This window comes from Rhipicephalus microplus, chromosome 6 (genome assembly GCF_043290135.1).
Source record: "Rhipicephalus microplus isolate Deutch F79 chromosome 6, USDA_Rmic, whole genome shotgun sequence".
Classification (NCBI taxonomy): Eukaryota; Metazoa; Arthropoda; class Arachnida; order Ixodida; family Ixodidae; genus Rhipicephalus; species Rhipicephalus microplus.
This window is the reverse complement of record NC_134705.1, coordinates 53632771-53776949: the sequence shown is the minus strand read 5'-3', so window position 1 is coordinate 53776949 and position 144179 is coordinate 53632771. Positions and strand designations below refer to the sequence as shown.

Genomic DNA, 144179 nt, shown 5'->3' with positions numbered 1-144179 from the left:
GCTGATTTCGCATGGGCTCTGTGATTATTGAAGCGAATCCTGAATGGTGTTTCTGTTTGTCCGATGTACTGCATACCACACACGTTGCATTCGAGTAGGTACACCACATTAGAAGAATCGCATGTTAGGTTTCCTCGTATGTTAATCGAAAACTTGGATTGCGTGCTGGTTGCTTTGTCTGTTTCTCGCATCGCCTTACATACAAGACATCGTGGCTTTAAGCAAGGGCGGCATGAATTATTGGGGGGTGATGTGTTAATTTGTGAGTGGACAAGGGTGTCTTTGAGGTTACGTGGTCGCCGGTAAACGACGCCTGGAGCAGATGGGAATACGCGTTTCAGACGTTCACTTTGTTCCAGAATGTTGTAATGTCGTTTAAGGATTTTGTTTACATTGGGTAAGTTTGTGCTGTAAGTCAAGCAGAGGTTTGTTCGTTGTGGGTCTTCTCGTGGTGGTCGCTTCATAAGTAAGTCTTCACGCTTTAGTTTTTTCGCTTTTTGAACAGCGTCATTAATTACATGTGGGGGGTATTTTTGTTGCTCGAGCATAAGTTTTAGCCTCTGTGAGCTCGTGTCAAAGTCAGCGTCTCTAGAGCAGATTCGCTTAAACCGGTGAGCCTGGCTGTATGGAATACTGTTTTTACAGTGGCGTGGGTGATCGCTTTGGTAATGAAGGTATTGTTGTCGATCCGTTGGCTTGCGATATAGGGTTGTAGAGAGCTTCTCTTCTTCTATCGTTATGGTAACATCAAGAAAATTTACGGTAACTTGCGAGTATGTGTGTGTGAAGTGTATGTTCGGATGTACAGCATTGTAAGTGTCTATAAAGCTGAGAAGTTCGTCCTCGCTGTGGGTCCAAATAAGAAAGATGTCGTCTATGTATCTTCTGTATAACATTGGTTTCAAGGAACTTTGTGCAAGAAATTCAGATTCTAGCTTTCCCATAAATATGTTGGCATAATTAGGTGCCATTTTGGTGCCCATAGCGGTCCCGCTGATTTGTCGAAAATACTCTTGGTTAAACTCGAATGAATTTAATTCGAGGACCATCCTCGTCAATGTTGCAATGGCAGAGAAATCTGGGGTGTTAGATTGTCTATGGTTTGTGTACATGTTTTGTAATGCAGCTATGCCGTCATCGTGAGGAATATTTGTATATAATGAAGAGACATCAAGAGTAACCAAGTACGAGTTTTTCGGCACACAGATACCCGCAATGTCTCGAAGAAAATGTGTGGTGTCTTTTATGTACGACGCGAGGGTGCATGGAATGTGGCTTATTAGTTTGTCCACGTACCCTGATATGGGTTCAGTTATTGTACCGATGCCTGATATGATTGGTCGACCTGGGTTACCGGGTTTATGAATTTTTGGGAGGATGTAGAAGCTACCTGGACGAGGGTATGCTGCTTGCATCAGTTTGTGGTCAGTGTTGGTTATCTTTTCTGCGTCCAACAGTTTCTTTAGTTCTGTTGATACGATACGTTTGTATTCGTCTGTCGGATCACCTGGGAGGCGTTCGTAAAATCTTGAGTCGTCTAGTTGGCGGTATGCTTCTTGTAGGTAGTCGGTTGTATTAAGGACTACAATTGCTCCTCCTTTGTCAGCGAGTTTTATTGTTATGTCTGTCCTAGACGCCAAATTTTTCATACTTATTTTTTCAGATTTGGTCAAGTTTTCTCGGTTTCCTTTCTGTCTGTGGTATTCGTGTACTATATCTTTGTGTACTGCGGTGATATAAAGGTCCAAGCACTTGTCTCGATTACTGTTCGGTGTCCAATCATTTGATTTACGGCGGTGAATTGTTTCGTGGTTAGAAGGCCTATCCAAGAAATATTCGCGCAACCTTAAGCTTCGAGCGAAGTTGTCGAGGTCTCGGAGTAAGTGGAATTCATCGAAAAATTTTGTGGTCGGGCAGAAGCTTAGTCCCTTAGATAGCAGTTTTACTTCGTCAGGTGACAAGCTCGTGTCCGATAAGTTTACAACCACAGTGTCACACGGTGTGTTCCTAGATGGGTGCTCGTTTGTACCATTAGTGTTTTCCTGGGTGGTGGTGTTGTAATGATAAGGCACTGTATCAGGGAACGCGGGTTTGGGCACATGGTCTCTTTCGAGTTTATGAATTTTTGTGGTCCTGATGGCTTGGTATTTATTCTGCTCAAATTCTGTTAATCGCGTGATTTCTTCGTTCGATAAAGTGTTGTGGCGGAGAATGGTGTTGGTCATAGCGACCAGTTTCTTTACCTGCTTGTCACTATGATTAAGAGCAATTTCTGTTAATTTAAGAGATGCCTCAAGGAGGACGTTTTTCCATGTTATTTGGTCGTGTTTATCTAGATTTGTAGCGGCTGGTGTGAGGGAGAGTGTCATACCCTTGGGGGCTATTCTAGCACGAAGGTACACTTGCAATGTTGATTTATGCATTTCATGTCTAATTCGTTTGTCAGCAAGTTTTCGTACTTTAAGGAAAGTGGCACTGCAACTGGGAAGTGATGAGCTGGACTTACATTTCAGAAGTCAATCTTCTTTTGGGTGCGGGGATGGCACTGATGAGGTGCGCAGGTTGTAGTTATGTCCGGCAGGCCTTCGTCGTTGTGGGGAGAATTTCGGCGTTGGGCTCCCGGCGAACGTGTTCGTTGGCAGTTCCGGGGTCCGTAATAGGGGGACGCGGTTCCGTAGTTCGGCAGGCTTCCCTTTGAGGAGTGGTGTAGTGGTGCTGTCGTGTAGTGCTTCTGGTCTCGACATCCGCAATGGAGGGACGCGTGTTGGCTGTTCTGCAGACTTGCCCCCTAGTAGTGGTGCGCTGTTGATGATGATGAGGGGGTGCTTGAGGCTCGCGGGAGTCACAGTTTCGTTGATCGTCGGGAACTCATCTGTGGTATTGGGTGGGTGTGGGGCTCCTGGTGTATGTTGATATGCAGAAGTCTTCTCATGGGTGTCTTGTTGTGTTGAACGTATATTAACGGGAGCTGCTGGTTGAGTCAACCACCCCGTTGTAGCTTCAAGATCTCCACGACCGAGTGCTTTCTTGAGGGTTTCGGCAATCAAAGCGACACCCATATATATATTTTTATATATATATATATATATATATATATATATATATATATATATATATATATATATATATATATATATATATATATATATATATATATATATATATATATATATATAGTCAAGTGGATCCTCCGTGGGCGGTCACAACGTGGTTTATTTCGACGTATCGGCCTAGAGTGCGGCCTTCATCAGGATTGAAGGTACAGTTTGTTGGTGCTCTGGTTTTATACAATCTCAAATCAGAAAGAAAGAGGGAAAAAGAGAAAAAAGAATAAGGTGAACTCCCCCCGGGCACCCTCCTTCCTCTCTTCCTTCCACTTCCCCCTTCATCTTTCTCCCCTTTCTCCCTTTGAACTTTCTGATGTCTGCGGTCTGTGTATGCTTCCTTTCACTAACGCATTATCCCCGACCAAACAGGCCTCCTGGCTCTGGCGGTTCGGTGTGGGCCAAAAAGAGCTTTTTCAAGAAGTTTAAGCCTTTAACTACTCAGCGCCCCGTCGACATTTCGTCGTAGAAAGAGGGGTGCCACGTATTGCGGCAGAGGCTGGTAAGCGGGCGCAAAGCAAATTCTTTGGCCGCTTATGGATTTCGCGTGCAATGGGGGCCTCCCGACAGTGCACAGGGTTACTATGGGGCGTGTCATGCTTGGCACAATTGATTGGGTAGTAAAGTAAAAACAGACGACAGCTGTACTTAGGAAGAGTAGTTACACTTGAAATTGTTTTGAGTTGTCCAGTACCCTTCGCAGCTGCAGTGCCATGAACTCAGTTACTAATTTCATTATTTCCGTTATTGTTTTTAACGCTTTAATTGCTGCAAGTGTACAAGGATTCTCATTCATTCCTCTATCAAGGGTGTTAAATCGATGGAAAAGGTATGACTCTTGTTCACGTTTTCGGTTTGATTGAAATTCCGTCTCTAAGAGCGTTACTCATAGTTTGTCCAATGCATGGTCGGGAAGTTTAAGATGTTTTGATAGGGGTAGATAGGGGCTGATTTCGCATGGGCTCTGTGATTATTGAAGAGAATCCTAAATGGTGTTTCTGGTTGTCTGATGTACTGCGTACTACACACGTTGCATTCGAGTAGGTCTACCACATTAGAGGATTCGCATGCTAGGTTTCCTCGTATGTTTTATGATTTGAGATACATACATACATACATACATACATCCATACATATATGTATATATACATATGTGTGTTTGTGTGTGTGTGTGGGTGTGTGTGTGTGTGTTAAAAATTGAGTTTAATAATGTTTAAAAATCAGCAAAAGACGCTATTGGCTCGTTGTCTTCACAGTTGCTATTTGTGTAGCAGCAGACATCTTAAAAAGGTTGAACAAATTGTTTTCCTATTGCAAAAACCAGCGCCACTGAGTACCAGAGTCCAGCGCCATGCCTGTTTATGGGCCCAGTGTAGCGCTGGTTATCCTTAATGACCAGCGGTTATCCTGTGTACGCGCTACATGCCGGGCCTATGTCCATTTTCTCTTCTTGATTTCAAACATGAGATTGTTACGGGGAAAAGGCGTCGGAGAAATATGTTTACTATTGAGAAAACAAGCAGGTATACAAGATGGGACCCAGTCTGCACGAGAGCTTTTACATCGTCCTCATCCTTATCGAGTTTCGAGTTATCCGTGGTGCTACGTAGCATCACCCCCCGGCAGCGAAGGCACCGTCTCGGTGCTCGGTTGGTCCGAGTGGTATCGCTTCCGCTGAGAGACGTGCACAACGTCAAAACACGAGCGGGCGCTGGTGCTGTGAAATGGTTCAATTTCATAGGTTACACCGGTAACATGGCGCGCAACACTGACTGTACAGACCCAATTATGGCGAAGTCAGCTTTTCGCAAAGGCCAACTCACCGTGATGGCGTGCTGAGAAGGACCGTATCACCACGCTGGAAGTTGACATCGCGCTGGTAGGCATTGTAAAGCATTCGTTGGCAGTGTTGCGAATCACTAAGACGCAGGCGAGCAATTTCACGTGCCTGTAGATCTTTAGAGATAACAGCGCGGGTGTAGTCCGATGTATGGGTAACGGTTGGGAGCAGCGTGTCAAAAGGTAGCGTGGGTTCTCGTCCATACACGAGAAAAAAAGGCGAGAAACCTGCTGTATCATGCGTTACGTATTATAGGCAAATGTCACGAATGGCAGGACCATGTCCCAGTCACAATGTTCGGGGGAAACGTACATGGCGAGCATTTCTGTGATAGTTCAAATTAGCCGTTCTCTGATCCCGTTTGTTTGAGTGTGATAGGCTGTTGTGAACTTCTGTCTTGTAGCGCAAGAATGCAATATGTTTTGTATAACCTGGAATGGGAAGTAGCGACTCCGATTGGTAAGTAGTTGTCGAGGGGCGCCATAGTGAATATGACGTCTTCTAGGAGCAAGGCGGCGACGTAGGTTGCACAACAGGTAGGAAGGGCCCGCGGGATGGCATACCGAGCGGTGTAGTTCATGGTGACTGCTATTCACTTGTTCCCACTGACGAATAAAGGGAAAGGTCCAAGTATGCCAAGACCTTCTCTATAAAAGGGGTCCCCCCGGAAGCGTTGTTTGCGTTTCGCGGTGTTGACAGGATTTAAAAGAAGCGACGTAACGATGGAATAATCAGTACATACCAGGCCAGAAGAAGCGACGTCGAACACGGTCATAAGTTCTTGATACTCCTAAGTGACCAGCCATTGGAATGCCATGTAACTGCGCGAGGACAGTCTGACGCATATGTTGGGGTATGACCAGTAGCAGCTCAGGTCCGTCAGGATGCATGCTGTAGCGATATAATACGCCGTCTCGGAACAGGAACATAAGGAGAGACGAAGGAGTTGTGGGACCAGTCAGCCGAAGGATCATCATCATCATCATCATCAGCCTGACTACGTCCACTGCAGGACAAAGGCCTCTCCCACGTTCCGCCAGTTAACCCGGTCCTGTGCTTGCTGCTTCCAATTTATACCCGCAAACTTCTTAATCTCATCTGCCCACCTAACCTTCTGTCTCCCCCTAACCCGCTTCCCTTCTCTGGGAATCCAGTCAGTCACCCTTAATGACCAGCGGTTATCCTGTCTACGCGCTACATGCCCTGCCAATGTCCATTTCTTCTTCTTGATTTCAGCTATGATATCCTTAACCCCCGTTTGTTCCCTAATCCACTCTGCTCTCTTCTTGTCTCTTAAGGTTACACCTACCATTTTTCTTTCCATTGCTCGCTGCGTCGTCCTCAATTTAAGCTGAACCCTCTTTGTAAGTCTCCAGGTTTCTGCTCCGTAGCTAAGTACCGGCAAGGTACAGCTGTTATATACCTTCCTCTTGAGGGATAGTGGCAATCTACCTGTCATAATTTGAGAGTGCTTGCCGAATGTGCTCCACCCCATTCTTATTCTTCTAGTTACTTCAATCTCGTGGTTCGGCTCTGCGGTTATTACCTGCCCTAAGTAGACATAGTCTTTTACAACTTCAAGTGCACTATTACCTATCTCGAAGCGCTGCTCTTTGCCGAGGTTGTTGTACATTACTTTCGTTTTCTGCAGATTAATTTTAAGACCCACTTTTCTGCTCTCCTTGTCTAACTCCGTAATCATGAGTTGCAATTCGTCCCCCGAGTTACTCAGCAATGCAATGTCATCGGCGAAGCGCAGGTTACTAAAGTATTTTCCATTGACTCTTATCCCTAACTGTTCCCATTCAAGGCTTCTGAAAACCTCCTGTAAGCACGCGGTAAATAGCATTGGGGAAATTGTGTCTCCCTGCCTTACACCCTTCTTGATTGGTATTCTGTTGCTTTCTCTATGAAGCACTATGGTAGCAGTTGATCCCCTGTAGATTTCTTCCAGAATGTTTATATATACTTCATCTACGCCCTGATTCCGCAGTGTTTGCATGACGGCTGATATTTCTACTGAATCAAACGCCTTCTCGTAATCTATGAAGGCTATGTATAGTGGTTGGTTATACTCTGAGCATTTCTCTATTACCTGATTGATAGTATGAATGTGGTCAATTGTTGAGTAGCCTGTTCGAAATCCTGCTTGTTCCTTTGGTTGATTGAATTCTAATGTTTTCTTTACTCTGTTAGCAATTACCTTTGTAAATAGCTTGTATACTACAGAGAGCAAGCTGATGGGCCTGTAATTCTTCAAGTCCTTGTCATCTCCTTTCTTATGTATTAAGATGATGTTAGCGTTCTTCCAAGACTCTGGTACTCTTCCCGTCAGGAGACACCTCGTAAACAGGGTGGCTAGTTTTTCTAACACAATCTGTCCTCCATCTTTCAGCAGATCTGATGTAACCTGATCCTCACCAGCAGCTTTGCCTCTTTGCATGCTCTCCAAAGCTTTTCTGACTTCTTCTATCGTTACTGGTGGGGTGTAATCTGGGTTACTGCTAGTTCTTATAGTATTAAGGTCGTGGTTGTCTCGGCTACTGTACAGATCCCTGTAAAACTCCTCCGCTATTTTAACTATCCTATCCATATTGGTAGTTATTTTGCCTTCTTTGTCCCTTAGTGCATACATCCGACTTTTGCCTATCCCAAGTTTCCTCTTCAATGCTTTGACACTTCCTCCGTTTTTCAGAGCGTGTTCAATTCTCTCCATGTTATACCTTCTTACATCGCATACCTTACGCCTATTAATCAACTTCGAAAGCTCTGCCAGTTCTATTTTGTCTGTTGTACTTGACTTTCATGCTTTGACGCTTCTTAATTAGGTTCTTCGTTTCCTGGGAAAGCTTCCCAGTGTCCTGTCTAACTACCCTGCCTCCCACTTCCACTGCACACTTCGTAATGATACTCGTCAGATTATCATTCATTGTATCTACGCTAAGGTTGCTTTCCTCACTATGAGCCGAGTACTTGTTCTGCAGCGACACTCTGAATTCCTGTACTTTCCCTCTCAGTGCTAGCTGATTGATTGGCTTCTTGCGTATCAGTTTCTGTCGTTCCTTCTTCAAGTCTAGGCGAATTCGAGACCGTACCATTCTATGGTCACTGCACCGTACCTTGCTAATCACTTCCACATCCTGCACGATTCCAGGGTGTGCACTCATTATAAAGTCTATTTCGTTCTTATTTTCGCCATTAGGGCTCCTCCATGTCCACTTGCGGTTTTCTTGTTTTCGGTAGAAGGTATTCAAAATCCGTAAATTATTGCGTTCTGCGAATTCTACTAGTAACTCTCCTCTGGCGTTTCTAGTACCGATGCCATAATCTCCTACTGCCTGGTCTCCAGCCTGCGTCTTCCCTACCTTTGCATTAAAGTCGCCCCAGCCGAAGGATGATATCTCTCAATTGAGGATCACGACGTTGCTCATCTCCGATTTTGCCAAAGGCGGAAAGTGCCAGCACGCAAGTAGACTCGCCGCTCTCAGGAACGTCCGGTGGGTCGACTGGATGACGCGATAACCAGTCGGCATCTTCATGGTGGCGGCCTAATTTGTAAACGACTGTGTACGAATATTCTTGTAGCCGTAAAGCCCACCGGCCGAGACGTCCGCTAGAATCTTTTATGGACGACAGCCAGCTTAAGGCGTGATGGTCAGTGACAACTGTGAATGGCCGTCCATACAAATATGGCCGAAATTTACCCACTGCCCAAACGAGCTCAAGACATTCACGTTCAGTGATTGAGTAATTTCGTTCCGCTGGCGATAATTGACGGCTAGCGTATGCAATGACGCGCTCGCAGCCATGCTGTCTTTGTGCGAAAACTGCCCCGATTTCATGGTCATTTGCGTCGGTGCGCACTTCGGTTGGAGCGGACATACCACAGTGGCCGAGAATCGGTGGCGTCGTAAGTCTGGCGGTCAGCTCAGCAAATGCCCTGGCTTGTTCAGGTCCCCACACAAAAGTCACATCTTTCTTGAGTAGTTCCGTGAGTGGAGACGAGACGTGAGCAAATTTGCAGAAATCTGCGAAAGTAGGAACAGAGGCCCAGAAAGCTCCGAACGTAGTTCGCGGAGGTCGGCAAAGGGAAACCTTTGACTGCGCGGATTTTCTCAGGGCCGGGACGAACACCAGAAGAATCAACAAGGTGACCGAGGACAGTGTGCTGGCGGCGGCCGAAGTGACATTTGGACGAGTTCAACTGAAGCCCTGCCTTGCGGAAAGCAGAAAAAATAGTCGAGAGCACGTGGTCGAGAGACGCTCGAGGTGTGTTTCAAAAGTCGTTGAGAAGACAATGACGTCATCAAGGTAACACAAGCAGATCGACCATTCAAAACTGTGAAGGAGAGCGTCCATCATTCGTTCGAATGTAGCTGGGGATATTGTATAAACCGGACGGCATTACTTTAAACTGATAGAGTCCGTCGGGAGTTATGAGTGCTGTCTTTTCACGGTCCATGTCATCAACTGCTACCTGTCAGTAGCCGGAACGGAGGTCGATGGAAGAAAAATAATTTGCTCCACTAAGGCAGTCAAGCGCGTCATCTTACCGCGGCAGGGGATACACGTCTTTTTTCGTTACCTTGTTAAGATTCCGGTATTCATCACAGAAACGCCAGCTGTTGTCTTTCTTTTTGACGAGGACGTCAGGCGAAGCCCATGGGCTTGAAGAAGGCTCAATGATGTTCCGAGCAAGCATCTTGTCGACTTCTTTCTGGATAACGTGGCGCTCGGTGTAGGATATCTGATAGGGCCGCCGATGTACCGGATTTGCATTGCCGGTGTTATTCCAATGCTTTACGATGATCGTTTGGCCTGGTGGTTGGTCGTGTAGATCAAAGATGTCTTCATACGACGCAAGAAGGCAACGAAGCGCGTGCACATGCTTGGCAGGGAGATCAGATGCGATCATTTTCGTTATGCCATCTCAGGTAGTGCGCAACTCAAGACTGGGATGTGAAGGTGTATCCTCTGTTAAAGTGCAAATGTTGTAGTCACTGGCCGAGGCAAGTGTTGCAAGGCATATTCCTCGAGGCAGTACTTGCACGCGAATTCTAAAGTTGACAATAGGAAGACGTGCTACGATGTCCTTCATAGTGATAATCGTGTGCGGGAACGTTACATTGAACGAAGAGAGGACGGTAGCGTTAGGTGACACCACATAATCTCCGTCGGCCACAGGCGGATCGGAAGAGACGTCAATATACGTCACAGCTCGTCATAATAGGCGAATGTGCTCGGTGAAGCAGAGCCTTGGCGGCGCAGGAGCAGGATGGTCAATGGCGTGTGGTAAAGCAAGTAAAACAACACCAGCAGAACAGTCAGTTAGGGCGGAATGCTCCGACAGAAAATCTAATCCCAGAATAATTTCATGTGGGCAGTGGTTCAGGACGGAAAACAAAACCAAAGTATGACATTCAGCCACAGTGACGCGAGCGGCACACATCCCAGTGACAGTTGACGTTGCTCCATCAGCTACTTGGACTTCAGTGATAGGAGCAGGCGTAAGCACTTTCTTTAACCGAGCACGAAGACTACAGTTCATTACAGATATGTGAGCGCCAGTGTCAATGAGTGCTATTGCAGGTGTGCCGTCTACATTTGCGTTGTTCAAGTTCTTGTGTCTGGGTAGCGTGTGCAGAGGAATTTCGGGTCGGATCGCCAAGGCAGGCTCACCTCCAGGAGCTGCGCCCGCTAGTTTTCCGAGGACTGGTGGCGGTAGGAGGGAGAAGGAGAGCGGCGATGGTTATGTGAGCGTGACAGGCGTCCAGATGGCAACGGCGAGAAGTTTGGTCGAGCGGGCATGGGTAGCGAAGCATGGTCATGGTCGTCGTATATTGGCATGCGGGAACCATTAGGGGGGCGCCGGGTGTTGGTGTAGTTCGGCAATGGCTGCCAATTCCAGGAATTATGACAATGACGTGAAATGTGGCCGACTCGTCCGCAGTGGAAGCATATAGGTCTATCATCAGAGGTTCGCCATTCAGCAGAGTTCCGGTAACGTGGACGGTTGTACGTAACACGGGGCATATCAGGTACACTGGGTAATTGGTGAGGTCTGTTAACTGGGCAGAACGTCTGTAGTCCGGCGTTGGCCAGTTCCTGGCGGATAAAAGTCTGTATTAAAGAAATTGTTGCACGACAATTGTCAGTGGCCCGGGCATAATCAACAATAGGAGTTGTGGCCTCGATTTCACGGCGGACGATGCGCACAATGTTGTCGATAGTAGCAGCGCCTGAAGCAGGACGGGCGTCTTCGCAGGTAGACGTGGCAGCCGTGTTGGGAAGACGCGAAAATTGGCCAGTAATACGACGACTTTTCGCTTCTTCAAAGCGTCGGCATTCGTTAGTGACGTCTTTCACTGTCGAAGAGTTGTGGAACACAAGAATAGTGAAGGCATCATCCGCGATTCCTTTGAGGATGTGCACGACCTTTTCGGATTCCGGCATTTTGTCATCAACCATGCGGCAGAGGGCGAGCACATCCTGAATGTATGTCACGTATGAATGGACAGTAAACATATTTCTCCGACGCGTTTTCCCCGTAACATTTTGGTGGAGAGTGCGGGTCCTCCCAGAATCAACATCCACAATGATTCTACGAAGCGGGCGTTTCTTGGCTGCCTCTAGGATGGCTGATCATGACGAGAACGAGCATTCGTCGCTGCCTTTCCCAAGCGTGCCTCGTCAGACCGGGCAGGGTCCAACAGCGTCGCATCCAGCCGTAACAAACCGCACCGTCGTTCTGACGACTCCGCATGACCCAGGCACCTTTTACGGCAACGACAACAAGGATGTCGAAAAATAGCTTCAGCTATACGAACAGGTCAGTGCACTATACAATTGGGACCCTACGCTCATGTTGGCCAATATTCCGTTTTACCTTAAGGGCACGGTCAAAGTCTGGTTTTCCAATCATGAGGAAGAAATCACGAGTTGCGATATTTACAAACACAAACTCACTGACCTCTTTGGCAAGCCCATTGGACGTCGTCGTTCGGCGCAGAAAGAACTCGCGTGCCAGCTGCAGTCCTGCACCGAGTCATACGTGACATACATTCAGGATGTGCTCGCCCTCTGCCGCATGGTTGACGACAAAATGGCGGAATCCAAAAAGGTCGCGCACATACTCAAAGGAATCGCGGATGATGCCTTCACTATTCTTGTGTTCCACAACTCTTCGACAGTGAAAGACGTCATTAACGAATGCCGACGCTTTGAAGAAGCGAAAAGTCGTCATATTACTGCCCAATTTTTGCGTCTTCCCAACACGGCTGCCACGTCTACCTGCGAAGACGTCCGTCTCGCTTCAGCCGCTGCTACTACCGACCCACATTGTGCGCATCGTCCGCCGTGAAATCGAGGCCGAAACTCCTATTGTTGATCATGCCCGGGCCACTGACGATTATCATGCAACAATTTCTTTAATACAGACTTTTGTCCGCCAGGAATTGGCCAACGCCGGAATGCAGACGCTCTGCCCAGTTAACCGACCTCACCAATTACCCAGTGTACCTTATATGGCCCGTGGTCCGTACAACAGTCCACGTTACCGGAACTCGGCTGAATGGCGAACCTCTGATGATAGACCTATATGCTCCACTGCGGACGAGTCTCCCTCTTATCGTGACGGAGGGACGCCGGACGTGTCAAAGCAATGCAGCGTGACCGGTGCATGCGAGTGTATGGCAGGACCAGCCCCGGCGGTGGCAACGCTGGCGTGACGCGACAAAATGAATGTTGGTGAGCACGCCATCGCGTCACGCCGAAATATATTGGCGCCTTGACTGTGGCATGTAGTCATGTTCTCACATGACACGCGCCTCACGATTATCTCGTTTGCATCTGTCGCATACCTTCGTCATCCATTGGCGACACCTAATACCAAAATTTGACAGTTGCGAGGCTATCGAAACGGCCGTGAGCGCATCATGAGTGTGGCATGTAGTCATGTTACATGACACGCATGTCATTATTATCATGTTTGGATGTGTCATTTACCTATGTCGTCCGTTCGCGTCGCCTAGTACTGAGTTTGGTACACGTAAAGTTAGCAAAACGGCCGTGAGCGCTTCATGAGCGTACCATGTACTCATGTTGTTACATGGCACGTATCTCATGTTTATCATGTTTGTCCTAGTGTCAAACCTTCATCATCCAATCACGTCCCATAATACAGAATTTGGTATAAGTGGAGCTAGCGAAGCGGCCGCCAGTGCATCATGAGCATGGCATGTAGTCTTGTGGTTATATGACTCGCATTTCATATTATGATATTTGCACCAGTCACATATCTTTGTCATCCATTCACGTACCGTTCTACAACATTTAGTATATGTGACGCTTGCGAAACGGCCCTGAGCGCATCATGAGTGCGGCGCATAGTCATGTTGTCACATGACGCGCATGTCATGATTTTTATTTTAGGGTATGTCGCTAGTGTTGGTCATGCAATCACGTCATAGCGTACTAGTTTTGCAACATGCCGTGGGAACGAATCTACCGCAAGAGCTGCAGGACCATGACACGTAAATCATTGCATTCATGACATCCATTTCGTGATTTTCATTATATTACTAGTCAAATATGTTCATCGTACAGCCATGTTATGCCATACCAAGTTTGGCATTTATACCATTTTCGAAATGGCCAGGAAATCCGGAAGTCGTGGGTGGCTAGCTAGCTAGTTAGATAGATAGATAGACAGATAGATAGATAGATAGATAGATAGATAGACAGACAGATAGATAGATAGATAGATAGATAGATAGATAGATAGATAGATAGATAGATAGATAGATAGATAGATAGATACGCTCAAGGTCGCCGATGTTCGCTAATAAATGCTTAGCCTATAATAACAGTAATAAGAGAGGAAGAATTACTATGACTAAAGTGAAGTGCACTTCAACGAACATTGTACGGACTTCAAACTTATATAGTTTCAGCATCCTCAGTACCTTATATGGGCAGTGTTTCATCATAGAAAGTCAACGAATTTCGTGTACGCACCTTGAAATCTGTCAGACTTCGTAATCTAGAACCGGTAATGGTTAAAGAACTCCTTTCTGGAATGAATCTTCTTGATGCTGTCGAAGTCGTTCAGGACCACGACGCCGGCGTGGGTCTGTCTTGATCTGTGTGGTGCAAGAGTGCCTAAAATTGCTCATTTTGGTAAAGCAAAGCCTGATTTTATAGAGAATTATTACAAACCACAAGATCACTAGAAGGCCATTGTCAAGGCTAGTTCGTTATTTATACTCATTATCAACAGCGGGAAATAAATCATAGAAACTGTTTTATAGCAGCTAAGTGAATTTAACGAACAGGGGTACAGTAAAGACGGATGCTTGTATATTTCGCAAGTTACGCTGCTCACTTTATCATCGTTGTCCTCGGCTTCTCAACCTTATTGCGAAAGGGTTGAAGAGCTTTTGTCACTCAAATTGAGCTGCTGGTTTCGATTTTTTTCTGTTTAAGAACGACAGATCAGTGTTGCCCATGAGTAGAATATTGCGGTAGAAACATAATATTGAAAGTCATGGGTCCGAGTTGCTGTCAAACTCAGACCTTAACTTGTCGTTATAGTGTTTCTTCGCAAATGAGGAAGAGTACCTTAAACTGCTTTTGAGGAAACGCGCAGCATGCGACATGTAGCGTGAGAAGTCGCGTTAATGAATTTAGGAATGAGACGCACAAATACGCCATCACAGCAGGTGTCGCGCGATGTTATTGGTGCAAAGAGTGGGTTTAAGGTTCATTCCCTACTATGTGCTCAAGCATAAGTAATCATCAGCATCACCAAACGCATCAGACTGAATCAGACTAATGCGCACGTGTGCTGCTGCATAGGCCTGACGATTGGTAAACCAACAGGGACTTAGAATCACTGGGATGATCAATTTGGCTTACTGTGGCCTTCTCAGCTCTACTTGTTGTAGACATGCATTCCAAGAGTGCACAAAAGGTGATTTTACGCGTATAGACATTCAGTTTCTTGCCACACAGTTGAGTTGTCCACCATTATTTGAAGTCCCAAAGCCGATTGAACGGAGTTTGATGAGGCTATCTCCTTCTGTGTAGGGTAGATAGGTAGAATGATTCATAGCAGAAGGTTTTTGAAGCCCTGATTTCAAATTTTTTATAAAAATGTTGGCATGCATTGGCGCGAAATAGCTTTCTATACAACTGTGAACGTTTACATGAGTGAATGTCTACGGATCCCAAGAATACTTTGATTAACTGAAAATTCACTTAACTGATTATTTACCAGAGTGTGAAATTTCAATGCGCACAGCAGATATCATGTCAGCAGTGTGAAATTTTATTTATTGGTAGATATTTGTATAGGTTTAAGTCAGACTGGCGCCATTTATTTGTTAGTCTGACTGAAAAAAACAGATATCATGTCAAACGTGTGAAATTTTATTTATGGGCAAAATCATCATATAGGTTTCAATCATAGGGCGCCATTTAGGCGTCCGCACCATGCATGTGACACAGTCTGGCTGCGATAAAAAGTCTCGCAACTTTATTGTATGTCCTACGGCCTCCGCTTAGCGATACATGCTCTGAACTTTTGCAGCCACTGACCATTCTTTGTCTGACACTACTTTTTTAGTGTCTGCACTAACACTGGAAGCGAATTTCCCATCTGATAGCATAGTACAACTACTGAAGCCCACTTGGCTTTATTTCTCCCAAACAGCCCCTTTGCCAAGGTGATGGGGCGTGTAGTCACGGAATAAAAAGAAACACGAACAGCGGAGCGCATGGCGCAACTTGGAGCAATGCAATGGCTCACTCCATCCTCTTATCATCACTCACATATGGGCACATGTTGTTTAGCAGCACTGCGTGACACCTTTATAAAGAAATGTATATATAGGGAGTGTTTCAAGAAATGTGTCCAATATTATTTAAAAATTCAGGAAAAGGTGCAATTTGCTCACTTTCTTCACAGTTACTTTTTGTAAAGTGACAGGAATTTTAAGAGGCTTTATCGTGGTATTTAGAATGGTAAGAAGTAAAGCTAAAATAAATTACCTTTTAATTATTGCAGTTAGGCAGTTGAGACGAACGGGAAACCGAAGTCATTCGTGCGAAAATCCGATTGCCGTTTTGAGACATTTGAAAAGCGGCCTGTAGTATTACCTCCGAATTAATGTATTTTGACCAAAGTCTGCAGTGAAACCAAAACGCGAAAGAGCGCAACTGAAATGAGGGAATGTCGGTACATCAATCAACTTCGTTGAGTGGGTGGCTCAGATATGTTCAATAGTCAGATACGTTGTTCATACAGTTATGTTGCCATACCAAGTTTGGCATCGATACCATTATCGAAACGGGCAGGAGAGCTAAAAGTCGTAGGCGGCTAGATATATATATATATATATATATATATATATATATATATATATAGATAGATAGATAGATAGATAGATAGATAGATACGCTCAATGTCGCCGAAGTTCGCCAAGAAATGCTTCGCATTTAAAAACTTTGCGCTCTCGCTGATATCCGCACGCCACTCGCTGCCCGGAAGCCGTTCTTCAGTGTCATATTTAGGCGCAATTGTTATTTGGAAAGGAATATCGCACCAATCTCGTCTGTGCGACTTGTAAACATGAGGTCGAACGGCGCGTTCTTCGGGGAAATATTTACTTTACAACCCACTGAGCACGTTCTGGAGTAGCGTAGAGGGTGGCATGCTCGGTTCAAAATCGCAAGGTGGTGAGTTCGAACCCCGACAAAAGGCATCATATTTTCTTCTATTTCCTTTTATAATTTTTTCGATTTTGCGTGAATGCGTGTTATTCTACTTATTTGTTTATTTATTTGTGGTGAATGGGCACCCCTGTTTTAACCCTGCGAAGCCATTTTGCCCGGAATACTGAAACGCTGCCTCTCTAGCGTCCCAGTACCAGCACTGGGAGGCGCTGGTACCAGCGCTATCATCGTCATCATCATCATTATCAACAGCCTGACTACGTCCACTGCAGAAAACAGGCCTCTCCCATGTTCCGCCAGTTAACCTTCTCCTGTGCTTGCTGCCAATTAATACTCGCGAACGTCTTAATCGCATCTGCCCACCTAACCTTCTGTCTCCCCCTAAATGACGGGAGGAGTACCAGAGTCTTGAAAGAAAGCTAACATCATCTTAATACATAAGAAAGGAGATGACAAGCACTTGAAGAACTAGAGGCCGATTAGCTTGGTCTCTGTAGTATACAAGCTATTTGCAAAGGTTTTTGCTAACGGAGTAAAGAAAACAGTAGAATTCAATCAACGAAAGGAACAAGCAGGATTTCGAACTGGCTACTCAACAATCAACCACATTCATACTATCAATCAGGTAATAGAGAAATGCTCAGAATATAGCCAACCACTTAGCCTTCATAGATTACGAGAAGGCGTTAGATTCAGTAGAAATATCAGCCGTCTTGCATACACTTGGGAATTGGGGCGTCGATGAAGTATATGTAAACATCCTGGAAGAAATCTACTGGGGATCAACTACTACCATAGTGCTTCATAAAGAAATCAACAGAATACCAATCAAAAAGGGTGTAAGGCAGGGGGAGACAATCTTCCCAAAGCTATTTACCGCGTGCTTACAGGAGGTTTTCAGAAGCCTAGAATGGGAACAGTTAGGGGTAAGAGTTAATACAGAGTACCTCAGTAAACTGCGTTTAGCCGATGACATTGCATTGCTGAGTAGCTAAGGGGACGAATTGCAACTCATGATTACGGAGTTAGACAAGGAGAGAAGAAAGGTGGGCCTTAAAAGTAATCTGCAGAAAACGCAAGTAATGTACAACAACCTCGGAAGAGAGCAGCGCTTCGAGATAGGTAATAGTGCACTTCAAGTCGTAAAAGACGATGTCTACTTAGGGCAGGTTATAACTGCGGAGCCGAACCACGAGATTGAAGTAGCTAGAAGAATAAGAATGGGGTGCAGGACGTTTGCCAAGCACTCTCAAATCATGACAAGTAGATTGCCACTATCCCTCAAGAGGAACGTATATAACAGCTGTATCTCGCCAGTACTTAGCTACAGAGCAAAAACCTGGAGACTTACAAAGAGGGTTCAGCTGAAATTGAGGACGACGCAGCGAGCAATGGAAAGAAAAATGGTAGGTGTAACCTTAAGAGACAAGAAGAGAGCAAAGTGGTTAAGGGAACAAACGAGGGCTAAGGATATTGCTACGTAGCGCCACGGATAACTAAAAACTCGATAAGGAAGAGGACGATGCCAGAGCTCTCGTGCAGGCTGGGTTCCATCTTGTATGCCTGCTTGTTTTCTCAATAGTAAACAAATTTCTCCGACGCCTTTTCCCCGTAACATTTTGGTGGAGAGTGCGGGTCCTCCCAGAATCAACATCCACAACGATTCTACGAAGCGGGCGTTAGTTTTGGCGGTAGTTAAACTGGTACGGTATGACATGATTGCATGGCCAACACAAGCGACATACCCTAAAATAAAAATCATGACATGCGCGTCATGTGACAACAAGACTATATGCCGCACTCATGATGCGCTCACGGCCGTTTCGCTAGCGTCACTTATACTAAATTTAGTACGACGGTACGTGAAAGGATGACGAAGATATGTGTTGGTGCAACCATCATAATCATGAAATGCGGGCCATGTAACAACAAGACTACATGCCATGTTCATGATGCACTGGCGGCCGTTTCGCTAGCTGAACTTATACCAAATTCCGTATTACGAGACGTGATTGGATGATGAAGGTATGACACTGGGACAAACATGATAAGCATGAGATACGTGTCATGTAACAACATGAGTACACGGTACGCTCATGAAGCACTCGCGGCCGTTTTGCTAACTTTACATGTACCAAACTCAGTAATAGGCGACGCGAACGGATGACATAGGTAAATGACACATCCAAACATCATAATCATGACATGCGTGTCATGTAACATGACTACATGCCACACTCATGATGCGCTCTCGGCCGTTTCGATAGCTTCACAAATGTCATAATTGGTATTATGTATCGCCGATAGATGACGAAGGTATGCGACAGATGCAAACTAGATAATCGTGAGGCGCGTGTCATGTGAGAACATGACTACATGCCACAGTCAAGGCGCCAATATATTTTGGCGTGACGTGGTGGGCGTGCTCACCAGCATTCATTTTGTCGCGTTACGCTAGCGTTGCCACCGCCGGGGCTGGTCCGGCCATACACTCGCATGCGTCGGCCACGCTGCATTGCTTTGACGCGTCCGGCGTCCCTCCGTCACGATAAGAGGGAGACGCAGCGCTGTCTTGGTAACGCATCGGCGCGAATTGCATCATGTCGCATTTCGCACCAGTTGGCGTACGGCCGCCCCGACTAACGCTGATGGTGCCGGCCACGCCAGTCGCGCCTGGCGTCAGCCTATAAAGTGCTCGAGTTTTGCGAACGTAGCATCACTGTGCCCAGCGTGCGCTTGCGTGAATGCTACATTTGAGTATATTGGGCCCTTCATGATGTGCTAGCGGCCGTTTCGCTAGCTCCACGTATAAGGAATTTCGTTTACGTGAGTTCAATGGATGACGAAATGTATGACTGGTGGAAACATGATTATCCTGACACGCTTGTCATGTAAGAACATGACAACATTCCAAGTTCATAGCATGCTCGCGGCCGTTTCGCTAGCTCCACATATACTAAATTTGGTATCACATGACTTGAATGGGTGACGAAGGTAAACCACATCAAAACATGGTAATCGTGACAGAGAAGTCATATAAGGAATCATTTAGGTCCACCTCGTAACGTTGTGCTGATTTTAAAGTGACATATCAACATTCTTCCTTCGTACTTCCCATATCATCAATTCCAACTGTACGTGGGATCTGTCAATTTTGATCTCATGGCATGGTCCCCGAAGGATGTTCTTCGGACGGTGCAGCAGGCACATGGTCCAGTTTGCGGTCCAGTTTGCGGTCCAGTTTGCGGACGGTCCAGCAGGCACATAAGGCGGCAAATGCTCAAGGCCTCGATATCACCACATCGGTGACGTAAGCGCACAGCCGCAGGACTTTAAGTTATCTAGCATCATTAGGTCATCAAGTGTTACCGATAGATCGCAGAGTTTCATTAGTTTAGATTTGATGTATTTCTGTTCTTCTGCGCCTCTTGGCACCTCCACCACTAGACAGTACGCATTTTTCTGTGAGACCGGGACAGGTTAATTAGAAAAGTGTCAGAGGTAAGGCGACCTGTTGTCAAGCGAACTGAGCGTGAGAATCCACAACACTCTTCCTTCTTTTGTTTTGCTAGCGCTCCTCTCGGTGTAATATTGTAACGGGCGTACGAAAACGACGAATGTGACACAGAGAAAGACGATGTAAACAAACTCTGCGATCTAGCTGGGCGCCATCTTCTCTGCCACCGAGTTTGTTCTGTGTGTTCGTCCAGTAAAGTTATTCTTCCCGTGACATGATTGGAGAAGGCACTGGTGATTCACTTCACGCAAGACGGAGTTTCATAGCTGGTGCCTAGTGGCCTCCCCAATGGCGCTTTAAGTCAACAATTCCAACCCTTCCCCGGCTACAGTGCTTTCTCCAACCGGCCCGTCAGCCCTCAATTTGAGGACCTTCGAGAAAACCAGGTACCTTTTCTGGCACCAATTGTGTTGACGCGGAAGCCTGGCTGAAGTCATACGATCGAGTGGGTGTACCTATGCGATAGGATGTAAGGCTCATGCTGACCAACATGTTTTTTAACGCAGAGGCACCACAGAGGTCTGGTATGAGACGCACGAGAGAGAGCTGGCCAGCTAGCAGTTATGCCAGCAAAAGCTCAGAGAGCTATTCGACAGGCATGTGCGAAGTCCGCTTGCCGCTCAAGACGAGCTCTCAAGTCGGGTTCAAATCTGCACCGAACCCTACCTCACATACATTCAGGACGTGCTAGCTTTGTGCCGCAAGGTAGACTCGCACATCTCCGAAGCCGATAAGGTTGGCCATGATATTAAAAGCATATCAGATGACGTCTTTCACCTTCTTGTGTGCCAGAATTTACATACGGTAGAGGACATTATTTCTAAATGCAAGCGCTTTGAAGAAGCCTAGAGCCGCCGTGTTCTTCACCAGTCTGTCTGCCTTCCAAACACGGCTGAAAGATCCACGTGCAAAGATCCTCGCTTGCCTTCTACGGAATGTCCCAGGGACGTTGTCCGTAATGTCTGCCGCGAAATCAAATCCGTAGCTCCACTCACGTCATTCCCCCAAACTCCAACCGCTGTCGCTCCACCGTCTCCCTCATCGAGCCCACCGTGATGCAAGAATTGTCCTGCGCCGGCTTAAACAACAAGTGCCTTATTTGTCGTCCAGACTACGCCCCATCAAATCCCCCGTGACTGTTCCGCCCAACCGATGCTTTTATGTGAACCCCACGTTATCGTGACCCGGCGGAATGGCGCATTCTAGACGACCAGCCGACATGCTACAATTGCTGTCTGATAGGCCACATTTGGCGCAACTGCCGTGCTTGGTCCAACTATGCTCCATGACCTCACCCTCCACTCTATCGCCCACCTGTCTAGAATTGACCCTCGTCACCGCAAACAAAGCCGCTAACGCCTGACAATTCTTTACCCCCTCGATCCTGCATCTCCCCTTCACCGCAACCACGTTTCTCGCGCTCGTCCACATCTCGTCGATAGGCGCACTGAAGCTCTTTCCGGCGCTCACCCCCCGAAAACTGGTGAGAGGAGCTCTTGGTGGGGATACTGCAATACCGACCCGATGCCCAAATCCTCTACTGGCCCTGCCTGCACATCGGAACCTTATCAATGTTGACGTCAACGGTGTATCAACTACGGCCCTCATTCACACTAGCGCACACAAATCTATCACGAACGCTTGCCTTAAAACACGGCTGAAGAAAGTCCTGACTCACGGCCCAACTCTAGTGGTCCAAACTTCTGAAGGTGGAACAGTCGCTGTCTTTAGTATTTGCTCAGTTCCCGTCAGCGTCACCGGACATTATACATCGCTTCTGTTTGATGTCTTAGAACACTGCCCTCAAGGCTTATTTTTGGATCATGACATTTTGTCTGAACTTCCAGCCTTGATAGACTGTTCTGCTGGTATAGCGTGACTCGCTCTACCTTCACTGTTGTTCATCCTCCAAGTTGCCCTCCTAGTCGGCTCTGTTCAAGAAAACACCTGTTTCTCACTCAACAAACTGTTATTTACATATGCGTCTCCCTTATTCCACCTGTCCCATATGGTGTTTATATTGTGCCCCCTCCCCCCCCCCCCAATGCTGACATCTTGCTTATGCCCAGCGTTGCGTTTTTTCACAGCGTTTTCACTCTAACGGCCAACGTATCCTTCCTACCATTAGTGAATTTTTTGGCCTATGTATACAAGTCTTCCCTCGTTGTATATCTCTCGCTAAAGTCGTGCCGGTGGCAGAGTCTATATTTGCACTCTAAGTTATGACACATCCCGAGTGCAGAGCAAGCTTCGCCTACTCCTTAATCACACGAAAGTGTGTTAACCAAGGTGAGTGCACCCGACTTACCGACCAAACAAGCTAACGACCTGCGTTCCGTCCTCGCATATTTTTGCGACATCTTCGACCATAACTACCACCCCTCGGTCAGACGTTCCTTGTTAAGCGTCGGATTGACACAAGCGGTACGATTCCCCATTTATCGTCAACCCTATATCACGTTTCCCATGCTGAGTGGCGCATTATTCAAAACAAGGTCAATAATAGGCTTTCTCGGAATATCATCGAGCCTTCCTGCAGTCCATGGGTGTCCCCTGTGTTACTTGTGAAGAAGAAGGATAACAGCGAGACGTCGATTATCGTCATTTAATTAAGATCACAAAGAACAACGTCTACCTTTGTTATGCATAGATAATTTCCTTGATTTCCTTCACGACACTAAATATGTTTGCTCCATCGACCTTCCTCCGGGTACTAGTAAATTGCCGTTAAAGACACGCACCACGAGAAGATGAGATTTATCAATCCCGACAGCCTTCACCAGTTTGAAGGGATGCCGTTCGGTTTATGCAATGCGCCCACCACTTTCGAACGTATTAGAGAAGACGCTTACTCATTATGTTCTCGTAATCTATGAAAGCATACATAGAGATTGCTTGTCGTCCGCGCATTACTTGATTAGCTGATTGATAGTATGAATATGGCCTAGTGTGAAGTATCCTGTGCGAAATTCTCCTTGAGCGTTTTGTTGATTGAATTCCAATATCCCCTAAATAACTCACCGTCCAATTTTGTAAATAGTTTGCAGAAAACGCACAGTCAGCTGATACGCTAGTAATATTTGAAGTTCGCAGCGTTTCCTCTCTCATATTGTTACGAGTAACTTGTTAATGATCTATTTACAGCGCACAGAACCCGACGAGCAAGATGGCGTCAGACCAGCATCCAACGGAAAACCCACTTCGTCCTCCTCTTTCATGCAGCCGTGTTTAGCGGCTGTTTTGTATCATAACCCCCGGCGGTAGAAGCACCGTCCCGGTGCTAAATTTACGCAGATGATGTCGAAGGGGGGTAATAGGGCTTTAGCCGAGCCACGTGAACGGTGTCGCTCGGAGCTGACGATGACTTTGTTGGATCGGTTGGAACAATCTCGTACGTGACGTCTGTCACTTGGCGAACGATACGGAATGGTCCAGCGTAGGGCGACAACAGTTTTTCCGACAGTCCCACACGCCGAGTAGGTGACCAGAGGAGCACGAGAGAACCCGGAGAAAAGCGCACGTCCCTATGGTGAGAATTGTAGAGCTGTTGTTGGCGCGCCTGTGAAGCCTGTAGACGGTTACGGGTGACTTGGTGCGCGTGGTCGGCGCGGGCAATGGCTTCACCAGCATATTCAGTGGCCGCAGGTAGTAACGTGTCTAAAGGTAGAGTTGGGTCCCAGCCATATAGTAGATAGAAGGGCGAATATCCGGCAGTGTTGTGACGAGATGAGTTGTAGGCGAACGTCACATACGGCAAATGAATGTCCCAATCATGGTGGTCTGGCGCAACGTATTTGGCAAGCATATCGGTTAGGGTCCTGTTAAGGCGCTCCGTGAGGCCATTTGACTGGGGATGGTACGAAGTAGTAAATTTGTGCTTGGTATGGCAAGACCTCAGGATTTCATGAACGACAGCTGATAAGAACGTGCGGCCACGGTCGGTGAGAAGTTGACGGGGAGCACCGTGCACTAATATTATGTCGTACAGCAGAAAGTCCGCAACGTCGGTAGCGCAGCTGGTCGGCAGTGCTCGTGGGATTGCGTATCGCGTCGCGTAGTCCGTGGCAACAGCAATCCATTTATTTCCGGCTGTGGAGAGTGAAAAAGGGCCCAACAGGTCGAGACCAACTCGAAAGAAAGGCTCATTGGGAACGTCGATCGGCTTAAGGTAGCCGGCTGGGAGGGCAGACGGCGTTTTGCGACGCTGACAGGGCTCACATGCGGCGACATAGCGTCAAACAGAGCGGGCAAGTTCAGGCCAAAAAAAAACCGACGTCGTACCCGATCGTATGTGCGAAAAAAGCCCAAATGGCCCGTCATGGGAGCGTCATGAAGTTGATGCAGGACAGTGGAACGCAGGTGCGCTGGGATGACAGGAAGTAAGTCTGATCCGAAGGAATCAAGGTTGCGGCGATATAGGATCCCGTCTTTCACCAAAAACATTCGTAGGGACGGGTCGCGAGGCGTTGACTCCAGTTTGTCAATGATGGCTCGTCAAGAAGCATCCTGACGTTGTTCTTCGCCAATGTTCAACTGGTGCGACACGGGAAAAACGTCCGTGAAAAACGTCAGGATCGGTTGCTTCGTCAACAGGGTAGCGGGATAAACAATCCGCACCCTGATGTAATCGCTCTGTTTTGTACATTACAGAGAACGTGTACTCTTGAAGGTGTAGAGCCCAACGAGCGAGACGTCCCGTGGGATCCTTCAGGGAGGCTAGCCAGCAGAGCGCGTGATAATCCGTGACAACACGGAATGAGCGCCCGTACAGGTATGGGCGAAACTTGGCGACTGCCCATACAAGGGCGAGGCACTCGCGCTCCGTGATGGAATAGTTGCGCTCGGCTGGAGATAGCAGTCGACTTGCGTAGGCTATAACACGGTCGTGTCCGCGTTGTTGCTGCAATAGCACAGCTCCTATGCCGTGTCCACTGGCGTCCGTGGGAACCTCGGTTGGAGCTAATGGATGAAAGTGAGCCAAGATTGGTGGCGTTGTAAGCAATGTCGTAAGTTGCAAAAACGATGACGCTTGGTCATGGCCCCAGGTAAACGAGGCGTCTTTCTTCAAGAGGTCTGCGAGTGGGCGTTCGATGGTCGCAAAGTCCTTAACAAAGCGTCTGAAATATGAGCACAACCCCACAAAACTGCGGACATTCTTTGTGGTCTTTGGAACGGGAAATTTCGTGACTGCGTTAATTTTCTCTGGGTCTGGACGCACGCCTTGAGCATCGACAAGGTGACGGAGCACGGAAATTTGACGACGAGCGAAGCGGCACTTGGAGGCGTTAAGCTGGAGTCCGGCTCGGCGAAAAACGTCCAGAATAGCTGACAAACGATCAAGATGCGAGTCAAATGTGGGCGAAAAGACAATAACATCGTCAAGGTAACACAAGCAGGTGGACCATTTCAGCCCTTGGAGCAGTGAGTCCATCATTCTTTCAAATGTGGCTGGTGCATTGCAGAGTCCAAAGGGCATCACCTTAAACTGATAAAGACCATCAGGAGTGACGAATGCGGTCTTCTCGCGGTCCATCTCGTCGACGGCTATCCGCCAGTACCCTGACCGAAGGTGAATAGTTGAAAAATAAGTGGCACCGTACAGGCAGTCAAGGGCGTCGTCAATGCGAGGTAAAGGATAAACGTCTTTTTTGGTAATTTTGTTAAGGTGACGGTAATCGACACAAAAGCGCCATGTTCCATCTTTCTTTTTAACAAGGACGACTGGAGAAGCCCAGGGGCTGCATGAAGGCTCGATAATGTTTTTCGCGAGCATTTTGCCGACTTCATGTTGTAATATTGCACGCTCCGACGCCGACACACGGTAGGGGCGTCGGTGAAGGGGGGTTGCATGACCAGTATTTATGCGATGGGTGACAATGGTCGTTTGGCCTAAAGAGTTGCTGGCAAAGTCGAAAATGCTACGATAGCCCTCAAGAACGTGGCAAAGCGCTGCAGCTTGCTCAGACGTGAGGTCCGATGACACCATTCGCTCGATGTCGGCGCCCCAAGAACGTGATGGAGTGGAACCACTGACTGAGCTGCAGCAATCGTCAACTCTGAAGGGCTCTACATGGTCATCTTAGAGAGCAGTAATTTTGGCCAGGGAGATACCCTGTGGCAGAACTTGGGTGGTGAGGGAAAAGTTGACCAGTGGAAGGAAGCTGCGGTTTCTCTTAATCGTCAGAATCATATGCGGCACAGCAACCCCATGCGTAAGCATCACGGCAGGAATCGGGGCCACCATGTAATCACCATCAGGTACTGGCGGCGTGGAGGATAAGTCGACATGTGTGACAGAGTTAGGAGGGAGGCGCGTGAAATCAATGCAGCAGAGGCTGGTTTGCGGTGGGCTGGTCGGGTCGGAAAAGAGGGGTAAATCGAGATGGAGAGAGCCAGCTGAACAGTCTATGAGGGCAGAGTGCGTGGCTCGAAAATCCATACCGAGAATGAGTTCATGAGGGCAATGTTCGATAACGGCGAAAAGAACGACAGTGCTTCTCTCCCTAATAGACACTCGCGCAGAGCACATGCCAAGAATTGCGGCAGTTCCTCCATCGGCGACTCGTACAGCTCGGTTGAGGGCGGGCGTGACAACTTTTCTAAGTCGGCGGCGAAGGTTAGCACTCATAATGGACACATGCGCGCCAGTATCTATCAATGCACTGACACGAACATTGTCGACAATAACGTCCAAAAGGTTCCGGTTCGTTGTTAACGTTAATCGAGGATTTATTACGAAGGTCGTCAACGCATCTCCACTTCCAGAAGCTGCACGGCCTAGTTTTCCGGTCGGAGATGCTGCGAATAGGCCGGGGAGGCAGCACGGCGTTGTGGGGGCGACCGAGACTGACGACGAGCAGGGGACGGTGACCGGTCGTAGCGAGGTCTGCTCAGAGGTGCTGTAGAACCGGAAAATGTGGTCGGCGTTGATGGAGAAAGTGATGGGGACGATTGGCGAGCAGAAGTGGTGTGATACTGAGGTGCATAATAGGACGGTGGAGCCCAGCGGCTGCGGCAGTGACGAGCGATATGACCAACGTGTCGACAGTTAAAACATATGGGCCTGTCATCAAGAGTACGCCATTCGGACGGATTGCGTTGTATGCGAGGTGCAGAAGGGGTACGATAAGAAGGCTCAGCAGAGTATACGGTAGGAACAGGATGTAGGCCGACATTCGGTAGCTCTTGACGAACGATCGCTTGTATTAAAGAGATCGTGGTCGGGGAAGGCGCAGGCGTCGGTAATGGGGTGGCTACCGGTTGTGCTGCCTCGACCTCTCGACGAATGATGCGTGTAAGGTTGTCACATCGAGGGGCCTGGTGGAAGGCGTCGTCACACGAAGAAGTAGCCGCTGTGTTCGGAAGGCGCACGATGCTTTGAGCTACGCGGCGGGATTTAGCTTGTTCGAGACGTCGGCATTCTTTAAGGATTGTGTCGATGCTCGAGACGTTGTTAAAAACCAGCAGGTTGAAAGCATCGTCAGCAATGCCTTTCAAGACGTGGTTAACCTTCTTGTCTTCCGACATGTACTGGTTGGCCTTGGAACAAAGGGCCAAGACGTCAAGAATGTAAGAGACGTACGATTCGGTAGAAGACTGGGCCCGTGTGGCAAGAGTCTTCTTCGCAGCGAGCTGACGACCAGATGAATCGCCAAACAGGTCACGCATCTTTTCTTTGAAGAGATTCCAGCTCGTTATGTTGGCTTCGTAGCTTTCAAACCATGTTCAGGGAGTGCCGTCCAGGTAGAAATGCACGTTGGCGAGCATGAGCGTGGGATCCCATCGGTGAGTAGCACTGACGTGCTCGTACCGCTTCAGCCAAGTGTCGAGATCGATCGTACCATCACCGGAGAAAGTGCCGGGATCCCGGAGGTGCGGTAGTGTGGTGGATTGGACTGATGAGAGCGGTGTAGAGGAAGTACTAGCAGTCGAAGCAGTCGAAAGGTCGCCGATGGTGCGACCGCTGCGCGTCTCCATGGAGGTACGGGGGTCGTCCACCTCCACCAATATTGTTACGAGTAACTTGTTTAATGATCTATTTACAGCACACAGAACCCGACGAGCAAGATGGCGTCAGACCAGCATCCAACGGAAACCCACTTCGTCCTCCTCTTTCATGCAGCCGTGTTTAGCGGCTCTTTTGTATCAATATAATAAGGTGATGTGTGCGTCTTTCAAGATTCTGGCAGCCTTACCGTAAATGGACACTTCGTATGTAAGGTGGCCAATTTTTCCAACACAATTTCTCTGCCATTTTTATTAGGTCCGTCGTTACCGTATCCTCACCAGCGGATTCACCTCTTTACATTCCATCTAGAACCTTCCTTTCTTCCCCGTCGTTACTGGTGGAATGTCGATTTTCTCTAGACTATATTGTTTCTCACGAGATCATCCGGATTGCTTTGGCTTCTGTAGAGCTCTCTGTAAAACTCCTCCGCCCCCTCGACTATTCTATTCCATAGAATAGTTGAGGTCCGTAGGTCCGTTCGGGGGGCCGTAGTATCGGCCCCCCCGAACCGCACCACGAAAGCGTAAACAATTTAGAAGTGGTCCTATTTGGTGCGCCAGCAGACGCCGACTGTGGTCCAAAGAACAAGTCAGAGCCGAGAGTTGATAAACAAAACAAAATTATATTCTCAGTTATGGCAGATCAAAACGATACACAAGTATGCACACTCGACAATAGTTGAATACAATATGTCACCAATCAAACAATCTACTACACAGTACAATCAGCCACACTCGAAACAACGGACACAGACAACAATACGCACTACAATGCAGTCGCATACATCGAACAACCAAGACACTTAAAGACTCAAGAGTTAGAAAACTTATTCAGTCCAAAGTTCTTGGAACAAAAGTCTGGATGATACTCTTCCGAGAATAACTCACTCAAAGTCCAGCGTTGTTGTCGTTCCGCTGCCCCCGAAGTTCCTCTTCCAGGAAACCTCGCGTCTTCAATTAGCCACTCTCCAAGCTTCAAACTTCTTCGCCGGAAACACGTCGGCTTCACACACACAGCTGTTGCCACGCGTCTTCGCTTGATAGTGGTAGACACACACTCTTGCCTGTAGCTCGATCCTTCACCCCTCAGGTGGAAATCCTCTTCTTCTCCTCCTTTGTCACGGAAGACAAAAAGCTTCGCCCACTAGGCGGAACACCCTACGCTCTCTGGCGCATACTTTCTTCTTCTCCTGCTTTGTCACTAAGGACAAAACCTTCACCGACAGACGCGGCGGGATACCCTACGCACTCTCGCGCTAACTTTCTTTTTCTCCTCATCTCCCATCTCGGCTGCTCGATTAAATACCTTCCGCGCGAAATTCCAAATAGTTCCCATCATTTCGTCTGCGCGATACGCAGCGAAGACTGGGGAAAGGGTAAGACGGTACGAAGGCCGTCCGCGAAAGATGACGCAACCCTGCATCACCATGCCCTTTTCCATCGAGAACTCTCTAGGGCTTACTTGGCCGCCGATGCGAGGAGGTTCGCTGGCGAACCTATGCTTCCGAGGGGAGAGGGACGCGCGCCCGGGGAGTCTTTGGATGCTTGTTTTCTTTTTTTATCGTTGACCTCTCGGCGCTTCGTCGCGAGAAATTGGCGGCGCGCCCTTTTTGAGCGCTCGTTTTGTGACACTGCCCCCCACTTTGAGATTATTATCTCATAATATTCAAAACCACACAAACGAGCGCGAACAGTCCCCACACTCTCAGAGACTGTAACAGAGTCCGTCGCTCATGGCGCGTCACATTCATAATAGATCACCTAATACAAATGTACATTGCAATTAAATCTCACAACACATGAAATATAACCACAGGTACATGGGTTCAACACTCCATCGCATATTCCAAACCATACAATTGTACAAAGTTCTCTCATTACAACAATGGTACAATACTATACATCACATCACCGTAACAAACATTTTGACTCGCTCGACATACTGTTATGACACAGGATAACAACCACACAAAACTTAACATATTGCACTCAGCACTGTCAGACACATTTCGATTCGACCTCAACACCTATCCCATGTACTCCGAGCTGTGCTTGCGTCCTTTCTTGCGGTGCTCGCTCCACCTCTTCTTGTTTTTTCTCGTTCTTTTTCGGCGAGCCCTTTCCAACGACGGTATCTGAGGCGGCGTCTCAGCCATCGTTGTCACTTCCGACACTTTTAACGGGTCATACCGTTCAACTGGTCCTGTCTGTTTATTTACCAGCTTGTTCATGTAACGGCCTTGGGCCTGGCTGGCCGAATCCGTCATCTTTACATTGTCGGTCAGTTGAGGTCGAGCTGACGTAAGTCCAGCTGCGCAGCACGTAAACTCATTCAATACGATCATGTTCTCATTCGCTGTCTCTTGTGCCCAGGCTTAACTTGCGGTCGGGTGAAATCCTTCACAGGATTGTTCTCCGCTGAATCTCGCGGTCCCTGTGTCAGCGGGGGCTCCATCTTCGGGTCTTCATCTAAACGTTCTGGTTCGTTCGGCCCTCGCGCACCATCGATGTTTCCAATGACGAGGTCGTACAGGGGGTCGTCATGCATAGAGCGGTAACCTTCCCGCTGAAGTACGAGGTTTCAACCTTAATCTCTGCTTCGGCAAGCATCCCAACCGTACTGTCAATTAGGCAAACTGGTTTCGTTTTGCCTGTTAACTCACTTTCCCGTACCAAATTTCTCCTCGCAATAACAGTGGAGCTGCCGGTATCTCTTAACACCGTAACCGTCTTGCCCGCAACTTTTCCAGGCAGCGTTGACATTTCCTTCGTAACACCGGTTGGCTGTTTTGTCATTACAGCACCCACAATAAGAAGTTTCCCTCCATTTTTCAACTCTACGAATCCGTCGGTGACGGCATCACCATCGGATTTCGGTGCTGCTAGCACACAGGACACCTGGTGAGTTTGACTCGCTCCCTTACGACATGCGTCTGCTTTGCGCCCAGTCTGGCCACACTTGAAACATTTTAATACCGTAAGGCTCGTAAAGATCGTTCGACAGTTGTTCGCGCGATGACCCACTCGGTTACACAGTAAACATCGCGCAGTGCTCTCCGCTGCACGCTTCTTTTCTTCGGGAGCCGATTTCTTCGAATCTTCAGGACACTCCTTCTTGACCTTGGCCAAATTAGTGCCACCTTGCGCTTCCAAGAATTGATCAGCTAAATCAAGCATGTCTTCAAGTGACTTAGCTCTCCTCTCTTTCAAGTACAGCGACAGGCTTGGGTGGCAACTCTTAAGAAATTGCTTTCTAATAAGGAGCTCTCTAAGCTCATCATACTCCTGCGCTGTCCTTGAAAGTTCGATCCATCTGTCGAAATAATGGCTAAGTCGGGCGGCATACTGCGTAGCCATCTCACCATCAGCTGGCTTTCCTGTCCGAAATCTGTCCCGAAATCCTTCCACAGTAAATCTAAATCACTTCAGCAAAGAAGCTTTCACCTTTGCATAGTTGGCTGCATCGGTCGGCGTCAGCCTGCCGTACACACTGAGCGCTTCACCACTCAAACAAGTACTCAAAGCAGTTGCCCATTGATGTTCCGGCCAATTCTGGCTCCTTGCAATCGTCTCAAATAGATGAAGGTACGCGTCAAGGTCGTCCTTCCTTTCATGAAACGCTACGAGCAGCTTGCTTGGGTTGAAGCGGAAGCCATGGTCCTCCCGTACGCTGCTTTCAAATCTAGCTTGGACCGGAGTTTTACTTCGCTATTGCGAACGGAGCCGCTCGAGTTCCATCTCGTGCTCTCGTTGCCGTTTCCTTTTCTCTCTTTCTTCTTTCGTTCTCTCAGCGGCCATTCTTTATCTCTCCAGCTCCAACTTCAATTGCTGCTCTTTTTGTTCTTTCAGCTGTCACTCCTTTGCCTCTCTTTCTTCTCTTGCCCTTTCGGCTGCGAACTTTTCTCTCTTTAACTCAGCTGCTTTTTCTTCCTTGGCCCTCTCAGCTGCCAACCTCTCTCTCTCCAACTCAGCTTCTTTTTCCGCTTTGGCTCTTTCGAACGCCAACCTTTCTTTTTCCAGCTCAGCTGCCTTTTCTTGTTTGGCCCTCTCTTTTTCATCTTTTTCCTTCTGAGTACCCACTTCCGTAGTTCGGCGCCAGAAAGACCCATCTTCTCACCAAGAGCTACTAACGTTTCGAGGTCCTTCGTGTCTCGCAAATAAAATCTTGCCGCGTGGAAAAAATATCTGCCTAAATCAATCTATCTGAACATTCTCCTGCACTCGTTAACGAGAACACTGAGCAACACACAAAATCGTTCCGATGGTACTATCAACTACTCGAGGCTCTTTCTCACTACTTTGGACACACTGTGCACCGAAAGGTTCTTGTCGCGGACGCCAGAATAATTGTCACAGGTCCCGTTAATTCGGGAGGCGATCGCCGGGCTGATTCCAAGGGCCGAAGCATCGGCCCCCGAACCGCACCACGAAAGCGTGGACAATTTAGAAGTGGTCCTATTTGGTTCGCCAGCGGACGCCGGCTGTGGTCCAAAGAACAAGTCAGAGCCGAGAGTTCATAAACAAAACAAATTTATATTCTCAGTTAAGGCAGATCAAAACAATACACAAGTATGCACACTCGACAATAGTTGAATACAATATGTCACCAATCAAACAATGTACTACACAGTACAATCAGCCACACTCGAAACAACGGAGACAGACAAGAATACGCACTACAATGCAGCCGCATGCATCGAACAACCAAGACACTTAAAGACTAAAGAGTTAGAAAACTTATTCAGTCCAAAGTTCTTGGAACAAAAGTCTGGATGGTACTCCTCCGAGATTCACTCACTCAAAGTCCAGCGGTGTTGTCGTTCCGCTGCCCCCGAAGTTTCTCTTCCAGGAAACCTCGCGTCTTCAATTGGCCACTCTCCAAGCTTCAAACTTCTTCGCTGGAAACACGTCGGCTTCTCACACGCAGCTGCTGCCACGCGTCTTCGCTCGATAGCGGTAGACACACACTCTTGCCTGTAGCTCGAGCCTTCACCTTCAGGTGGAAATCCTCTTCTTCTCCTTCTTTGTCACGGAAAACAAAAGGCTACGCCCACAAGGCGGAACACCCTACGCTCTCTGGCGCATACTTTCTTCTTCTCCTGTTTTGTCACTAAGGACAAAACCTTCACCGACAGACGCGGCGGGATACCCTACGCACTCTCGCGCTAACTTCCTTCTTCTCCTCATCTCCCATCTCGGCTGCTCGATTAAATACCTTCCGCGCGAAATTCCAAATAGTTCCCATCATTTCGTCAGCGCGATACGCAGCGAAGGCTGGGGAAAAGGTAAGACGGTACGAAGGCAGTCCGCGAAAGATGACGCAACCCTGCTTCACCATGCCCCTTTCCATCGAGAACTCTCTAGGGCTTGCTTGGCCGCCGATGCGAGGAGGTTCGTTGGCAAACCTATGCTTCCGAGGGGAGAGAGACGCGCGCCCGGGGAGTCTTTGTATACTTGTTTTCTTTTTTTATCGTTGACCTCTCGGCGCTTCGTCGTGAGAATTGGGCGCCGCGCCCTTTTTTGAGCGCTCGTTTTGTTACAGACGTTAACGCTCGTGCAATGTTGATAAAGCGAACGTATCTGCTTTGACGTGAAGGTTGACGTTAACGAAGGTCTTGAATTACAATTTCTACCCCACTGTACGGGCTCGCCTGATAACCCCACGAAATATGATTTTTGCCCTCTTTCCTAATTTTCACTGTGCGCCTTTAGTTAAAACGAGAGCTATTAGTGGTGATTTAGAAATACTTTCAATACTTTGACTACACTTAACTAGGACACTCTTTCTGAAAATTTTTAGCTGTCCCTGATTCCGACATGTTCGTCTTTCGAACATGTTGCATTCCACGCTAAACACGGACATCCACCTAGGGCTTCTGACTGCTGGGCAGTCCCCTACCTGTGTCAGTCTGAAGGTATTCTAGGGGCGTCAAAAATATTTGTTGATATACACTGTTCGTCATATCAATTGTAAGGAAGTTAAGGGGAATATTACCGGGTGATTATTCAACGTTTTCGCAAGAAAGAAGATTATTCAACGTATTCGCAAGAAGAATACGTTATTCAACGTATTCGCGCTACATGCCCTGCCCATGTCCATTTCTTCTTCTTGATTTCAGCTATGATATCCTTAACCCCCGTTTGTTCCCTAATCCACTCTGCTCTCTTCTTGTCTCTTAAGGTTACACCTACCATTTTTCTTTCCATTGCTCGCTGCGTCGTCCTCAATTTAAGCTGAACCCTCTTTGTAAGTCTCCAGGTTTCTGCTCCATACCTGAGTACCGGCAAGATACAGCTGTTATATACCTTCCTCTTAAGGGATAATGGCAATCTACCTGGCATAATTTGAGAGCGCTTGCCGAATGTGCTCCACCCCATTCTTATTCTTCTAGTTACTTCAATCTCGTGGTTAGGCTCTGCGGTTATTACCTGCCCTAAGATGACATAGTCTTTTACAACTTCAAGTGCACTATTACCTATCTGAAAGCGCTGCTCCTTTCCGAGGTTCTTGTACATTACTTTTGTTTTCTGCAGATTAATTTTAAGACCCACCTTTCTGCTCTCCTTGTGTAACTCCGTAATCATGAGTTGCAATTCGTCCCCTGAGTTACTCAGCAATGCAATGTCACCGGCGAAGCGCAGGTTACTAAGGTATTCTCCATTAACTCTTATCCCTAACTGTTCCCATTCTAGGCTTCTGAAAACCTCCTGTAAGCACGCGGTAAATAGCATTGGGGAGATTGTCTCCCCCTTCCTTGCACCCTTCTTCATTGGTATTCTGTTGCTTTCTTTATGAAGCACTATGGTAGCTGTTGATCCCCTGTAGATTTCTTCCAGAATGTTTATATATACTTCATCTACGCCCTGATTCCGCAGTGTCTGCATGACGGCTGATATTTCTATTGAATCAAACGCCTTCTCGTAATCTATGAAGGCTATGTATAGTGGTTGGTTATACTCTGAGCATTTCTCCATTACCTGATTGATAGTATGAATGTGGTCAATTGTTGAGTAGCCTGTTCGAAATCCTGCTTGTTCCATGGTTGATTTAATTCTAATGTTTTCTTTACTCGGTTAGCAATTACCTGTGTAAATAGCTTGTACACTATAGAGAGCAAGCTGATCGGCCTGTAAATCTTCAAGTCCTTGTCATCTCCTTTCTTATGTATTAAGATGATGTTAGCGTTCTTCCAAGACTCTGGTACCCTTCCCGTTAGGAGACACCTCGTAAACAGGGGGGCTAGTTTTTCTAACACAATCTCTCCTCCATCTTTCAGCATATCTGATGTTACCTGATCCTCAGCAGCAGCTTTGCTTCTTTGCATGCTCTCCGAAGCTTTTCTGACTTCTTCTATGATTACTGGTGGGGTGTCATCTGGGTTACTGCTAGTTATCATAGTATCAAGTTCGTGGTTGTCTCGGCTACTGTACAGATCCCTGTAAAACTCCTCCGCTATTTTAACTATCCTATCCATATTGGTAGTTATTTTGCCTTCTTTGTCCCTTAGTGCATACATTCGACTTTTGCCTATCCCAAGTTACCTCTTCACTGCTTTGAAGCTTCCTCCGTTTTTCAGAGCGTGTTCAATTCTCTTCATGTTATACCTTCTTACATCGCATACTTTACGTCTATTAATCAACTTCGAAAGCTCTGCCAGTTCTATTTCGTCTGTTGTATTTGACACTTTCATGATTTGACGCTTCTTAATTAGGTTCTTCGTTTCCTGGGAAAGCTTGCCAGTGTCCTGTCTAACTACCCTGCCTCCAACTTCCACTGCACACTCCGTAATGATACTCGTCAGATTATCATTTATTGTATCTACGCTAAGGTTGGTTTCCTCACTAAGAGCCGAGTACCTGTTCTGCAGCGACACTCTGAATTCCTGTACTTTCCCTCTCAGGGCTAGCTCATTGATTGGCTTCTTGCGTATCGGTTTCTGTCGTTCCTTCTTCAAGTCTAGGCAAATTCGAAACCGTACCATTCTATGGTCACTGCATCGTACCTTGCCAACCACTTCCACATCCTGCACGATTCCTAGGTGTGCAGTCATTATAAAGTCTATTTCGTTCTTATTTTCGCCATTAGGGCTCCTTCATGTAGAAGGTATTCGAAATCCGCAAATTATTGCGTTCTGCGAATTCTTCTAGTAGCTCTCCTCTGGCGTTTCTAGTGCCGATGCCATAATCTGCTACTGCCTGGTCTCCAGCCTGTTTCTTCCCTACTTTTGCAATAAAGTCGCCCATCACTATAGTATACTGTGTTTTTACTTTACTCATTGCCGATTCCGTGTCTTCATAGAAGCTTTCAATTGAAGCGTCATCATGGCTGGATGTAGGCGCGTAAGCCTGTACTACCTTCATCTTGTATCTTTTATTCAGTTAAATTACAATACCTTCCACCCTTTCAATAATGCTATAATATTCCTCTAAGTTGCCAGCTATGTTTCTGTGAATTAGGAACCCCACTTCCAGTTCTCTTCTTTCTGCCAAGCCCCGATAGCAAAGAACATGCCCATTCTGTAGCACCGTATAGGCCTCATCTGTCCTTTTAACCTAACTGAGCCCTATAATATCCCATTTAACGCCCTCTAGCTCCTCGAATAGTACAGCTAGACTTCCCTCTCTAGATAAGGTTCTAGCGTTAAACATTGTCAAGTTCAGGTTCCAATGGCGGCCTGTAGTCCAGAGATTCTTAGCACCCTCTGCTGCGTTGCAGATCTGACCGCCGCCGTTGTCAGTTGCTTCGCAGCTGCTGGGGACTGAGGGCCGTGAGGTATTTGACGTATGCATGTGGGAGGTGGTGGCCAGATACTGCACCAGGGTGGCCAATCCTTCTCTGGTGAGAGAGTGCGTTCCCGGCGGTGGTTACCAGTGAGGCCGCACCCCACGCCTATTAATGCAGTTCCACCAACACGCGGATTTTTTTTTCGGTTGGGAACTGCGATGTTAGAGAAGATGTCAGAGAAGTATAAAAGTGACGTAGGGTATAGGTAGCCTCAAGTCGCGTTTTTTAGACATAGCTTTACCTTGTATCTGTGACGTTTTTTCACTGTCCTACTAGCCTGAATAAACATTTACAATACACTTGGCTCTCTGATTTTTGACTTGTGTAATATCATTTCTGCTCTTGAGTATACAAATACTACAAAATTATGCGAATTTGAGTGTAAAAAAAAATGCGCCTGACATGTGCGCAACTCACAGCACAGAAGCATTCTAAATCGGAGGCGTAGCTCAGAAAGACCTTAGATCTCCCTAAGGCATATGCTTCAACTTGAGTGGTGAAGGCTGGAATATGCCATAAAAATATTTAAATGTATAGAATACGTCATAATTGGCCATCTTGTTAAGTAACGAAGCACCTAATACGCATCCGGAGGAAAATACGCCCATTTGCGTAACTGCTTGTTCTGTTGGAGATGTGGCTGACGAAGAGAACTACGAGGAGTTTTAGGTCAGCCCGTTGCGATCAGTTGAAATGTTTAAAACACACCATTAAAGCAGAGTTCATGTAGGTTGAAGCGTGCTGTGTTTGTGGACTTCAGCAACGCAATATTACATCTGTGAGCGCGATTCCTCGCCTGACAGAGCACATAAAGGGCATTTACAATTAAGTCACGAGAGGCGACGCTACCAGAAGAGAATAAGCAGTGGTAGTAATAACTAGTTGAGAAATGGCACTCACTTCTGCAGTCCAGAAAGAAGCAAAGTCATTTTTTCACCTCAGATCCCAACACTATATTACTTGTCCACACGCACGTAAGAGCGTTCTGCGCGTCATTTTGGCCAAGAACGTGATTCACCGAAACCCAGCGTTGTACTCCATCAGGAAGAAATCTAGCATACGTAGTGAATCGATGAAAGCCTTGGCATCAGCCGGCAGCCAAGCGCTGCGCCGCTGCCACACACGGCAATATCATCACCGTTTCGATACAATACAGTTGTCATGCGAAATCGCATTAGGCGCATTGCTGTTCGTCGCGTAAGCTGCAGCCAGTGGCTGACAAAGTGGTGACAAGAAGAATTTTTGGTGCCCTTGCGCTCAGAAGATGCCTTGCCAGCGATGGTGCATCTTGCTTTAAAGGGCACAGACACTAGGTTGAGGTAGTTCTTAATAATTTTTTGTTCTTTTGTCTCGCTACCACGGCTATCGCGCTATGGCTGTTATCAGTAGTTCCCGTTAAACTCAGCGTCAGATGGACACGTGTCACTTTTTTGGAGAGACAATAACGCGAAATGAAATCTGTAGACAAGCACGCAAACGACGTGATGTCACTGCCTTAGGCTTTTCAATAATATCTCGGGTTTTATGTCCGAAAGCCATGATATGATTATTAGATACGCCGTACTCAAGGGCTACCAAAATTTTGACCATTTGGTGTTCTTTAGTGTGCGCTGACATCGCACAGTGCATAGCACAATACATGTGCCTCAACCAATTTGTCTCTATCAAAATGCTACCGCCGAAGTCGGGATCACTCGCAATCTTCACGTCAGCAGAAGAGCATTTTAGCCACTCTTCTGTCAAGGTGGACGCCATCGGCCTTTCTGGCTTCCACGTTCGCAGCAGTAAAATGTCTGTAGCTTGTTTCAAATCGAGATCACTTGAGACAGAGTCAACGGCAACATTTCGTGAAATATTTCACGTAAAACGGTTTTGGCGCTTTCGCGTAACTCATCGGAGCAGAGTCCTAGATGTTCTGCCTAGTCAGCTCTGCAGCCGTGATTGCATTGCCGAGAGCCCCTTCTTAGGTTATTCTCAATACTCGTCTCCTCCGAGAGAAATTTTCTGGTGGCCTTATGTGTGTTTAACACAACTAATGCGAAATGCTCTAGTTTATCAATATTACCTAGAAATAAAGAATATATATATATATATATATATATATATATATATATATATATATCAACTCTTGTACTCGGTATACCACGAAAGTTTAACGCTTCTTCACAAAATTACTTTGTTGTTTTTGTACAGTAATAATAAAGAGCTAGCAGAATGACTATTTGAGTTTGGCAGATATAGCACCGCTTGATGTGGACCCACCCACGTTGGCGCCTAGCGGTGAGTATTCCTCTCAATAACTAACTCCTCTGATCATAACCTTATCTTTGTGGTAGCTAAAGTTAACAACTACCTTGGCTCTACACATGATCAATCCCGCGCAAGCGTAGCAGCAACAAGCGATTAAGAAAACTTGGTACTCCTTCAGCAAGCCGAGGATGCCACCAGAGCGCAAAGCCTCATGGCTGCCACCTGGGGAAGGAGACAATTCTTCCACATCTTGCTCTTTTTTTTCATTATTAAAGTAATTTCTTCCTCCTCGGTAAGTACTCGCGCAAGGCGTCGTGATGCACGAGGGGAAACGCAACGCGCATCCTGCGTACCCTCTAGCCGGCCGTGATTTGTCACAAAGCAAGCGCGGAACGCTATGCGACAGCCAGGTGAGAACAGGGGAGCTATAGGCACCGCACTCTGGCCAGAGGGAGCTGCGTTTTTCCCATTGCACCGTCTCAAAGTCTTCGACATTCGCAATTAGGGGCACTCAGAAAATATATGCATTCTTGCATCCCCCATGTATCCAGGCCACAATACGCCGACAGATGCAGGGCGCTGAACGCGCGCTTCGCGTTTCATTTTGATTGAGGTTGTCTCAAGGTTGCTTTTTTATACGCTAGGCTAAGTATTCTTGCGCTGCAGTCAGACAAAAAAACTTGGCTGAACGGTGCCTATAGTACCAGGAAAGTGTTTTTTACTGGCACCGACAACGGCTAAAGTACCGTATTTTGGTCAGGGATCTGACGTTGTAAATTTTATACAAACCGACGGCCAAGATAATGAAAGGTTCCGTCGACGGGATTCGCACCTACTTTCTCTTCCTCCACTGCACGTGGCGCGAAGCGACTAGGTCACAAAACTTACGTTCTTCAGTTTGCTAACGGTGAGCTATTTAATTACACCATTACCCACTGGCGTTACTCAAATATTGGCGATTTCGGCGTGTTATTGTTATCACTGGCGAGCTTCCGTGAAAGCTCCGGAAGACGCGGATAAAGGAAAACACCTAAAAGTTACTTTTGCGTGTGTGAGTATATTTGTTGGATGCTGAATTCAAAAAGACGTGCCGTGGTCGCAGGTTAAATGAGCAGTCGAGACGTAAAGAAGGAAACGAGCTGCCGAAGTAGAGAAGTGGCCATGGCGTCCAGCCAGCTAGAAGCATTGGACGTTCCAGGCACCTCGCACCACCAGCCACCCGCGCTCGTCATCTTTTTTTCTAGCCGGTTAGCTGCCACTAGCGTTACGCTAGAATAGTATGTCCTCTAATGCGCCCAAAGTCGCGTGATATATAGCAGCCGCTATGAAAACCCAGTTTAAAATAACAAAGGCGGCAATAATATTTTCGATGATTTCGCGATATCAGCGCGGTTACTAGAGGCAAATCTTAGCGTAACTAAAAACGTGCTCCATCCCATTGGGTATTGTATATTATGACGAAGATTGAGAGAGCTGTCCAAGCAATGAAATTGAAAATCTAATCAGTAAACCCGCTGTGTGATACGGCGGGGATATTACTCCGAAATGAAACAATAAACAGTAGGAAACTTGCATGGTGTAAATGGACATAAAATACATTTTTGCGTGCATCACTATGCTTTCAAGGGAGCTGTAAAGAATCGGAGGTGGCATTAACCTCCGATACAACGTTGTTGACATCCAATGAAGACCTCGGCAAAAGTGAAACTATTATGAAACTGAACACTGTGTATTGCAATAGTGCCAGGAACTCAACAAAGCAGACGTAAGTTAAAGGGGTCGTGAAACGATCGCTCTAGAGCGACAATGCGAAGCCACCGGCGTCCACATACTAACTAGGTGACGTCATCATAAGTAGTGCTTTTTCTATGGAGGAATGTGGAAATTTCGGTACTTGAGAGTGCGTGAAACTGGGACACCACGATAAAGGAGACTAGCGAAGAGCCATCTAGAGGGCCCACGTCATAGCCGTGGAGTTTAACCTCCCTATACCGTCGTGGGAGGGCCCACTGGTGTCGCCCACTAAGGTGGATTGAGCGCCGCTTTCGGATATAATTAAAGTTCCTTGCTTGCCTGCCTACTCATCAGCGTCTTTGTCATACGCAATACGTGCTAACTTGAACGTCCTTGTGGGACGTGGATCGCTAATGGCAGACGCCGATGAGCATCTCTTGCGCGTGCTCAATATCCATAGAGTTCCGCGTTCCTCGATAAGCAAAGCGTCTATGCAGGTCCACTCGGGCTGATGACAAAGTTAGCACATGTAGCTGCCAATGGTGCCGCAATGTTGTTGTAAAGTGTCTGTTCACGACCACTTTAAGTCTCTTCGCACTGACCTCCTATTTAATTAAAACCATGCAACAGACTTGTCATCCAATCATGCGAAATCCGAACGCTACATACAAACGCACTAGAAAGCGTGGTAGTGGTTTGCCGACAGCTCCGAGAAGACACGACTGCCGCAGCATATTTGCGTTTTACCGGTAACATACGTATAGAATTCGCACTTCGCAATTCGCAATTCGTATTGGTTCTTTCCTTCAAAACAAAACAAAAACCCACCACTAAACAAAGGCACAAGTGCGATTCACCACGCGCAAGTACAAAGACTGGGCAAATCTGTGTACTGCCTATCATTCCCTTGGTTGCTGAACAATCGCAGTGCCAGAGTCCCCTCTAGTTACTTTTAGGAAGCTCTATGTTGGTTCCCATACCAGGAAAAGTTGTCGTGCAGTATACATGCGCCCCTCGTATTTGAGGAGACGCACGTGCGCCACCTTCACGGAACTAAGAGAGGTGGAAAGAGTGATGGCATTTGAGTGACTCTCCTTCCGTGTTTGCAAAAGCCTGGAATCGAAGCAATGGAAGAGAACATAAAAGCGATGCCCCGGCACAATGGGCGTCAAAAACTTAAGACAGAGTGGCATCGCATACTTGGAAAGCATGAACGAGTGAATTTCGCCTTACTTACCCAAATTTTGTCAGAACTAAACCCATAGAAATGCGAGCAGAAATGTATATGTACTTACATATTAGAATCGAAAAAAATCAAAGATTTTTTGTTGGCAAATGGAGGTTTACTGAAACGACGATAATCAAAACAAATTCAGTTATAATTTGGTGAAGGAGACATTACTTACTGTTGTTTAGCGATAGTTGATTAGTGATTTCAGCCATAGCTATAAAGCGCACAGCAATAAAGACACGCATGATGGCCCTAGCCGAATGCATAATGATTTGTTTTCCCCTTTTTTGATCAATTTTCACCGCACTTTTTGCATTAGACAGCATCCGAGAGTAAGGGGATACACTAACAATTAAGGAAGAGCTACAGTATCTAGCACTAATCGGCAGCACTGCAGCGATAGTCGAGTGGGTACAGCGTCTGACTACAGCATGAGAGGCTACTGCGCTCGACTGCCAGTTTTGTCAAGCACCCACAAGGTATTTTTTAAGTAAACAAACTGGTTCCAGGCCCGAGACTTTGAGTTTCGGGCACGCTTTTCTTGACAAGGCTGTCTTTCCGTTATGTTATTTCCCTCTACTTTATAGCCCAAAACACAATGCATGTTCTGGTACAAATTACAAAAACAGGAGCTCTTTTTATTTCACTAACTTCTATTAACTATTGAAAGAGCACCCAGTTCCGAAATTGAAATATAATACCGAGGCAATCTCAACCTATCTGATAAGTTGAGCGCTGGGCAGACATCACGTTTTCCACAAAAAAAACTGGAGACAAGTGGCCATCTGAATACTTGTGACGAAGGTACTGCCTGTGTTGGGACATGTTTCGGGTCTAGTTTAGATAGATTAATAACAAGCAACAGCTTGAAAATGCACGGACAGACAGAAAAGATACACACACATCGATGCGTTTCTGTCATATGTTTCAGTCATGTCGTGATGTGCACTTTCATGTAACATCTCTGTTAATTGTTATCAAAAAATAAATGGTCTATCTAGCTCTGATTTAAGTGTCTCTCATTGTTTGCGAGTGAAACAGGAGGCCTGTGAAATAGAGTACGGCAAAATTATTTCCTTCTTAGACGGCTAGTGTTTTCTCAATACCAGCATGGAAACTCTTACCTGACCTTTATTTTTTTTATCAAAGCAATTAGGAAACGGCAAGCGAACCTACCTTGGTGGTCTTGTAGCTAAAGCACTCGGCTCCTGACCCGAACACAACCGCGGCAACCGCATTTTTAAGGTGCTTGCGGCACGTGTGCTTACCCTTGCGGAAATGTCTTAAATGGCACCTATATAAGTTATATGTGGCCACCTATCGGCACATATGTCACCAATGTGGCTTCCGTGTACAATATATGCATGTATATCTGAGGGGGTTGGTTCGTATATGGGGTTATATACAGCAATATATGGCTGTATTTAACCCCATATATGAAATTATATAGTCATATATGGCGCGGTTCGCCCATATAAGGAGTCAAACCCAGCTTTATAAGGCACGGCCACACAATGTAACATATCAAGTAGATCATCATAAGTGTAATCGTTCCCTTATATGGGATGAACCACGTACATACATAGCACCATGTTTACAAACATTTATGCGGATTGTCATATATAACAATTAGTACACAAAGGTGACTTGCTTATTTCTACAACAAGAGCATTATTTATATATATTGTTTCTGTCATGCAAAAACACACAACATTTTTGGTCAGCTTTGTGCACGTGATGGTTGAAACTGTGCATAGATTTGTGTAATTTAACTTGTACAGATTTTCAATGAAATTTAGGTTTCAAACAATAACATGGAAATATTACGACGTAAATATAGTATACAATAGGAGACATGTTTTACAAGTAAGGAATCTTGTCAGGTCACAGAACGTAATGAAGCTCCCGAACCTCACTATTATTGTAAAGCAATCCTATATAGTATTATGTAAAAAGGAAACGCATGCAAATGATATTGTTCGCATCAGTGCATTGTTTGGAGTGGCAGCGAAAATTAGTAATTTCCATACATTTTTAGCTTCCACATTGGTGGACAAAATTGCTGATTATAAGAAGGTATTGGTGGCTATATGCTTCCTTAATATAACAAGATTTCATTTATTCCTGTTTACCCCCATCTGCGATTGCTTTCTGTGGCCATTTATCATAATTGCATGCGCAGTGCGATCTTTAAGGGAGTATTTAGAAAAGAAAAAAAGAACCATTGTGAATGCAACTCGCAGACAATGTTATGAATAAATTCAAGATGAAAGTTGTACTAATTTATTGCAAAAATACATCTTGCATATCCATTAGCTACGCATAACGTTCGTGGTTGTGCAAATAGTAAATTTATTGAAAATATATGAATCAACTAGTGAACAGTTATTTTGGTGTAGTGTTTGCAAGCGTCAAATAAATTTCCCGTCATACACAAATACGTTAAGAAGGGTGCAACTGCCTAACACGTGATAGACATTTAATGGACCATGTAGTGAAATGCTGAAGCTTTATAGCAACATTTAGCGTATGCTGCCGAATTACTAAAACTTCTATTTTGTGTGGTTGTGTCTTTACTTAGTTAAGGTCACTAATTTGCACGTGCCACCATCAGAATTAGCTTGAACATCACCTTACGAATACGATTAGTAGGACACATTTATGCGAATAAGGGCTTGCGTGATACCGATGCCAAAATTTATGTTATGTAAACAGCCCTCCGCTATGCAGCCGCGTAATTATTAAAACTGCTTGCGAGCATATGCTTTCAATGCCAAAACTATGGTGTATTTACTTATAAAATATGCATGCCGGTACATACCCACCAAAATGCACAATTACACACTCGCCGCTTTCACGGGCCGCCATGCACTAGCGTTTGCTTCAATGTGTCCAGATAATCTCGGCCATGTCATAATGATATGAGTGTATTATTATACTATTATTATTATTATTATTATTATTATTGTTGTTGTTGTTGTTGTTGTTGTTGTTGTTGTTTTTGTTGTTGTTGTTGTTGTTGTATATCGCAAAACGTCCAACGTTTCTATTCCATATGTTGTCATGACTGTTTCGGTAGATATGGTTTATGAGATCCGTGATCTTGGTGTTCTTTGTGAAAGCATGCTAATTTTTTCTACTTACAATAAATGCGCTGCCATGCGAGGACCCCGTTCTCTTCTTGTTTTCTCGAGAATCTTGTTCTCTACAGAATACTGTTCTCCTACGACATTCTACTACTTGCAAATCAAAATATTTCGTGCTCAACTTGAGTACATATGCATATCTGATAAAGAATGACCTTCCTAATTCCAGCAGTAACACCACTGAGTGAGTCCGGAAAAATTCATAAGTAATTACCCTTATCGTTTTGCTAGAATCCTTTCAACACTGCTAGAATATTGTCTTTGCCATCACTTGACGGCCGACAAAATCGCGCTGAGCTGCATTTCTTTGCAAGCTAGTTCAGGGTGCGATATTCTGCCCTTCTCAATTTTAATCATTCTGAAATTCCGGGTAAATTATCCAGAGAGAATCGACCGTTGCATGTACCTTCCAGCTTCTCCCAACACTCAATATTTTACTGAATACTGAGTCTCTCTAACGTCAACTTTCTTGATTCGTAATGTCTTTGTAGTCTGCAGTCATTTTTACAGTGAGGACTGCCCTGTTCTAACGTCGATTTGCACATGCCCAGACTCTTTCCTCTTCCGTCTTTAAGGAAGCCATTCACGCGGTTGTGTATATTCCGTATCAATTTTCAGTCTCATTTCATGAACATCTACTCCTTCATTTGTTGTTCCCATTGAGAATTGATTTTTTCGACTGTGGGTTTTGCTCTTTTTATTGATTTCCTTTCCTGTGGATAGTCTGTAATGTACTGTTTCATAATTTTGTTTTATTTTTGCGCGCGCCAGCATAAAAAAACTCACTGTTTGTTTCTAGATACGTTAAAAATGTTTGATTGGTGATTGGTTGATTGAGTATTATGGTTATTCATAGTATTATAAAATGCTTGAATATTAAGATGAAAATCCGGCTGGAACGCGTCCCGTTAAACAGCGTACACGAAGCAGTGATTTCAGCTTCGCCGAATGCCTGTTTCAAAGGTCATACATCTGCAGCTTTATGGGCCCGCGGTGGAAAGTTGAGCTCCGTCGTCCCAAAAAAACTCGCCTGACCGCACTGAAGCTGTTGGCAAGTTTGCAAGGGGTGCGCACAGTAAAGAATACAATAAGGGCGCCAGTTGGTGGGGTGGAAAATTCGGTGAACGTTGTTCGAAGAAGCGCGCGTAGGTGCCGCCTAGCCCGGCCGTGGTCTACAGCAGTCGGTCGATACAGCAGGAAATAATGTGACGTCGCTCATTTCAACTAACAATGAAGAAAATAGTTTGCGCAAACATTCACTCGTATGGTAATACTATTGCGCCAATAACTGAACAACTGAAACGTCGTTCGCCAGTAAGCTCAGAAAAAAAAGCGCGCAAATCATTGATCTCAAGGGGTAATGTGGGTTCATTGTCTTGCCTATACTGTATCCATACGCGCCATTGTTGATTTTTGGCTTGCCGGAGTCATGGGTGCGGTGCAGATCGAGTTCGTCACCTTTCATTCTTCTTGCTCTTATTTCGTGTTTAAGTTTTGCTCGAAATTACACAAGATAATCACACAGCTCTGAGGAATCTACCTCGTTGTACGTGGCGAAATTGGGGACGAACGTGGAAGTGTTTTTTGTGCGCGTGTACGTGCGTGGACCACTGGATTGGCGATCGTCAACTTTTTAAGCAAAAAAAAGGGCAAGCGTTCCTTCACAACTTCTCTCCAAGGCATTACGATTAGACGTTGTGGCTTTAAGGTGTGAATAGGTTGTCTGGATTAACAGGCTCCTTGAAAAGGAAGTCTCGTATAAAACTTAAGGTAAGTTTATCAACTTGATTACCTTCGCAAATTTCTCGCAAATATTATGATAACTCAGAAAACATAGCGCATTGCATGCTTTCTGAGTAAATAACTTCATACTAATCGTGGTTACGTGATTAGGCTGTTTTGTTTAGGCGATATGACAACACTTTGTTTTTATATTTGTTCAAGACAATGCTGCATTCAATCAAAAACTTTACATCAAGAAAATCTAGGTTTCGTGCTATTGTACTTTTCATAAATACATTGATGTAAATATACTTGTCTTGTACTTTTCTCATTTTAACGCTTGAAAATTACCAAGAATCAATTATGAACTGCGCAAATACAAATAAAAAAAACAGTTGGATATCTCCGTCTTCAAGGCCCGTGTGCTCAGATTTGGGTGCACGTTAAAGAACCCCAGGTGGTCTAAATTTCCGGAGCCCTCCACTACGGCGTCTCTCATAATCATATAGTGGTTTTTGGACGTTAAACCCCACATATCAATCAATCAATCTCCGTCTTCAAGGGTGTCAAAAAATTTATGAGCCCGCGTTTAAACTTGTCTTGCGTTTGAATTTGTTTTTGTCGTCTACTTTCCCCTTGTTTTTATATTTACGTGTGTTTTGATAAGGACACGCAGCGAATTTTTTTTGCTAGTTTGGTTCTTCAAAGCAGGTTGCAATGCTCACGGATCGAAACGGAAAAACCTAGGAATAGCCCATAGCTTTGTTTCCACTATCCACAATTCGACTGGAATGCGTACATCACAGGCAACATTATCGTTACAGATGTTGCAATATCACGCGGTTATCTTGAGTAACTGCACATACCCGCAGCATAGTTACGCTAAATAATGTGGTGTCACGTTTTAATCCGTGAGCCCTGCAGATACTTTTACACAAGCCGACAAAGAAACGAGCCTGATGCATTACGGCTTGCTACTGTGTGAAAAAACAGGGGGTCTATTAAGCTCCGTTTGTCAGAGTTGAACGGGGTCGCCACATCGTGTTTCTTGTGGGTAATCCAACCACTCAGCGTGTCTTTTTATTGTATACTGTACTTGAACAATTTTATTGTGAAATAGTTCTTTGTAATTGAGAAAGTTGAAAGTGTCTGGTCTCGATGAAGGTTTCGCACATGGCAGCATTTTGTGTGGAAAAAAAGGGTAGCATAGTTTAAAGCGCGAGCAATAACATGTTATTACTGAGTTGCACAAAAAAATTGAAATACAAAAGAAAGACACCTGGACACAGCGCACACTGACGACTGAAACTTCGCTGGAGAAAACAGACATATATATGCTGTTACGAGGACACGTGGGGTGAGAGAAAAGTATTAGATAAGCAGACAGATTGTCAAAATGATGTGCTTCCAGGAACGCTACCTCACCGGCAAGCAACATAACCCAGAGTTACGCGACACATAAATCACCAGCTTTGTTTATGAGATACGCCTCTTCGATTCCCCACACTACCGTGTCTCTGAATTGTGCTTTAACTACCGTACGCGCCCAACAAGAGCGGCAGCCGCACTCTCTGCGATGCTACGATTTGTTAGAGCACGGTTGTCCCTTTTCAAAATATAATAGTGAATCCTAAATAATACTTCCCGCATGACAGCGCAGTGCCGTAATGCGCCCGATTCCACACGGTGAAAGAAAATGATTACATGTCTGCTCATCTAATCACTTTTTTCCACCTCACGTGTTCTCGTAACCGCATATATGTCTGTTTTCTCCAATAAAGTTTCAGTTGTTAGTGTGCGCTGTGTCCAGGTGTCTTTTTTGCACTTCAATTTTTTTTCGCGCAACTCAGTTAAGATAAATTACCAACTCGCCTGGCAGACCATGCTTCTAAATATTATGTGTATAAAATGTTGTAGAACTTTATGCACCCACTACGCAGTCGTGAGGGTGCTCACGCAGTACCGTGTGTACACAGTCGCACAGTACCGTGTGTGCCTTTTGTAATGGTTTGCTGTCTTGAGACCACGAAGTCACGTTGTTAAAAAAGTGCTGTGATGCCCATTTACAATGCACGCTTGTATCATGCAATAGTGCTGCGATGTAAGTGTTGTGCTCTGAAACCTGTGCACAGGATGCGTGTATTTGTTAGGCATGGCATTATGTTTCTTGCATTTCCAACCAGAGGATGTTATTCATACTTTATTTCCAGCAGACGCGTAGCTGTGTGGTAGAGCACTTGCTTGCCATGCAAATGGCCTGCATGATTTCGATAATCACACAGACTCCAAAACTTCTAATATTTTTTTTATTTGCATTCTCTCAATTTTCGATCCTGGACAAGACGATTTTTCACTCAGAGCCACCGACGCCTACGCCGGAGTTTCTGTGGAACGAGCTCTTTAGCGCTGTTGCGTTAATGATGCATTATTGGCAGAACGGAAAGTGGGTTACGTTTACGAAAGACATATTTAGAGTGTCCTATTCGCAAGAAATATCGCGAAAATCTTCCGTTCTCACTCGTACAGAGACCTATAGACACCAGTTTTAGAAGTCACGCTATAGGCCATTTCTAGTCACAATACTTGTACATGACAAGCTTGTATAGCAATCGCTTTTGACCGAACTGCATAAAGGTTAATTATCAAGTCATTTAAGTTATTCAATGCACACGCAGTTCATACGTCAACAGCAAGTCAATAATTTCTTTTTACTCACTAGGGACACTTCATTGGCACGCCAGAAAAGTTTTAAATGGAAACACTGTGAAAAATCTCTTTACGAAACTTAAATTGAGTTCTTTCAGGCTATTTATCATTGTCAAGTCAGAATTTGTACAGCGAAATATTCACTTGCACCGTACTATGTCTCAGACCGTGTCGATCATAGGTTCAAAATAAGAGAAAGCGCTTGCAAGACTGACGTCATTCAAAATGTTTTTTTTTACCAAAAGAATCATAGAATGAAACCAACTTCCTTCTATAATTGCCTCTACCATTTGAAATATTTGTTTATTTCATGTTAGAATTAGTGTGTTCTATGTTTCTTGGGCGTGTTACCTTTTCTTTGATATACGTAGTTGTGTTGCAGATTGTGATTGAGTTGACTTTGATCATTTGTTCGGCTGACTGTGTAACTTTTTTGTATTCTACTTCCTGTAGAAGCTTTCCACTGTAATACCAATTGGTGTTGTGGGTAATGAAATAAATAGATCAATAAATAGAGTGGCGATAAATAAACAATAAATTTAAGCACGAACAATGAATCTCTTCAGGGAAAGTGGACTAACAGTGACATGTGCCTACCACAAACTTTAAATATTTGGCCAAGTTATATTTTAGCAATAATTTCTTGAAAATAACTCTGGATTTAATTCTGATAAATTGAACAAGAATGTTGAGAGAATATGTACTAAGTTTGTTTTGGACACGATGGTGACTGCATGCAGACCTTTCAACAAACAGCCATATTTCTAGCTAAAAGATGATTTGTGGAGCGATAATTTTTGCCGGCGACTGAAGCTGAACTCTTAAAGGAAAATCATTTGAATAGCTATACATGAAGGTATCCATATCAGGCCATGCTTGAGCTTATATGTTAGGCTTCTATGTATATACATATATAGATGATTGCCATATATGGCCATATAGAGCAACACCCGTTTATGGGTGTAAAAGAGATTCGGTATGTCAGGTTGTATAAAGCCCATATATGGCAAAATCACGAATTGAGCATATTATGGTATATAGGGCCCGTATATGGAAGTCCCATATAAAGCCTGATATGCCCAATTTCTGATGTAGCCATATATGGGCTTCCCCATATATTTCCAAATATATGGTTTTTCATGGGTACACTTGGCTGCCCAATAAAGAACTCTAGGAGGTCAAAATTTCTGAAGCCCTCCACAACGGCGTCTTTCATATTTATATGGTGGTTTCAGGACGTCAGATTCTAACATTTATTATGATAAAACAGATTACAGGTACACCAATAAAACCATGTATTAGGTTCGTGCAATTATTATTATTCGCAAGACAATACGCAGTGGTATTCTACACGTATGTAGAATTGTGTAAAACCACAGGCGAAAGCTTGGTTATGCTGTTGAAAGAAACATTTTAGAAAAACACAATGCCGATGAGAAATGATACAATGTGGTGCTGTGCTACACTTTAACTTTGCTGGTTGGTACCTTAGTTTCCAACTTCTTGCTCACAATTGTACAATGTGAAGTGAAGCACCTTTTTTCAATGTTCACATATTGTGCAGTGTAAGGTTACATTCATTTTGGCACAGTATGGAACGTCATTGGCAAATAAAAATCACTCAGGAAAAGGAAAGCTAGAAAAGAAATCGCGTAAATTCTTGTAAAAGTTGCACTAAACAAAGCATTTCGTGTGAAAGACACACAGACATATATACAAATCCACAGATGCGAAATACTAAGTAATAATAGTGAAATAATAATAATATTATTATTACTAACCATATTGCTCATTTCATTAAAACATATACACATATAAGGCCTGCCAAAGCTACATTGGGCTTGGGCAGCAGTGCCTGGCTGTAGCGTGAAACAGCAATCTTCGAAGCTAAAGATTTTCTTATATGACAAAATAAATAAAATAGAAAGAACGTGAGAAAAATAACAACCACTTCACTTACGACGATGAAAAAATCATTCATGTACGGATGGACAGACAGAGGGATGGCCGCAAAAAGAGATGCACGGACAGACAGATGAATGAACAAATGGACGGATGCACCAAGGATCACAGAGATAGGCGGACGCAAGAACGAATGAACAGAGAGACTGACAAACGCTGCGCCCCACCAATCATCATTCACTCCGTGGATATGCTGTGATTTTAATTTGTATTTAGTCCGGATGCGAAGTAAAATTTGAGGCAGCTTGTGGAAGTGCATAGGCGTACGCATGCACGCACGCACTCATGGACACACACATACACACACAAACTGAGGTTTAGGTGACATAGTCAAGAAGGCGTGACGCTGATGATGGCAGTGGTAGATTTGTACAAAATGTAAATCTTTATTCGGCCGAACTTGCCATGAAAATGAAACTCAGAATATAGCAAGCACTGTACTCTGTACACTGATAGCCGCAAACTGAGCGTTAGTAGTCCATGAACCAAAAAGCAGGGGAACTCAACGTTGCTTAGAGATGTGCTGTTGATTACTCCAGTGTTAACGCTAGCGGTCACGGTAGTTGTAGAAGACACCATAGTTTTGTGCAGGGCGCGTAATTGTATAAGAAGGTTCTACAATGATCTCGATGGTTCTTGGTCATTAGGCACCGTTCGCCTACGGCAGCACTTATGGTGTGACCGGGTGCTTACAAAACGTCATGAAGGAATTTAGCAGTAAGACAAATTGCTGTGAAAAAATGTTGATGTTCTCACTTTTGATTACTTGTTGTTGAAAGGCAGTAACCGATAAGAGACATTTGTCGACACGGTAGTGAACCACGATGCCGTTTTCCAAAGCATCGTGCAACTGTCTCAACTGATAGTGTTGCTGCGTACTCGCAAGTAGTTTTTTTAAATGATAATGGGTGGCAGCCCCCACCGATATTTCAAAAGAGTGCCCGTCCCAATGCGATGCTAAGTGAAAGTGTGGCGCATCATGATTTGGTAATTTTCTGCTAGATGATTGCAAGTTTAATCACGTAGCCCGGGATGGATGCCGACAACATATTAAGAAGCCATTATGAATGACATGAGCTGAATAATCACCAAAGCTCTAAAAAATTTGCGACAATAGCTATTTCTAAAAATTAATTGATATGTGGGGTTCAATGTCCCCTACGATTATGAGAGAGGGCGTAGTGGAGGGCCCCGGGAAATTTCGACCACCTAGGGTTCTTTAACGTGAACCCAAGTTTGAGCCCACGGGCCTTCAGCATTTTAGCATCAATCGAAAATGCAGACGCCATAGCCGGTATTAGACCCCGTGACCTTCAGGTCAGCAGCCGTGTATTTTAGCCGCGACAGGCAACTATAAAAACTCACCATGATTAAGCTGTTCAGTGCAAACAATGTGATATGTTATACATGTGATAAGATATAACATGAATTTTCCTCCTATGAATTTTCTTCTCCAGCTAGGTTTCACTATCCTTTCGAAGCGTCGCCATGTTGAATGCCTGAAATTTTTGCATTGTTTAGTTAGTCTTTCTCGCTTCGGCACTGTAGAATCATACACGCAACTTTCCAGATCTTTGTATACGAGGAGTGACCATGAACTTAACATTGCACTTTTTTCGCCTTCACTGACGTGATCAAATAAAGCTTTTTTCATATCATTAAGGAAGCCTGGGATATGCTATCTGGAAGTGTTCATTCTCCACCACTTCAGAATTTTCGGAAGCCGGGTCATCAATGCTGATTTGTTCCTGCTGTTCTTTCCTTTTTTCCACTACTGCAATAGCCTCACTGAGACTGCAGTATGTAAGAATAAATAAATAATGAATAATAATAATAGTGCCACGTTCCATTTCACAAGTTTTTGTTATCGTTCCGAAACACCACACGATTCTCGGCGCAAACCGTGCCTGCAGGTTTCGAGAAGGTTCCGGACTGTAGTAGATCATTTCGATAAGATCACGCCCACTGTGCGAACGGTACAGATTGTTCTGGAACCTACACCACCGCCAGCGATAACGCTAGAACATTCGACGGCAAGGGTATAAATGCCGACGCGTTTCGCCGCTTGTCAGTTGTTGATCGAAGGCCGACGCTGCGTTCGCCGCTATCAGTCTGAGACTGCTATCTGTGCAAGACTGCTGCTGTAATTAGGCTTTCCCCTTTACCGGGCACAGGTTCGCCCAAATAAACAGTTAAAATCCCAAAATAAAGTCTCCTGTCTTCGGCCACGTCAAGACCCCGTGACATCTGGTGGAGGTGCTGCTTCGTTCATGTACCGGACGCCCCCGTCAAGCCGTGAACCCAGCCCCCTTCGCGGAGAAGACACCGACGCCAACCAAGAGCAGCGAACGAGCCGCCGACAGCAAGGTCTCCCACCGGAGTACGGCCTGCTACAAGACAAAGCGCGGAAGACCAAGACCATGACCTCGACTGCAGCGACAATGACAACCGGAGCGTCCCAGCCCGCGATCGTCATTCATCAACCCAGGGAACCACCAACGTTCCATGGCTCATCGTTTGAAGACCCGGAAACCTGGCTAGAAACATACGACCGTGTGGCCGCCCTCAACCACTGGGACAACGAAGAAAAGCTCCATCGTGTGTACTTCTACCTGGAAGACACCGCAAGGACCTGGCTAGAGAATCGGGAGTCCACGCTCCAAACGTGGGATGTCTTCTGCGGCGCATTTCTTCAAACGTTCGCAAGCGTCGCTCGCAAAGAGAGGGCCGCTGCTCTACTCGAGACCCGGGTTCAGCTACCAAATGAAAAGGTTGGAATTTTCACAGAGGAGATGACCCGCCTATTCCATCACGCTGACCCAGACATGCCTGAGGAAAAGAAAGTTCGTTTCCTCATGCGAGGAGTCAAACAGGAGCTCTTCGCGGGACTAATGAGGAATCCACCGAACACTGTCCAAGAATTTGTATCTGAGGCGACCACCATCGAAAAAACGCTGGACATGCGCACCAGACAGTATAATCGTCGCCTGACTCCAGAATGCGCTGCTGCTCAAGCCAGTGACTCCGACGACCTGCGTGAAACGATCCGAGCGATCGTGCGGGAAGAGCTGCGCAAACTGTTGCCTTCGGCGCAGCCTCAAGTGGATTCGATCACAGACATTGTGCGAGAAGAAGTCCGGCAATCGCTTCGAATTCCCGAAACACCGCCGCCCGAGCCAGAAACTATGAGCTACGCCGCTGCAGTGCGCCACAACGCTCCTCCCCGTCCACGCCAAAACGCCGCCCCGTCACACTTCCTTCGCCAGACGCCACCGCCGCCACCACCCCAACCGACGTCCTACCGTTCCCCAGCGGGCCAGCGCAGTGCACCGAGGAAAACGGACGTTTGGCGTGCACCTGACAACCGCCCGCTCTGCTACCACTGCGGCGAGGCCGGGCACACATAACGCCGTTGCCAGTACCGACAGATGGGACTGCGTGGCTTCGCCGTCAATGCACCGCGTCCGCAGCCAGGAGATCGGCCACGTGACATTGCCGACTACCTGGCAGGAACTCAATGGACACCACGAAGTCCTTCCCGTTCGCCGTCGCCCAGCCGCCGCATGTCACCGCACCCCCGGCAGTACTCTGGCCCAACGTGGGGCCGGTCTCCTAGCCCATATCCGGGAAACTAAGGGCAGCAACCGATGGAGGTGCGGTTGCTGTGCGACGAACTACCGAAGATCCTCCGACGACGACGCCGACGCGACGGAGCTTTTTGAACACAACCCCAACCAGGCAAAGCCCTGAAGGCAAAAGCTCACTTACCGAAGGTGGCCGGACGACGCAACATGGAAGCAGCGGAACAAGCCGACGCAGCCGTGACCCGACGCCACGCCCTAACTGTAATGCGAGACGGCGAACTAGCGACCTCGACGTTCTTATCGACGGCCACAGTGTGACTGCTCTCGTTGATACTGGAGCCGAATATTCTGTCATCAGTGGGTCGTTCGCCGCGAAGCTAAAGAAAGTTAGGACAGCTTGGAAAGGCCCTGAAATCCGCACAGCCGGAGGTCATCTCGTAACGCCTGCAGGAATCTGCACAGCGAGAGTCACCATTAACGGCCGTATTTATCCTACAGACTTCGTAGTCCTACAGCGTTGCTCGAGAGATGTCATCCTTGGCATGGACTTCTTATGCCTCCATGGTGCTGTCATCAACCTAAAAACAAGGTCGATAACGTTATCCACAGAAGAAGCACTACCGCCGCGCACGCCGTCAGGACACCATGCCTTGAATGTGCTGGAAGAACAAGTCACCATTCCACCTCGCTCAAGCGTCATTATTTCAGTCGGCGCTCCTAAATCACCTGACATAGAAGGCGTCGTTGAAGGCAGCCAGCATCTGTTGGTCACCCGAAATATTTGCGTCGCAAGAGGAATTGCAGAGCTGCGGGGAGGCGAAGCAACGGTTATGCTCACGAATTTCAGCAATGAGTACAAACATGTGAACAAAGGAACAACGGTCGCATACATCGAAGAAATTGTCGAAGCCACCAGTGCTTTCTCCCTCGCTGATTCTGCGGAACCTGCTCAGAGGAACCAAGCCCCTCCCATAGCTTTCGACGTCAATCCCAGACTTCCGAACGATAAGCAAGAACAGTTCAAGGCCCTGCTCCTGCAATACAAAGATTGCTTTTCGTCGTCATCGAAAATTCGGCAGACCCCAATCACGAAACGTCGAATCATAACCGAAGAAAATGCCAGACCACTCCGTCAGAGTCCGTACAGGGTTTCGACGCGAGAACGTGAGGCAATGAAGAGACAAGTTGATGAAATGTTGCGAGATGACATTATCCAGCCGTCCAAGAGTCCGTGGGCATCCCCCGTGGTGTTAGTGAAGAAAAAGGATGGGACCCTACGTTTCTGCGTTGATTATCGCCGCCTGAACAAAATCACAAGAAAGGACGTGTATCCTCTCCCACGAATAGACGACGCCCTTGATCGGCTCCATAACGCCAAGTACTTCTCGTCAATGGACCTCAAGACTGGCTATTGGCAAATCGAAGTCGACGAAAGAGACCGAGAGAAGACGGCGTTTATAACACCGGACGGCCTCTTCGAGTTTAAGGTGATGCCCTTCGGTCTTTGCTCAGCGCCTGCAACTTTTCAACGCGTTATGGATACAGTACTGGCAGGATTGAAGTGGCAGACTTGCTTTGTGTACTTGGACGACGTCGTCGTGTTTTCCTCGAGTTTCGACGAGCATCTTCGGCGCCTTGAAGCTGTACTTCAAGCCATCAAGACGTCCGGACTCACACTGGAGCCAGAAAAGTGCAGATTTGCATATGAGAAGCTCTTGTTTCTGGGGCACGTTATCAGCAAGTCTGGAGTTCGTCCCGATCCACGGAAAACAGCCGCTATCGCCGACTTCCCGCCGCCCACTGACAAGAAAGCCGTGCGCCGATTTCTGGGCCTGTGTGCCTATTATAGGTGGTTCGTGAAAAATTTCGCCCGCATCGCCGATCCTCTCACTAACCTTACCAAGGCCGACGTCGAGTTTAAGTGGGAAACGCCGCAGGAACACGCTTTCCAGGAGCTTAAACATCGCCTCCAGACGCCTCCGTTACTTGCCCATTTCGACGAATTTGCCGAGACAGAAATACATACTGACGCAAGCAGCGTAGGTCTTGGCGCCGTTCTTGTGCAGAGGGCTGACGGACTTGAAAGGGTTATTAGTTACGCCAGCCGATCGCTATCCAAAGCAGAAGCAAATTATTCCACAACAGAAAAGGAGTGCCTTGCCATCATCTGGGCTACGTCGAAATTTCGCCCCTACCTCTACGGCAGGCCCTTCAAAGTTGTGAGCGACCACCACGCCTTGTGTTGGCTAGCCACCTTGAAGGACCCTTCAGGTCGCCTCGCACGATGGAGCCTGAGACTTCAAGAATATGACATTACTGTCATTTACAAGTCCGGCAAAAAACACTCCGACGCTGACTGTCTCTCTCGTGCGCCTGTCGACCAACCGCTACCCGACGACTCGGATGACGACTACTTCTTGGGAACGATAACTACCGACGACTTCGCTGAACGACAGCGGGCCGACCCGGAACTTAAAGCCCTAATAGAATACCTCGAAGGCGGGACCGCCGAAGTCCCGAAGGTATTCAAGCGCGCACTTGCGTCGTTCTTTCTACGAAACGGTCTTCTACAAAAGAAAAACTTTTCACCGCTTCGAGCTAAGTACCTCCTTGTGGTGCCTTCAGCTCTGCGACCAGAACTCCTGCAGGCCCTGCACGACGATCCGACGGCAGGGCACCTCGGTGTTTCCCGCACGCTCGCGAGGATACAAGAAAGGTACTACTGGCCACGTCTTACCACCGACGTCACTCGTTATGTGAGGACATGCCGGGACTGTCAGCGACGCAAGACACCGCCGACAAGGCCAGCGGGACTTCTGCAGCCAATTGATCCACCTTGCCGACCTTTCCAACAGATCGGTATGGACCTACTGGGGCCGTTCCCGACGTCGGCTTTCGGAAACAAGCGGATCGTGGTAGCTACCGACTACCTCACCCGCTACGCCGAGACAAAAGCCCTGCCAAAAGGCAGCGCATCCGAGGTAGCTAAGTTCTTCGTCGAAAATATCGTCCTACGTCACGGCGCCCCGGAGGTCCTTATCACCGACAGAGGAACGGCATTCACTGCCGACTTAACTTAAGCGATCTTGGCATACAGCCAAACAAACCACCGCCGGACGACAGCGTACCACCCACAGACCAACGGCCTCACCGAGCGGCTTAACAAGACGATCGCCGACATGCTGTCAATGTACGTCGATATCGAACACAAGACGTGGGACACCATTCTTCCGTATGTGACCTTCGCATACAACACGGCGGTGCAGGAGACGACGCATATATCTCCATACAAACTGGTCTACGGAAGGAGCCCGGCAACGACGCTCGATGCCATGTTACCCAACGTCACCGACGAAGAAAACCTCGATGTGAGCGAGTACCTTCAACGCGCCGAAGAAGCCCGACAACTTGCGCGTCTTCGTATCAAGAATCAACAGACGACCGACAGCCACCGTTACAACCTTCGACGACGCTTCGTGGAATACCAGCCCGGTGAACGTGTTTGGGTGTGGACGCCGATACGCCGACGTGGACTAAGTGAAAAGCTTCTGCGACGCTACTTCGGACCGTACAAGGTGGTTCGACGTCTCGGCCCACTTGATTACGAGGTTGTCCCCGACGGCATCACGAACTCTCAACGACGCCGATCGCGACCTGAAGTCGTCCATGTCGCGCGCCTCAAGCCGTTTCATGCACGTTAACAAACTGAAACAGTGTTTTTTTGTATTATTGTTGTATTGTAATTTATTCATTGTACTTTCTTGCATTATTATTGTACCTTCATCTTTAGTTAAAGCATCGGGACGATGCCTTTTTTCAGAGGGGGGCAATGCCACGTTCCATTTCACAAGTTTTTGTTATCGTTCCGAAACACCACACGATTCTCGGCGCAAACCGTGCCTGCAGGTTTCGAGAAGGTTCCGGACTGTAGTAGATCATTTCGATAAGATCACGCCCACTGTGCGAACGGTACAAATTGTTCTGGAACCTACGCCACCGCCAGCGATAACGCTAGAACATTCGACGGCAAGGGTATAAATGCCGACGCGTTTCGCCGCTTGTCAGTTGTTGATGGAAGGCCGACGCTGCGTTCGCCGCTATCAGTCCGAGACTGCTATCTGTGCAAGACTGCTGCTGTAATTAGGGTTTCCCCTTTACCGGGCACAGGTTCGCCCAAATAAACAGTTAAAATCCCAAAATAAAGTCTCCTGTCTTCGGCCACGTCAAGACCCCGTGACAATAGTGTTGTTGGCGTGTCAAGCCATATTTGCTCTCCCCCGTTCCCCTGCAAAAATATCACTCGTCAGAAACGTTTCATAAGTGTGCACATGTGATGACTTTCCATACAGCAATCTCATATTCTTCTTCAAAAACTTTTAGCGCATTCCTAGCAAGAACCGCAAAATACGCATGTAACTTGACGCTCCAAGTTTCCGATTGTTTATGGAGCTGCTGACTAGAGCTGCGATGTCTCTCACCGTACGTGAGCGGAAAGACAGTTTGTGCCAATACAAAGTAATTAGACTCCAGGCGTGTGAAAGAAAGGCCACGATAAAAGAAGCAAAGCATTTAGGAGCATTTGACTTTCACCATTTACAGGAGATAAATTAAATTTTCATGATCCTTGCCAGAAAAAAAATACTTTGTTTTTTATGCTTCGACCACCACAAAACCTTTATTTGGTTTTATGAAAATAAAAGAACTTAAAGAAACTTGGAAGTGTCGAACGATCTGCCAACACTTCTTTTGTAGTTCGCGAAAATGAGATTTCGTTGAGATCCTCACCACGCCCAAATTTTTTTCAAAGTGTAGGTCTGAAAACTTTAGGCCACATATGAAGACTAATTTACTTTGATAAAACGGCAATACCTTGAAAATTTGGCGCTGTTCTTTCAAGCAAAAAAAGAGAAATAAATAAAATGCTCAACAAAGCCCCAATTTTGCATTTTTTTCTGCGCGCGTATAAATTTTATTCTATTTTTATATATTTATCAATACTGTTCGCCGAAGGCCATTACAGGGTGGTTGCTTTACAAAATATGCAATTAAAAGGAAAAATGCAGTCGTAATCGAGGACACACTAAAGGTACAGTACATGCAAAAGACACAATGCAGTAGTACGCGTTTTACAATGATAGAAAAGGTACAATGCAAGGAAGAAGAGCTATAGACACTAGCAAATCCTGGTACCAATATTATTCCTGCGGTCACTGAACAAATCAGCTCTTATATAACAAGAAACGGAAGTTTTCTTTAGGTAAATGGAATCCGCAATGTATAGGCTATGCGTCTGCAGTCGAAGTGAAAAGTTCAGTTATCCAAAATTGATTACATTGTCTATTGTCAGTATTTCAAATGTCAGACTTCCAGAAAATTTTATGGGCGTTGCCACATGCTAGGATAACAAGCTTGCACAATGTAATTGCTGAAAGTAATGTGAAAAGTTAAGTAAAGAAGGTCACAGCTTTGCCACAAGGGCAAAGCAATGAATGCGATAGCAACAAATTGGAAGGTCACGTGCAGAGAACCAAGCAGATCGATACGTGCCCCACGTTTCTCACGCACAAATGACGCACGGAAAATTTACTCACAGGTACAGATGAACGCGAATGGGCTTCTCAGTTGTTACTTTACTGTGTCAAAGCGTGCCCTTTTCGAAAATGGAGACTGCGCAACGATTTCAGTGACACTTGTGCGCCCTGTAACTACGACAGAATTGTTACAGTGCAGGCCTTACTCCAGCCAGGACATATGATCCTCCCCACCGAGAAATAAGTGCGTGCGAAAGATCGTCCACTCCTCTCGGTGGGCCAAAGTGCGCGTGAGAGACGAGAGCCGCCACGCGCTCATTGAGCTATCTTGCCGATAATACTGAAAAGACAATTATCCCCTCCCCCTCAGCAGCAGCGGTAAGTGGAAGATATAAAAAGCTTCGCGTTTGTACGTTGAAGGACGTACTCCTCACTGGCTCCGTCGTTAACGCCTCACACTTACGACGCAGAGGTTCATATTTCAATTCCGTGCACCAGTCGTTTTTTCTGCATTTGTTTCTTTCTTGCGTTTTCATAAATATAGATACGTATACATACACGGTGCGTGACATTGACGCCAGCGGAGAAATAAAGCCGAGTGTACCTAAAATCGCTATTGCAATAAAAGTTATTTTTCTTGTAACTGATAGTAGCAAGGAAAAAGGAAGGAAGACATGACATAGAGCCTGACTTCCCAACAGCTCATTTGCCGTGCGTCGCCCAAACATATATGTTTCCGTGTATGCGCACACACAGAGCTCGCAGCACAAGCAGCTATCACAAGGCACACTCTGAAAAACCTATCACAGAGCGCTATTGAATAATCACATTTATCTCTCTTCAAGCATGTACGTGCTGACAATCTCCTGGTACAGTAGTCAAGGGTTTAACTTATGATCAAAATTACCGACAAACTACGTCAGCTTTCCGTCGGCTGCACCGAGCAATTCCAGCTTTTTATTTCAGAGACCAAAAGTACATCAACCGAAACGTATTGCTTTGAATCCTGTATTCACACAGTTCATGTTCATGCATTTTGATCAGTTTTTATCTGCCAGTAACCTTTGACGTTGACATGTAAGCCTTACGTGCGCAGTGAATACTAAATAGTTTTAAGTTATCGCACATTTGTCTCCGGTCTTGGTGTTCTTTTCCTCGTTGTGGAAGACCATATCGCAGTCAAAAATATATTTCAGAGTAATCACTGCTGCTCGCGGTAGCATTCGGATCAACTTAACAATGCTAGTATCAGTCACAATTTTATCTGAACTGTCTACAGAACTATGTATTTTTCCAACTTTCCGGCACGACCTGCGCCGAGCAGGCCTAACCAGTGTAAGAGTTTTTCTCAGTGAAGACTATGTAATTAAACAAAAACAAGCAAGTGTACATGAAAATATATTGTACACCATGAATCCAACTTTTACGAACGTTGCAACGCTAAAAACATCCGGTTTCCACTCGCTGATCAACCTGCCGCACAGCTGTGAAGCGCTGCAGCAGAGATGAAGCGATGTTAAGCTCTAGAAAATATAAAAAGGAAATGCACTTTTACCAGGCTTTCTGGTCCAAGTAGGGACATTAGTTTACCAGGTGTCTTCCGTTTGCGGCAACACTTTTCAATGTAAGTAGAAGTATGTTGCTCGATTTGCTTCATCCACCTGGCAGAAAGGTGAAGTCTATATGCAGACAGCCATATCAGAGCCAACAAAAACACAGACTTAAAAACAGTTATAGATTATTTTTTAAACAGAAATACTTAAAATTATAGAGGACTATAGATAACAGCCAGGTTCAGGAAATCCTGCGTGAATTCAAAACATATGGTCACTTTGTCATAGAGAGCATGGCGCCCATGATGATTGTGAAAAATGAAAGAGCTGAGCAAAAAGTGAAGCCAAACGTTCATTCAGGCATATTTGATGTCTAGCGTATCTTTTATCAGAGCATAATAGCTGGAACTACTGTTTATAACGAGACGTAATCTCATGAGTGCGGACCATAAAAACGAAGGTCAAGTCAAACAATACCCTGAATTTTCCGAGATCTCTCACCATTTCCAACGCCTCATTCAAGCCTCTTCGTGTGCTTCGATAGGTCAAACTTTTGTCTTTCCGTTCCCATGCTCTTATGGGAACGGAAAGACAAATTATGGTGAAGACAGGTCTAACAAAAGCAGACATAAAATTGGACGATTCAGTTCTTTCTGGTTCGAGCGAGCAGAATGCTTGCCGATAGACCTGCGAAAACGTCGACTATCTACCACTTCCTCTTTTTTATAACTATGTGACGGAAAACTGCGGTGATGCGATCCTTATGCTGACGTGTTCAGCAGAGAGAATGGCTTATGGCTTACGGAAGCACTACGCTCATATCACCGAATGCAGCTTAACTTGTGCCGCATTCCAAACTTGTACTGCACCGAACGACGACCGGTCAAACCGATGCTTAGTGTATGAAATACCTGCTTTTGGAATAAACAAAATAGGTAAATCCAAACAACGGCTGTCAGTCTCAGTGCAGTGGTGCATCTTCTCTCGCCGTAGCAAACAGAACTATGGTACATTTCTCATTGGTTCTTTCTAACCATTATGCCAGGGAGAAAAAAATCTGCCAAGCGTGTGCGGAAGGCCCAGCACAGTAAGAGCTTGAAGAAAGGCTATTCTAGAACCATTTGTAAGTGTAACGCGGCGACTATTACTTGTAAACTACTAATGAATTGCAATGAGACCATTCAGGGCTAAGTAACGGACACACTGTCGTCTTCACCATCTCCAATGTTGGTCATATTATTGTAATTTCGATTCGAACGCATGAATCACAGTTGAAAACATTTAAGACCACATTTGTCTCGACATGATGAGGTTATGCAAAGCGACTGCCCACACAATTTGCCCTACAAAAACGTTATGCCGCGTTTGTCTAGGTGGGGACGACATAACGTTCGATCCCTGCTACATCGATAATTTAGCGAGAGTACTATAAGCGCTTCGCCTTGAATTTGAGGGCTGCATGCAGTGACGTAGTCTTTTGAGTGTGTGAGTGCTCTCACGATTCATCTTTGCTTTGTGCCGCATATCACTGTGCAGCTGGAGACGATTGCCAACTGTTTCAGCATACCGTACATCTGATGACATTAATAAGAAACGATGCTAGTTTTGCCAGGTATTTTCACTAGTGTTTGAAGGAAGACGTGGAACTTGCATATTGTATTCACGGCTAATGAATGTGCACTGAACCAAGTCACATGTAGTCAAAGTACTTCAGCACCAAGATGTTCAAGTTTCCTAAAATCGTTAGGCCACTGGCAGCAGTTTTTCTCAAAAAAAGTAGGCTTCATTATATTGCCTGCCTAATATCACCGCCTCAAGAAAATGACAAGAAGGCACGTTCAGCGGTTCCTTCGAACAAATTACTTTCGTGACTGACTTCAAGGTTATTGCAGGCACCAAGTGGAACACCTTTTTATGTTTGTTCAATAATATAGTCGTATTCTCGTCAAAAGTTCCGACACTCCTTGCTCGTCAAAATAATGTTATGACTTGCCTAGCTTCTGCTAGCCTATAGCTAGCTCTACCTCAAAACATGCGCTTTGCTGTGTAGGAAGCGACAGCATTCAGTCAAAGAGAAGTGGAGCGTGAATATTGGTCGACCCTACAGTATTAAGAAAATGTAGGCATATTAACTAACTGGAAACTAGCCATTAACGTGTCACAAAATGAATTAGCCTCTTTGTAAGATAAGACAGCAAACTTGAGGTTAGTGAAATTTATTACCTAGTTAGTAAGTGAATAGTGCTTACTTCGTCACTATGTCCATTACTAAATTGTTAGTATCCCCAAAAATAAAGAATGGCGCCTATTTTGTGATATATATATATGCGTGTTGCGGTATTAAAATTATTGCAAATCAAAAGTACATGATAAACAAACAAACTGGCATTGTACTTGCACACTAATTAATGGCTGCTACCTACTTCATATAACTATTCTGTGGTAAGTGCGCATCACAGCACTTCACAGAGATCTAACTATTTTTGAATATTGTCGTATGAATATAAACTTATGTCATCAGGTCATATCTATATGAAATATTCTTATGGTACTATAATATTCACATATAATAATACTCATATGAGCACATGAGAACTCTTGAGAACAGATCACAAGCGAGAACACAGGCGAAACGCCCACACTGAACTTTAGGTTATTGGCAGCAGATCTCTACAGTTGTAACAGGTTGAAGGCTAGATATGTCCCTATTTTGGTAGTGCACACTACTTTGGTAGTGCCTGGTTAGCAGGCATAAAATTTTGAAGATAAGTTGATGCTTTCTACAAATGATCGTGCACCCTTCTATTAGTTTATATATGTGCCATTACGTAGCAGAAAAGTTCCATATCTATGTAGTCAGTATTATTAGGCTTTTCTAAATTTTGCTTAGGAGTGTTACTATTCTGAGGAAATACACTGCAGCAGCAGCGTTAGATATGGTGACGTAGGTGGCTTAGTAGTTAGTTAGATATGCTAAGAATGTTTCTTTGGTTAGTAACAGCAAAAGGTACAAGCTGTACCAATGGGTAGTACAAATATGCCCAGATGGTAGTAAAATGCGCTGGAAACAAGTAAATACACGTGCGTACTATTTTTAGGATTGTAACTAAATTGGGAAAATTTTATTTATTGCATATCGCGCCATAGATGTTCAAAAACGGAAAACAGTAACTCGATTAAACCTTTCTCCAGAATAGGCACAGCCAATTTTACCCTGAGCACGCACCAAACTAGCGACGTGTCTAATTATCGCCGTGAAACTCGTATTCTCTGATATGTTTCTTTTCTATTCGGAGATGGTATCTTTCAAGTTTTCTCGCGAATTTAACAAAATCAAGCTAAATAAATCGGCGTCTGTTGGGCAAACCTAATTCAATGGCACGGACCCACTGCCATCGCAATTGCTTCCCACAACCTTTTACTGTGTCTTTGTGTTTATTGTACTTTTTTAAGTTGTGAAGCCAGTGGGCTGCATATGTTCAGCACACAAACGCGTCGAACTGTTGATGACAACAAAATGTGATACAGTGGTTGCGACGCTGTCGCAGACTTACTATTTTTAGTTCCACTGGTTTACCTCGTGACAAAAAGCATCTAGAGTGAGTGTGACGTCGTATGCAGCTACGTCGGCAGAGGCAGAACACTCAGCGGCAGCGACCACTGTGTTTCATACTGTTACTGCGAAAGTTTTTCATGATATTTCTTTTTATGTTTTCAACAAATATATATCCTATGTATTGGTGCCCCACGCACTCAATGCTAGCACTATGTTCGCTGGTGTGAACCAAAGCCACGAAATATGCGCTCTGTCGACCATGTTTAAAGGAACATAACATGAACACGGAAAACAAACAGACCCAAATAGAGGCAAAAGTTTTACTGTACAGCGTCGGCCACTACGCGAGGCAGCCAGGGTGTATGACGCTATATGCTCTCGCTGGCATGATCCAAGTAAAACATAATTACTGCGCCGCAAATGTAAAGAAATCAAGGAAATGTAAAGAAATCAAGCAAATGTAAAGAAAAGTGGCGGAAGCACCTGCTGCGGCTCTAGCAATCCAGCTGGCATGTGCACAGGTTATCAGGGCACATGTAGTCTCGCACTCTTAGGTGACATGCCGCATGCCGTTTATAGCACTAATTCCAATGAAATGAGCCAGGATTCTCGGAAGCGAACTGAACAAGTCATTGTCTGGTGTGATACCCTGACCGTGGTGACCAGCAGTCAGCTCAACTTGCTCATTCAGGTCTAGAACTTACCGACCGACCTGTGCCCTCTTTCGCTACAAGGTAAAGGTTGTTTGACTTCCTGTCTTTATAGGGTTGACACTAAGAAGCATAGCAAGGAAAAATTGTTTGCACTACTTAACTACTGCAACACGACGTGGAAACCTCAATGAGCAATAAGCGTAGGACTGGGGTCATTTACACACTAGCATGTTTTGCTATTTACACAAATCATACACTGCGTATCTAGATACATGGCCACATGAGCTTTGCGTGAAGCCACTGTAATGCTACATCATGTAACATAAATTTACCCGGGCGGACGAGATTCAGTCAATACTCGATTTACAACACACAGGAAAGCGTGGTGTTGTGTGTTCATTTGTGGTTGGCGTGACCTGCTGATTGGACCATCAAATTGCAGATCGCGGCTACAGGTCAGGCCCAAGAAGCAGTTGTGGCCTACGGGGCTTTGTCAGAAGGGCCCCGTAAGTGATACCCACCAAGGCGTGGTTTATTGAGGCTTGTTGTCTCTCTCAAAGTTTTCGAGGGCCTTTGCTACGGTGTGTGTTGTAATCATTACCTGGTTCGGGCACGCGATACCACTGACAATAATGATTGTCATTCAAGCAGACGGCAAGTTTAATCATGCACTTCATTTGCCTCTGACATGCTGACTTCTAGCGCGGTATTGTCAAAGAGCTCGCTTCAAGGAACAAATATACACTGGCCAAAAAGGCTGCCGGAAATAAAAAATTGTAAAACTCCTGTTCAAGCCAGAATTGAACCGAGGCTCTTTTTATGATAAAAAGACGTTCGGCCATAAAGCCTTGTCATTGTTTTCTTAAGACAGTAATTGTTGGATACAAACATGGCGCTTAGAAGCAATACAGTACAGATGGACCGACGATTATGCTGAACCTATTGGTATCGTGACTAAACGATGAACACGAGGTACTAGCTAGTTTGCATTATTCTTTAGAGAAATAAATGAATGTGGTGAAAATTACCAAGAATACCCTGGAACAGAAGTAAGAATATACACCCTAGAAAATCAATGTTACATGCTGAATGAACCCATATTTTCTAATATGCATACCTTACAAAACTCTTGGCTCTTTGTTCCCCTTACACATTATGCATTTTAATCACTACAAACATGTCGACTACTAAATCATTACAAATCGCTTGCTTTGCCTGGGACCGCTTAAAAATAAACGTATACGACCCTACTGAAACGTTCCGTAAGATGCGGAGACCTCAAGTACGGAATTATTGGAATATGGAAGACGTATGATGCGGACTCCGCATAAGACGTATGATGCAGACTCCGCATAAGACATATGATGCGGACTCCGCATCTTATGGAAAGACGTATCATGCGGAAATTACTGAAATGTGGGCATGTTACGTCTGAATCTAGTGCAAAGCAATATAATGTGTAAATTGAATAGACGTCCACATCTTGAGTACATGCAATACTGTGTACAAATCACAATATTTCTTAAATGTGCATGATGAGGGATTGAATCATCGCCATCTTTCTAATTGTCGTGATGCGGAAGCAAAATTACCTTTCAAATAAAATACATTACAAAACTACTAAATTAACATGCTAGCGATCATAAATGGTGGTTACATTACAACACATTAATGCAGTGTTCTATGGAAGACATAAAGAACTTATAAAGTTATTATTATCAATAGAGAAGCATTAATATACACATCAGCCCTGCTACAATCAATATATTTTTTTATTTGTCTGTATGCTCCAGCTGTGAATAGTGACATTGCAGTGTTGATTGTACACAAATGAGGTGACTGCACCGTAATTTCACAAGCTCCACCTAAGCCATAGGATGGTGGCACAAAACACAATGTAACAGCAATTTTAGAACGAAATGTTTCAACATAAATAATAATCATAGCACTGTGAAAGTGTGGCGCTGTGTTTATCTCATGAATGCCTTGTGGAGATCGGCGAAATGCTGCTTGAGGCTCCGGCACCACTGTAAATTTCGAAGGTCACTGCCATAGAACTTATGTGTCCTTCATAGGCACCTGGAAATGAAAATAATTGGCACAAATAATGTCAGAGACACATGTTAGCACAATAGTTCACATGCACAAGAAATATAACACACAGAATGAAACTGAAAATGTAAGGCACACAATCCTTCATGTTATGCATTTGTGAATAATAGAAGGAATGAGTGTATAAATTAGTTCTGCCACATAAAAAAACAGCATGCTTATCACAGTGAAAATAACTAGGTTGTCACGATTTTCAATGGTAGAGATAATCGATTAATATGTCCTTATGAAATTATGATTTAAATGCTTCCTGCACAGTAAAACTTTAGGAACTGCAAGTGAAAGCTCTCAATGTACATTTAATAGTGTGTGCATGTACATCTGCTGCCTTAATATTATACAGTTTGTGCACAAAATTGGCATCTTGAACAATTTTGAGAGTTAAACCTATGCAACTTATGAAGGTTAAAATCACCATGAAAGCAAGCAGGACCAGGCAGGTGCCATTAAATATCTGTGCAAGCCAGATAACTATAACCGAACTGCACACATATAGGAGAGCAAGAGTAACAGAAATTCGGCTGCTGACCCGCATGTCGCGGTATCAAACCCCGGCTCCATTTCCGATGGAGGCAGAAATGCTGTAGGCACGTGTGCTCAGATTTGGGTGTACGTTAAAGAACCCCAAGTGGTCGAAGTTTCCAGTGCCCTCCACTACGGCGTCTCTCATAATCATATAGTGGTTTTCGGAGGTGAAACCCCACATATAAATCAAGAATAACAGAAATAAACTACCAACAGAAAAGTTGGGTGCATGTGCTATCTGTAATTGCTTACACCTTACTGCATACAGCATGCTCATTCCATTTTAAATACCGATATTGAAAATAACTGCTCTATTAGGAATGTAAAAGGTAAGATAGAACTGAACGACTCTACAAAAACTGACCCTATTATGACATCACGTTTTCTTATAACAAAATTGACTAAGACTCTCAAATATCATTATGCAAGGAAAAAATCTTCAAAAGAACAATCAAGTTTGAAGTCATAATTTTTAATATGGCTACTATGACTATAACCAAGAAATCGACCTCAACATGGCTAATGTTAGTTTTTAAGGCCTATGTTCACTAGACAATGAACTATACCACAAAAAGCACAGCGTTCAGGCAAAGCACCACACAAAAAAAGAAAGCAGTCCTTTTTGTTATTACCTACAATGCCTTTAAAATGGTATTTTTACCTCTACTTTCCTCTTTTTATCTAAGTAACGGGTGTGAAACAAGTTAGCTGAAAATGCACTGTGCCTCCAAAACCTGTTGGTTGAATCTGAATTTTTAAAAAATGGTGAAGCTTGCACTAAATTAGGCTCCACAAGCCTTGGAACAGCGAGACTACATGAGTCTTAGGACTACTTTGGTTACCTGTGTTTTATTTCTGGGCCTAAGCATAAAGACAAGGGCTTAACTGAATTGCTGCTAACAAACAAATGCTTTCAAAATTGCCCGAGCGTCAAAGGATGCTCAGCCATTTGTTGTTTTTCGCCCTGGGCTATTCTACACCAAACATACAAACCATACTGCCTGGCGAACATCACAGATGTATAGTTTAAAAAATGATGGTAATTTACTCTTCTGAAAATAGTTATTTGCACAAATGTTTTGAAGAGAAAAAAGTAGTGGTCACGTGGGTACCTTCAGAATTTCACAGAATGTCGTGCAGGTGTTATTTGTGAGAAAAATTTCAAAGTACCGCATTTTCTTGCCATATCAAACTTGATCTACATATTAAATAAAGCTGCTTCCTAAAGTATTTGAAGCCGAGTAACATTAGTGCCATTTTTCCACTACATAGGGTTTGAAGAATTCAGCCAAACTGTTTATCGTTTGCATTTCTTGTATGGCAATACTTCATTTTGTATGAATATTTGAGCCACAAATACTCACTGCACAGAAGTTATATTTCACGAAAAAAAATAATGTTAGGTCCAGATTACAAATATCACTATATAATTGTTTTTGTCCACACTGAGATGCAATTTGAGCTGTGTGTTTGTCTAATTGAAAATTACTTTTATGTGTAAGTTGAAAGTAAATAAACAGTTCTTGTTACATGGCAAGTGTTATCATTACAATTTTTGTTTAAATGAGGAAAATGATTTTTGAAGTCTCCTATTGAGGGCCATGGGGAACTTCGGAACGGAAGCTGTCATATATCAAATGCAGAAAACAGCCATCATAAGAAAACTTCAAAAATTCATTTCTACTTTAAGACAAAGTGTAATCATACAACTTCCCATATAAAGAGAACTGCTTCCTTGCTTTTGATGTGGCGAAAAAATTGCACTAATATTACGGAGCTTCATGCACTACACACAATCACCTTTACTTAATACCTAGACCGAATTTGGTGTCGAAGAGGCAGTATTTTGAAACGCTTTTTACTTTTTACAAACAACACCCAGACGACATCCTGGGAAGTCCAGAAGGCACCAACATGGCCTATTATTTTGTTCTCTGCGATATACTTTAGCATTTTGCTGTTTTCAGAAAACTACAGTAAACGAGCACAATATATTTTTTAAAACACATTTAGGACGGTTGGCAAAATGGCTGGGATGTTTGATGCATAATTGCCTCACTGCCAGCATTTATTCTTCCGAAGCTCAAGCTATCACCTCTCTGTTACTGCCTCCCTCACATACAATGCCTGCATAGGAAAGAAAAAGAAAGGCAGCTCCGACAAAGTTCACAAGGCAAGATATTTTCATGTTGGATAAATTCATTACCATAAACAGCAGCAAAATAACATTCATTTTGAGTAGTCCAAGACACAAGCTATATACCAGCATACTAAGAGCCAAGCACAAACTTTTCATTTGAACATGTGTGGTGATAGGAAGCACTTATTGCAAGACTGATCAGTCTGTAATTAACTGAATGAAGTACAATGCACTGTTCAATCCAACACCACATAGGCATCTTTGCTATAGCAAAGCCATTTGTCATTGATTCATGCACTAGATGGGACAATGCAAATGTAACAAAAAAGGTGAAAAAAGAAAACAAGGGGAAAAAAAGAAGAAAAGCGGGGATGCAAAGTAGGAGCAGTGTAGCACTACTTGAACTTTGCATTCCCCTTTTCTTTCTTCTTTTTTCTTCTTTTCTATCATTTATCTTTTTTGCTTCCCTTACCCCCAACTTCCGACAGGAGAACACTTTGTATCAGCGCAACCTAACTTGAAAAGAAGCAAGGGCTGCACTCTTCTGCGTTATAGGTTTTTTTTTTCAGACAAACATTTCCAACAGGCACACACGCCTGCACCAAAAGATGATGTCATTACTGACCCCATTTAAACTAACACGCCAAGGATGACAGGGTGACTTCTAAAAAATAGGTCCTCCTATCGCAACATCGGCCAGCCTGTCTGAAGCACTTCTACTGTTCACCCCGATTACCCCACTAGATGTTTCCATCTGTCGACTCACATCTTCATTTTGGATAACACTAAGACGAGCTTACATTGATGAATACGCACGAAAGTTTAGTGATATATCATGTATCAGATTAAGCAACTCTGTTAAAAAATAATTGATGGCTTGCTTCCAGGCTTTTTATACTGTAGCCTGAAACTTCGTAATGTCTTCTATGCACATGAACCAGATTGACATCGTAATGCACAACATGCTTAAGAATACTGCGAGGAACAAGATAACGACAAAACGACCAGCCACCCAAATTTTTCGCTGTACATGTTTATAAAATGTTCATGTACCCCAAACGAGGTGCTTATGATACAAGCCGAAAAAACCTACAAGTAGGGCCTTGGAGTCTTCTGGAAGTAGACGTGTTGCATTTTTTCTGTAGAGGGCTTTACACCCATAAGTGAGGAACAAAACTCCTGTATAATGAAGAATGTTGGCAGCTATCAGTTATAGAAAAACCTAATGCAGCTAATCTTCCCCGACACATCTGTACATTTAGAGAGGTGACGCAGCTTCTGCGATTGTGGCAGTAACTCCAACAGTACCAGTGCGAAAATTGGCACTACTTGGCTAGACAAATGTCCAAACATGCCTGCCCAACTCCCTCTAGCCATCCTGGCTGAATCTGACACATGATTTCTTAACTGCTGGCTGGACAAAAACAAAACCACTGAAGCACTCACAATACACAGCGTGAAGTTCCTCTGGAGTGGTCAACTTCGTCTTCTGCGATGAAAGAGCAGCACAGTGTACTGATAAGGCACTCCTTGCAATGGTTTTCAATGCCACAGTGACCTTGCTGTTCCTGTCGAAGAGAGTTTCGGGAGCTTGGAGGGTGCTTGCTCTTCTCTGGGGGCTGCTGCCGCTCCTCGTTTTCTGCTCAAGGTCAACCTGCACAAAGTTGTAGACGAGGCTTTAAGAGTTGTATATAATGATATACAAATTTTCGCTGAACACACATTTCCTTGTGGCACACTGAGGAATTTCTTATAAAACTTAAGGCCTCGCATATGCAAACATTTACAATCGATCCGAAGATGCACTCGACTCTAAAGGAGCAAGTGTATATAAAGAAAGGTCATTCAGCACAACCACAACTACAGTTGCACACGAAAATGACATTTTGCACGATTCTGTTTATTTACATGGTCCATTTTATTTTATTTACACAGTCCATTTTACACGGTCCTGTTTTACATGATCTGGTCTGCAGAACTCTTGAACCGGGCACCATATAGGTTGAAAGACACACACAGAGTTTGAGACAAAACTAGTTTCCCGTGGAGCATCCTCTTGCACTATAACAACACACCTCAATCTAGTTAGTTGGTCAGAACGAGGTGAAAACAGCTCGCACTTGAAAAGCACGGGCAGAAAGAATGACGCCTGCACCCTGTGCTCCCTGTACATTCTCGTTGAGGGTGCAGTTTTCACCTTATCCTTTTGCAATTTCGCCTTTATAACGTTGTTCGCTGCATAATATTTGTGGCGTTAAAGTGTGTGATACCGTCATGTGAATCCCATGTAATTTATAAAAATGGAATACAAGATAGCTTGATTCAAAAATAACAAAGTGCATCCAGCGCCATGTCTTGTAGCCATTCTTTAGGTAAGTGGCAGAATGATTTATTCTTCAAAACATATCTTACTTGTAACCACTACAAGAGCTAACTCGTACACTGGCACATTCTGTTTGCCTCTTCAGATTATAAGGTACCTTTTTTACACCAGAAAATCTTCAAGAAGAATAGAAGTGTTGTAATTGTGAAGAAAGAAAAGTAGAAGGAAAAAAAGATAACCTGCCCTGTACAGGGACCGAGCCTGCGAACTTCGAATAACATGTCCGATGTTCTATCAACTGAGCTATTATGGCGGCTATCCCTCTTCCATTTTGTATGGTATATATGTGCATTTATACATGGAAGAGTCAGTCAGCGCTGCCTGTTACCATTATGGCGAGTGTGGGACACCTTTTTTTGTCTACTGGCAATTACATTACGATTGCAATTACGTTACGATTACTTCCAATATCCCTATACTTCTTTGGCAGCATTATGCATCTGTCAGTTCTCAGAAAATCTGCTAGTCACAGGAGGTGGCAATGGTTCGCCCTCCCACCTAAATGCATGTACTTGAACACATGCACAACTGATAAAAAAACAAGTCACACACCGCTAAGATTACTGAGGTTCACTGTTTCAGATTCATGAGTAAAGAAAAGAACTATAAATTGAAGGGTTTGTTGTCTTTGTTGAACACATTATAATGAGAACTAGCAGAAAATGATGTCAAACAAACTATAGGGGATGTTATCAAAAGTAACTTTAACAAAATTGTGAAAAGAAAAGTGAACAAAAACGTAACTTGGCAACGTTTTTTGACAATTGAATTGACATTACTTTTTATAACATCCCTATGTTTTACTGGATAATGTTGTCAGGTAGTTCTCATTATTAGAGTGGTGAGTAGGCTGACAAAGAAAGTATATGGCATTGATACTTCTTTTGAACACCTAATAGTTTGAGGACCTTAAAAGAGCGGAAGCTACTTTGAGTAGACCAGAATATTTAGTTGGAGCAAAAAAAAAACGTACACACATTTTTACCAGGCTTTTTAACACATTTTGAGACATAAAAGTGTATGCTGCCTGTAATGTTAAGTACCATTACTTTTGTCACACTGTGCACTGTAGCAGATGTAGTTAGAGTGGTGATAGTGAAGGATTAATCAAGCACGCCACCAACTGCGTTCACATCAATGGTCGCGTATTTTAAAAATAAACCTGCTGTATAATAAAAAAAATTTTAGAGCATTTATGATTTCATCCAAATCAAGTTAAACCGACTGGGTAAGCAAACCATTTGAATAAAATCAAAAGGCATAAAGTGATTCATGTATTATAACTATGTGAACAATTTCAGCAGTGCAGGGCAAAGTGACAACAGTTCTATTAAAAACCCCTCTCATTATAACATGCATGAAAAGCACCACACCAGAATATTTTATAGTGCATGTAATATCGAGACTACTAGACTGTCTATTGACCTTTTAGAAGAAAGGTATCTCCTTCACGTTTAAGGGGCAACCACTTAGCCTTTTCCTGAGCTTTTCTGTGAACATTTCCTGAATTTCAGATATCATTAGGATTGATTTAGAGTGAACAGATTTTGCTTACGCATTGAAACCTAGTTCTGTATGTAACTGCAATTATGGGTGCCAAACCACCTCCAATTAATTTTTAACATTTAACTTATTTTTTAACTGCAACAGCACAACTAGCTATGGGTGCCCAAAAAGTAGCTAGAAATAATACCTTTACCTCTTTGAGCCTTTTGGAAGTGTTCAGCTTCTCGGTGCTCACCTTACAACATTTTTTTTAAATACGTGTTTGCGTCCCCACTGCTCTTGCTCCTTGTACAGTGAGGAGGAGCACATGGCAAGAAGAGACAAGAAAGAAGCATAGCGAAAAAAAAGCGAAATAAGCGAGGACCTCTTTTGTATCGTACAATGTGTGTAACATTACTTTTGCGACAACATATAGACAAATTATCACGGCTATGCATCCATTGTAGAGTCATACACAGCTGCAACACCATGACTAAATTTCAACCTTGTGTTTGTTTAGGATACCTTTATAGTGGCAAGCTAATGATATCTGCATTTGTTTGGCACATATTAAGATGCAGTGAAATGTGATATGGTAATCTCATTTAGAATGCACATCATGTGGCTTCATTGTATATGTGGCCACAAGTAACTCTGGTTGCAAAGCAATATGGCAGAGCCTAAACAGACGTCACCGACCACTCCAATCTGAACTTGCCTTTGCTACTTGCCCATTATCATCCCAGCAAAAAATGAACAATTGAATCTGCTATAGATATGTGCAAGCTTATGCTAAGGACCAAGTATGAAGGGTGTTTTGTCATTATTGAGATCAGTTATTTGTTCAAGAACACTTGCTGTCAAACACAAATACATTGCTGTCGAAGCATCAAGACTCAAATATAAAGCAAATAGTCTCTTTAAAACAGTCTCTTTAAAAATTACAGGCCACAAGGTGCAAGATCAATATTTGATATACTTGGGATGTAAGGCACGCACAAGAGGTGCTGCCATATTATACTTTTCCTTGTGTTGAAACCTGCTTGCTTTACTCACCCAACTCACCTGTAAAGATGCCGTGAAAACACCAAGCAGCTGATGCAGCAAGGTTGAACACATTTCCAGGGATTCCACCATTCCTAGGCAGCCCTACAGCCTCCACAGTCCTGCAACCATTTGTAAGACAAATATAGTTCTACCCAAAGTTCTTGGTTTAAAGACACACGTGCAAGACGCATAACCACTCTATAGGAAGTTTGCATGATAATGCGCTGGGTAGCAAAACGGATGCCAATATCAAGTAGCCCGGCCTGCCGATTCTTTTTTTCCGTTCTTAATTAATCAATCTATGGTTAATAAATGTTCCCCCAATGTGAAGTGTACTGGCAGTCCGGTGAAGAATTGCAATGTATTTCAAACACAGTCCAATTCATGGCAAGTAAGCATGCAATAGCGTTTTGTCAGCTGTTCGGGAAAAGAGCATGAAGTTTAGCTAAAACCCATGTTTTTTATAAACACCATTCAATTTGATATAAAAGTTGTGAGCATTATGTGAAGGAACACGGATTTATGTTTAATCAATGATTTCTTATATTGTACTGATATGAATGCAACTAACTGAATATGAAACGATAATTTTTGCTTGAGAATTTAGAGTTATGAACACTATTGCACTTGCCAGCTGCATCTTGTCCAAAACAGTGGCAAGATAGGCTAGTTTCTGTAGGTGAGCAGTAATGAGCAGTGAAAAGTAACAACAAGAAACACCAGTAACAACAGTAAGGGGCAAGCACAGACTGCCAACTGTATAATTTATTGCACAAAAGTTCGCCTGAATATCAGTCAGACAACTCGTGCAAATGAAGGTCCAGTTGGGAATGAACAAGTTACAAAATCAACAATGCCTGCTTTCACTAACAGGACCCTCATTCACATAAAGTATGCAGCGATAGGCCCCTACCGAGGTACGTCACAGCATGATGTCACTGGCACATGTAAAAGGTGTGGCTTGTAAAAACACTCCCGCTGGTGGCTCAGCCCGGTACAGTCGTGCGGAGTTTGGGGCAAGTTTTAATTTTCCAAAGCTTACACTTCACGTTACAATGTCGACATTAGCTGTAGTATGTGTCAGCAAACATCTAGCTGTGTGGTAAACTGTGTGGTAAAATATTTGCCACGCTGTCTGTTTATCTTGAAGAAGTGAACACACGTGGTGGCCTGTGCGAGAAACAGTGGCATAGTCTTCAAAAGTGTGCACTGTTGATTACGGCATGTAGTGTGCATTGAAAGGTATTGAGAATATCGGTTCAACTGAGAATATTGTGTGTAGTGTGTGCAGTGTCAATAACAATGTGTCTTGTTTGCGAAGACGTTAGCACTCATGACAAGGACCGGTCGATGAAAAAACTTGATTCGACATTTTAGTCAAGGTAAATATGCACTTGACGCGACCATATGCGAGTGGGTACATCTCGGTGTTTGCGCTGTGTGCAGAAAAAAATTGCATGGTTACCGGGCTAGAAGATACCATTTGCTGAAGCTGCATGTATGAATCGCCCCGACGAGTACGCAAGCCCAATAAAGGTATAACTCGTTTTATCGAAGGCCTCATATGTTTTCATGTAATAAGCAGAGATTCTTGTTTCACATATACTCAGTACCTTTACCGCTCGATATTCATGAAGTGACAATGCAAACAACAAGTTTGTGTGTTAGGTCCTAAGGGAGCAATGTAAATATGCAAATAAGTTGTAGGTGTCAGATGCAGCGATGTTACTGCACAAAAGATTACATATATATTAGGCTACAGGTTTAGAATCGCATACATCTCAGTGGTCTATCAGGAACGTCACAAAGAACTTCCTCGCCAACCAGCCCTTGCACAGAGGGAGCGAATGGCTGGCACGGTGCTTGAAGTGACGTCAAACTATTTGCAAACATAGAGAGGTTTCTTACTTAGGCAACATTTTGCACAATATATTTTTTTGATGCAAGACTGTACTCGTCCACATTGATCATACTGATGTCTTTTGTTGTTACTTCTTGCTGTGAATCACTAGGCATTTAGTCACCATGATCTTTAAAAGCTAATTTCAGTGTTCCCTCTCATATTGCTGACAACTGTGTTGTTGCATAAATTGGGCAAAAAAGCAACACAGAAAGGCTGTCACAATAAATACACCAACATGGGTATTCTCCTGCAAACAAAAGTTGGCACTGGTCCTGTCATTACCCGTCTTCCTTCTCTCTTTGCCTTGTTTGTGCTGAAACAGCCAAACACCTGATGAGTTAGATGAGAAATATTAACGCATCAAAACTATAAGTGCTTGCATCAGCAACTACACAACAGCGTGATAACCGCACCCCTACCACACAGCAGCGAAACATATTTTGAACATGCTGGCAGTGTATTATTTCATAAAAAGCAACTCTGGCAGATTACAAAATCTCACATTGTGCATGCAAGTTTTCTTCAAAGTCAGGCGTACAATGTAGGTGCTGGCCGGTACATTATTAGTTACAAGCAAAGGCGTCTTGCAGGTACACATGCAGATTGCACGAACACCTCTCTCTCTCTCCACTAGGCACACACATTATATCTTTTAACAAGCACACGCCACTGTTTAGGGACATAATAACACTCTACCGTGAACGTATGCTAATCAACCCACTTAGGCGCTTGGCTAGGTGAATCGAGCCAAGTTACAAATTGTATCGCCCGCGAACGTAAACAAAATGCTGCTTTGCATCAAATGGCACTGCAGGCTTCGTTTAATCAACAACGTAGCAAGCGCCATGTGCGTCTTCCTCAATACATTGCACATATGAAAAAAATTGATCACTATACACATGCATGTTGCCGCAGTTGTCTCGAATTAGCTCCAGTAAGGCCGCGCCGATGCGCCATGGCTCTGCTGGCGTTAGCGTTGTCAAAGCGAATCGGCAACCGCACTCGCAAAGGCGCGTAAGGTTGCCGTTTCTCGACGCCTCGTTCGAGTGCAGCAACACACACTTGCACTGAGTGGCATACTTGGTCTACATAAAAAAGTGTCCCCCTTATCTTTAGTTTCTTTCACACTGTCCCGAGGGAAGCGACCACAGGCGTCAGCCGTCACCTCGGAGTCCTTCGAGCGCCCGCCCAACCCGCCGATTCCTTGGACGACTCGCACTTGATCCGCACTCGGACAACCGCGGGAATAGGGCGCAATCTTAGCACATCACACGAACGAGGAACGGCGCTTCCTTGCGTAAATTTAACATTTCGTGCTCTCGTGTGTCGCAGCGCGAACACATGACAGACGCACCGACACGGCATGCCCACGAAAACAAAGAAGACAAACAACATGTGGCTTAGTTGTGAATGGATTTGACTTGGATATCTGTGTGAGGAAAATAAAAAAACAAACATCTGTCGCTGCTATAAACCAAAAACAACTGTATGTTATCTGGCAAAATAACTTTAAAAGTGATAAACGGTTATTCAAAAAACAAGTTACAACTTATGAATATTTTTGCAGGTCTTTGTTTTGTTTTTGTTCTAGCAGACGACAGCCTCCTACTGCTTCTACGACAGACGTAGTGCGGTTTCACGTTCGGTGCGTGTCGCCGACGCAAAGCTCTACAGTAGTGATATCAGAGTTATCAATTCTCAATGAATCATAGAATGGCTACAAAGCAGTAACGTTAAGACATAGTGCAGTACGCAATCTTTCAAGGTATGACATTTCTTTGCTCTGAAGCAAATCGAAGCAAGCCGGCCGGCGCAATCAGCTGATGTCGGCACTACGCGAGGCATGGTCGTGCGCAATAGCGTCGCGCCCCGCGCTCGATTTGTCATCAAGCGATAGAGCTACTAAGTGGAATACAGCTAGAACTAGGGATTAATGGCGTATCACTCTAATTCCCTGTGGTGGCCAACTCAATCGCAAGAGAGCCCCGGGAAACAACTTTCAACTGCTCAAGCTTGTGTGTTGGTGTAAAAATACTTGTTTTCATCCGAGGCGGGGCAGCAATCTATAGTTGAAAGACATGCGAAAAGCATGTGACGTATATACAATCCCAAAACATATGCACACAACAATAGATACGATCGCATATCGTACATAAATATGCCAACACATAGCGTGTAAAAAGCAAATTTATATACATAACTTAAACTCATGGCAGTCCTCAGCGCGAATAGCTCAGCAAGTCAATAAAGAAAAAAAAAGAATAGCTCAGCAAGCTAACGCACTCAGTTCACGTACGCGAGCACAACTGAGTGGCGCAGGTTCGAGTCCCGCCAAGTGTAATATTTTTTTGTTTTTTTTTTCAACGTTTTTATTGTACTGCTATCTTTTCTAATGCCTTAGGCTCTAAAACAAAATAAAAGCAATATTGCGTTCAAGTACGTATGTGGGACTGTGTTTTTGCGCAACAGTTATTAGTATTTTTATTTTCATTATTAATTTTTTATTTATTTCATAATATAACAAAATTAAGGACTAAGGAGAACATTGGGTCTGCTTGATTGTGAAGGGACTCGTTAAGTGAGAAAACTCAAACTAAAAAATTTATTTGAGAAAAAACTGAGCATTTCACAGCCGGACCAGTTTCTTGAAGGGTAGGCCCTAGATATGCGCGAGACTTGCTATATGACTCATCTCAAGCTGTGGCAGTTGAGGGAAGGCAATATCACCGAGAAGCAGCTCCAAAATATATTTTGGTGGATGTTTTTTGATTCCTCCAAAATAAGGGCTGCACAATTGTGATCGAGCCAAACCAAGAATTGCGGGCACGAAGTGAGACAGAAAATGAATAATGTTGATTGTTTGAAAAATTGCCCTTAATAAAAGGAAATGTTATGAGTGCTACGTAGCTTAACTCGCAGTAGGAATTTTATATATACATATAGATAGTTTAAGATAGACAATGTTGCACACACAGACATTGGTTAAATTTCTTTGCAGCACAGTTGAAGCATCTATGTAGAACTGAAGCATCAAGAGAAGCTCATGCGTCCTCACTTTATTGCGCTTTACATAGCTTGTATGCGTTCATGCAGCCATGATATGATATATTTTAAAGCATTTGTTTAACCTATAATCTTCTTATTCATTAAAGCTGGCCCATAAGTTGTGTCTTATGTAGCACTACAGTTGAAGCGTAATCTGCATGGTGGTCTGAAACAATGCTTTTGAAAATCTCAAAACGACCCAGCTCTATACACGACCATCCGTGCAATAATGATAAGCACCATTAAGTGTTTGTACATATCAGTTGTGCTCTCATACCTAATTATTTTTCTGACCACTCCCTCTGCCCCTACCTCGTTTCTGTCGTGAAGCTGTGGCAAGTTGTGTATAGCTGTATTAATATTGTAGGAGCACATACTATCAATAAAAATTATTTTTAGGCTACATGCAATTAGTTTTCTTAGATTTTCATTTCTTTTGTCGGTGCTCAGGAGAGCTAAGCTCATGGTCGATATTTTAAAATGACATTTCTCTTTGCCAATGTTAATTAGTGAGAACAATTTCATTAATATTGACAAGTTCATTCACATTGAATTTAGTTCTCATTATTATTGTTTCTACCAAAAACGAGCCCCTGAAATTACGCATTTTTGCTTGATTTGTTTTCGTGTGACAGCATGCAAGTAAAATGACAGTTATTGTCATTCCTTGTGAATGACACATTTTCCGTGTGACAGACTTTAGCACCTGGTCATCTGCAGAAGTTGTATTCATTCTGGAAAAGGGCGAACAGCGGTGACTGACAACACAGACTAGCCTGCGTTATTTTTTTGTACTATATATGTCACTGTGCATTCATTTATAACTTTATAGAGCTCGGATTTCCTGCTGAAAATGTGACAACAACTGTAGAGTTTCCACATTTTTGCAACAATCCACATGCCTTTCATACACTATTGCACATTTTCGTAAGCACCTTACAAAATCTGTATATTTCCGTAAGACCTTACATTCTGCATTTTCCTTATGAAAGCTTCTGTACACTCCGTACACTTTCCTTATCGTTCCATATCTTCCAACATGAACTCTCCGTATGCTCCATAAGTTTCCTTATCTTTCCTTATCCTTCCATATACTCCATAAAAAGCTTTTCATATATGCCATACATTTTCCTTATCTTTCCGTATACTCCATAAAAAGCTTTCCGTATACGCCATAAAATTTCCTTATCCTTCCTTATACTCCATAAGAAGCTTTCCGTAAATGCCATACAACTTCCGTATATTTCCATAAAACTCCATATTTTTTCCGTATGTAGCATAAGGAAATGTTACGGAGTCCATATATTTTCCGTAAGATTTCATACGGAACGTTTCAGTAGGGGATTAGTACATATAGAAAAATCTCCTTAAAACTTGTGTGGTTTCGCGACAGAAACGTGCAGTGAAGCAAGTGCCCTGACACGTGAATTCGACAATCATGAAGGTGCTTAAGGGTCCACTCATTACGGAGCACACAACGTCTTCTGCAAAGCAAAAAACAGCAAGAAAGCCAGCTTCTGCATTTGTAGGTTCCCCGGTTCTTGTTCTTCTGGTGGCACGTTACGAGTACCCATGGACCACAAAGCCGCATAGTGATTTACAAGGTGATCGAAGCAGGGCGCGGTTACAATTTCTAACTTTGAAGACGAATCTCTATTATTCTCAAAGATTTGAACCACCACACAATAATGCATCGATAGCAGTTTGTTTCGCGAATACCAACTGCTTTTTTCTTTTGAGTGCAATATTTTTCTTGCCCTCATGTCTGTATAACCTAGTGGTGATCTAAAATGCAGCTTTTTTATTTTTTTTCAGTGCCATATCAATAAAGATTTCTGTGGTGGTATGTTTGGCATAAACTGCTGCACCCCTGGAGGGCTTAGCGCAGTCGTGCTGCTTTTGTTGTGGGTGCTGTTACTTTGGAGATGGTTGTGGAAAAGTCCTCCACTAGGAACCCGGCTACCTCCTGCAGTTCCTGGAGCCTCGCTAACTGGACACCGGGAAATGCATGCAGCCGACTTCTACTGCACTACGGCTATCAAATGGGCGATTGAATACGGACCCGTGTACAGGTTAATAAGTGTGTGTGTCTGTGTGTGTGTGTGTGTGTGTGTGTGTGTGTGCGTGCGTGCGTGTGTGTGTGTGTGCGTGTCTGTGTGTGTGTGTGTGTGTGTGTGTGTGTGTGTGTGTCTGTCTGCCTGCCTTCCCGCCTGCCTGCCTGCGTGCCTGCCTGCCTGCCGGGGCATTTATTTCTTACCCCTTATTGCAGCCCTACCGTCATTACTTTGTCCCACTCTGCAAGCCTCAAAGTAGGCGTTTGTGGGTTGCATTTTCTCGTTTCCCAGCTACCTGTCTACAAGCAACATGCACTACTCGAGCAGCTGAAATCAACAAAGTGCATTCATAGGAGCAGAATAATTATAAAATTTACATGGAGTGCCATTCAATATTCATCCAAAACTTCTTTCATCCCGCGATGTTCTAGCTTCACTTCTATAAGGTGTTCACAGTGGATTAGCAGTGATAAATGCGCATTTTTACTGATAAGACGTTATAAATTTAGGCATGAATAGTTCAACAATACAAAATACGTGCACGAAAGCAAACAAAATTCGGAAGCCTTTGCACTACTGGCAAAGCTTTGTGTCTGCTTGCATGACGCCCTGTTTTTTTGTGGCTTTTATTTATTTCAATGCTGTTACGCAATTTCTCTATCCCAGTTTTTTCTCGCTGTACGCTTGTAATCGTACTTTTATCCACACAAGCTTAGGCACGTAGCATTCCAGTAACTAGAGCCAGTGCGTTCATATTCAGGCGGCAATAAAATCTGGCAATGTTAAATCATAAAGCACATTGACAAACGGTCAGGTCTGTCATAAAAGAGACGGCCGATCAGCGATAACGCACGATATTGGAAGCATCAGCTACCGGAGAACAGAACATAAAGACGCGCATGCATTCGGCAAGCCTTTGTAGGTCGCATTTCCGTATGTTTTTCGACGTCGAGTTTTTCATGTCCAAGGCACTCATCATGATACATTTGGGGTGCTTTTTTCATCACAATACCACCGAAGAAATAAAACCATCCCACTATTTTTACCTGAGTAGCACACAAAACGGTGTGACCCGACTAGAATTGCTGGAACATGACCTCCTCTATTGTTGATGCCAATGCGAATTCTTGCTTCTAAGCGGTAGCCGTCGGTCCGCTTTAGTTAAGGAAGTGGTCGTGATGCAACGCCACGTAAAGGGTGCGGCTGCTTGCGTCACACATGCGTTTGAAAGGAGATGCGATAGATGCGATTTTCTTTTGCAATATCATGGTTATGTCATATTTGTTCATTAGGGTTCTCCTTTTTAGCCCGATGTGGTGCCGCCTCTTGACAACGCTCGTGGGCCACCTCTCAAAGGCAGCACATGCAGCCGCGTCATAGTGAAGCGTCCCCAATGGCTACCCATATAGCACCATGAACAGACGTGCGCTCTCTTCATAAGTCCGGACCTCATAGCCAGCGTACCCGCCAACGTAATGAACATCAAGAACATTAAAAAACTTAAGCGGTTGACTGTACAATTTTATACTCTGAGGTAATGAATGAGACCACAGTGTAGAGTGCTCGTCAGCGCTCTAACTGTGCTACATAAGTTAAACATTTGCAATACTGGGGTTGCCCCCTTATGATAGTTTTTCCTCAATACAGATTACGGCAGAACCTCACCAGCATCGTCGTGCTCAACGACTTTAATAGCATCAAAAAGTTCTATTCCCGAAATGAGTTTCTCAACCGTTCCCGGTTCTGGCTAATACAATCTCACAAGTTCAAAGGTGGGTACACGAGATGCCAAGACTTTCAATGCAGGCACTTTGCCTATTTAATGTGGTGGCGATAATTGTGCAACCACCTAAGTGGCGCACTTGGCTGCTTAGTTCATAGAAATTTTGTTATTCAGTGTCATTACTGAAGTCTGAATATTGTTCTATTATAGTCCCGTAGGGCTCGGGACCATGAATGGTGTTAACTGGAAGTTGAACCGAAGATTCTGCGTGAATAAACTCCGAGACTTCGGCATGGGCAAGTCGTATGCAATGGACGACATAGGGGTTCGTTTACTGATCTTATTGAACACAAAATTTACGTAATAATTTACGATCTCCTAATGTTTAGCCTTGGAAGCACGCATCAATGATTCACTGTTTTGAGCACCTATATTTATAAAAAACCGCGATACTACATTTAACCCTTAAGCAATATCAATATAACAGAACGGTGGCCCCTCCGTGGTGGTCTATTGGCTAAGGTACTCGGCAGATCGCGGGATAAATGCTGGCTGTGGTGGCTGCATTTTCGATCGACGCGTAAAAGCGGTAGGCCCGTGTGCTAAGATTTGGGTGCACGCTAAAGATCCGCAGGTGGTCTAACCTTGTGAAGCCCTCCACTACGGCGTCTACCATATTCATAATGCGGTTTCGGGACGTTGAACCCTATATATCAAACAAACATAGGGGTGGTTCCGCATCCCGTCATCGCCCGGCGGCAGTCTCACATCTCACCGCTTGTGAGTGAGAGCTTGCGGAGACAGAGTGAGATGCCTTAATTGAAGCTACTTTTCATTTAAGACTAATGGTAATGCATACTTGGAGCCACCAGATAGCTTCTTGTAAACTTCTAATATAGTTTCACGTTACTATTGGGGTACAGGGGCATTTAAATGGTTTTATTTTTGTAATATTTTATTCTACAAACACTTTCCTAGAATGTTCCAAAGTATCCACGATGCATATAGCTGTACCTCTATGTAGTCGATTGCTTTTTATCCACGGGGCTATGAGTATGACTGTTGCGCGGGTGCCCTAATTGTTTTATAGGCACACTACAATTTAGGTACTGTAGCGAACCTAATTTTGCTTCACTCACACACTACAGGTGTAATTCAATATGACTTGTCAATTGAGTCGAGAAGTGACATGTTTTAGTAGATCCAAAACAAATGCATGAAGGGGAAGAATGCATCTTGGAAATAGCAATTTGTGAACAGGGTGTTTATTCTAAAGTGCAGGGATTGTGTGCTGCTGCACACGCACCACGGTTTACGATTTCTCATGCATCAGCAGTCATTTTGTAAGAAAAATTTATATGGATGAATTTCACTTGGAAGCACACATGATTCTACCACGAAATTTATAGTCGAGGAATTTTATTCTCGTATTGGTTGCTTTATTGGTGCAATGTGACATCACTTCATGAGAATATCGGAACAATATAAGAGTCAACGCGTGGAAACATGTGGGTGGTAAAACTAGACTGTTTTTTTAAAGATAACTTCACGGAGAGAAAAGAAAACCCCTTTGAAAGAAAAGTGTTTACTATTACGAATTTCAGAAAGTGTCATGGAGCTGTTGATTAACTTCCTTGTCACCACATTTATATTACAGAGTCACCCAAATATGTTTTCATTTTCGGTGTTTTATTGCTTCAATGCGACCATACTTCACACAAATAACGAAATTAATTTTGTGAGATCTACTTCTTTCTAGCGCGCTTCTGTCCTACACTCTAAATGATGGTACTCTTGTTCGGGGTACAACCACAGATGGTAATAAGATAAAGGTATTTCAAATGCGAATGGGAATTATTATACTAACTTACAGCATGTCCTGTTACTCACCAGCAGAATTCTTCGCAAAATTACGCGTTGTAATACTCTAATTACTTTACGAATAAAGACTGCTTGCATTATTACAAAGTATCTATTACAAAGTATCATATGGTGGTTTTGGGACGCTAAAACCCCCAAAAAGTATCCAAGAAAAACTACTGCCAATGCGTTGCAAAACGTAGCCTAGCCGATAATGATATGTTGTAGCAGACGAAAAAAGATGCCGATACATTGGAACCAGCTGATTTATTTCGGAATCCACGCGCGCCTCCTCGCGCCAATGCCGACTTGTTGGTCTCGAAGGCCAGCACGTGACAGGCCCCCGCCGTATAGACGAAGTCCTATTGAAACTAAGTTGATTGATTGATATGTGGGGTTTAACGTCCCAAAACCACCATATGATTATGAGAGACGCCGTAGTGGAGGGCTCCGGAAATTTAGACCACCTGGGGTTCTTTAACGTGCACCCAAATCTGAGCACACGGGCCTACAACATTTCCGCCTCCATCGGAAATGCAGCCGCCGCAGCCGGGATTCGAACCCGCGCCATGCGGGTCAGCAGCCGAGTACCTTAGCCACTAGACCACCGCGGCGGGGCATATTGAAACTAAGTTCATTTGACAGTCCTGGTCTAGGTGGCCTAATGGCGAATGGGTGATCAATATTCCTCGGGAGGTCGGGGCTGGGAGTGGCGCAGAGGTCGAGCAGACGTCCTGCGTGAACTCCACGTGCCTGTGCGCGCGAGACGTGCAGACGTAACCGTCGCATGCACCTCACCTTGAACATGGTGTCGCGAGGCGTGATATGGCTTATTCGAGTTCACGGGCAGGTGGAGACGCTGTAATCTCTACAAATTGGCAATTTGAACGAAAGTAACACGGCACTTGAGTTCGCGTTTCAGTGGCACGCCATTTCCCAGTCGAGCACGAACCGCTGCGCCAGAGGTGCGGGTAAAAAGTCGTCTCACTCGACGTCGTTCAAGCATGAGAGTCGACTTCCGCAGCCTGGCGCGGTGATGGCGAGGTAGAGTGGGTCTGCAGCAGGCGCGCAGCAGGAGTCATCACCCATCGGCTGGAGCCCGCCAGCTGTGAGCGTCGATAACGCTCACGTGGACTAGGCGGCATTTGAGGACACAGTTGTTTGTTATCTCAACGAAGCGGTAACAACAGTTTCTACAAGTTTTTTTATGGCCGCTGGCGTTGGCACATCATATGGCGATGTCGTTGCTGGTTCACTGAGCCATGCGAGTAGATGAACGCAGGGGTAGGCGACGGCTGGTATGGTGATTCAAACGGCTCACGTGAGGCAACACTCGTTGGTAGAACGTGACGTGCACGGTGTGGCCCTAGGCACCGGGTTGAAAATCAAGTTGTGCGGTGGCTGTGTAATTACCTGCGAATAAATTACTTCCGTAGCGCTGAAATTTGGTGGAATCTGGCTTGATTCGACTTGTTGTGGCTGCGGGGTTGTGATTACCCAAAGTTCATAACTAAAGCTTATGGCGGCAGCGAGCAAGTCACATGGCAGTGTCGGTTGTGGTAGGGCATGCACGACAGCTCGAAGTCAGTCGTATGCCTGCGGCCCTAAAGGAGGAGCGACGCACTGCAGAGCATGTGGAAGCATGGCTGCCGTGATATTGTACCTGTTCTGCTGCGAGACGATGTTGCCCAGGTTCGAATCAGCCTTCTTGTTGAGAAGCGAGTGGGCTGACCTCTTGGCCAAGTTTGGGTCGTTCCGCCTTTAACGGGATGCAGGGTGTGGTGGTGGCGTTATGGTGATAGGCAAGTCAGATGTAACTAGGCTCAATGCGAGTGTCCGGTGGATGGTTCTAGGATGTGATTTCATGGTCCGGTGGCACCACTGTAGCGGAGAGACACAATGAGAAGGATGCTGCTCAACCAAATGATAAAAACGAACTCATTTATTGCCCGGCCCACGCGCGCTTAGTCGTGTAAATCCACGGTTATAAGATGTTAACACGATGTCATGCGAACAATGAAAATCGAATGTTCCGTCACCATCTAGCGCCACTGTTAAACCAGAAACTACAAAAAATAGCGGTGAAATCGCTCACTTGACACGAAAAAACTGCGTGTTATATTTATATAAGTAGCCCACACTATATTCATATAAATGGGCATCTTTCCACCAATCCTTTCAATGTTCGCGACACTTTTTATGTATATTAGGCGTCTTCCCAATTTCTACGAAATTTTGGTAAAGCCAGCCAAATATTTTGACGCATAAACTTCCTGGTTATAATTTTTTGCATAGATGTTTAACAATCTTTCGCTAGCATGTATCAGTAAATCTTGTGTATGTTGTTGTTTGATTTGTTTATTTTGTTATTATTTATTAGTCCTACAAAATGTTTGTTGCTCTCATTCTACCTGAATGATTACCTCATCGAGCTGCTCATCAGTAGCTTTAGATCACACCTTATTTCTCTCTTTAAAATAAAAATAAACAATGAGTTTCATTGGATTTATTGAAAAACAATAATAAAGTAATAACAGTGTTACCTACGTTATTTACAACAGCTGCGAACTGTTGGTTTAGTCAAGACACGCAAACTTTGTCAAAACTGACGCCTTCTTTTGCGAGATCTTGTGAGATAGCTTCTTGAGAAGCTATCTCACAAGATTGTTAGAGTGGGCTTGTCGTTGGTGGTACATGTGGAAACTTGTGCGCGCGCGCGTACACAAAGAAAGAGAGAAAAAACACGGATAGAGCATAACTGATGATTGGACGATGCTATTACACTGAACACAATGCTTAGTGAACTGAAGCGCTATATAAGTGCTCCCTGTGAGCACATGTGCTAGGAGACCCCGGATGAACGGACGACTTTTATCAAATGAAACTTAGCCCTATTGCAAAAACCAGCGCCACTGGGAACCAGCGTCCAGCACCATGCCTGATTATGAGCCCAGTATGGTACTGGGACGCTGGAGTGGCAGCGTCCCAGTACCCTGCTCAAAATGGCTTTACAAGGTTAAAACGGGGGTTCCCATTCGTCATAAATAAATATGTATATAGGTCCAATAGCGCGCGATAATATTGAAAATAAAAAATAAACGCCCTCAGGCGAGATTCTAACTCGCCCTTTCGTTGTTTTGAACCGAGTACGCTATGCACTACGCCACGCCAGAACATGCATATGGGAATACAAAATGACTTTTTATCCGAAAAATGCGTTATTCAACCTCATGTTTACAAGTCGCACAGTAAAGACTGACACGATATTTCTTTACAAATAACAATTGCGTCTTGATTCGACAGTGACCAACAGCTTCCAGGCACCGAATGACGTACGGATATTAGCAAGAACGCGAAGTTTTTTGTAGAATCCACATTTTAACTCTGAAAAATCTCAAATTGACTGGAGGAGCAGCCGCAGATTGCCAGCTGTTGCTGCCAATAGTTTTTTTTCCTATGATAGTCGGTTCTTTTTGCACTTGCTACTGGTCAACATGTAAAATGATATAAATGTCTTGTGTGGTAGATATCCGCGCACACGAGTGAATGTTGCATATTTTGTTTTCGCGCAAGCGACGATGTAGCAGTACACATCAGGCGTGCCAGATTACATATTTGCATTTATATCAATACCTGCAACTAAAAAACCACCGAAGAAATGACTAATGCGATCCGCTGAAAAACTATGCCAGTACGTTAGTTCACTGAAGAGTACCGAATTACCAACTCAAAGTTACGTGTTCTTACATACGAGTCATAGAAGTACTGGCTCCGACGCTCGCAAGAAGGCTCTCCGTGACAGCCTACGTTGCTGAAATCACGACACATCGATCATCGCCGCTCCTTGTGCGGGCACCCAACATGCAAATAAAACATTGGTTTAGGCTCAGGGATCTCTAAACTGTACTTTACAGTCATTCTTACACTTTAGAATTCTGCCTACTTAAAGTAAAAATCACCGGCAGCATGTACACTGATGCGGCCGGCACGATAGGCCTCGCTGGGACGGGGCACGGGGTAAGGCTGCTCTGGAAGTAGCTTAGTTGCGATGCTTGAAGTTTCTGCATTTGAGCTTTGCAACGTTTCTAACTGTTACCTAAACTGTACCTGAAGTAAATATAAGGTCAATAAATGCCAGAAATGCATTTAAGGAGTGGCGATAGCGAGCGACAGCCGTTTTTCTGGCCTACACTGGCAGTATACAGCGGGCATGCCAGTGTTCAGATATAAGCAGTTATTTAATTACCAACAATTAAAAAAATAAACCATAGAAATACCAATGCGATCCACTAAAAACGTATGCCAGAAGTCAGTTCACGAAGGCGTACTAAATTAGCAACTGAAAATTGCGTGTTGTTACATATCAGTGAGAGAAGTACCGGCTAAGTGCGGCCGGCAGCTTTCGGTGACAGCCTGCGTAGCTGAAAGCGCGACGTTCGAGCGTCAGCGCTCCTTGTGCGAACATGGACACAAAACAACATAGTATTTGTAGGTTCATAGATGTATAAACTGTACTTTACAGTTATTCTCACACTTTAAAGTTGTGTGCAAACGAAGCAAGAAGCGCCGGTAACATATATACCAACGCGGCTGGCACGACAGGTTTAATGCTCGCAGGGCCGGGCACTGGGTAAGACCACTCTCGAAGCCTTGAGTTGGTATGATTGAAGATTCTGCCTTGAGCTTCGGAACATTTCTAACTCTTTCCTGAAGTAAGCAGAAAGATAAGCATGGCCAGACATAAATTTATGCGGTGTGGCGGAATCAAACGACATTTTTTTTCTCGCCTCCGCTGGGAAACTGCGAAGCGGTCGAGGGAGCTCATTTATGTTTCGTCAGCTTGGCGGCAAAAACATATTCCTGTTTCTGTTAGGAGTGGCGTGCAGCTCCAAGCTCGCAAACACTGCAATTTGGAATCGTTACAGCAATACACGGATGATGCGAATATGACCGGTATACGCGGGGGCATATGCGATAACGGTGCAGTATAATTGCTGCGATATGTACATGCGCCACAAAAATTACGTATGCTCGGTATCTGTTAGGGTAGCATCTCTCCATGCCGTTGAATCAAGCGTTTATATTCAACGACACCAAAACATACCACGGCAGACGCTGCAATAACGTGCACGCTACGCTGGCAGAAACAGTGCGTGCTCCAGTATTCACCAGCGGTTGCCAGTGAAAATTCCAGCGCTTCCAGCGCTTCGCAGTGCACACCAGCATCACAGTGGTTGAGGCATTGCCCCTACCAGTGCGACACAGCTTTTTCCGAGTGCGCCTAGCGAAGAGCATGTGATTATAAGCGTGTACCAGTGTTTCCACCGTGTACCAGTGCTAAAACACGTACTGGCATCACGCTATTTTCGCAATAGGGAATGAAAGGGAGGGGAGGGAGCACCTTACTAACTCCGAGCGATGTGCTACACATTGACACGCGAGGTGCCGTGGCATGGCGTTTTGTTTAGGAAGGCAGCCTTTTTCCGTTTTCTCAGTAGAAGCTGTTCTGATAAAAAAACTTCCTATTAGCACCATTTTGATTTACTCGATGACCTCTTCGGTTGTCTCAATTCATTAGTGCAAATAACGACGGCAGTTATCAAGTAAAAGTGCGACACCACAAGTGCTGTAATACGAACTGAGATTACAAGTCCTTTGATATTGACATTGTACGGGCTTTTCCAATGTTCACGGAGGATTTAAATTGATTTTCACTCGCACATAAAGCACCTCACAATGACTACGTAAGATTCCTTGATCAAAGGTGCACGGTCAAATCTGAGCGCATAAGCTGGTGATACGAATCCTGAGGCAGCAAGCATTTACTTTTCTTTCGTCACGCTAGTCTAGGCTCCTAAATGAAGTATCACCAGACTCAACTGAACAAACGCCTTAAGTGAATCTTGTCCGCACGCTTGTGAGAATAGCTCTTTCGTTAAATCACAACAGGCTACACTCAGCTTGTTGAATAATATGTGGGGTTTAACGTTCTAAAACCAACATTTGATTAAGAGAGACGTCGCAGTGGAGGGCTGCAGCAATTTCTAACGTGTGGGGTTTTTAACGTGCGCCCAAATTTGATCACGGGGGCCTACAGAATTTTCACCTGCATCGAAAATGAAGCCGCTGCACCAGAAATTCCATCCCGCCACTTGCGGTTAAGCAGCAAAGTATCTTAGCCACTTGACCAACTTGGCGGGGCTACACTCAACATGTCATCTCTGCAAAAGATGACAGTCTTTCAAACACAGAAAAGCGGAACATTCATCAATCTTCAGGTGACACCAGTAATCATGTAAGTCAGCAAAATATTAATTCCTGTAATTCCTTATAAAGTAGACATATCACACCGTCTCAAGACGGTAGACAACAAGGTGAACATACGGGTGGTTTTTTTTATCATCGAGCGAACATTCTAATCTTTTTAAAGGAAGCTAAAAAAGTTTTTCATATGCAAGAAAAAATAGGTACCTTACCGTAACGTGCCAAAACGGTGGCGTGCATTTTTTCCTGCTGCCATTGAAAGAGCATTACATCCCGCCAACCTGCAGGAGCTTAAATAACAGACTTCATGAACATCTTAGTAATTCTCGGAATACAGCAGCTGCTCACATCAGTCAGCTTTACAGGACTTGTGCTTGTACACCTTGAGTTGATAAATGAATCAACTCCGGCACTAGCAATAACAAGACTACCCACGAGATCATGAGGGCAATTTGTGTCGCGAAAGCTGGAGCTTCTTGCATTAGAACAGCTCATATTGTACTAACAGAAAAAGGAGTTTGCATTTGTAAACAAAATCCAGAGGTACAGCTTTGAACGTGTCAGTGTGTAGCACTTTACTAGGCATTATAAAGTGCTAGCATCCTTCAGTTGCCATTTTATTTGATGGGCTTCGTCTGCCCAGCCAGTTTTCTTAGCACCTACGAGTACAGGGAACCCATACGCTTCACTACGGTTTAAAAAACACGGCATATTAACGTACTGAATGATGTTGAGTGGGCGAAGCAGAACAGAAGAGGAAAGACAGGAAAGGCGGGGATATTAACGAGTCTAGAGCAACTGGTATGCTACCCTACAACTCCCGTCTCCCTACGAGGACGAGGGAGTTCGAAAGTGAGCGAAGCAGTGGAATTACTCGGTGTCACCTGTGACATTAACCACTGAGCCATGTAAATTATTGATAAGTGCTTTATTGTTTATTGGTCATAACAAGTATGTTGAGCTCAGTTGGAAATTTAGTTTTCCTTTCGGTAATGCTACTTTGTGGTATCAGATCCAGCCTGAGCTTGGCCAAGACGAGATCTGAGCACATTCTCTAGTATTTGCTGTTTTTTTTCTACTTATACAAAATAGTTCGTAGAGCATATCCAGTCGTCATATTATGCACAAACTAGTCGTTGTCTGTGATCATTATTGCCATCATTATTGATCCTCACCAGCGTCATAAGTATCAGCATGGCGTATAATGGTTACCTTGCATGTGTTGGGCCTTGCCGTGACGGCAGAAGTAAACTATGTGGTCTGTAATACGCTTGTTTTTCATCGTCATTAGCATTATCTTAATCGTTAGTGGTGGCTACGGTGTCGTTATGAGCTGCTTCGCATGTAATAAACATTCCGCTAAAAGTAAGTCTCATCATCAACTTCTTCATCCGAGGTTTTTTGCGCTAAAACTTTCACCAAGCTATGTTTCTACCAATAAATGCGGCTTCCATAATTGCAGCCAGATGGCCAGTGACCTCAAAAACGTTCAATGATTTATGGAGTAAAGCTTTTAAAAATCACTTTCAGCACGTATATATTTGTGGAAGCACATTCACGTGAAAGGTTACCTGCGTAAACTTAAACTCGACATTCTGGCTAAAGTATTCACGTCAGCAAGTTGCCTATGTATCTAATTGTAAAAGCCCGCAGAGTTCAGAATCCATATCATCGTAGCTACTGTTACCTGTACTGTGACCGTAAGGCAGACTGCTATTTCCCCATAAGCACTCGAAATATTGTCGTTAATAATTTCATAACTTTAGGATACCTGCAACATATCGGGACTTTGAGAGAGAATACTGAGCACGATAGTTATGCACCACGTACACTTCTTTGATTGCGCAGGAGCTGTAAGACACTGTGTGCAAAGTTAAGATTACTGAATGATGGTTTTGTAAGAATTAAAGCATTTAAGAAATAGCTGCTTACAGCAAAAAGAGTGTTGTTTATCACGTTCGAATATTATAATTTCTGTGGAGAAAAAGGCTTCGCCTATTTGCGGTTTTCTTTCACATCTTTCACAATCACAGGAGGAGTTCCAGCGTACCTGCAGTAAGATTGCTAGGGTACAAGGGGAAGCGATTGGTTTCGACGATTACATTCTGCCGTGCGCAATCAACAATATATCGGCCATACTCTGGGGTCAGCGTTTTCCACCTGACCATCCGGTGCGCGCAGACATCAACAACCTGGTCAACAGTTTGTTGGCTGCCATTCGATGCAGCCCCATATTTCACCAGTATAAACCAGGATTTGTCACGGCTATTTTGAAAAGTCTTCCCGGCACACACTTAAACCTTGTTCGAAGCAAGGAGGATGAGTTGGATCTCTACACATAGTGAGTACAAAGACAACAAGGCACTCGGCGAAACCTAACCTAATAAGCAGTCTGCTTTAGGGTCTGGTTAAATATATTCTCGAACACCATATAGTAAATCTTTGCTTGAACAAATAGGTGGCGAAAAACCCAGGAAAGGTAGTGCGCTAGAATACATGTGGTTTACCAAGTTTCTTGGGTTATTTCAGGATATATTTGTTTAGTGTGCATTATGCGAAGCCAGTCAAAGGAGAAACTGCGATAATGTAGCTCTGCTATGATTATTTTTCGTATGCTGACGGAGAATCGGTTAACCTTGGCTATGAAGCTCAAAAAGGTCTTTGAGTGTAGTTGTCACTGTGTGACACGTACTGAGAAGCGTGAGGCATACTGAAGACGTGTGATAAGCATCCCGCACACATTGAGCTCCCCCAATCTAGCTGGCTATCACCACGCCGGATCGCGCGCTTGCGCCTCGTAGGCCCACTGTCTTCGTTTTTTACTTGAATGTGCCAGCAAGTGCGTAACACACGTGAACTGCAAACTCTTAGTCCTCACTATCTGTAGGTTTATTTTATTTTCAGTTGCACACCACGGAAGTGGTCATGCATGTATCTTCATGTTCACACTATAAAAGGTGACGATGACTATCCACAGCAGATTGCAAGATCCGTAATAATACAATCCAATGCACAAGAAGCGAGAGCTAAAGGGAAAATGCAACTGATGACACGAAAATTCGCTGGATGTCTATGTCTTTTAAAATTTGCTTTCTATAGGCAAATAAATTGATCACGCGTGTACTCACTAACTTTGACATTATGAACGCAACCCGATTTAATGCGTTTAGGTAAGCGCTGAGAAATGAATGTATGAAGGGTTACCTGGAAATTGTATATGCCATGTAATGTTCACTTATACTTTCGAGATGCGGTGCGCAGAAATGCGGAAAATGCTTTTGATATGTTCCATGAGTCCCCTTTGAAGAGACTTCCACTCTTTTGAAGCGTGGACTGGTGAAAAATAATTTGCAGGCCCTTGATTTTCAGGCAACTGCACATTAAAACCAGTGAGAGAGTGGGTTCTATTGTGGCACTTTCTCTCGTACGAATAGTAATAACGAGCTGTACAATGTACGTGCAAGCCAACTTTCGGTATCGGCCAACTGTCCATCTCTATTTTCATTGTGAATCACAACAAACACCTATTGTTATTTCATGTCAAGTACTTGCCAACCTACGTACGACCACTGTTATGGTTTCTATGACGATCAAACGCGAGTACTTGTTGAATTCTAAAACCTAATCAAGATTTCTCATAGTAGTGCATCTGCTTTTTATTGCATTTCAAGCGGCAAAGTGATGGAACACAAGGCCACGGCGGAAAATGTGACCAGAGATTTTGTCGATGCGTACCTGAAAAAAATACGAGACAACGATGGAGACTCCAAAGCTGTTTTCACGGGTGAGAACCTGCATCATGTTGCTGCAAAGAGCGATAATATGATGTTTCCGGACATCATCTTTGGCATGATTTTTCACAAGAAATATCAGTTCTGAATTTTCAAGATTACCGCATCAGACAGACCTTGCTTTGAATCAGCCTATGTACCACTTTCGGGTCTCAGGCGCGTGCCAAACTTGACGTCATGCTTCATGTACCACAAGCGTTGCTAATAGGCACACAAAAAGTGGCTGTGCCTCACCTACTGAATATCGAAAGGGCTAAATGCGAAAAGTAATCATCGAAAGTCATACTTTCGCCGCCAGGGTGAATTGATAAATGCGATAGACAGAAATTTAAATGTCACGAAAAGAGCGACAGGTGACTGCAAAGTACCAGCGAGCCACTCAAGCACAAAGGAAGCACGAAAGGACCACACGCAGAATGAGTGCCAGCTAAGAACTGTCCCTGTTCGACTTGTAACGTGCTATTCAAGCACAAACAATGGCGCTCGAAAACAATGTGCAGCTGTACACAAACCGAGTACAAACTAAAACTGGCACAGTTGCCACTACTTTCTGTTTGAGCAGCGTGCTACAAGTGTCGTATGTTAAAGATATTACATATTTGATATTATTTTTTTATAAGTGCGGTGCATTGACTGGACTTTGTGTTCCTGTTGCCACGCGGTGGCATCCGACGCATTTTGTGCCGGCGTTGCACGTGGTGATCGGGTGGAGAAAAGGGCCACTCTTTCAGCACATCTTAAGAGCCGTTTTCGCAATGAAAGAAACTGTAGGAGCGTAGTTTTCGATAATGCCGTTCACACCGTTTCTCCGATGATAAAATTCACGTCATATCCCCGAAGCGAATGATGATTGAGGAGCCGCCTCGGGGAACATCAGGAAAACCCCTGAATAATCCGTACAAATTCCTTTACAAGCACATGAAGACGTAAACATGATGTTATATTGTCACGGGGTCGTGACGTGGCTGAAGACAGGAGAATTTGTTTTGCAATTTAACTGTTTGTTTGGGCGAACCTGTGCCCGGTAAACGGAAAGTCCGTTTACAGTAGCAGTCTTGGACTGATACAAAGAGAAGTTTATTAACTTCAAACTAAAAAAACTCTTTACATCATTTCATACATACAATGCTCGTTTAGACACCCCTCTTGTGCACTATGGGGCATACGGAGGAAGAGGAGGAGGAAGAAAGTTTAAGCGGAAAGACAGGGAGGTTAGCCAGTTCTTAGACCGGCTGGCTACCCTGTGCTGGGGAAAGGGGTGAGGGGAATGAAAGATGTTAAAAAGAAATGTTGCGAAGAGAGGGAGAAATTACAACAAAAATTTGCGACAGAGGAAAGGCAACATCAAAGAGTACAAGACACTAAAGTCTGTCTCTGAGGCCAGTTGTCCGCAAAAAGCACAGCAAAGCTTTCAAAGCCTTCTGGGCTGAGGATGGGCTCGGCCAATGACCCAGAATCCTTTGTTCCGACAAAGGCTGATTGTCTAGTCTATCCAGAGCTGCAGTGAGTTCTTGTCTTTGCACGGTGAAATAAGAGCAATCACAGCGAAGGTGCGCGATAGTTTCTTCGCAACTGCAGTAAGTGCATGTAGGAGAGCTGGCCATCCCGATGAGATAAGAGTATGCGTTCGTGAAGGCCACTCCAAGCCACAGGCGGCATAGAAGAGTCTCCTCAGCTCTTGGGGGAAGACGAAGCTGTAGATCGGGATCCAAGTTATGCAGGCGCGCGTTTGTGCAGTCTGTCGAGTTCCACTGTACCAGTGTGAGGTCACGTGCAAGCGAACGAAGTCTTGTAGCTGCGTCAGTTCTTGACAACGGGATGGCTGTGTATTGGGTACCATCGTGTGCAGATCTAGCGGCCTCATCTGCGCAGTCATTGCCATATATACCGCAATGACCTGGTATCCACTGATACACTATGCTGTGCTGTTTTTCGGTTGCTTGGTGATGAAGAAGCCTTATTTCAGCTACTAACTGTCCATTAGGTCTATGGCGAAAGGGTGATATAAGACATTGAAGAGATGCCTTCGAGTCCGAGAAGATCGACCAAATTCCCGAAGGTTCTTTCACTATATACTCGAGAGCTGCACGAATGGCTGCAAGTTCTGCAGCTGTCGACGACGTCAAATGCGATGTCATGAATTTAAATGTGATGTGCCTCGCGGGAATAACCACCGCCCCTGCAGAGCTTACTGAAGACACCGAGCCATCCGTGTAAATGTGAAGGCGTCCGTTGTGCTTCTCTTGCAGGAAAAGTAATGTGGCCTGTTTCCGGGCTAGATGCGACGACTTTTTCTTATTTTGAATGCCAGGAATTGTGAGAAGGGCTTTGAGTGGGAGTAGGCACCATAATGGTATCGGCGGCTGTGCAGCATGCGTGAAGTGCAATGGAAGCACTGCGCAATGCTGAGCTACAGTTTCGCTGAACGCTGAGTGGGGCCTGGAAGTTCGAAGTGAGGCTAGGTGATCAGATGGAAGCCGAGCGAAATGTCTTATGTGCATTCTCAAAGCGTCTACGCGGATGTATGCGTTGACTGGATAATCACGCGCAATGATGACTGTCGCTGCTGTAGACGCGCATCTCGGGAGACCAAGGCATATCCTCAGGGCTTGGGCTTCGATCGACTGGAGGACGCGCAAGTTTGTTCTTCGGTTCCCGCAATGCACGGGTAAGCTGTATCGCATATAACCGAGGCATACAATCTCCATTATCCATAGAGGAAACTAGCGGCACATACAAAGATATATATATATATATATATATATATATATATATATATATATATATATATATATATGTATACAAGTTTGTGCTAAACTACGCATACATTCGTAAAGAACCACAAATATATATTTACAATCACATATACATATATTCACAACAGATCGTGAACATGGGTAGGCATATTTACAATACTTCGACTGGCGCTATACATACACTTGTAACACAATGTTTTGGGGAGAAGGGGTTAGTAGAGTAGCGGCGAACGGAGCGTTGGCCGTCGATCAACTACTGACAAGCGGCGAAGTGCGTCGGCATTTATACTCCTGCCATCGAATGTTCCAGCGTTATCACTGGCGGTGGCGTAGGTTCCAGATTATTATGTACAGTTCTCAGAGTGGGAATAGATCGATATGATCTTCTAAAGTCCGGAAGCTTCTCGAAAACTGCACGCGCGTTTCGCGCTGAGAATTGTGTAGTGTTTTGGGGTGATAACAAAACTTGAGAAATGGAACGTGGCATTGCCCCTCTCTGAAAAAGGCATCGTCCCGATGCTTTAACTAAAGATGAAGGTAAACAATGCAAGAAAGTACAATGAATAAATTACGATACAATAATAATACAAAAAACACTGTTTCAGTTTGTTAACGCACATGAAACAGCTTGAGGCGCTCTACATGGACGACTGCAGGTCGTGATCGGCGTCGTTGAGAGTTCGTGATGCCGTCGGGGACAACCTCGTTAATCATGTGCGCCGAGACGTCGAACCACCCTGTACGGTCCAAAGTACCGTCGCAGAAGCTTTTCACTTAGTCCACGTCGGCGTATCGGCGTCCATACCCAAACACGTTTACCGGGCTGGTATTCGACGAAGCGTCGTCAAAGATTGTAACGGCGGCTGTCGGTCATCTGTTGATTCTTGATACAGAGACGCGCAAGTTGTCGGGCATTTCGGCGCGTTGAAGGTACTCACTCACATTGAGGTTTTCTTCATCGGTGATGTTGGGTACCGAGCGTCGGCATCGAGCGTCGTTGTCAGGCTCATTCCATAGACCAAATTGTCTGGAGATATCTGCGTTGCCAGGTCACCTTCGGTAAGTGAGGTTTCACCGTCAGGGGTTTGCCTGGTCGGTGTTGTGTTCGGAAAGCTCCGTCGCGCTGTCGTCGTCGTCGGAGGATCTTCGGTAGTTCGTCGAACAGCAACCGCACCTCCATCGGTTGCTGCCCTTATTTTCCAGGATACAGGCTACGAGACCGGCCCCGCGTTGGTCCAGAGTACTGCCGGGGGTTGGGCGACGGCGAACGGGAAGGACTTCGTGGTGTCCATTGAGCTCCTGTCAGGTAGTCGGCAATGTCACGTGGCCGTTCTCCTGGCTGCGGACGCGGTGCATTGATGGCAAAGCCACGCAGTTCCATCTGTCGGTACTGGCAACGGCGGTATGTGGTCAGGCCTTGTCGGTTGCAGAGCGGGCAGTGGTCAGCGGTGCGCCAGACGTCAGTCTTCCTCGGCGCACTGCGCTGGGCCGATGGCGAATGGTAGGACATCGGTGGGGGTGGTGGCGGCGGTGGCGTCTGGCGACGGAAGTGTGATGGGGCAGCGTTTGGTGAGCACTTGGAGGAGGAGCGTGGCGGCGAGCTGCAGCAGCACAGCTCATGGCTTGCAGCTGAGGCTCTTGAGGCTGAGGAACGCCGAGCGATTGCTGGATCTCCTGGCATACGACGCCCGCGATGGATTCCACGGGAGGCTGCGCTGCAGGAAGTAATATTTGCAGCTCTTCTTGCACGATCGCTCGGATTGTCTCACGCAAGTCAGTGGTTCTAAGCGCTTGAATGCCGGCGTAGCTCGTAGACAAGAAGCTACAGTTATATGGCTGCGTGCGCATCTTGAGCGTCTTCTATATCGTAAATGCTTCTGAAATGAATTCGGCGACCGTCTTTGGTGGGTTTATGATCAGCCCGGCAAAGAGTTCCTGCTTTACTCCTAGCATGAGCAGACGGACCTTCTTCTCCTCGGACATGTCAGAGTCAGCGTGGCGGAAAAGTTTGATCATATCTTCAGTGAATTGCGCCACGTTTGCGTTTGGAATCTGCATGTGGGTTTCAAGAAGAGCTGCGGCCTTCTTGCGCACCACATTTGCGAAAGTGGTGAGGAACCTGGCGCGAAAGACGTCCCACGTTGTAAGGATTCGCTCTTGATTCTCTAACCAGGCCCGAGCAGCATCTTCTAAGGCGAAATACACATGCCGGAGCTTGTCATTGTCTGTCCACTCATTGAAGGCGGCGACGCAGTCGAACCTTCCCATCCAACTTTCCGGGTCTTCCAGTGGCGAACCGCGGAATGTTGGCGGCTCTTTGGGTTGCCGGAGAAGGGGTGGTGCAGGCTGCACGGGGGCGGTCATGGTTGCAGTAGTTGATGTCGGGATCCCAGTTTGCCTGGCTGCATCAGGAAGGGGCCCGTACCCTGGTTGTAGTCCCCTCTGCCTGCGGCTTGTTCGCTGTTCAAGGTTAGCATCCGTGTCTTCTTTGACGCTTGGGCTGGGGTCGCGGCTTGAAGTAGGCGTACGGTACATGGAAGAGACAGCACCTCCACCAGATGTCACGGGGTCATGACGTGGCCGAAGACAGGAGACTTTGTGTTGGAATTTAACTGTTTATTTGGGCGAACCTGTGCCAGGTAAACGGAAAGTCCGATTACAGTAGCAGTCTTGGATTGATAGCGGCGAACGGAGCGTCGGCCGTCGATCAACTACTGACAAGCGGCGAAGTGCGTTGTCATTTTTTATGTTTATGTTTTATTCGTGGCCTTAATACCACATGATTTATTATCCTTTAGCATCACTTCGAATAGCGTCCGTCCTTGCGTCCGTCAAACCTTATAAGCACATTGCCAAGTCTCCATCTATGCTGCCGATGAATATGTCGCTAAGGACAGGGGCTACATTCAACCCTATGCCAACTCCCTTTGCCTGGTTTTCGCTGTGGTCGTCTGTTCATTGAGCATGTGATAACACGTTGTGGCATATGCGCTATTCTTGGTGTTTTTTTTGTTTTTATTACCAGATTGCGCGGATATGAGGTTTTTCAAGCCAGCGTTTAAAAAAATTATTCAGACGTAAGATATCACCCATTCGTGTTTCTCATACTTGTCGCCGTGTGCGTGTGCATGAACTTCTAAATTAATATGTTCCAATTTAGCCGTACCGCAGTTTTGCGGTCACAGCAACAGAGGCGCAGTTGTCTGTCGCCGCTACCATTACTGCCGGTGTCGGTAACCGCTATGGCATGAACTAAAAAAATAAACATCCGAAATGAAACGGCGTTCGAACCTGGATTGACTCTCTGCTAGCTCAATATGCAATCACTGATATGAGGTGGTGTTTCACTTTTATTTTACAAGTTCTCAGCACCGGAATGACTAATGCTTAAGTGTGAGTCATGCCGGTGCTCAAAACTCTTGCGCACACAGCCTCATGTAGGGAAGAAACCACGATAACGTGCTAAGTCGAGGTGGTAGAAGAGTAAAATACCAACCAGTCATCAGAGAAAGCGAATTGTGTAAATGGGCGTCACGCAGTATGAATCGCGTATAAATGCCAGCTAATTTTGCCAGCTAATTACAAAAAGCTCAGTGATAACGTTTAAAATCATCAGTCACCAAACCGGTTATTGAAATCAGTTATTGGAGTAGCGGGTAACTTGCAAGCGTACTTGTATTAGTAACCCCAAAGGAGTCAGCAACTGCAGGTTCAAAAATGGCGTTCTTCATGGTTTCACAGTGACTTGACTGCGCTTTCCACGAAGACCTCTTTTACTGGACTTGAGCTTATTCTTTGTACTACATGCTCAGTTTTACGTTTTTTAGTATTTTTATTTATTTATTTTATTTATTTATTAATACTGTAACCCTCACTTGAGGGTCATTACAGGGAGGAATATAAACACAAAAACAAAAACAATACACAATGACAAAACAGACATTACGTTTCATGTTGCCGGTAGTACAATTCTAGCGAAAACTCAAACGCTTTGACATTTGCGCTAGTAACAGCGTACTCTGGAAGTCTATTCCACACTTCTATGCTATACGGAAAAAAAGAATTTTTAAAGCCATCCAGACGCGCCCAAAAAGGCCTTATTGGGTGACTATGGTTCAACCGAGCTCCTCGTTTGGGTGCAGGTTGTATGTATGTGTCTTTATTTATTTTCATTTCGCCTCTTATAATTTGAAACAGGAGTTTTAACCTTTGCTTTTCGCGGCGCACTTGCAGGGGTTCTAGCGCACATGATTTTAACAAATTTGTGACGGATTCTGTCCTCCAGTACCGCGAGCAAATGAAGCGCACTGCTAGCCTTTGAATTTTTTCTATTTTATCTCTCAGTGACTGCTGATGAAGACTCCATACAGAAGACAGGTACTCCAAAATAGGGCGAACAAATGTCTTATATGAAAGTTATTTGACATCTCTAGGGGCATGTTCGAGTTTTTTCCTCAAGTAAAACAACTTCCTGTAGGCCTTTGAACACACCTTCTCAACATGAGTGTGCCACCCCAAATCGCTGGTAATAGTCACCCCCAGGTATTTAAAGCTGTGGGTTCTGGTCAGAAGGCTATTTCCGATTTTATAATCATATGCGAGTACGAATTTTTTCTTGGTCATATGGATGAACGTAGTCTTTGAAAAGTTAATTTCCATCCCCCACTGGGCACACCAATTATGCAAGGCTTGCAGACAGCGATTAATTTTGATTTGGTCGTTTGCGTTAGTTACAGGAGCGTAAATTAAACAATCGTCTGCAAAAAGTTTGATTTTAACCGGGCTTTCGACAACTGCGGAAATGTCATTTATAAAAATTAGGAAACAACAAAGGACCCAGCACAGACCCCTGTCGGACACCAGATAGTATTTTCAATGAACTAGATGTGCAATCATCTAGACGTACTTTTTGTTGACGGTTCTCCAAATACGCGGCTATCCAATTTAGTATATCTGAGCTGAGTCCTAGTTGCTGAAGCTTAAAAATTAATTTGCTATGAGGAACTTTATCAAATGCTTTGGCGAAATCTACACAAATGACGTCTATTTGTTGTTGACCTTGGAGAGATAAATAAAAATCATGAACTGTTTCTACCAGTTGAGTAACAGTTGACAACGCCTTCCTGAATCCGTGTTGATGGGGACAAAAAAAACTCTTTTGACTCAAGAAAAATAATAATGTGCCTTGCTAGGTAGTGTTCTATGATTTTGCAACATACAGAGAGCAGTGAAACGAGGCGATAAATGTTCACATGAAGTCGATTGCCAGCTTTGTATATAGGCTTTACAATTGCAGTGCGCCAGTCTTGCGGTAATGAGAACGTTTCAAGAGATTTTCTAAAAATGATTGTTAAATAAAAGGACGACCAATCGGCATACCGTCGTAAGAATTCACTGGGAATTTCGTATGGTCCGGTTGCCTTTTTAGTGTCAAGCCCTAGCAAGTGACTGAACACCCCTTCCTGCATGATAGCAAAGGTCTCCATTGCGCAGGCGCGTGGGCAGGCCTGGTCAGCATCCACCTGATCGGTTTCATCTCTAGCGAAGACCGACTGAAAGAACTGGCTGAAAGAATTTGCTATCTGCGGTTTTTGCCTCACTGTCTCGGGTCCAATTTTTATGTGTTCAATTTCTTCTTTCTTATTCTTCAAGTGAAGCCAAAATGTTTAAGGGGAAGACTTAATGAAGTCAGCAAGGGTTTCGGTATAAAACTTTCGTTTGGATTCTTTTAATGCTGTCTTAAACTGTCCACGCAATTGTACGATTGCTACCGAGTTGGTTTTCTTTTTCCGCATGCGTTTTATTTTTCGTTTGATATGGACGATTTCCCGGGTTATATACGGACTGCGCTGTTTCGTTTTCATTTTACGAGTTGGAACAAATTTATCCGTACAATGCTTTACAATGATTTTGAAACGTTGCCATAACTCTTCTACAGATTCTGAGACAGAAGCAAGTTCAAACTCATGAAGGGACAATTCTAGATTATCAAGTATAGACGTGTCATCGGCCCGTGCAAAATGTTTATTCTGAACCGGGATAAATGGCCGCTTCTGCGGCTTTGCGTCTAGTTGGATATTAACAGTTATCAGCTTGTGGTCCGATATTCCCTCTTCGACCGATAAAGTGCTATGTGTCACTCTGCGTGATAGGAACACTAAATCAAGCAATGTTTCCGAATTAGCAGTTACTCGCGTATTATAAACTGCAGAGACGCCCGGTCATAAGGCCGCACTCATATGGCAAACCTCACATGGCACTCATATGGCAATATGAGCAAACTCATATAGTCATATGGCAAACCGGATTTCTTGGATGGTAAAAACATGTCTAGCTTGTTATACTTCTGCAGTATTGCGAAAACAGTGATATCGTTACTTCAGTGGTGCCACCTGAGGGCATTGTTTCAGGCACGCGAGGGGAAACTGCGTCCTTCTCTTTGGCTTCACTTATAACTCACCAGCAACCGACTTCGATTATCTACGATCTATCGTGCATTCGCATGCTTCACCCACGAGCGAGAAATTTGCGTTTCTAGAAAACGTGGAAGAACACTCGCTCAATATATTGGTTTATTGAGAGGAAGTTTCTTCCCTCTGCAAGAGTATTCATATACATGCTTCATTCACTGTGTGACTCGGCCAGCCAACAAGCCTGGCTGCCTAGCGAACCTTCATTTTGTAAATAATTGGCGATTTGGCCGCCCACTATTGCCCTCTTAGAACAATGCAAATTTTTTTATCTGTCTTTGAGGTGCTGGTTCGCTCTCTGTTTGAGCAGCTGCGAATGTCATTTTGTTTCCGCCCGTCATTTTTTCCTTGAGCACAAACAGATCCTTCTCCTTCACTTCGTGATACCAGTAATCTACTTGTGGTTTGTTGTTGTGCAGTGGAAACGCTAGTCGGAGTGATGACAAACTTGCTCCTCGCTGGCAGCGCGAGCACTGCCAGCACCATCCATTGGCTTATGCTCAAGTACGCTATGGAACCGGATACACTACAAACGAGGGTGTGTATTACTGCATTCATCGTTGCCGAGGGGCGGGGGGGGGTGTTTGAAGTGTCTTAACTTTTTAGTAGGGCCCTGTCTTTAACGTGAATGCCGTCCCGAGTTCTGAAATAAATTATGTTGCATTCTGCAATAAGCAGTGAAACTGAACGCGGAATTCCGCCAGGGACTATATCTTTCTCGATTCTTGTTGCGCGCATGTATGCGGTATTTGTGCGCCACGAGTACTCAGCACAGCGTCTTTTCGATAAGGCAAACCAATAAAGTGGTGCGCGATATAAATATAGGCGTGTGCGCGGGAGAGGAGGCTGCTCCACCCTCCACTTTGGCAAATCAACTGTTGTTTCGAATAATATACCTGAGGCCCCGTTAGCCCCCTTGCTGGTCATAGTAGGGAATGGGAGCTGCGACTCAGGGAAAGCAACGAGATGTCAGTACTACACATTGACATAATAGGGAGGGGGATGCTGCGGGGCACCACCCCTTCTCTGAAGGGGAACCCTGCGCATGCATATGGCAACACCATAGCAATGAGGCTGACCTCAATATGATAGATGAAAAATGTTCCTGTCACTACTGAAGCTTGTCATTCTCTTAATGATTGAACCACTAATTTAACTTTTGAAGAACAATAATATCGCCATTTTTTTAATAGTCATATTTTTTTGAGCAATTCTGATTCTGAAAGTATATTGCATAACTGATAAATATTTACTGAGGGTACAGCAATTACCACTGAAAACTGCTTCTTAGGGCAGCTTTCTATCAATGCATGCGTTTGTAATGAGTTAGCACTCTATGAAAGTTCAAGTACCTATATGACGCAATGTACGCCAAGACACTGAAAACTCTTCAGACGTTGCTTGCTCATAAGAGATGCTTTCAAGGATAGTATTTGATATTTGAGTGGCAGACTTGGAAGCGTGGCGTCACAGAAAGCTTCTTTGTCACCTGAAGGAATATCCAGGGTTAAGCTGCTGCGGGCTCTATTGGTATGGTCCGTAGGATACCCCTCTCCCGCGGAAGAATGCTTATGAGCCAGTCGGGTAAATGCATCAATGAAAGACTCCGACAGCACAATAGTACCTTAAAGGGAATGCCGACGTCACCCCTCGCACACATCGTAGGGCTTGTCGACGTAGACCGTTCATCGATAGCAGTGTCACCGTGCGCAAATATAGAGATAGATGCGCACGGGAACTCGCAGATGCCTACTTCATTCAAGATGCGGGAGAACAAGGCATATTTGAGCCGTCTATCGACCTTTTAGATGGGGAACAACGTAAGTTGTATGAATGCATTTAGTTGCAAGTAATTTCTCCTCGTGCGTTTTTGGCTTTCAAGGTGGCTGAAATTTTCCTCAATCAACTTCACTTGTTAGGCAGTGCTTCTTTGTGTCCTCCTTGAACTCAGTCTCGTTCACGCTGAAATGTTTTTAAGATTGCACTAATTACAACTCGCCTACCTTTTTACTTTACTCTAGGGGGCCGCACACAATTTTGATATCGTGACTAAGGCGGCTTTCTGTACTCTTGTTTTTTGGGCGTCGCACCCACTGGCACTCGTCTCGCAAACCTGCATTATAAACTGATGTTTCTAAGAAGCTTAGAACACACACGAAGGATACAGAGTGGAGGTTTTCATAGAGAACTCATGAACAGTATACAAATTACAAGGAAAGAACTATTCGACCGTGATGTCGACGAAATATCATTGGCAGCAGCGGCAGCGCACTGAGCAACTGACCGACATTACCGTATAATTTACTGCAGGTTGTTTTTCACGCCATTTGCGATTCTTTCGTTTCTCACTTGCTGTCGCTGCTGCCGTTGTTCGCTTTTGAGCTTGTCTGAGTGTCTTCTAATTGAGTCCAAAATGCCAACGAATGCTGAACTGGCAAAGAGATTAGAAGAACTCGAGGAGAAGCTGAAAACCGAGGCTTTGGTGGATTCAGTGTTCGCAAGGATTCTGTTAAAGCTGCACCATTCTGGTTTCGATGCGGTGCAAATGAAGAAAGAAGTTAATGACCTTGTTGCTAGCGCAAAATTCACGGAAAAAATTGTTGAGGAATTAAGGCAAGACAACGCTGCCTTGATGGCCGAAAACAAATCACTGAAGTCTGAAAACCGCATGATGTCTAAGAAACTAGCTGAAATCGAACAATATTCATGGCTGAACAACGTCGAGATCAGAGGTGTGCTGTGCACACAAGGGGAGGACTGTGTCACGATCTTGCAAACGGTGGGTGAAACGATCGGATGCCCGGTGTCACCATCTGACCTTGACGTCGTTCACCGTGTTCCTACAGCAAAGGAATGCAACAAAAACCTTCTTGCACGATTTTGTTCAAGGGATAAGAAGACTGAATTCATAAGCAAGGCCAGACAAGCTAAGCTCTGCCTGAGGGACATTAACATAACACAGACACCTGACAATCTCGTGTACATAAATGAGCATTGGACCCCTGCCAACAAGGCTCTCTTTTCTAAGGCTATGGCTCTAAAATAGGGAAAAAATGAATGTTTTTGTTGACAACAAACTGCCAAATCAAAGCTCGCAAGACAACCGACAGAAAGTATATGGAATACGCGATGAGGCTGATTTGACTAAAATAAACTAATTGGCTCCCATTGTACATAATGCGCATGCGCCAGCCATGCCTTCCTCGTCGGCTCTTCTGTCACCTGTGCTACTAAACTCGTTTTTAGGGAGTAACTCCCGCTCTTTTATTCATCTTAATGCCAGAAGCCTACGAAAACATGTTGATGAATTTCAAAGTCTTCTTTCCATGTTTACCAACCCTTTCTCAGTAATTGCAGTTACAGAAACTTGGTTATCAGAAGACGATAGAAATCCGTTCGGTTTCCTTTCCTACACGCCATATTACAGTCACAGGTTATCTAGCAATCATGGTGGCGCAGCCACATACGTATCTTTTAACGCTTCCTGTAAACGAAGGTTTGATCTCAAATTAAACAAGATCTACTGTGAATCGGTCTGGCTTGAGTTTGAGCATACTTTTCTTAATATAGATAACAAAAGATTCATATAGGGCCGTATATACCGCTCACCGCCTTCTCCAGTTACTGAATTTTGCACAAACTTGCAACGCTCCCTAACTGTTATTTCCCTTGAAAATAAAAATGCTATTATCATGGGTGACGTCAACATTAATTTACTAGGCGATTTGTCACCTAACTCAATCAACTATCTAGCTGCACAAAATAGCTTGCGGTATGAATCTTTAATCAGTCTTCCAACTAGACCAAACAGCAATAGCGATGGGTCCCTCATTGATTACGCATTTTCAAATCTACTCACGGCACCAGACGCTGGAGTGCTAGAAATTAATATTACTGACCACTATCTCATATTTCTGCGTTTTGATTCCACTGCAAAACGTAATTCACCTTCCTTAATTCGTGATATATTGGACAAGCAGAAATTTATTGATACCGTTGCTAACACTAACTGGTCTGAAGTTTATCTTAAAGCTAATGCACAAGAAGCTTTCACCCTCTTTTCATCTTTGCTCCTATCACATGTTCAATCTTGTACAGATAAGCGAAAATGCAAAAAATAATCACATCACGAGCAAATCCCTGGCTGACGAGGGGATTACCAACAGACATGCGCAAACGTGACAACCTCTACAAAAAATTAAATGGCAACCGTTTAACACGAATTTTCTTGCTCGCTATAAAAAATTTTGCAACTTAATAAACACCCAGCTAAAGGAACCTAAAAGAAAGTATTATGCGCAAAAGATAACTGGGCCGGAAATAGTACGAGAAAAAAATGGGACATCAATAATTCCTGTTTAAGTAGGAACCCACGTTCGGATAAAATAGCTACAGTTCTTCATAATGATGTCCCTTATAGTGACCCAGCTGACATCGCTCATCAGTTTGCAAACTTCTTCTTCAACGTCGAGCTCACCCTACCTTTATTAAATGAAATTGCCTTAGATCGCCCACCTCATTCGTTCTTTCTGTTTCCCACAACTCCAGATGAAATAATCAGCGTTATAGGTACCCTAAAAATGACGAGTGCTGGCCTTGACGGCATTCACCCCTCCCATATAAAAATGGTAGCTCACCTTATATCAAATGTATTTTCTTCAATTGTGGATTTAATGTTTAGAACAGGTGTTTTCCCGCATGAACTGAAGCAAGGTAAAATAATCCCCGTACATAAAAAAGGAGATGCTTCGTTATTAAATAACTACCGCCCCATCTGCATCTTACCCTACTTGAGCAAAGTAATTGAAAACTGATCTGTACACGTCTCACAAAATACCTGAAAAAATTTAATATACTACCACCTTGTCAATTTGGCTTCCGCTCCGGCTACTCAAGTGACCTTGCACTAATCTCACTTACTGACCAATTAAAAAAGGCTATTGACAACGGTTACTATGCGGGCAGCGTTTTCATCGACCTAACTAAAGCTTTTCATTCGATCAATCATCACATTCTTTTTAATAAACTTGAAGCATTTGGTATAACTGGCCCAACATTACTATTATTGCGTAGCTATATCTGCAACAGGACACAGAAGGTGGTAATTTCTAATCATATTCGTCAACCAAATTAACTAATATTAGTGTACCCCAGGGGTCCATTCTAGGGCCCCTTTTGTTTTTACTCTATATTAACAATTTGCCGAAACGCCTTTCTTCATCCAGTTGTATATTATACGCCGACGACACCACAATTTTTAACTCCGATAGCAGCATTACATTCCTAACTGGAAAACTAAACTTTGATCTGGCACAACTCGTTCGGTGGTGCAGTAATAACATGTTAGAAGTTAACATGTCTAAGAGAAAATTTGTTGTTTTCTCTTCACCACAAAAACCCTTACCTTCTATCCCTCCTGATGTAATTGCGCGCAATGACATCCCTGTGAGCGAGTGCTGTAGATTCCTAGGCTTTGAACTCGACAGTAACTTGAAATACCACCGACATGTTGCCTATATTAGGAAAAAATGACGTATGGCGTTCGACTACTGATTAAATCTCGTCTTTATTTCAATCCATCAATACTTATGTCACTGTAATTTTCTTTTGTTCATTCGCACAATTCTTACTGTATTACTTCATGGGGTAACACATACACCACTCATCTTACTTCAGTTCACACAATTCAAAACCAAGCGATAAGAACTCTCACGTCAAGCCCATATCTCTCTAACGCTAAGTCACTACTTCACAAAAACAATATATTGACTGTATCTGAGCTAGTTAACTATAACCTTGGTATTTACATGTATAGAACTATAAATAACCAACTTCCACACTTTACTACCATTCTCTCAAATAACAATGTCACAAGGTTTGCCCTTAACAATAACTTTCTACTGCCAAAAGTTCGCACCAATTATGGCAAACAAACCATTCATTTTTCCGGAATTTCTTTTTGGAATAGTTTACCTTCCGACATTAAAGTATGCCGTTTCCTAAAGGTAATTAAATCGAAGTTAAAAAATCATACCATGTCAACTAACTAGCCTGTTTTGCTCTTTCTTAATTGATTCCTGTTCATTGTGAGTTGCGTTCTGTAATCACTTGTCATTGAAGTTAACGCGTTATTCTTGCTTTTAAATTGTTTCTGTGAGATTACAAGGGTATATTCTTACTTTATGTGTTTCAATTGCATTTTACTGTATCTCTGTCTCCCTGCTATGTACATCACAATCATTCTCAATTCTACATTGTACAAGAGGTCCCCTTGCAGTCTCTGACTATGGGACCTCTTTCTGTATATCATGCACATGTATTCTTTTTTCATTTAGCACGTATAAAACCTTCTGTTCTGTTCTGTGATACCTTCTGAGTGGTCAAAGGAGCTGAAAATCAAACGGTATCAGGGTGACTCGTCAATGGCGACATTCGTACGAACTCGTTTGACGAGTTCAGCTCGGGGTGCGAGAGTTAACGAAATATAAACTACCCACGGATCTACTTTCAATTGAAGTGAGAGCTCGCGTTTCATTCATTCGAGCTGTAAGCGCAGCTACGCCTTATTTTTTTGTTTTGCTGCGCCATACCGTCAAAATGTTCTGGCACACAGACAGCTGTCGTCTTCGCAGACGTATACTCATTGAAAGCAGGATACTTGAGCATTCATAATGTTACGCTAAAGTCAACAATGAACAAACCTTTCTAACAATCAATCTTATTATGAAATTTATTGCATTTTGCGGGAATAAGACTTAGGGTGTCACAGTATATGACAGAACCATCTTTAAGAAAAAAAAGCTGCTGAACTTTTACGGTCCCAAAGACTAATGAAGCAGCCAAGTGATCTCCTTTACCTCGACTTTCCTAGTTTTAAACTTTGGCTTCTGTACCAACAATTCACCTAGTCTAGAGCAAGGCTGCGGCATCTCTCTTTCGCGAGCATCGTGATCAGAACAATATCACCGTTGCCATTCGCGCCCCTATATCCGTAATTGGTACCCAAGAGCAGCGTCTTCATGTAGCGAGCGCGGGACTTCAGCCACGAACGACGATTACGAATTCTACATCACATACGCCCATTTGAAGCTGGCAAATAAATTGAGATGCCGCTCTATTTGCATAATACGTGGTCTGCAGCACGCTGAGGAGAGATTGTTCAGTTTGTGTTCACATAAGTCAGTATTCGGACTTCCACTAATTTTGGAGCACAAACAAGCTGTTGAATACATCGCGTTCAGCCTGACAGAAGAAAGCGACGAACTTTGCACCAGCTTGCCAGTGAGCGCGTGAGCACTTTCGAGGAAGACGAGGAGCCTATAGCAAGTTCAGTTTTCTTTTCTATCAGCGCAAAACATACCTGGTAGCTCAACTTGAAAAATTTGGATTAGAATTAATTGTGGCAGTAAATTTATCGTTTGGCAGAATTTAATTTGGTTATAGCCACAGGGACGTCTGTTCTGCGGTATTTGACTACATATTTGAAACAAAGCGATTGTCATGGTAAAGTGCCTTTCTGTAAATATATATATGATTTGTTTTAGACCCACCATTACCTCTGTCTCAAATCACATCTGATAGCCTGCATCAATCCTGACTCAGATATACTTCTTTTTTTTATTTTAGGCTTTTCTTTCTATATAATTCTTTTAGTTCAAAATTACTTTGTGTTTATAAAACCATAAGCCTTTTACTTAAAGATCCTGCCATCCAGTTCTTGGCCAATCCCCCTTTGTGGGTGTGCACCAGAGTAACAACGATCATCATCATCATAACCATAATTGTCACATATCGCATATAAACAAGTGCGTATTCCGCAAAAAGACTCTGAAATGATGCGGTATTTTATACAATGACAAACTGACTGGAGTCTTTATATAGAATTCGTAGCAACGAACGCTCTACGGGCTTTAGGCGTATTGCGCAAAATGATAAATCACAAGTTTGGTTTACATAGAGACTCTATGTTAATGATGTCCAGGATGTATATGTGCCAAATTTTAAAATTTGTTTTTGCATTGTTCTCGTGCGGAACTACTTATAAAACTAAAGTCGTTGCTTATCTTGGATTGGGAAGCTCTGCGCTTTCGTCAGGTCTACAGCAATTAAACCTATTTATCAGGAAGCGCGTCTTGCTTTAATGCTCTGTGGGATTTGGTTAATAGCAGTACAAACATTCACGAAAATTCATAGCTTACCCGTATACAGAACTGGATAAGTTTTTATAAGTGAACCAGACTAGTTTTTTCTCACCCATTCTCCACGTTTTCACATACCACATGTAATAAATATTTAAAAGAAACTGGAAAGTATTATGGTCAATGTACAAGAGGTAATTGTATCTAATTACTGAAATCACTTACTAAGTTAACGAAATAGAATATGTAGAATTTTCCTTACAAAAATCTAAATTTAAATCGTGCATAATCTCTGAGAACACGTCAGAAGACGTCCTGGTACACGCAGAAACACGTAACAAAACAGCTACACCTAATTCCGTGAATAAGGACAGGACAGGCTTAAAAATTGTTCACAAGTCGCTTGGTTGGTCGTTCACTGTAAGGCTACCCGAGTTCCTTCGTGTTATTGAAGCTGGCCTCATGGCTGGCACTATTGCACTGCGAAAGCTTGCTACAACTTATTCGCTTTCGGCATGCACATCTCTTTAAGCTTCGCATAACTCTCGTGCCCTCAAGACATCACGGCGTTTATTTCTGCCTCAACTGAAGCACCTAAGATTGGGATGGGTCCCAGGTCATTCTGGGTTAAAATAACTGAAATGGTCAATTATTTACCGCGCGCATCAATAGATCTCCAAACATACTCCTAGTCAAATCCTGGCTACAATGCACGCCTGTTGGGAAGGAAATCAAGTCAAATTATCGCCGTTTCTACGCGGCTCTCTAGCCGTGTCCCAGAGAAACGAGCTCAATTCGAAGTGGCCTTCAGAATAGCCGCGCTTTTAGGTCGAATTTTTTCCTGGTAAGATACGGCATGCAGTTAGGCGTGACATTTCCGTAAGCAGCCCGGCTTTACGCAGTGGCGGAAAAAAAAACATTATTTTACGCATTCGGAAGCGGTTGCTCGCTGATATTGTGGCGAAATATATGACTACAGGTAGTTAGACAACCACTAGGATCACAATTATCTGCATCCGCGATATTAGCATGGAAAGCACACTCAGACCTGTAATCGAACTCCGGAGCACACGCACGAGGAGCAGATGTCCTATCCATTCCACTACAGCACCACCGCATGATTACGAGTTTTTCTGCGGAGGTATATATCTACCAAGTGGCTTTTTGAAAACCGTTGGCGAAAACTTGAGCTCTCTTTGTGCCACATTCATTTTTTTCTCATCCATCTGATCAGCGAATAGTTTGTAGGGCGTCATGAACTCGAGACAACCAGGCTGAGTGCTTTTGGCTCCGACTTTGGTTCCTGGTGCGCCATTCCGCATGGACGATAACGTGGCTTTGTGCGTCGTTTTAGTGCTTTCCCGTGAACCGCGCGTGTTTCGCTCACCAAAATTCGTGGACGAAGCTGTGTTCGGCTTTCGAAACCTACGTATGTTTCTCACACGTGCGTGTGCTGTGATCGATGTCGCTTATATGTGTCGGGAAGTGCACGCGTGTCAGAGACAGCAGCCGATTCTGAGCTATTCGAAGACAATGCGCTTTTCCACGTACACTTTGCATGGACATTTTAGCGTGCCTACTATAACATTTGCATTTCATACGCGCGAACTGCCGCTAGATGCACTCTGGGGCAGCAGCACCTTTTTAGAGTTTTGACTATTACTTATTTCTGCAATTAGACTTTATGCGCATTATTTCACGATAAAAAAGTGGTTTTTACTCATTCAGTCTCTAACTGATCCTATTTATGGGGAGTGGCTACTCTTACCTTTATTCAGCATCAAACCGCTGTTGACGTGACTGCCGAAACGCGCGCCAAGGTCTAGTATGACGTACACAAATTAGTGGAAGACAGGTCGCTCTCCATCTAAATAAATAATGCTTTTGCACGTCTCTTTCGCGAACGTCCGCGTGCAGTTGGGATCAAGAAATAATGCAGAACGAACCTCAAAATATTTATTATTATTGCAAGTATTTGTTCTTTAGAAAATTGGACTTTTTATAGCTAGTGCATTATCTCCACAGCAGTACACTAGTTGTCTTGGTCGTGGTTCACTGTTACAAATCCATGCTGGTATATAAGAACTGTACCTAATATTCAAGAGTGAGAAAATATCGGTGGCATACACTCTCCTGCTGACGTCTGAACCTGGCTTCTGACTTCTGTACTATGTTCAATTTCATCATCAAAAAGAAGCCACTTATCAAACATCAACCAATCGATTTTCAATTTTGATCTTTCTCTGTCTCGCTGCCTTCGGTTCGTTTCTTTTTTTCTATGCTTTCCTAAAATCACCAGTTCAACGTGTTGTGTAGAACACAAGCATTAACATACATAGGTCAGTGCTTCAGTTAGCTGTCGCGCATGCACTAATACTCTTTTATTTAGTGCACGACACAATGTAATATCTCGAACACTAATAAACATAAAGTTATTTGTACTCTTTTATCGAAATAAAAAAACTAAACATAAGACTGCACATCTCAGTGTTTGGCCAAATGCAGGGAGATGTATGGGAGATGTATGATATCTTGAATAAACTGTGCCGTAAGGCACTGGAAAATGTTTCCGACCCAGACCACCATCTTGTAGAAAAACAGTGGAACGAAACGGGGACGCTCAAACGCCACAGCATGCAGGCGATGGTGAGCGTAATGCCACTGCCTGGCGCCAAGCTGGAGACGCGTTGACAGGAGGGGGGGGGGGTGCGGTGTTTCTCTTTCTGTTTTTTTTTTTCACGCTCGCGCTTGTCACTGAACGTTCTGTGCAAGTTGATTCTGTCTCCTGTCGCCAGGCTGGCGCGACAGAGGCGCCAGATCTACCATATTTTTTTTTCCTTTTTGCGCCCGTTCTTACCAGCTATAGCCGTTACTTTCGCACCGCGCGGCTGTAAAAGGTATATTTTTTTTATTCCTGAGCTTCCTATAGACAGTATTTCAGTGCGTACGCAGGAGCGTGCCGCCTGTAGGCCGTTCTTCATCTCACCACTGACTGAGTGTGTAGCGCAGGCTCTTCCAGTTTTCAGTTTTAGAATAGTTCACTTGAACACTAAATATATATATATATATATATATATATGTAAAATAGGAGAAAGAAGTGTATACCTAAGGGCTCGTTTGTCCGTGTTTTAACACAATATTATTGAGATCTAACAGACAGTAATGCCAAGTAATGTACAGGGGAAGTTATTAGAACCAATGGAATGTAAATAAGAAGAAAGAAAAGTGGATGAAAAAATAACCAGCCGTGAGCAGGAATCGAACCTACGACCTTCGAATAACGCGTTCGATCGCGTTATTCCACGATCGATCGCGTTGTCCACTCGTTCATGCCGTTGCATTGTGGATGATGAGATGAGGTAAATAGTTGGTGTATGCGATTATGTTTTAAAAACTGCTTCAATTTTCCTGCGGTAGATCCTGTTCCACGATCTAGAAGGAGCTTCCGTGGTTTTGCAGAAGAAAAAAACTTGTTTTTAAGCATGAAATGTAGGCGTCGCTGTTCTCACTTTTATGAGCAAACGCCCATACGTAGCGAGTCGCATGATCAATAACCAAGTGTATAAACCTTTTTGACGAGCCATATCCAGAAAATCCTTCAATAGTGTCTATTTCAAAGAGGTCGAAGGGCTCTTCAGCTGCAGGCAGTGATTCAAGCGTCCCAAACTTTCTTGTTTTCGTCTTCTTGCATCTTTGGCATGTATCACAATGCCGAATGTAAGTGGAAACATCGGCTACAATATGCGGCCAATAATATTGCGGAGACAGGAGTGATAGCATCTTCTTCACTCCGACATGCCCAAAATGTTGATGTGCATTCTTCAGAATTGTTGGGCGCAGTTCATGGGGCACGCATATTTGCCGTAGTCCTTTTCTTTTAACGAAGATGATGTTATTTTCCAATGAGTGCGTCTCTTTTGGACGCTCATTGTTGCATCGCTGAAGGTCGTCGTGTGATAGAAGATTAACTATTGGGGCTCTGGAGAGCGCATCTGCTTCGACATTACTTGCAACCTTTTGATGTTTGATGTTCACATCATACATTGACAGTTTCAAAGACCACCGGAAGGGAAGACCTTGAGGATTTTTAACGTTCTTCAGCCAATGGAGTGCAGAGTGATCTGCTACAACAGTGAATGACTTTCCATGGTAGTAGCAATGCCATTTATCAATGGCATCTACAATGGCAAGACATTCTCTTTCTGTAATAGCGTAGTTCACCTCGTGCTTAAACAGTTTGCGGGAATAGTAAGCAACAGGATGTTCTTTGCCATTGTCATCAGGTTGTTTCAGCACTGCACCAATGCCTTCGCCAGATGCATCACAGTACACAGTACATGGTCTCGAAGGGTCGTATATGCGAAGAACCAGTTCTTCAGTTATCCGCTCCTTCAGTTCACGAAAAGATTGCTCGCATGCTTCTGTCCACACCCACTTGCTGCCTTTGTGGAGTAGTTTTGTGAGTGGAAGAGCGATATCGCTGAAGTGGGGGATGTACTGACGGTAGGTGTTTACAGTGCCCAGAAAACGCTGGAGATTTTTTCTCGTTTTGGTGTCGGAAATTTGAGTATGGCAGCCGCATTACTTTGCTTAGGTGTCACTGTTCCTTGTGAAATTCTGTGGCCCAGGTATTCAATGCTGCACCGTGTAAATTGGCACTTTTTTTCGTTTGAGTTTTACGTTCTCGGTTTTGAGAGCTTTCAATAGCGCCTCAAGGTGTCGTATATGATCATTAAATGTCTCTGAGTATACGACCACATCGTCAAAATAATTGATAACATTGGTGAGCTTACGTTTCGCTATTATTGATTTCATGGCTCTTTCAAATGTAGCTGGAGCGTTCTTCAACCCAAACGGCATTACCAACCACTGAAAATGACCATCAGGCGTGACAAATGCAGTTTTCTGAACATCGTCAGGATGCATTTGGACATGCCAGTATCCCGACGTTACGTCCAACGTAGTGAAAAACTCCGCCTTTCCCAAGTGGTCAAGAATAGCCTCTATACGTGGAATTGGTTTAAAGTCGGGTACCGTTATGGCATTGAGTTTCCGGTAGTCAATACATAGACGAGTGCGTCCTTCACCTTTCTTTTCTGCTAAAATGACAGGTGCGGCGTGGGGCGATAATGAAGGCCTCACAACACCTTGCTTCAGGAGAGCGTTAACTTGTTTGTTGATCTCCACTTTGTCGGCCTGTGAACATCGGTATGGTGCTCGACGAATAGGGACAGCATTGGTAAGTGCGATCCTATGTTTCTCAGTAGTGATGCACCCAATATCTGTCTCAGATTTCGAAAATAACTCGTTATACTTGCTTAAAAGAGAGTCGAGCGCCACATACTCATGCTCCGATAAGTTTTCTGAAGTCAGGGTTCGCATCAGCGGGGCTTGAATGGTTTTCTTTTCATTGTGATGCGAAAGGTTCATATTCTCACGTGCTTGTGTCACTGACTTGCTTTCCAGATTTACAGAAAGATTGAAGTATGAAGCGCTGTCTAGGCCAAGAAATAATTGCGTTCTCATGCCTCGCAGCCCATGTGCATGAACTTTCTTTATGACGTTCCCAATTTGTAACTGAATGTTTACGCGACCCAAAGTTCGAATGTTTGATGCAACTTGCAGGACTATGATGCTGGAGTCTCTCATCAACTGAAGTTTTAGCTGTTTGTTTAACTGAAGTTAGCTGTTTGTACACATCCTCACTGATACAAGTAATTGTTGCTCCTGTATCGAGAATTGCATGTACTGGCTTTTCGTTGATGAGAGCACTGAAGTGTATTAATGAAACTCTGGGTCGCCCTCCTCGTTTCCCCGTTCAGTATGAATTGCGGACACATTGACGCTGCGCGGACATTCGTTGTGCCAGTGAAACTGTCGTGGGAAACCAGCAGCTGAGCAGTATCTCAATTCGTTTTGCGGGGCACGCGGTTGAGGAGTTATTGTTGGTTGCTGCGGTCAGCTGAAGAGACGTGGAGCTCTTGATGCTATACTAGCGTTACGAGTAAAGGAAACTCCTCTCACCCGTTTTAAAGATGACTCGACCCTTTGAGCAGCGGTGAGCCACTCTAATGACGAGTTGAAAGACAGTGCAGCGAGCGCAAGTTCCACATCAGGAGGAACGCCATCAGTCACTCCAGAAATGATGTGGCACTCTTTCAGGTCAGCCAAGGAACCCAGTCGCATTTTCTCGTCGTAGTTGTTCTTGATGGTCTGCCCTCTTTTCAGTTGGTAGTGACTGAAGAGACGGAAGGCATCTCTGTCAGTCGTAGAAAAGCGGGCTTGCATGCCACGCTTGATATCGTCCCAAGTTGTCTCGCCGTTGCCGAAAATCTCTGCCAAGTACCACTTGAACGCTTCCCCTTCAATGTGTTCGCTAAAGTTACTGACCCGATTGCGGGGAGTCCATGACGCCTCGGCTGCCTTCATGTCGAAAAGAAGAAACCACTTGTCGATGGGGACGTCTTCTGATGTTCCCTTGAACTTCTGTATGTTGAGCGGAGGCTTTGGCTTAGCCATAGCACGTTGATGAGGTTGATCCTGTCGACTTGTGTGACGCTACTAAATGGAGACACGTCGTGGTCCAGGTGCCATGCGTTTATTCTAATGCACGCGTACTTCCTCTTTGTCGGCTTCTCCTAGAATCAACTTGTTGATGCGTCACACACACACACACACACACACACACACACACACATATATATATATATATATATATATATATATATATATATATATATATATATATACATACATATATATATATATATTTATATATATATATATATATATATATATACATATATAGAAACGTGGAGACACACACAGAGGGCTCAGGTTAAATTGAAGACGACGCAGGGAGCAATGGAAAGAAAAAAGGTATGTGTAACCTTAAGAGACAAGATGAGAGCAGAGTGGCTTAGAAAACAAACGGGGGTTAAGGATATCATAGCTGAAATCAAGAAGAAGAAATGGACTTGGGCAGGGCATGTAGCACATAGACAGTATGACCGCTGGTAGTTAAGGGTAACTAACTAGATTCCCAGAGAAGGCAAGCAGGTTAGGGGGAGAGAGAAGGTTAGGTGGGCAGATGAGATTAAGGAGTTTGTGGGTATAAATTGGCAGCAGCAACAACAGGACCGGGTTAACTTGCGGAACATGGAAGAGGCATTTGTTCTGCAGTTGAAGTAGTCAGGCTGATGATGATGATGATGATGATGATGATGATGATGATGATGATGATGATGATGATGATATACATATGTATACCAAAAGTGGACGACGGTCAAAACGAAAACTTTTTATTTTTCCTACGTTTCAGCAGGGGACCGGCATTCATCAGGGAAAACACGATACAAAAATGCGCTTTCCTTAAGTAGGAATGGTGTATCAAGGGCCCATGACACATGAACCATCACTATCATGCACTATCTACTGTGACGTGGCGAGTAATGAACAGTGAGCAGAGAATGTCAAAGCAATGTCAAAGAAAGATTATGAGAATGCATGAACGGTGTTGACATCAAGTAGATCACATTAGCAGTTTGAGAAGTGCAGTAATATCTGCAAACAAAAAATTAAGCTATTAAACCCATACTGCAAATCACATGCACAAAAAGTACAAAATACTATAGCAGAAAACGTTAGAATGGAGCAAGATGCATTACCAAAAATTTCATGGGGCACAAACAGAATCGCTAACACAAAGTCAAAAAATTCACTGCACCGAAGAGGTGTACTGAAAATCTAAAAGTATGAGTTCGATAGCCCTATGTTTTGTTTGTAGATATTACTGTACTTTTCATACTTCTATTTATGTGATATACTTGATGTAGACACCGTTCATGCATTCTCGTAATTATTCTTTGACATTGCTTTGACATTCTCTTCACCTCCTGTGTTATTGGCCACGTCACTGTAGATAGTGCTTGATAGGGATGGTTCACGTGTCAGGGGCCCTTGATACACCATGCCTACTATAGAAAAGCGCATTTCTGTATCGTGGTTTCTCTGATGAAGGACGGTCCCTAGCTGAAACGTTGAAAAAATAAAAAGTTTTTGTTTTGCCCGTCCTCGAGTTTTTGGTATTTTTCCACTGGATACAAGGACGCCTTCTTTCTCATATGTATGTATAAATATATATATATATATATATATATATATATATATATGGAAAAAGGTTGATTGAGACAGGTAGGGTTGGATGAATAACAACGTGACAGAATGCAAGCACCAGAACGTTCCATGCAAGGCCCATTGAAGCCATACTGTTAAGTCAGAATTGATAATCACCAGATTTTGATGCAGTGTCTCGTCACTTAAGCCTATACTTACTCAGGGCAGGTATGACAACATCACTCCTCTGGCAAATCTACGAATAGGAAACTATTGCTCATTACTTTCTGTCATGTCGCAGATATTCAAATATTAGAGCTTATGTCATTACACTACTTTCAGTAATAGGCGTAACTCTTCCTGTAACTTTATAATAGGCTTCAGCGCCTCATCTTTGGGATATGTCACCTTTGACGCTATTTTTAATTTCTTTTACTCTGCTGAACGAGTGTCACTTTAGTGTTGTCTTAAAAAAATTTGACCCTATTACAATGCGGCGAATTCTAACTAAAGTCTTTAAAATTGTTCTGTTCAGATAATTATGGCAGCCTGAAGTATGAGCCCAAATCACACTACTTGTAGTGTAAGATAATGTATTACGTATCATTGCATGATTTTTGTTTCTTGAATCTCCTAACAATTTTTATTATCTTTATTATTTTCAACTAGTCATTTTCGGCCATTCGCCAGACTTCGTACGTGCCATTGTTGTGAAGAAAAACAAACAAGCAAACGTTCTGGGCTCATACGTACGCTAAAGAACGTCAGCCTGAGCTCCTTACTTTATGTCGGAAGTTTTATCTGCCACATGCTTTATGCGTGCTACCACCGGCGTGCCACGCAATTCTGTTATTGTCGAGAATACGTCAACAACAAACAGCTTCGTGGCTATCGTGTGGATGAACCTCAACATATTTACTAAAAACTTCTACTTGTGATTGTGATCATAAAATAGTAATGCCAAAATTCAAGATATAAATTTAGCGCAGTAGTAACGAAGCGTAAGTGGCACTCTGTTAGTAAAGCCGGTGCTTTCCAAGGCTCCAATGGCCATTAGAACCTTATAAACGCCTGTTTGATGCTGAGGGAATCGTGGAGTGATAAATATGTTCTAGTGCAGTCACTGATACCCTCAATCATGCTGAACATTTCAGCCTCGTTGAGCTTCAGCAGGAATTTCGGAGATCTCAATGTTCAAAAACTCAACTGGATCACACGTAGGAAGTTCAATACCACGTTGGCACATGTCTGCACCAGTCAATGTGCCAAAAAGTCATGCCTTGTCTGTGCAGAAGTGACCACTTTATTGACTGCCAAGTCAAACTCATGGAGTGCAAAACAGTTATTCGACCATCTCACTCCCAGTGGGCGTCACCTGTCGTCGCGTAACTACCGACCTTTGAATATAGTGGAGCGCAAGGACGCCTACCCTTTGCCAGCGTGTTGATGACGCCTGTGACCTTTGTCAAAAAGCAGGATACTTCCCTGTAGACGTCTTGTCTGGCAATTTCCAAGCTGTATGGCTGAATCAGATAGCCAGAAAACTACATATATCACACCGGAGGGCCTACACAAGTTAAAAGTGATGCTCTTTGTATTTAGTTTTAAACCTAGCCCTTTTGAATGAGACGCTCATGTGTGCCTGCGTGCATAGCTCAGACTGATGATGTTGATGCTCACGCCTGATTTCTCTTTATACCTGCTCCGTCTTGAACATGTTATGCCTTGTATAAGCTACTTTTCGATAAGGCACCTATTCTAAAAAATGCCCAATCACCACAAGAGCGTTCGTCATCTTAGGTCTCATAGACTAGAATCACGGCATTTCACCGGAAGCTGCAAAACCTTACGCTGTCTCAGAAAAAACACGGCAGTGTTGTGGGGCAATTTTTCAATTTCCGGTGCTTTGTTCTCAGTTTCGCAACTTTATGCCACCATTACCCCAGTTTTAATGCGATGACTTGGACCTCTTATCCTGGTCTTCTACAAGCGACGCCGCCTTCGATGTGCCACACGGCCTTCACCACATACGACCACTCGATACGATAGCATTTGCCAAAGTACACACAGAGGCCAGCGGAGTCGGGTTTGGCGCTATCTTCGCTCAACGTCGTTTCAGCAAGCCGACATTAATTTCAGCATGACCGAAACAGAGTGTTTGCTTCTACTGTGGGTTTTGTAATGCCCAGTGTGCGTTCTTGAAAAGCCGGCCATAGGGCCGGCTTCTTGAAAAGATAATCAAATGCTTGTTGGCTCGCGAAATGAAAAGACTTATCTGTCAACCTTGCGTTACGAATACTCTGCATCCAGAAGTACGGTATTAAAACTATCTACCGCGGCGCACGGAAGCACTTTAACGCAGAAAGCCTCTCGTGTAACGAGTCCTTTAAATTTGGTGTACTTAACCTACAGTGCCTACTGTTTTGTGTTGTTTAGTGGAATCATCGAAGTGTCGGGAAGTCCAGAGTGGTCAGCGCCTTCAATTTTTACATCTTAACAAGAAAAACTTTAGCTCACATACAGAAGCGAATACCGACCAGCGTTCATCACGACAGATGCATTCGTGCCAGAGCGCCAGTGCAATATCCCGTGAATTGTGTGCCTTCTGGGGTCAAGTATCGTAGTAAGAGCTCTTTATTATTTTTCTTTCTCAGGTGCAGCGTGAAATCGACGAAGTGATCGGCCGAGAGCGGCAACCCGCGTGGGAAGACCGACTTCGTATGCCCTTCACCATGGCTTGCATATGGGAGATGGATCGTTGGAAGACAAGCACGCCGCTAGGCGTACCAAGGGAGTGAGTGTCTCAAATGGCTCGATAGTGCTCACGTAGTTTAAAAGACACTGAAAGATAATAAGAACTTAGATTTCACTGAGAGTTGTTTTACGAAAGTGGGAAGAGAACTTTTTCTGGTAATTTTTCACGCTTTCCTTGGCTATCATTAAGCAAAATAGACTTCAGAGATTAAATGATAAATTAGTTCTACGCTTAGTGTATATTTTCAATTGCCTGTTCTGGTAAAGGGAGTAAATTGTATGATGTGTGAGTGGTATACTGCCTCACTACCTATTTATTTCATTTTATATGCCGGAAGCACCGTGATAGGCTGAGAAGGGCCACAATAAGAAATAATAAACTAATCTAAGAGCAGTTCGTGACTGTTGGTTTAGCGATTTTGCTGGACTCATTTATGAGATTGAATGAGCCTCAGTTCCATTTTAAAGCAAGATAATAATCATAATTTCATTACTACACTTCAATGACAGTAACAGATGTATAGGTTATTTCACCCGAAAAATCCTGCTTGAGCTCCATTACGATCGCCTAAGAATGTGTACACACTACGATGCTTCATCATCTGCATTCTGTTTCAATCTGCTGTTGTCCCTAATGATGAATGAACGTGAAGTACATGTGGCGACGTGAAAGTAACTGAATGAAAACACATATAAATCGGTGCTTTTATTTTGCGAATATCCCTCCCGTTGTTTAGATATAACCACGTCTCGACCATTCTAAGTCTCAGCACTTCGAGTGCCGCGCTATACACGCCGGGTTATTCTCACTGTCATACCATCATACTTTCTCGTCACTGGCATTACCGTAAGCTTGCTCGTTTAACCCGGTGTTAAGGCACACTACTGCACATTACGCAAAGATGAATGGAGGGATATATTGACAAATCCACTGAATGTGTCTCCTAAGAATACTAGTCATTAACATACGCTCGCTGTCTAACATGGATGTGTAATTCGTGAGCACTAGGCAGAAACACAAGCAAACCACGTGGGCGCTTATCGTTCAGAAGAAGCGTGTGCTTCAAAAGCGAGAAAATATTTTTCGCGAAGGTGGTGCAACAGCCATTAAAATGAAATGCCGTGCTTTGCCATGGTTGTTCAGGGCACGTAATTTCAGTACAGTTGAAAAAGAGAAAATAAATACAGGATATGCCAAAATCATAATCAAGATGCCCAATATATATAGATATCCTGTCAGATTCTTTGAACAAAGAAAAAAGGACCATAACACGTTTAAATAAGCATTCCGATGGAACCCAAAGCACACTTCTCCACTTGCACACTTTCGTGCACGCTGATAAAACATGGTAAATATACATGACAGACTGTCAGATACCTTCTTGTTTTCCTGTCATAACTGCTTAGACTCAACCCAAATACCAATAGTCATCAATTTAAAATACTTGCAGTGCCCTAAAGCTATTACGTTCTGTGTTTTTTGGTCTCTTCTTAGAATGAGCCTAGGGGTCTACCTGAAAAATAACTTACAATTTTATATTCTCACCGCTCATTAGATGAGAGGAAATGAACTTACGTACGATAATGCCGAACAGATAAAACCTTCGCGATGAAGCCACGTTAAGAACATACCAACTCAATGCATTTCACTGACTGTTCTCTTTTCAACTACTTCGATTGCACTACTTATACTCATTGCAGAGCCTCTGCAGACACCATCGTCGATGAATTCTTCATTCCTAAAGGCACTGTGATCACGGCGAACTTCTGGGCTGCACACTACGACCCAAAGTTCTGGAACGACCCTGAGAAGTTTGACCCGACTCGTTTCTTGAACGAGGACGAAACCCTTATGGCACGCAAGCCAGAATTCCTCATTCCATTTTCCTACGGTAAGCAACTTTGAATTCACAACTATCTTTTCTCTTTGCTGTAAACAGCCAAATCTCAATTTATGTAGTATAGGTCATCAATTACGCCATATGTACGCCTCGGTGGAGCAGTGGTAATGGTACTCGGATTCCCAACTGAAAGCTGCAAGTTAAGTCCTTGCCGTGGCGATCACATTTCGATGCAGGTGAAAGGCTTCACACGGCGGTACGTTAAGGTCAAGGTCAGTGCACGTAAATAATAACACATAGTCCAAAGTACCGGAGCCCTCGACTATGGGATCTGTCATATTGGTATACTGGTGTTGAGGCTTTAACCACCAGGTATCACACTCTGTAATACAAGGTGCACTTTCTCAGCCCCGCTAAGGCGAGCAGAGATGAACGACCTACTATACGCTTACAAGGTGTGAAGGCGATGCAAGTAGAACTCTAGCAGCCAACTATAAAACACGATGGCTCCAACATTTGCCCCCGGAAAGGGGACAACTTATACACAGCATAACTCTAACGATTGCCTGAAGGACAATTGTCTGTCGCAGTATAATCAGTCGTTCCCAGATATATCGGTGGAACCTGCGATGAATGGTGTTAAGAGTTTTCGCGGATGCAACCTAATCACATCAAAATGCCGGGAAGGTGCTTTGGAACCCTGCCTCTCAAAACAATTATTCTGTTTTTTTTTTGTTGCGATAGTTGTAGCTGAGGAGCGTACTTTGGGTGAGAAGGCATTTTTGTAACAAAACCATCGCAGGTCAGTCAATAGAACCTTCGCTTCGAAATTTCCATGAGCAAGACTAGCAGCTTAAGTGTTTGCTTGGGCGCCTAGGTATGACATACTTGTCAGATCTGGAATCGATGTAAGGGTGCATCCGCAGATGAAAACGTTACGATAATTTATTCAACTACACTAGCAGCATTGGGAGAGCATTCTTACGCTATGCTCAACAGAGGTAGTGAAACAAAACGATGCGCTTCTAAACTTGGCGGCCGGGTTTTGTAGACACCGCTAGTGACGTGAGCCTTGGGTGACGCTGTGGTGGTGCTGCGGTTTATCTGATTGCAGTGCAGCGTGTGATCATGTGCGCCGGGCTGTCTCAAAGCAAGGTGGAGTTTGTGCAGAATCGTGCGTAAATTGTGTCACCTGGAAATTTACATGAAAACAGTGCAAAAACATGGAATTCCAGTGAAAGAAGACAAGAGACGGCAGCGTTGGCTGGCGACCGAATTTAGATTACGAGGCCACGACAACCTGCAAAAGTGCAGGCAATGGGCATTATCCGCTCAATCATTCATGTTTTTTGCTGTAGCCCGTTTCATACACTCGTTGCAGTCATGTGGAAGGAAGACCTAGCCAACAGGTACAGTGAACACTCTTCAACATATACTGATCCACGCCGAGTCATCGGCTGGCTGTCCCACAGCGTTTCTACTAAAGCATTGGCTACTATATAAAGCTCACGGCTGCTGCCTAGCAGCATCAGAAGGGTGCCTAAAAATTCTGGCTGTGAGCAACGCAAAGCAGAGCCACAACGAACGCTGGAAGAGCAGTCTTTTTTGATATTGTGGTAGGCTCTTTGGGTAGTAAAAGTACACATGCTCATACAAGTACACAAGCATCCACTGTGCCATGAATATTCGTAATTTTTTATGAAATACAAGACACTCACTATGTTATTTATACTCTTTTTGCGGAGAACCGTGGAGCGCGCAATGTATTTGTGAGGCGTTATGCCCGTTGGGCTGACACTGCGCTTGATGACGAAAACTAAATATAGGATGGCGTCCTTTGCACGAAGTTGGAATTGTTCAACGAGTCACTGGTTCGGCAGTTTACAATGCGTTGCGCCTTGTTGTAATTTAACTTTTCTACAACGTTATATTACATATTTTAGATGATGATGATGATGTGTGGTGCTTTATGGCGCAAGGGCCAATTGTTCGCTGAACTGCGCAATTTCAGTGACTAGAGATGTGGACAGTGATATGATGCGTGGTGGTAGAGGGGCCTTCAAATTCCTCGCGCTGACGCGGGTAAAACATAACTATTAAAATCATAGCAGTGGCACGATATATATATAGTAAATATGGGTGACAAAAGGTTTTGATAATAAAAGCATATGTAAAAATAGTTGGCACTATCACAAATGCCTCATCAGCGCCCTTGTGTCCAAGGGCCGCGAGACAAGTGCTTTGCAATGTAGCCGCCGCAGCAGCAACCTCTCTTGAGAGGTCACGCTACGCAGTGCCTCGGTATATTGCATGGTAGAAGCGGACATCTCTTAAAAAAGCTGGCAATGATTTATGCGTGAAAAGTGGTTTCCTCCCGACGAACATTGCAGGGTGTGATGATATATGTTGTCGGTAGGGTAATGAAAAATGTTGTCTTCCTAGAGTATCTAATTGTTCACACAGGATTTCAATGTGGAGAACTTTTAGTGCTTCACCACATATGTCACACAAAGGTGGATCACCACCGGACAAAAGATATGAGTGTGTCGTGTTTGTGCGTCCTACCCTGAGCCTCGTCAGTGTTACCTCTGCACGACGTGATTTTGATACTGGTGGCCAATGACCAAGGTGTGGCTTAATAACGTGTAGTTTTTTTGTGTGTGTGTCTAATCCACTCGCTCTGCCGGTAGTCCCTGACCTTTCATTTGAGAGACGGTTTAAGATCAAGAGCCGGGATTCATATGGGTGTAGTGGCGGTGCTTTCGTGAATGGATGAAGCAAGCTGATCCGCCATTACGTTGTCTTGGATCTTACAGTGCCCTGGCTCCCAGCACACTACAGCACAATGTTTGAGCGAGCAAAGTGTGCATAAAATAGCGTAAAGTGAGATGAGTACAGGGTATTTTTTGTTTTTTGAGAGTTTGCAGAGCTATCAGCACACTGAAGGAGTCTGTAGAAATGACTGCTTTTTTGTAGTTGTAATTGTTAGATGTGTTCAGCAGCCACAACTATCGCGTAAGCTTCCGTTGTGAAGATACATATGTCTGGATGTAGAGGGTCAGCATCCGAGAAGGATGGCCCGACATCAGCGTAAGACACAGAAGAGTTAGACTTAGAGACATCTGTAAAGAACTCAAGACGTGTGTATTTGTGTGAAGTTCAAGGAAGTATGTTCGAGTATGGGCAATAGGCGCATGTTTTGTAACTTCTAGGAAAGACACAACGCAGTCTATTGTCTGACACCGCTACGGTGGTGGGTAATCTACAGGAGCCTTTAAACTGTGTTCAAGTGACACACCAGTTTCCTCAGCTAGACCTTTCTGGCAAATTGATTAGAATAGCCTCATCGAAGGCATGTTTTGAAACAGGACGGAGCTCCAGATATCATTAGTAGTGGAGTATGAAGAGTGCTTCTTGTCTGCTTTTACTTTAAGAAAAGATACAAAGGACATGTAAGTTCTCTGCAGATGAAGCGACCATTCATTTCTCTCAACGTAAAGGCTTTTTACGGGGCTGGTGCGAAAAGCACCCAAAAAAGGCGGATGCCCAAATTGTGCGTGGGGTCCAGCATCTTCAAAGCACTTTGGGTCGCAGACTTATAAGCAACGGCTCCATAATCTAAGCCGGTGCGAATGCGGCTTCTAAAAATTTCATGAGACATTGCCTGCCACTACCCCACATAGTACGTGACAACACTTTTAGAATTTTCATGGTTGTACACATTTTGTTTTTAAATACTTGATGTGTGGTATGAAGGTTAGCTTGTGGTCCAAGATTAGGCCAAGAAATTTATGTTCGGCATTTAGACAGACGTTGACCATTCAGTTGAATGTCAGATTCTGAAAGCATGCCTCTCTTTCGGGAGAACAAGACACACGTGCTTTTTTGTGGGTTCAGGCGGAATCCATTTTCTTCTGCCCTATTTCATACCTTATTTAATCCTAGCTGAACCTGCCACTCACACATTGCCAGGTTGCATCACTTGAAGCTAAGCTGGACGTCATAGAAATATGTACAATAGGACATATTGTGGTGGATAGACAGGTGCAAGGAATTCATTTAGATAAAAAAAGTTTACAACTGTGTACACCACCTTGCGGTACTCGCGTGTCTTGAACAAATGTTTGGGAGAGAACACTTCCCACACGGACAAGGAATATCCGATGGGACAAGTAACACTCGATTCTGAAAAGCATTTCACCACGAACACTAAGGTGAAGCAAGTCTCTTAATATGCCAAAACGCCATGTTGTGTCGTAAACCTACTCGATATTGAGGAATACAGAGAGGAAGTATTGTTTGCGGATGAAAGCGCCTCAGATCTCTGCCTTGATGCACACCAGATGGTCGGTAGTGAATCTACTTTGTCGAAATCCACACTGAATCAGTCGAGCACATTGTGTGTTTAAAAGAAATGCAAAAGGTGGCGGTTTATCATCTTTTAGAAAAGTTTAGAAAGGCAGCTTGTAAGTGCATTGGGCCTATAACTCGAAACTGATGAAGGGTTTTTGCCCTCTTTTAAAATGGGAATAATCATAGCCTCTTTCCAAAAAGTAGAGATAGCGCCAGAGAACCAGATAGCATTGTACAAGTGAAGTAGGGTTTCTCGCGTTTCGATTGGTAGGCTTTCAAACATTTTGTACACCACGCGATCATAACCTGGGGCAGAATGACTGCAGGACTTTAGTGAGGTTTGGAGCTCAGCTGAGCTGAAAACTCGTTCCATGCTTTGTGCTTTTGATTCCATGATTTGTGTTCAAGTTTCTGCTTTTCAATTTTTATTTGTACTTTTGGAAGGATTCACTATAGTGTGACGAGCTGGACACTCTTTCGAAGTGTGCGCTGAGAAAGCTTGCTTGATCTTTCGAGCTGTTATCTTGTGCGTTTACGATAGGGAGTAAATGTACTTGTTTTCCTGTTATTCTCCTAATCATGTTCTAGACTTTAGCCTCATGTGTATATGAATTGATGCCTCATATGAAGATGTGCCAACTTTCCTTTCTGGTCTGTCAGCGCGTCCTTCTGCCTTGAACTTTATGTTTTCAAAGTTTTTAAGACTATCTGCTGTCGGAAAGTCTAGAAGCAGCTTCCATGCTTTATTTTGTTCTTTATATGTGCATACCTTCACTCACTGTTCCACCAAGGAAGGTGTCGCCTGGTGAACCGTCCAGTTTGTGGGATACACTTTGTGGCAGCATCAATAAGAAGGGCTGTCAAAATGTCTGCAGCTACATCACTACCTAATTGACATATGTCCGACCAAATTAAGCGAATAGCTCCTCTGATTTTTCTCAGTCCGCTTTGTCTGTCTGCCATCTGGGAGCACGTGGAGTACCTTTTTCTAGTGGTGTACTTAGAATGATCGTAAAGTGGTCAGTTCCGAAAGGATTGTTGATCACTTTCCGTTGAAGCAGGGGTACAAGCGATGGAGACACAATGCTAAGATCTATGTATGAGTAGGTTTTGTTGTCGAGGCTAAGGTATGTGGGATCTTCCCTATTCAACAGACACGCCCCGGAAGAAAAGAGGAACTGTTTGACCAGGCGACCTCGTGCATCGCAGTGAGAGTCGTCCCATAGACCATTAGGTTCATTCAGGTCGCCAAGGACCACATAGAGCTCCGGTAGTTCAGCTATCAGTTACTGGAAGTCGTCGTGTTTTTCGAGACAGTACTATGGAGGTATGTAAAGAGAGCAGATGGTGACAAGTTTGTTCGAAAAAACTACTCAAACAGGGACTGCCTCAAGGGATGTTTGTAGTGGTAAATGTGTACATGATGTGCCCTGATCAACTATAATGGCCGCACTACCAGATGATGGTACTGCGTCATTGCGGTCCTTTCTGAATATAACATAACGACCTAGAAAATTGGTGTTCCTAGAATATATCTGTGTCTCTCGTACACACAGCACTTTTGGTGAATGTTTGTGTAAGACTTCTTGAATATCAACGAGATTCTAAGCAGGTCTCTGGCATTCTATTGTAATCTTTGTGTATTCAATATGAGTGTAGACTAGTGCTGAGTGTAGACTAGTGCTGCGTGTACTAAAGAAGTATTGCGTCAAGTCAAGAGCCCTTGTCAGGCACCGTAATGGTAGTTTTTATTTTATGGTGCACTCCAAAGAGCCGCGCCTGTCCTTCGGCGCCGAAGACACCGTTGGAGTTGCTGTTGTGTCCATTACCTCGGACGAGGTGCTGGATGCCCGCTCGCGGTTCACACGTGCACAAACAGAAGTCTTAGGGCTATCTGTTGAGACACAAGGCCCTGGGGCTTCAGGTACAGAGGCCTGCAAGCCTTTTAGTGGCGGAAGAGCCTGTGCTACTTCCGCTGAGGGGGTGAATGGCACTGCCACTCGTCCACGGTACATGCGGGCACCGCGGATTTTGGTGGATCTGCCTTCTTTCGTGCCATCTCTGCGAACGAAGGACCCTGCATTAGTAGACGCTTGCGTGCCTCCCTAAACAAGATGTTTTCATTTACTTTCAGTGTGAATACATCTTTTTAATGTTTCCATGTAGGGCATGTGCGAGAGTAAGTGGGGTATCCACCATCGCAGTTCGCGCTGTGGGTAGTGGCTTCTTCACATTTGTCTGTAGCGTGTCCGTGCGAACTACACAATGCACAGGTTTGACGGCCGCGCCAGCTCTGAGAACCGTGGCTGAATCGCTGGCACTTAAAACAACGTCGGGGGTGGGGGATGTAGGGTGCAACCTTTAACTTCAAGTAGCCTGTTTCGATATATACCAGAAGAGTGCTTGTGTGAATTGTAACAATGAGGTGCTTTGTCGGGGTTTCTTTGTTGTTACTCCTGATCCTAATTTTCTGTACAAGCGTTCATGCTGTTTGTTCCAGCCCCCAAGGAGCTCACTCTCTGTCAGGTTAATTAGGTCTTGATCTGACACTGCGCCTCGGGAACTGTTTAGGAAACGGTGTGGTATGATAGATACAGCTGTGGTTCCAAAAGAGGTGAGTTTGTCATGTTTTCATACTGGGTCTTCGTTTGGACTTCGAGAAGAAAGTTTCCGCAAGCCACCCGTGTATCCTGATATCCTGGACGAAGGGTACTGGTGAGGCATTTGGAAACGACACACGGAGAGATGGTTTTTGCGCTCTTTTCTTTTGTTTCACAGTGGATCACATGGAAGCGCGGGAAAATTTCTTTTGGCTTTATGAATACATTCAGTGTTGCTTCGGTGCGCCCCTTTTTAAAAGGAGGGCGATCAGACAGTTTAGGAAAATATAAAGAGGCCATGGTGTATATATATTCGACAGCGATTCCAGCCACCCACCATCGAGCCTATTACAGGGACACGGCAGCACAATTATGAAGGCATGACAGTGCCAGCTGTACAAAGCCACCATAACCAAAAAATATATGACCAAGAGAGGGCACATACACAAAATTATTCTTTGCCGCCTGGAAAATGGAAGTAAACAGAGGTGAGCAGATGACAAGAAAGATTGGAAGAGAGAAAAGACGAAGATCAGGGGGGAGAGAGAGACAGGGCAAGGCGACTGCCGATTTGTCCTGGGTGGGTCAACCCAGGGGTGCCGTCTACGTGAAGCCGGGGCCAAAGGGGTGTGTTGCCTCTGCCGGGGGCATTAAAGGTGTAATCCCCCGGCGTCAGCTCAGCCCCCCGGATCTTTTCCCCGGACGCGGCTCAGCCACGCACGGCTAGGCGTGGAAGGAGGTCGAGACCATTTCGTTGGCTCGGGTCCGTGGTTTCGCTCCACACCAAACGCCTGTTTATGCTGACTCTTCTTCGTGGAATACATATGTTAGAGTGGCTCTTTGTCCAATATACTACCTATATATGTTCGCTAAGACCTGTCTATGTTCGGCAAGTCTGCTACGACAATATGCTCGACACTATGTAAGACATAACCACGCTATGCATGCCACTAAGTAAGTAGACGCCTATTAGGCCGTTATTCGTGATTGTGTTAAAAGCGAGCCTACCGCTACACAAGCACAAGATGTTACGTACACTTTGTTTGGATGTAGCTCATGACGTTGAAGATGCAAGGATAGAGCACTTACAATTATTGGGTGCGAAGCATTCAATTACCACTCATTGTCCAATTCACATTTAGTGATACCTGCTTGTTATTTTCATCTTTTTTCAATGGTATATTTCGTAACTTAACAAGAATTTTTTCCAACTATGAGATGAGCTTTCTTAAAGGTATTTTATCCGACGCATATTTGAAGCACTGGCGCACCTTTGTAGTAGCTCTACTACCACGCAAACTTCTTGGCTTTAACATCATTCATTTCTAGCAATTTTCTATGTGGTATTTTTGTTTGTTTCATGCGATAGTGGTTACCGACGCTGAAGGCGACAGACATTTGTGACAACAGCAACAAATGTGGTTATCGCACTAGAGCTCTCGCATTAGGAAACGTAACTGATCCCTCTTTGTAGGACTCAATATAACACCAAAGTGAAGAATTGCATCTTCACAGGGATAGTAACGCTTATTGTGCATCGTTTCACTACATAGGTCAAGGGGTCAATACTGCCATAAGTAATTGCGAAATCACGATAAGAAATACAGGCAGTTCGAAACTTGCAGCGCGCCTCAGACATAAAGCGCGCACGAAATGAACAAACAGAGGACGAGCGCGGACTAAGTGTAATGACGCGCAAAATGAACGCACACGTATTCACAAGACTAGCAGGAACAGCCACAAATATCACTTCTTTATGTGTGAGCAGCGTGCTCCTTTCGCTAACGCTGCCGCAGGCACAAGCGAATTGACCTTTGTGCCCACCCGAATCTCGCGTCTGGTAAGTGCGTGCAAAGGAGACCCGGCTCTTTGAAGGTGGTGATCTAAGAAACACGAGAGGTGACGACCTTTGTGCGCCCAACGCGAGGACGTGGTGCCATCTTACTACTAAACGCGCTGAAGTTACAGAGCTCTGAAGACCGCCAAGCAGTATATCGTGTTCATTAGGGCTTGCCGTCAGCAATCTTGAAACGTGTGCCCTGTGGCCGAGTCATTGGCGCCACACGCTGGGAATCACGAGGTCGGTAGTTCAACGCCCCGCAGCAAAATTTTTCCTTTTTGTTTCAATATTGGCAATTCGTGAGTGTATTGTAAAGGTTACTAAACACACAAAAGCGAAATACACTTTAACACTGCTTTATTCTGGCAGCTGCCACCAGCCTCACTGTTATTAAAACACTTCGTCTTCCTCGTTCTCTGTCCTGGTCAACCCCTCACGCGCCGATCACCCCGTTGTTATGATTCACTACATTCGCCGCCCCCTCTCCTCTGGAGCCTGAGCCAGAAGACGAAGAGGCGCGAATACAGAAATCACGCGGCACATAAAGTTTCAAGTAGCTTGCGTGAGTGGTAAAAACACGGTTTCTGCTTTTAGTGCCCAGTTCGGGAATAACTTCCAGGCGGAACGTGACAGGGCTTAGGGCTTTCACCACGTGAAATGGGCCGGCTTACCGGGAAAACAACTTCTGGCAACGCTGTGAAATACGCTGGGTGCGTCGAAGCAGCACTAGGTCTCCTGGTTTGAAAGGGTTGTGGAAGGCGAGCGGAATTTCGCCTGATGATGCGCTATTGCCAGGTGTGCTCTAAAGCGAGCCTTCCGAAGAAGCTCCAAAGTACTGGTATCATCGAGGCGGTTTAGCGTTGTTGTGCTGGAAGCAAATAAGGACTCTTGCGGAAGCCTTGGCATCCTTCCGTAGACAAGCGTGAATCGTGATTGCTGTGTAATTTCCGGCTGTGGCGTATTGAGGGCGAAGACAGCTGCGGCAGCGTATTCGTCCCAGTTCTTGTGACTGGGACTCACGTATTAGGACAGTATGTCCTTTATGGTTCGATTTGTACGTTCCACCGGACCGCTTGTTTGTGGGTGCTGAGGAGTGTCCGTGGCATGCTGAATTCTATGGTCGTTCAGTAGGTTCCTGAATGCACTGGACGTGAAGGCCATGCCATCATCAGTGATGAGCAAGTGTGGCATGCCGCGTCGAAAAATGGCGCACTCGTTGATGAACGTGAGGACGTGCAAAGCCGAACAGTCAGGAACGACCCTGATTTCAGTCCACTTCATGAGACAGTCCGTGGCAACAATGAGGAACTTGTTGCCGCGCGACGTACATAGGAATGGTCCCATATGATCAAATCCCAAAATCTCAAAATGTGTTTCAGGAAGAGGGACGGGTTGTATGAGGACCAGTTGCGGATTTGCGGCAGCCTTCCGTGCTTGACAGACTGTGCACGACAAAACGTAGCATAAATTTTCACTGCGCATGCGCCGCCACCAAAACCTCTCTTTGATGCGTGCTAGAGTCTTCTGCAGCCCAAGGTGACCGGCAGTCGAAGCGTCATAGCACATGAATAGCATCGATTGTCGCATTGTGGTGGTGATAGTGGTCAGAAGAGGAGATTGGCACCTAGTCTCTGCAGCCTGGTTGGGAGCATGGCGCAGTGCCTTTCGCATGGCTACCGGCACAACAGGCACATACGACACATCCCGATAATTTTATTCTCTGATGACGAAAATTCCCTCTCGGACAGCATACGACGCATAAAGACTTTCGCGACGACACTTAAGAATGCGTACTTCCTACGATAGTCGTTGAGTTATATCGACAATTCGTGCGTCTTGTAGCTGTGTAGCTCGTAAATCAAGCACTGCATACACTGAGGAGACGTCGCTGAAAGCTGTCGGGTGGCGAGAAAGTTAGTGAGCGTCTTGATGACGAGCGCCGCTGCGATTGACAATAGCAAAGTTGTAGTCTTGCAGTTTAAAAGCCCACCTGGCGAACTTTTTTTGCTTAAAGCCAGTGAAGGGCGACCTTGTCGGTAACGACCGTAAAGCTTTTATCATAAACGTACTGACGAAATTTTTCGACTGCCCAAACTACCACCAAGCAGTGAAGTTCAAAGGCGTGGTATCGGCCCCCTCGTTCACTCAGTAACCGGCTAGCATAAGCGACCAGTCTCTCCTGCCCGTCCCCGTTAACTTGCAAGAGAACAGCTCGGAGGCCAAGACCACTGGCATCAATGTTAGAATGGTCGCGGCATTCTCGTCATAGTGCGCTAGCGTCAGTGGTGCTTGAAGGGCAGTCTTGAAGTTGGGGAGGCACCTTCTTGGTCGGGTCCCCATTTCCAGCGAACTTAATTCTTCAGTAGTTCGTTGAGACGTACTGCGCGAGAAACAAAGTCCGGGACAAAGCGTCTGAAATATGAAGCGGAGCACAAGAAACTCTTAAGCTCCTTAGCCGTGGTGGGAGGTAAAACACAGGCAATGGCTTGGAGCTGCCTGGGATCAAGGCTGATGTCTTTGGCGCTTATTACGTGCCCCAAGTAACGTGCTTCCGAAAACCGAAAAAGCTCTTGAAAGGTTTAAGGCAAAGACGAGCGTCTTGGAGAGCACACAAAATCAGTTCAACACGCCTGAGGTGTTTTGAAAATATGGGAGCGTAAACAATTATGCTGTCTTAATATATCCAAGCCATCGACCACTTGAAAGGCCTGAGAACCCGGTTCATTAATCGCCCAAATAAAGCAGGAGAGCTGGAGAGACCAAATGGCAGGCGGTTAAACTGGTGTTCAAGTGTAGGCCATCCGGAGTTATAAAAGTGGTCTTCTCAGCGTAATTCCGGTCTATTTACACCTGCCAATAGCCAGAAAGATGATTCAGCGTAGTGGAAAAGCGGGTACCATGCAGGGGATCAAGGGAATCGTCAAGACGAGGAAGTGGAAACACGTCAGGCTTGGTGACACTATTTAGTCGTCGATAGTCAACAGAGAAACGGATTTTGCCGTCTTTTTTTTCGCAAGAACTACGGGGGACCACCACGGACTTGACAAGCGTGATATGATACAACGCCTAAGCATGTCATCCGCTTGCCTAGCAATTTGTGCGCGTTCAAAGGCAGAGACTCGACGCGGGTGATGCCGAACCCAAACTTCAGAGCCAGTGTCGATTCTGTGCTGAACCGAAGCAGTTTGGCTGAGCTCACTGGGTGACTTTGCCACGCAGTCACGAAGTTTTCGTATAAGGGCTCCAATCTCAGCTTTCTTAGACGCAGTCAAGTTGCGGCCGAACTTCAATTCATTCCAGTCTGAGGGCGATGCAGTTGGTGGCGAAGGTGCTACAGGCTGTACTACTGATACGACAAATGGTGCTTTAAGGTAGGTACAGGTACCTAGGACGGTGCCTGATGGCACGTACAAGACTGTCGGGCAGGTTGAAGAGAAGCTCTGCAAAGAATTTGCTGGAGCAGCGATGGAGGGCCGGCGACATTGCGAATTCGCCTGCAGGCCGGGAACAAACAGTGCTTTCTACAAGAATGTACATGTCACCAAAGGATTTGTCGGGGCTGTAAACAGGAAGGAACGCAGCAGACGACAAGGAGATGGTAACTGAGATCGGCATTATCACAGAATTGAAAAGCAGGGATGGTTTTCCAATTTAAGATTGTTCACGTCTGTTCGTACTCAGGGCCGTATTCGTGCCCATTGTTGGAATGCCGACTTTCGAAGAAAATTTAGTAATCAGACTTTTCATCCTGAGGAAGTTGTCAGCGAGCACGCAGTGCACTTTGTCAAATATTCTGTAAATGACATGACTTAACGGGAAATACGACTGCCTAAATCAAGCTTTACTGCAGGTTTCAACACTTGCTCGAATCAATGTCGGAGCCGTAGATGTCTGTTTAATGGTACAATCAGTGCCGTTAAACTGCAAACTAATGCCAAACGCTGCACACCAATCACTGCCTAAGATTAATAGCACACACAGGTTTGGGACAAGGAAACACCGTCTCACGGTCTTCTCAAGCGCACACACATTCAGGCAGACTTTGCCGAGATTGGGTGGAGTGGCTCCGTCAGCTAGGACAATATGGGGTCTATCGACCTGCTCCGGGCTCCCCGAAAATCTTCAAGACAAGAAACTGATTGTTAAAAACTGAATGCAGTCCCTGTGTCTACTAGTGATTCAACGTGCTGCGGTGGATCTCCAAGCTTCACCGGCAGAGTTGGCATCTCGGTGAAAAGGCCAAGTGAAACACGAAAGGCTTCAGCCATTATGCGGGGTCCTGCCCTCGATGACCTGCATTGTAGTTTCCTGAGAAAGACTGCATAGGAGGAGCTGAGTTTGTCAGTGATTCGGTCACCCGAGGGCAGTTCCGAGCAAAATGCCGAACATAGTGGCAGTGGTAACACCGGAGTACCGCTGTAAGATCATGGAGGCGAGTAGAAACCAAAAGCCGGGTCCGGGATGGTGCGTCCGTGTAGGGTGGCCTCCGGTATGAATCCTCAGCTGCTTGCGAGCGTTCGTGTATCTCCGCCTCAAGAGCGACAGCTAAAGCTGATCGTACGTCAATCGGACGAGCGAGGCGGACGAATCAGTGCACACTTCTGGTGTTGATGGCATCAACAAAGCATTCGCAGCAACAAAGTCCATGGTTGCGGTAGGGCAACCCGACAAGGCCTTCCGGGACAAGCTGTCGACGTGAGCAGCGAGCTCTTAAAGGTCGCAGTGACCTTGCCAGAAGTGTTTCAGTTGTGTGAGGTAGAGATGGAGTAGATCGCTGTTGCTAAATCTGGTTTCCAGTATCGCCTCCAATGGACTAAGCAGATTTTGTAGACGCGCCAACAAAGAAGGACCCCAGAAGCCTTCGCGCACAGTGAAGCACAAAAGACCATTTCTAGGATTCATGACAAACGACGTCTATGAGGTACCCCTCTCTGCAAGAAGACGTTCATTTTTCAAACGGGACGTTGTCTGTATCAGCGACTTGGCAGACACCATAACAATAATTGCCAAAAACTAAGCATCAAAACGGCACCCCATTGGAGCACGTGCAGGTGCACGCCGGAGTTCAGAGACTGCAAAATCTTAGGTGAATAAGCGAGCGTGTACGGTCGACTTATAGCCGAAGCTTTCGCGACGAAACTGAGGGGTGACACAAGTATTAGTGAACCATTCATAACACAAAGCAAAGAAGAGATTTACTATCTCTAATTTGCCTATACACTCTTAGGTGTATTTTCTCGACTAACAGGATTTACACTCAGTGTCGTAACGAGTGGCATAAACGTTCACGTGAATTTCACTTCCTCCCCCACACTTTTTATATTGCATTGAATCAATAAACAGTCATCTGTTAGTCAGCACTCGCCCTGTCCGTTCTTTCTTTGTACTACTTCTAATCTAATTTGCGCTGTTTTTACCTTTTACATTGACCTTTCTCTCGCGACAATTTGGTGAAGTTTGAGATTATCGGCAGAATCTACAATACAGCTTCATATATCAAACAAATGTTCTGCTGACAGACACCTACGCATTCATCCAGACAGATAATTGATTGATATCTGTGGTTCAACGTACCAATAATATCACAGCATTATGCGAGACGCCGTATTGCAGGGCTCCGGAAATTTTTACCACCTGTATTTTATTAACGTGCACCTAAATCTGAGCACACAAACCTACAGCATTTTCACCTCCATCGAAAATGCAGCCGCTGCAGCCGGTAACCGATACAGTGACTTACAGGTCAGCAGCCGAGTACCATGGCAACTATACCGCCGCAGCAGGGCTCATCCAGAGAGCTAATGCACGTTAAAAAGCTTTCAAGTTCCCGTTGCGGTCACATAAACTTCCAATTCAAAAACACACACAGAGCTCACATCCAGTAAGAAGAAAAGCGCAGAGTGCAAGATTTCCCGATTCGTCATCCATCTGGCTGCTCACTCATAAGCAATATGTAGCTCGTCACTTACCTCTATTGAGCAACGGTACGATCAACAGTGCAAGCCTTCAAAGGCAAAATTGTTCGTGTTAGTCCACGATCCCCCGGAGCCATCTACAAGCACGAATGAAACCTCCGAATAACACGCTGAGGAGAATTGAAAATAGCACACGCTGTCTGTAGACCTACAGTCAAGTACTCTACAGTGCAACAACGTAGCTGGCACAACGCTCTGCCAGTGAAGTGTTGGGAAGTGCGCACAGGCATGCTTTTTTGCCTGCAGAAAGATTCATTTCAGAGACATATGGAAGCATAGTAGTGGTTATTTTGTTAACACCAATCCCGAGTTTGGCGTGTCTTGTTTTGGTGCATTCCTTAAACTATTTCATAATCAAAGACAGGCTTCATTAGGAAGACTTCTGCTATCAGTGGATACACTGATTAACCATGTAGCTGGAACATAAGATGCGGATAAAGAGTCGCTTTGTAGTAGTAAGTAACGAACCTTCAAAACACAGCAATTGATAACCCGAACAACTATCAGGGTTGGGTACACGAGCCCCGTTCTTCTTAACGAAACCAAAACCTATATAAAGAACAGCTACTGTTCCAGATAAAGCTCGTGGAACAGCTCTGATCCACATAATCATTTCACCTGTTTTGATTAGATTACGTTAGCTAGTGTTTAAGGTGCAACTTATAAGAAATGAGCTTAACAGTGTCGTGATACAGAATTTAAATCTTTCTTAGGCATTACAACTCGCCGCTTCCTCCTGCATTCAGTTGCGGTTCTACACGTGGAAGGATTTCTAAATAAGATAGATCAGCGCAGATGCTCAAGCGGAAGTGGCCCGTTCTCGTGTGCCACACAGCCGCTTTGCGTCGGAAGCACTGCATGCAAAAGCTATGCAGCACCAACACCGTCAAAAAATGGTTGATTTGAGGGCGTCACTTTTCAGCTGCGTGAGTGCTACAGAGCACGAACCTTAATTGTTGTGCCACAAAACGTGAGCTGGGATCGGTGGATGAAGTTATTTCAACTGAAATATTCAGTTCACGCATTCGTCTCAAACATTTTCAATTGTTTATAGGGCAAGGCCACTGCGGATTTTCCGAAAGTTTGTTATTATGAGATACACAAACGTTAAACAAACGCCCGCAAGCTTAGTAAGCCGGCATGACCTTCTGGCACTCATCTGCTGCCATTTGCTTTTTTTTCATAAATTTATTTGGGACTGAAGCTTTCAGTGTTTATGCAGTGCTTAGATAAACCGGAGCAGCAGTCAGTTCCTAACTGGCCGGAGATAAATATAACTGCTGCATGGTGGGTTCAGGTTCGCTGTGCGGCTAAATATGCTCATCCTATTTTTCCCAAATCGCTTTTCGCAGGAAAACGCAGCTGCCCCGGTGAAGCCTTGGCATCTGTAGAAGTATTCCTTGGTGTAACGTCACTTCTTCAAAGATTCCGTGTCCTACCCGTTGGCGAGGTGCCCTTCGACATTAACTGCCCTTCCATAATTGCTAGTCACGTGCAGCACCTCAAGCTGCGATTCATAGACCGTGACCAAAACCTATAAACGATCAAAATCCCCACGTTCCTTCACGACGATTTTGTGGGAAGTGCTAGTGTAAAGTAGGTGTCACTGAACAATGCTGCAGCTTTACGAACGAATAAAGAAATGTGGAGAGATAATTGGAAATAGGAAGCAGTGTACCTGAAATTGTGATTTTTGGCTATCTTTTGTATTAACAAAATTGTATGGTATTTTGTTGTGTTGTTGATATTGTAACAGAGATATTGCACTTTTGTATTATATTTTGTACTATGTAAGAATGATAAATTGAGAAAGCTGCCATTTTCGCATTTCACAACATCAAATTTCAGCATCTTGACTTTGCAACGCGAAATACTTTTAAAACGCGCTGTCAGCAACCTTTCCACTTGTATGTTATTTCCATTACGGCTTCACCAGCCATTGTTTTGAGGGTTTTTTTTGTTGCTGTTCTCATTTATTCAAATCTAGAAAACAAAAACAACTCCAAAATTGTTTTACGAAAATATCCACAAGATGATGCACGTGGAGGAAGAAAACTTTATTTGTTCACAGTTGAAAGGGCGTGATGCTGGAGGGCACTGAGAAAGCTTACCCAGCATACCGAATTCAGCACACAGGGCTCTACTGCCTTGTAGGCTGAATTCAGTATCTTGTCCTGGAAATTGGGCGCCGAGCTGCACACGCTGCAGCCACCCATTGCTTCTTACTATTCAAAGACTTTGCTGGTGGATATACATGCCCATAGCATGACTGATATATGCAATTTGAGGCAGAAAAAAAATTGATTGATATGTGGGGTTTAACGTCCCAAAACCACTATATGATTATGAGAGACGCCGTAGTGGAGGGCTCCGGAAATTTAGACCACCTGG

General features: G+C 44.5%; 1 protein-coding gene and 1 long non-coding RNA gene across 3 annotated transcripts; one reads left to right on the top strand and one right to left on the bottom strand.

Moving 5' to 3' along the window:
• Window positions 1-62428: 62428 nt before the first annotated feature.
• On the top strand, window positions 62429-143452 carry LOC119168689 (cytochrome P450 2C23). 2 transcript variants are annotated; one of them, XM_075865968.1, is made up of 10 exons: window positions 62429-62476; window positions 83070-83326; window positions 84956-85080; window positions 85250-85356; window positions 95189-95496; window positions 96827-96939; window positions 106592-106710; window positions 125080-125219; window positions 126881-127071; window positions 143141-143452. In XM_075865968.1, exons 2-10 carry the CDS (start codon window positions 83100-83102, stop codon window positions 143326-143328), a joined length of 1518 nt encoding a protein of 505 aa, XP_075722083.1. In that variant the 5' UTR covers window positions 62429-62476; window positions 83070-83099; the 3' UTR covers window positions 143329-143452. The 2 variants fall into 2 exon arrangements, with proteins under 2 accessions (XP_075722083.1, XP_075722082.1); XM_075865967.1 differs by lacking the exon at window positions 62429-62476 and adding an exon at window positions 66509-66695.
• LOC142764770 (uncharacterized) lies at window positions 68369-73129 on the bottom strand. Its single transcript, XR_012883867.1, has 2 exons — window positions 72838-73129; window positions 68369-68693 (listed from the first exon to the last, which is right to left on the bottom strand). It is a non-coding gene; the product is annotated as an uncharacterized LOC142764770 (long non-coding RNA).
• Window positions 143453-144179: the final 727 nt, after the last annotated feature.

Coding starts and splice junctions, on each gene's coding strand:
- LOC119168689 (XM_075865968.1), top strand. CDS start 83,100: ATGTTTGGCATAAACTGCTGCACCCCTGGAGGGCTTAGCGCAGTCGTG. Junction 95,497..96,826: donor GAGTTGGATCTCTACACATA/GTGAGTACAAAG, acceptor TTGCATTTCAAG/CGGCAAAGTGATGGAACACA. Junction 127,072..143,140: donor CCTCATTCCATTTTCCTACG/GTAAGCAACTTT, acceptor CGCTTTTCGCAG/GAAAACGCAGCTGCCCCGGT.